The 143,292-nt window shown below is 44.4% G+C and overlaps 5 protein-coding genes across 8 annotated transcripts in view; 1 reads left to right on the forward strand and 4 right to left on the reverse strand.

Annotated features, from left to right (window-relative positions):
• The window catches only part of RMND5B (required for meiotic nuclear division 5 homolog B), a 12,043-nt gene extending 11,844 nt beyond the window's left edge, over window positions 1–199 (reverse strand). For both annotated transcript variants that reach the window (XM_080922885.1, XM_080922884.1), the window contains exon 1: window positions 38–199. The gene's annotated coding sequence lies outside the window, so the exon portion shown is untranslated. The remainder of the gene's footprint in view (window positions 1–37) is intronic.
• Window positions 200–6,517: 6,318 nt separating this feature from the next.
• Window positions 6,518–14,457, reverse strand: N4BP3 (NEDD4 binding protein 3). The gene is made up of 5 exons (XM_080924308.1): window positions 14,312–14,457; window positions 9,538–9,885; window positions 8,776–9,288; window positions 7,938–8,192; window positions 6,518–7,821 (listed from the first exon to the last, which is right to left on the reverse strand). The coding sequence occupies exons 2-5, from the start codon at window positions 9,853–9,855 to the stop codon at window positions 7,294–7,296; spliced, it is 1,614 nt and encodes a 537-aa protein (XP_080780434.1). The 5' UTR covers window positions 9,856–9,885; window positions 14,312–14,457; the 3' UTR covers window positions 6,518–7,293.
• Window positions 14,458–39,146: 24,689 nt separating this feature from the next.
• On the reverse strand, window positions 39,147–42,757 carry LOC308425697 (trafficking protein particle complex subunit 2B). The gene is made up of 2 exons (XM_080923150.1): window positions 42,623–42,757; window positions 39,147–39,900 (listed from the first exon to the last, which is right to left on the reverse strand). Exon 2 carries the CDS (start codon window positions 39,875–39,877, stop codon window positions 39,455–39,457), a length of 423 nt encoding a protein of 140 aa, XP_080779276.1. The 5' UTR covers window positions 39,878–39,900; window positions 42,623–42,757; the 3' UTR covers window positions 39,147–39,454.
• A 3,993-nt stretch (window positions 42,758–46,750) lies between these two features.
• Window positions 46,751–106,137, reverse strand: SEC24A (SEC24 homolog A, COPII coat complex component). Of its 3 annotated transcripts, none has more exons than XM_080924451.1 (23): window positions 105,794–106,137; window positions 91,494–91,958; window positions 86,653–86,823; window positions 84,335–84,412; window positions 83,664–83,821; window positions 83,309–83,481; window positions 81,772–81,874; window positions 79,729–79,852; window positions 77,057–77,166; window positions 74,422–74,534; window positions 72,480–72,598; window positions 69,742–69,797; window positions 68,489–68,695; window positions 67,423–67,543; window positions 65,917–66,075; window positions 64,858–65,031; window positions 60,588–60,698; window positions 59,029–59,204; window positions 56,881–57,018; window positions 54,411–54,515; window positions 53,911–54,003; window positions 50,246–50,349; window positions 46,751–49,698 (listed from the first exon to the last, which is right to left on the reverse strand). In XM_080924451.1, exons 1-23 carry the CDS (start codon window positions 105,888–105,890, stop codon window positions 49,584–49,586), a joined length of 3,270 nt encoding a protein of 1,089 aa, XP_080780577.1. In that variant the 5' UTR covers window positions 105,891–106,137; the 3' UTR covers window positions 46,751–49,583. The 3 variants fall into 3 exon arrangements, with proteins under 3 accessions (XP_080780577.1, XP_080780576.1, XP_080780578.1); XM_080924450.1 differs by having other exon boundaries at window positions 79,729–79,855; XM_080924452.1 differs by lacking the exon at window positions 105,794–106,137 and having other exon boundaries at window positions 79,729–79,855; window positions 83,664–83,810; window positions 91,494–91,657.
• A 6,441-nt stretch (window positions 106,138–112,578) lies between these two features.
• Window positions 112,579–138,470, forward strand: SAR1B (secretion associated Ras related GTPase 1B). Its single transcript, XM_080922901.1, has 7 exons — window positions 112,579–112,711; window positions 125,397–125,472; window positions 127,581–127,700; window positions 130,744–130,809; window positions 135,268–135,371; window positions 136,300–136,431; window positions 137,888–138,470. The coding sequence occupies exons 2-7, from the start codon at window positions 125,415–125,417 to the stop codon at window positions 138,002–138,004; spliced, it is 597 nt and encodes a 198-aa protein (XP_080779027.1). The 5' UTR covers window positions 112,579–112,711; window positions 125,397–125,414; the 3' UTR covers window positions 138,005–138,470.
• Window positions 138,471–143,292: the final 4,822 nt, after the last annotated feature.

Here is a 143,292-nt window from a genome sequence, read left to right on the forward strand (position 1 = left end):
GTGCCCTGCCGGGACCCCACCGCCCACAGATGGTTACCTCTGACCCAGTCAGGTGCACTAAGATGGGGCGTCTGTCTGCACCAGCCCTTGGAGGGTGTGGCCGACGACTGCTCCAGGCTTTGGTCGGGGCGCCCAGCACCCCGGGACCCGGAGCTCACAGGCTGTCACCAAGTCTTGCAGCTCAGCCGGCTTCCGGCGCCGCTGTCATCGGAACCGGAAGGCGCGGCGGTTGCCCCTCGGGTGGGTCCGGGCTCGCCCATGCGCGGTGTCGCGGAGCGTGGAGAGACCGGCTATCTCGCCCGCGGCTTTGCAGGGAATGCCGAATGAATCGTTCGCCGGAGTAAGCGGCAGTCAGCGCCTGCGCAGTGCCTGGACGCCTGGTCCCTGCGATCAGGAGCAAATCTCGGTTTCCGCGCTTCAGAACCACCGGAGGGTTGTCGCGAGCTTCTACCGGAAGCATTAGCTGGTGCACCTGCATAACCCGAGCCCCCAACCACAATTCCTAGGTCCTAAATGTCCAGGCTGGGATAGGGGGAGCAAAGGCAGGAGTGTCGGGAGTTCCAGGCCAGCCTAGACTACAAAGTGACACTCTGGCTCAGAAAATGAACAAAAATGGGTGTTGTGGCTCCCGCCTATAATCTTATAATTATAGGAAGATCAGACATCCAGAGATACAAAGTTAGTCCAGCCTGAGCTACGACAGAGGGAAGGGAGGGAAGAAGGGAGGAAAGAAGAGAGATTAGCGGGGTAAAGTGCACGCAGGTCCCTTGGTCCACCCCCAGCATCCGAAAAAAAAAAAACAAAACATTTTTAAGACCATTACATGTATGTGTCCCAGTAATTAGGTGTTTCCTGTGATGTTTTTTGAAGTAGCAAATAATGTTTATAGGAAGAGTCTTGAGGCAACGGGGAAAGTGCTTGCAAAGCAAGTGTGAGGGTCCGATTTGAGATCCCAGATACTGTAAGAAAGCTGGCTCAGGCCTGGAACTGCAGCACGGGGGTTAGCAGACTTGCTTCCTGTGCTTGCCTGCCTGCTAATGTAGCTGCAAAACAAAGCTCTAGGGTCGAGAATGAAGTGAGAATGATGAAGCCAGACGCCCAAAATCCTTCTCTGGCCTTCACACACCTGTACAGGCAAACACACCCAAGCTCACATAACACATACACAATTTTAACATTTCTGTTTTTGTCTTTACGCAGTCACCTAACCCCCCCCCCCCGCCCTGCTACTCTCTGCGAATAGACCCTCTTTAGGGTCAAGATGGAGTAGGGGTTGCGTATCTGCCCTAACTAAAAAGGGTAAGGGAGCCAGGTGTAATGCCACACACGTTTAATTCCAGCACTGGGGAGGAGACAAAGGCAGGCAGAAATGAGTTTGAGACCAGGAAAAGGAAGGAAGGAAGGTAGGAAGAAAAGGCGCGCAGGGGTTGGGGGTGGGCAGCAACGGTCGAAAAGGAGAGGAGGTGCTGATTCCCCAAACTAGAAAGGACTAAAATGGATTTTTCTTTTTGATCTTTTGAGAAAAGGTCTTCAGTACCTCAGACTGGCCTGGAACTCCATATGTCACGCAGGTCATCTTTCCACCTCCTGTGTACGGGATTACAGATGTATGCACTACCACCACCTGGGGTCCTCCAATAACTCTTACACTACCCCTCAACCCCCAGCGCCGTTCTTTCCCTTTCTTCCTTTTTCTGTTTTTTCAAGACCATGCTGGCCTCGAACTCAAAAACCAGCTTTCCTCTGCCTCACCTCCGCTTGTCCCAAGCAGCTTTTTTTTTTTTTTTTTTTTTTTTTACTGCTCGTTTCCCTACAGCCATATTTATGTCCTCGTCTTTCCGCCTCCTCCACCTTGCACAATCTAGCTTTGTTTTCTTTACAGCCTTGGCTTGAAATCATGTGTTTATGTGTTGATTCTGTTTTCTTGCCCCTATCTCCGCCTCCCCAACTTTTGGGATAAAAGCTCCATTGGAACTTGTCCTCATCGCTACTGGAACACAGTGAGCACAGAAAAGGAAGCTGTGGCTCACGACCTGCTGAAACTCAGCAGGGAAGAGGGCGGTGCAAAGAGGGAAGTAGCCCGCGGGAGCATCGTGACCCCAGCCTCCTGGAGATGCCTGGCGGTGTCTCAGAGCTTGGGTGGTCCAAGCCCCACGCGGAAGTTGCGAGGGCGAGATGTTGAATGAGCTCTGTTTAGGGCGAAAAGCCAGAGCTGAAGAACCCGAGCCCCAACCGGCAGGACCTCACAAGCTTTCTAGAAAGCCCAAGGCTTTCCCACTTCCTCTCCCAGGATGCCTCACCGTCAAGCAGGGTGTGAACAAAGCCGGCTTCTGCCACAACCTGGAGCGGCTCACTTTTAGGCTTTTGAACGTTTGTCAGGATGTGGTGGGCCTCGCGTTCTGAATTATTCTGCACTTTTCCTGTGCACAAATTTTCCTATTTGCTGGATTCTGTTGCTCCTTCCTGGTTCAGACTGGACTTTTGGTTTTTGTTGGAGGAGATTGCGTCAAAGTGGAATGACCAAAAGCTGTTTCTTTAGTATTTACTTTCTTTTGGGCCAGTTTCCTAGGATTTTTTTTTTTAAATTCGAGGATCTGAGTTCAATCCCTGCCACCTATCAACAAACAACAAACTTACTGTAATGCGAACACTGGGGAGGCAGAGAGTAGGTCCATGAGTCTTGATGGCTAGTGAGGATAGCTGAATTAGTGAGCCACAGATTTAGGGAGAGCCCCTCTCAAAAAAAGGTGGACATAGATTTAAGAATATATTCAATGTTGACCTTTACACACACAAGCAGTAAAAACTTTGGGGCTGGAGAGATGGCTCAGCGGTTAAGAACACTGACCCGCTCTTCCAGAGGTCCTGAGTTTAATTCCCAGTAACTACATGGTGTCTCACAACCATCTGTAATGAGATCCGACGCCCTCTTCTGGTGTGGATGCAGACAGCTACAGTGTATTCATATACATAAAATAAAAAAAAATTTTTTTAATTAAAAAGAAAAAACAGTAAAACCCAAGGCTCTAGCTGCACATGTAGCAGAGGATGGCCTTGTTGGGCATCAATGGGAAGAGAAGTGCTTGGTCCTGCCAAGGCTTGATGCTGCAGTGTAGGAAAATGTCAGGGTGGGGAGGTGGGAGGAGATGGATGGGTGGGTGAACACCCTCATAGAAGCAAGGGGAGGGGTGATGGGATAAAGGCTATGGAAGGGAATCTGGGAAATGGGATAACATTTGAAATGCAAATAAAATATATCCAATAAAATCAGAAATAAAAGGGGAAAAGTTATATAGAATTAAAAGACAGTAAAAAGTTTGATGTGTATTTTATTTTACAAGGAGTGAAAATTGTGGCTTATTTGCCCCATATTCAGAAAATCAAGCAGAACAGCTAATTGTGTTCCTTCCATAGGTCTTCCCTTTATTCTGTACAATTCTTGCAAAAATATGATTTATTTCTGGATTTCAACTCTCTCCACATAATTGTACTTCTTTTTAGACCATTTTCCTATTGTTTTTCTTGTTGTGCAATGTGTAATGTGATTTTTTTAAAAAGGCTGTGGTTAAATACTCCCTCATTAAAAAAAAAAAAAAAAAAAAGTAACCAAAAAGCCCTACAAAGGGTTTTGAGAAAGTAGACTGGGGGCTATAAATGATGCAGACTTACTTTTAGGCAGAACACGTGTACAGAAACACAATCCCATTAAAAAGTGAGAGGACCGGGTGAGAATGGTGCATGCCTGAGGCCATTAGGAGCTCTGCATCTTCCCTGGAGGCCCCCAGTCTCAGGCAGGCTCTGGATTTCTTGTTCTCCTGACTTGTCTCCACCATGAAGGCCTCTGCCGATCCCATTGCACCGTATTTAAGATCTTCTGGATCATCTAGCCTCTGTTTAAAACTATATATTTTATGTGTGTAGTAGATGCTTTCCCTGCACGTCTGTGGAGGCCAGAAGATAGCATCATACCACTCCCCAGGGCTGGAGTAAAGGGTGGTTGGGAGCCACTTCCTAAGTGCTGGGAATAGAACTGGGGCCTCTGGAAGAGTCGGGTTTCGTCTGCTGAGCCATCTCTTCAGACCTGTGTCGTCTGCATCCCCTGCCTGGCCCTCCTATCTAGAACAGCATTCACTAGTGTATACATGTCTTCCTCCTTCCTCTCTTGTGAGCTGCATTTGACCCATGGTCTCAATAGTGACTAAGAGCTAAAGCCTTGAACCAGGCGCTGACCTGACCTAGAACCAGTGCCCATGAATGGATCAGAACCGAACCATTCCCCAGGCCCTCACCTTAAAGCCATCCATCCTAGACAGCGGAGGAGCCCTGTCACCTTCGCTTCCATATTCTACCTTTCTCTCCCTACCTTCTGGGGTTGGAGCCAGAGCAGTCTGAAGCAAAATGGAGGTTACCACCAGCGTTGCAAGTTCACAACCCAGTGGAGTCAGGCAAGTCAAACAGGGCACTGTAGGAACTCCTGGGGCGGACAGTACTGAGAGGCTCTGCAGTTTCCTGACAGCCACCCAAGTGCTGGCTACCTGTGGTGGTGCCATGAAAGCAGGGCTCAGAAGTCAAGCCCAGAACCTACTCAGGACAAAAGCTCCAGAAATTACCATCTCTTCCTCCTGTAAACTTGGTTTGGGCCAGGACAGCCCAGAGCGGCCTGACCAGAGAGCCGAGACCTACTGCCAAGATCACTGAAGTTGGAAGGTCTTGGAAGGCTGCTGGCATCAAGTGACAAGCTAAGAGAAAGGAACACTGGATGAATAGGGAGGATCTGAGGCAGAGAGCTGGGAGCAGTGTGAGGCGCTCATTAGATTTCTACATCAACTGGCTGGGCCAGGGGTCTTCCAGAGGCAACAGGGATGGGCTTCTCCAGCAGCTGTGGCAGTGACTTCTATGACCAATTGGCCCCAGAGCCACCCAGCCTGCTTGGGGACCAGGGAACTGGTTTGCCAAGGAAGGATGAGCTAACAAGAGATCTGGTTCTGGGCTGCCCTCCCCCTCTACATCTGGGCCTGGCCTTGGTTTCTGGCACCACTGCCAAGTTTTGGTACCGCCCACCCACCCCCGCTGGCTCCACTGGCCAACCCAGGTCGTAATTGCTGGGTGGGGAACTGCACTGTGGAGGATGTACCAAAAGGTGGGCACATGGGCACCTGGCCCGACTGGCTTCTGGCTCTGCTGAGGAAGTAACTCAAACTTTAGGCTAACAAGTGACTTGTTAGAAGACACCTCCTAGGGACCTACTAGCCCACAGACTTGTGTTTGCAGAGACATAGTCTGTGGGGATTAGCTTGCCTAACCCCACCCCATACTTCTGGTGGGAACCAGGTCTCAGCTACTTTCAGAGGACTATCTGGGATGCAGGGTCTACCTTGTGTGACCAGTGCAAAGGGCTGGGACAGTCAGGAAGAAATGGAAGGGACAATCAGGAAGCACTCCTGGCTTCTACCCAGGAGCTGGCTTTTAGGGCTAAGGCCCCAAACACACCCCCTTGGACACACCTACCACCCCCAAGCACATCTACACACACCTGCCACTCACAGATCATAAACACAGCATCCTCGCACCAGACAGCTCACACACCCAATCCTCCACCCTGAAAAAAGGTGGGGCCCATCAGTCAGATCAGGTGTCACAGGCCACAGCTGGTCATCTAAACCAGGGCACCTACTTGCTGGACCTCAGAGGCTCACAGGCATGGCCCAAGATTGAGAAGTCTGTGACAATTCTGAAAAGATTCTTGAACAGTTCTAAGGTGCTGGAGGTAAATAAATGGCTGTGTTCAGTTGGGCAGGTAAATGTCCTATGAGTTCAAGGTCACCATGGCCTACTTATAAGTTCCAGGACAAGAGAAACCTGGTCTCAAAAATCAAAATAAGAAAAATGGCTATTATCTCCCCAGAGCAGGAAAACACAAATTCACTGTCCCCAAGACCACAAGTGCCCAACATAATACCAGGTAGACAGTACATTTGTGGCAGCTAAGTAGCTATTCCTATCACACGTCTGTAACAAAGTGGTTTCTCTCTAGAGAGCCCAAAGCGGAGGTACAGGCCTATAATCCCAGCAATTAGGAGGCAGAGGCAGGATAATTTTGAGTCCAAGGGACTGGGCTATACTGGGAGACCCTTTCTAAAACAAGTAGGAGCAAAGAAGGCAAGCTAGGGTGTAACACAGGTCTATAATTTCAACAAGCGAGCAGCAAAGGGCAGGTGGTAGTGACAAGGTATCAGCTACATCGTCCCTAATCCAAGGGGAATAAAGCCCACAGGATGCACGCTACTGCTAAGGCACCCTATTGAGGGCTTCAGGGGACCTGGGATCAGTTTTAGCTGGAAGCAGAGATTTAAAAGGTGAGCTTTGAGGCCAGGAAAGGAATGACTTTCCCTAGACCTTTCTAGATCACAAACCAGATCTAATGCGAGATGAAATATCCCACAGGTCTCCACTGCTTCTAGAAATGACCAGTTCCTGTGCCTGCCTCTGGTCCCCACAGCCTGGGGGGAAGGGCACACCACAGCTGGCGGTGGCAGAGCCCACGGGAGCTTTTATGCTACAGAGGAAGCTGTCTTAAGCTGGCTCCAAACCCAGCAGCTGCCTGGGCACCCAGGGTCTAGACATTCCACCCGAAAAACACTTCGTGTTCTGCAAATGCCTGTCGACCGATCCTTTTGTTTCCCAGGTATTGTTTCTTCTCAAATATCCGATGGTGTGGAAGAAAGCGGTTGCAGCCCACACAGCAGCTAAGGACTGTGGGGTATGGAAGCAAGGAATGGCTTTCCTCCCTTCTCCAACACAGAAGACCAGAGACTGCAACAGGGTGTATTCCTTCCATGACCGTGAACTTAGAAGGAACTACAGCCAAGCCTGGGACACTGATCATCCAGGAGCCTCTGGGATCCTCATAGAAAATGTGCTTTTTATTCCAGAGGAGGCCAATCTTCCCGCCCCTGGCTCCTTCCACGGGGGAGGACCTCAGAGGCCAGGTCACCAGCCACCCTTCCTTCTCTCCTGCCCTTCTGCATCTTGGGGCTGAAGCTTCATGGCTCCAATCTACTTTACTGGGCCACACCCACTGTTGGGAGCAGGGCTAGGCCCTCCTCCCTGGGTGTGGTTCTCGGCTAGCAGGCACCCTACCCGTCCCATGGCCCGCTGGAGCCCTCCACTGGGTGGGCGTCCCATCCCTGAACTGGCCTCTACAGATTCTGCCCCAGACCAGTGCAAGGGAGGAGCCTGCCACCTCAGGCTATCTTCTGACAGTGTGCCTGCTGTCAGCACACTTGGCTAGCCTCAGATCTTGGAGGACTCCAGCCGGGGACTCCAGGATGTAGGGGGCTCCCGCAGCACCCGCAGCTCATGTTCAAGTGCCTGGTTCCGGCGGTACATGTCCATGTAGCTCCCTTGGATTTCTCGCTGGTAGCGCAGCACCCTCTCTTTTTCCTCCTGCCAAGTCTGCCTCTCTTGCTCGAAGCGCAGAGCCTGCTCCTGGCCACGAAGGCGTTCTTGGAGCAGCTCTGCCCTCAGCTGCTCGGCCCCTTCTCTGGCTTCACTGCCTCCTGCCTCCCCCAGCAGTCCCCTGCTCTTGCAATCGTCCGTCTCACAGCTGCCCGGGGCTTCCTCCCGAGGTGCCTGCTCTTGCAGGCTGCGCACTGCCTCCCGCAGCCGGGCTAGCTCAGCATCCTGAGCCTGGGCTTGTGCCCGGCTGCCCCGAAGTTGCGTCTTCAGACTGAAGATCTCTGCCAGCTTCTGTGCCAGCTCCGCCTGGGCTTCCCGAAGCTGCTGTTTCAACAGACTGATCTCTGCAGTCTTCTGGCACACCTGAGGGTGGGGGGGGGGAAGAGACAAACCCTGAGCAAGGGCCAAGCACTGTAGGACACAAGAGCCAACTACTTAATGGGATCAGGACAATGAGACAGACAGCGATCGTGTCCTACCTCCCATCGGGCTTCTTCCTCTGGCCGGGCATTGGGGTCAGCCTCCATGGGGGGACCAGAGGTCCGAGGCTCTGGGGCCAGGCCCTGCAGAGCCCGCAGCTCCTTGCGCAGGCGCCGCTGCTCCTGTTGGGCCATAAACAGCTGCAGCTGGAGGTTACGTTCGCTGCGCTCAGCTTTCTGGGCCACCTCATGAAGCCGGTCCACATACAGGCGCTTCAGCTCGGACAACCACAACCGCTGGCGCTCCTCAAGCACCTGCGGAGGGGAAGGGGAACTGGTTAGCAGCGGGCACAGCCTCGCTCAGGTTTCCATACGTGGCCTGCCCAATAACAATGTTCATGTGCCCAGAGCCTGCCACCATTAATGTCTTATGCACCTGGGCCACAGAACCCATGGTCCGGACCACATGTGCTTCATACCCAAAGAGACTCTCCACAGTGTCCCTCACAGAAACAGTCTCCCTCCTTCTTACACAATTCCCAGGCAGGACCAAAGGGACATGGAATTCCTGCAAGTAGTTGAAGGATAGTTCAGGCTAACCGTCTCTTTCTTTTAGTGATGAGATTTGAACTTAGGGCCTCACTCATGCTCTACCACTGGGTTATACTGCCAGTTTACAGGTGTTTTTTTGTTTGATGTTTTCTCTCTTTAAGAGAAAAGATCTGGTCTCTGGTCTCATCCTCTGCTGCCTCTACCCACAACCGGCCCCCGATATCATCCTGTGCTTAGGCCTTGCTCACGGATTGTCCCTACACCAAGTTATGCCAGATGTCAGAGATGAATCTGGCCCATATACCAATGCAAGGAACAAACCACTCCAGGGCAGGGGCTCCCTCACCTGAGTAAAGGGGCTAGAAACATCCTGGTCACCGAGGTCCCTCTTGAGTCCCTCACAGGTCTCAGGCAACACGGCGACCTCTTCAGTAGTGGGGCAGGAGAACTCATAGGGGGGAGGTGGCTCGGGCAGGCAGCTCAGTACTGCCAGGGGTCCAGATTCCTTGGGGCTCCTTGAAGCACGGTCCAGGGAGCCTCCAAGGTGATTAATGTGGCCCAAGGAGGAGCTGAAGGGGTTGGGGCCAGTCCCTGGACTTCGGCCAAAACTACCCCCGCTGGAAGAGTCCGATAGGCTGGGCTCGGGGCCACCTTCATCTAGGCTGAGAGCGTGAAGCAACTGTGCACGGGCTTGACTGGCCCGAGGCCCAGGGCTCAGGGGTGGGTGACAGGCCAGAGTGTGCAGGCTGCCATTGCTTCGCCACAACTTCTGGCCCTTGTGGGCTGCCAGGCTCTGCATGGACAGGAAACCTTTCCCCGTTCCCACAGGAGGCTTGAACACAGAAGGGCGGATTCGGCACTGTTAGGAAGAGAATGTAGGCGTGAGCAAGGTTGAGTTGGCCACTTTTTTCTGCCTACCAGATGTTCCCGAAGACTCTACAGAATCCCCTCTGAGAATACAGGGTACATATCACCTGAGGCAGTGGTCAGCTTCCAACTCCTCACACCTCAGCCTGCCCCATCTTTTGGTCAAGTGTCCCCCAGCTAGCTAACCATCCCAGCATCACAGTCTCTGAGTTAGGCCCAATCCCCTGTAATGCAGATTCACCTTGTCAAAGCGACCCCGCTCAGGCAGGGAGGTCTTGCTGAAGTCACCAGCCCGAGGATGCTCCCGGTAGTAGAGGGTGGTATAGTCTGGCTCGTTCCGAGGGGCTCGCTTGGTGGTCTTGCCATCCTTCTTCGGGAGATGCAGGTAGCTGAAGAACTCTCGCTGTCCCAAGCCTTTCCGGAGCAGCCCGTCAGGCTGTCGGGAGCTCCGGGACCCCGCCAGTGCCGCCCGAAGTTCCTCAGGGGAAAAGTCCTGCCGTTCCAGCAGGCTGCCTACGCTGCCCATGGCAATGCCAGCAGGGCCTGAGGCTGTGGCCATGAAGGTTCAACAGGGCACAGGCAGCTGATTCTGGGAATGAGAAGGCTCCATTAGCGGCAGATGGGCACTCAGTACCCACGTTCCCAGATGCACTAAAACCAGACACTTGCCATCTGTTAGCTCCCCGCTCTGCCCAGGCCCTTCAGAAGCAGATATGTGTGAACAGAATAGGACTCGTGGATGGCGAGAGAAAGGGTACATCGACTACCGTGTCAGACTTAAGTCTACAGAAAAGGAAACGGGACTTCCATGGGAACACCGAAAGGAACAGCTCCCAGATAGGGGTCTGAAACGGAGTGTGGAGGCAGGGCGGGAAGGCGAGGCCCTCAAGTAGTAGGACAAGGGCCCTCTTCCTAGAAATGAGCCAGAAAAGGGCGGAGGATAGCTCAGGTTTTGTCTGACCCATGAGCTCGCTTATTTCCGACAGCTTCTCAACCTAATTTGTGGAATGGGGGTGGGGGGAGGAGCAAGAACAGTGAACTGGAATGCAGGAGGACCGTCCTTCTCTGGCTTCTCTAAGTGGGAAACCTCTCTTCCCTCAAAGAGTCAGAGGTCCCCCAAGGAAACATCTGGAGTGGGTGAGGTTGGGGGCAGACGGGATATAGTGAGAAGGATACAAACAGGAAGGGCCCAGGGGGAGGAAGGATAGTGAGACACACAGGAAGGGCCCAAGGGGAGGAACAATGGCTTCTGTTTCCGGAACAGGTGTCCAGGTCTAGCCAGCGATGGGAGGCAGAGGAAGGAGAGACAGCCAGGCTTTGTAATGCCACCGTGTTCTCTTATTAGGTACCACAGCCCGGTTCACAGAACCTGGGCTGGAAGCTGGCAGCTTGTGACCTTAGCCAAGCCTAGCCCGCATGAGCCTTGCCTACTTCAGGAGCAGGAAAGCAAAGATGAAAGCATTCGTCACATAGGGATGCTGAGAGGAAGGGGTAAGATGTGACTGAGTATGTAGTTCAGGTCTGGCCTGAAGCCACAGTCAACATAACACCCAAAGCTGAGTTTAACCATTCACTCCTGCTCTAGACCAAGAGACCAGGCTTCTGAACTGTCTCCCACGTGTTCTGGAGCCCAGCTCTCAGGAGACTGGTGTGTGCCACACCCACTGCCCAGCAGTTTGCACCTACCGGCAGTGAATGGCACCTTTTCTGCTTTCCACCCACACACAGCTGCTCCCAATGCCAGGCAGATGTCTGGCAGGCAGGCTGCATCTGGGAGTACCCACCACCACCCACCCAATATGCTTCCGGGACACCCACTCCCACCCTAAACAATGGTGGTTAGGAGGCTCCATCCACAACCGTTTCCTGGTTTTGTGTTTGTGAAAGACAAAGCGGTCTCTGGGAGAGGGAGGGCAGCCTGGTCTCCACCCCCACTCTAGGCCAACTCTACCCTAGGCGATACATAACTGCAGTGGCCCACTCCTGAATACCACAACACTCAAGGTGGGGTGCAAGTCTGACTTTGGACACCCAGCCCAGCCCCATATGAACAGTCAGACCCTTCTAGGGCTATCACAAGCTATGTAAATTCAAGAGATTCAGCCAGGTTAAGGGACTAACTGGAGCTGGGGCTCTTGCAGTCATGTGGCACTTTGCAGGAGTCTCAAGGAGACTATGGCTTCAGTGTCCCTCCTTAAATCATTTAGTCCTTTGTTTATTGTTTATTCACCTTGGGTTTTTGGGACAGAGCTGAGATTAGAAGTACATGCCACTACCACCTGGCTCAGTATCCCTTTAAAAAAGGTAAGCTCTTGGAGACTCAAAAAGATGGAATGACCTGCCTAAGGTCACAAAATTTGTCAGGATGAGGACTCATGGAATCTTAATACCAGGGCTGCCAAGTGTCTAGGAGGGCTCAGGATGTTGCCCACAATCAAAAGAATTAGGACTGGGTCACTTTGTCTCCCCATCCAGCCTCGCCTCGCCTTGAGAAGCCCACTCACCATCACTGCTTGTGAAATATTCTGTTGCTACTCAAGGAAAGAGATCTAGTCTCTAGCCATCTGTCTCCCTTCCCAGTCACCTCTGTCAGGATAACTGACAAAAAGGCAATGGGGGAGAAACGGCTTTGTGAACTGTTAAGTCCTGTGTGCCCAATACACTTACCACACCCCAAACACACAGACCTCACTTTCCCCCGTGCAGACACTCGATCGCAGTCTCCTGAGAGACAACAGACTCTCTGTGGTACCCACTAAAGGGTCTCAGGTCTCGGGGATGAGCCAGTGTAGCCATGAACCAAACTGTGCAAATGGCCTCATACAGAAAACAGTGTGGGAGTATAGGTCCCGTAGGCAAATGTATGTTCCGAGATCAGAGTGAGGACAGTCGTGTCCAACAGCGGACAAAATGGCTTATACAAGGTCACCCACCATCCACCCACCTAGACCAGGTCTCATGGAGCAATGTATGCTCCACCTGCCCGGCTGAGGCCACCCCAGGTCTCAGTCTGGAAATAAACCCTCTTCCTAAAGAACCCAACCTACCTCTGCCCCTCCCCCAACACGCACATTCCTTCCTTCCCGTTGCTTAGGAGCCTTGGGATTGCCTGCCCAGGCCAGGGCAGCTGTGCAGGCTCTTTGGCCTGTGATTTGGTGGGGGGTGGAGGAGAGAGCTTGCAAGAGCCTCACACCCCCTGGGAGACCAGAGTAGGGCAGAAAGTGGGGGATTTCTACCAAATGCCAGAGCTGTACTGCCGCAGTTAGGGGTGCCTATCTTAATGCCCAGGGCTCTGTAGGGAGCAGAATATACACCATTACTCAGCTGGCCACAGCAGCTCCCCTTCATTCCCTTCTCCCTCTGCCCCCAAGATTAGCCAGCAGTACAGAAAGCCTCAGGTAGTGGTACACAGTGATACAGTGTGGGGGACCCCACACCAGACTCTGGATACCTCTTGGAAACACACCGAGGAGGTGAAATGGGTTGTTTTTGCTCCACCAGAGGAAACAGGAGCCCAGGAGGTAAAATGTTGTGACCAAGGTCACGTTCAGCTGTATGGGAGGAAGTGTCCTGGCTCCCCTAGACAGCTTTCACTGCATTTCCTTCAGGTTGGGGGACCTCATCCCCCATGTGGCAGGAGTTACAGTTCAAACTAAACAGCCATTAGTCCCTCCAGAGTGCCCCAGGGGAGGGTCACACCACCTGCTGGGGGGGGGGGAATCAGCCCTTCTAAGGGGTGTGTCTGCAGCTGCCACAGAAGAATGACACTGGAATGTCCCAACTCCAAAAATGGGGACAGCCTGAGAGGCGATGGGGGCGGCTGGCATGCCCTGCCCCCTCGAGAGAATTATCCACATTTGCTCTGTGTGCGGTACTCCGTGGTTTCTGACCTCTTCTATGTCATAATGTCACGTCGTCTCCACGATAGTCGGTGGAGCACGGCATAAAGAGCCCTGTCTACACATAGGGAAACTGAGGCTTGAAAGAAGGAATTCCACGCTGAAAGAAGATCCCACGCTAAGGACCAATCTGAATTCCCACAGTAAAGCCCCTCTAGACTACACCCAGTTGTCCCAGCTAGGGGTCACCTTCCACCAGCGTACTCTGTCTGTGTAGCCTGCCCAGCCCCCATGCTTGTTTCTCCCAAGGGCATCTACAGCTAGGCTGGGCGGGATGGAACTTAAACCCCCTCCCAGGGATCTCTCCAGCCCGCCCTGGGGAAAGAGGTAAGAAGAAATAGTGGAAGTGGTACTTGTTTAGGGACACTGAGCTCAGGAAACTGCTAGAGGCGGTGTCGGGAGCTGGCTGGTCGCTTTCATTCACAGTCTTGCACATACACACCCACACGCAGCCAGTCGGCGGAGAAGCCCTGCTAGTGAGAGCCTGGGAGGAGGTCCAGGAGGGCCTCCCCGGAACCTCTGCTCCCGCCCAAGGGCAACCATGCCCAATCTGTACCTTTGGGGTGGGTATGTCCCAAGCCCCCATCTTAATACAGTTAAGAGTCCTTACTTTTGTCAAAGGCTAAAGTAAGGGCTGGGACTGAGTCCCAGACCTCGGGACGTCCCCTATTCGCAGGCCCCCAGTTAAGGACCAGACCCGGTAGGGGGCTGAGGCAGGAAGAGGGTACCCTGAGGGCGAGGGAAGGTGAGCGAAGACAGGTTGGCCATCCCGGTGGATCTGCGCCCAGGAAGGCTGTGGAGGAAGCGAGGAATCCCAGAACTACCGGAGGCCCTTCGAGCTACCCAGGGGGCGGGGTGGGGTGCACGTCTCCCGCCCGCCGTCTGTGAGGCCTGCTTAGAGCTGGTGCAGGGGGCTGGGGCCGAGGTCAGACTCCTGCGCCAAGCGCGCCTGCCCCTCCTAGCTGCGGTGCGGGGGTCGGGGCGATGCTCCACAGAAAGCGCATTTACAGGTCAGCCTCGTGCGCGGGAGCAGAGGACACCAGGGCGCTCACAGCATCCTGCCACTCCCCGCCCGGTGTCCGAGAACGACCTCAACGACCCACCCTGCCCACTTACCATGCTGGCGCCGTGGATCCCAGGGAGCGCTGCAGTCCCCAGCTCGGTCTCGAACCTTTCTCTTCCCAGGCTCTTCGGGCACGCGCGGGAACCGGATCGGCGGGCAGAGGACGCACTGGGCGACACTCGTCGGCTGGCCCCAGAGACGGAGGGAAAACCCGGCCTGACTCACTCGCGCGGCGCGAGCCCCAGCGCCCAGCCCGGCCCCCGGATGTGGGGGGCGGGAACCAGCACCGCCCCCGAGCGACCTGAGCCCCGCCCGGGTTCGCGGGTGCTGCGGGGCCGGGTCCCCACCGCTAGCTGAGCGCGGGGCAGTGGCCACCCCGGTGCGCGCTCGCTCGCGTGCAGCAGCTCCGCAGACCCCGGCCGGGACGAGGCTCTAGAGCGCGCGCCGCCCGGCTGCTCCTCCTCCTCCAGCTCCCGGCCTCGCCCGCCTCACCCGGTTTCCTTCCAGAACCAGCTTTCAAACTGGCTTGCTGGGATGGGTTGGTCAGGTCTCTGCCGCCTCTTTCTCAGGTAAGCGCCACTTCCCTCGTTTGAGAATAAACCCAAGAAGCGCTCTGAGAGCCGAAGAGGTGTAGTCTGCGTCTGCGGTGGTTAGTCGCTGGACTTCTATTTCGGAGGGAGGTTGGTTTGCCTCTGCAGCCCTAGTTCTAGGGGCGGCAGGTTCAGATGCCTTTAGGGGCCAGACTGATAGTGTAAGTGAGTCATGAGGGTTGAGTAAGACTGTAGCGGGGACGGAAACAGAAGCCTGGACACCTAAACGAGTTCAAGATCAAGATCAAGACGTTATAAACACCTTTTCTTCCTTAAAAGTTAAACATAGATGGGGATGGGGTGGGGCTGGGTGGGGTGGGGAGGGGAGGGGTGGGAAGGGTTGTGAAGGGAGAGATGGCTTAGTGATTAAGAGTACTAGCAGAGAACACAGGTTTGGTTCGCAGAACCTCATGGTGGCTCACAACTCTTTGCAGCTCCAGTTCCAGGGTATCGGACGCCCCCTCCCTGCCTCTACGGGTACTACACGCACTTGGTGCACATTTGCTCACGCTGGCACATACACATAAATTTGTTTGTTTAAGATTTAAAAACCAGTACGTTTAACAGGTTCAAGACAGCAATTCCATTCCTGGGTATATGACTAAAGAACCTGAAATCAGGTAAGCCAACAAGTGCTTGTACCCAGATGTTCGTAGCAATGCTGTACATAACGGTCAAAAGGACCCAGGTCAAACCCTCCAGCAGTTAATGAAAGGACACACAGTGTGGTCCACCCATACAGTGGAATACTATTTACCACAGAAAAGGAATAAATACCGTTTCAAGCTACAACTCAGATAAACCTCTAAAGAGTGATGCTAAGCCAAAGAAACCCACAAAAGACCACACGTGAGCCCTTATAGACAGAATGCAGATTAAGGCTAGGAGCTACAGGGCGGGATAAATGAGGGTGTTCCTTACAAGCTATGGGGTTTTATCCTGGTGTCAGGTGGTGGTTACAGCACTTTCCTTTTAAACAACAAGCATCACTGAGGCCCAACAGGTACCAATTGGCTGCTTTTTTTTTTTTTTTTTCTACCGTAGACAGTTTTTAACAACGATTTTTTCTCTTTCAGAAAACTCACTCACAGCTCCTCAGTGTCCCAGTGATGGAAGGGCTGCAGGTCTGTGGGGGGGGGGGGGTCACCTGAGACATGAACATTGGCGGAAGAGCACACTTACAGTCTTGGGGACCTGAGGAAACCCCTCTCTGGGTGAGTAGGCGGGTAGACGCACAGCATTCTGAACCTCTCCTCAGGAAGGTGTGTTCATGGTGCTGAGGCCCAGAGCTGGTCTCTCTAGGGAGGCCAGGGTCTTAAGAATTCCCCAAAGGTGTCATACAGGTGTTGGCCCAGAAGCGCCTCATGGCTCATCCCTCAGAGCCTCTGCAGTACACACACAACAACAATAACAATGTAACAACAACAATAATGATTACCAAGTAGGTGCAGAGGGAGGCCATTTGTAATCCTAGTATTTAGAGTTTAGAAAATGGGAAGATTGGGCTGGCCAGATGGCTCAGTGGTTAAGAGCACTGACTGCTCTTCCAGAGGTCCTGAGTTCAATTCCCAGCAACCACATGGTGGCTCACAACCATCTGTAATGGGATCTGATGCCCTCTTCTGGTGTCTGAAGACAGCTACAGTGTACTCATAAATGTAAAAAAGAAAGGAAGGAAGGGAAAATCGGGAGATAAGGCGCTTACCTGTCTGACTAAGAGGAAGTTTGTATACAAGGCTGGGCTGTGTGCTATACACACAAGCCCTGACTGAAACAGGAAGGATGAGTTATAGGCACCGGGGCAAAGGAGTTCCGTCAGCAGTGGAGAACAGAAATGTTCACCCAATGTTCATAAAGAATAGATTGGTTTTGGTGAGAATGTTCTTGAGAAAGAACTAAGCTTAAATTCTAAATACGCTTAGCTTATTCTATGTGCATTGGCCTTTTGTCCTGGCGAAGGTGTCAGATCTTGGGGTTGCAAACAGTTGTGAGCTTCCCTGCGGGTGCTGGAAGAACAGTCGGTGCGCCTAACCATTGAGCCATCTCGCCTGCCCCCTAAATTCTTTTTTGTTTGTTTGTTTGAGACAGGGTCTCTTGCAGGGTAGGCTGTCTTTGAACTCATTTGGTAGCAGAGGATGGCTTTGAACTCCTGATCTTCCTGGTTTGCACACTCTAAATACTGGGATTACAAATTTCCTAGCTCTGAAAATACTTGTAATGATTGTTGTTGTTTTGTTGTTGTTGTGTGTGTGTGTGTGTTTGCTGTTGTATGTTGGTGTGCATGCATATGCATGCAGGTGGAGACCAGAGGACAGTTTGTGAAGTCTGTTTGGTCCGAGCATTAAGCTCAGGCTTGTACAGCAAAGGCTTTGCCCACTGAGCCATTTCAGCTGCCCCATCTGTAAATGACTCATGTCCCATGACACCCAAGGCCGCCTCCCTCCCCGTCCAGTGTTCTTCCCTCAGAAAGGAGGGATGGGGATGGATTTCAGGCATCCCAGCGGGAAAGACTAGGTCAGAGCCTCCTGCTGAACGGAGCGCTCAGAACCGGCACTTCAGGTAGGAATCCTGGCTGGGCTGTAGAACTGAGCGGCTAGAGTAGAGGGAGAGAGATGCCATTCAAGGAGGGAAGGAAGGTCAGGAAGCAGTCTGCCTGTTCTCATGCTTTGCACAGGTTCGAGACTCCACAGACTGCTAAAACCAATGTCCTGGCCCCAGGGAGGAGCTGGCCAGACATAACTGCCTGACTTTTGAATCTTTGCATATTGTTGTTACTCTTGTTACCTTTTTTTTTTTTTAGATTTATTTATTTATTATATATAGGTACACTGTCGCTGTCCTCAGACACACCAGGAGAAATCATCAGATCTCATTACAGATGGTTGTGAGCCACCATGTGGTTACTGGGATTTGAACTCAGGACCTCTGGAAGAGCAGTCAGTGCTCTTAACCACTGAGCCATCTCTCCAGTCCCTCCCTTGTTACCTTGATAGGAAATGGCAAGGCAGATGGGACCAGGTGACTCTGAAAAGAAGTGGGCTGAGACATGATTCTCTTCCCCTAACCCCCTTTTGCCTTCCTCCATGTTTACAAGGCATAGGACATGCCATTGGATCCTTGGATGTCCCTGGTTCAGCTTTCTCTGATGAAAAAGCTAGGGGGTCCAAAGGGGGCACAGGATTTACCTACCACCCCCAAAGTACACCTCAGCTAGAGGGCCTGAAAGGGTCTGCCTTTCTGAGGTCTTAGAGAGAAGGTGGGCAGACAGAGGTGGGGGTCAGAGGTCATCAGGAGGCCAGGCTGCTTTCTTCCCACCGCAGGCTTGCCTCACAATGGGAAAGAGACTAGCAGGCAGCTAGCCCCAGGGAGGGGGTGTACCCACTGAACTGTCTATCTCTTGAGTTCATCATGCAGACACACATATGTGAGTACCTTGTCTCCACATTTGACAGACCCATGGATTTGGCATGCAAGCCATGCTGTTCAAATGCCACAGGGTGAGGCACTTGGGTCACCAGGCTAGGGTTGAAATGGAACCAGATTCCCTATTTCCTGAATTGGCTAACCTGGGACCATTTAACTCCCTTCGGTTATCTGCTGCCTGCAAGTACCTAAGACACTAAGGGTCCTGCGGTCACCTATATTGAGTACAAATTCATCCCATCTCTGACTGCCACCCCTGACCCCATCCGCCCTTCTTAAAAGTTGCAGCAGCCTTCCTAGGCTCCTCTCCAACCTGCCTGAGAGGAACTTTCTAGCCCACACATTTGTCTCCAGCTCTGCAAAGCCTGTGTCATAGAATCTCAGCCCAAGACTGGCCCTGCCACCTCTTCAGGGTTAGGCACAGATGCTGCCTCCATGGCCGCCCGTGTCTTGGGGGCTGCCTCAGTCTCCTCCTTGTAACCGGCTGGTTTGGGGGTGACCCACCATCTTCAAAGTCCATCTTCCCACCCTCAACATAAAAATGATCACAGTGTCACCAGTGTCACCACTCTGGGCCTCTTCCTTGACTCTTTCACCATATGCCCTCATCACTGGGTCACTTGTCCACTCTTGTCCCTCCCAGAAGATAATGAGCCGCGAGCACATAGGTATCCAGTCCAGAATCTTCCAAGGTCCTGAAGGGGTTTGGGAAATGCCATCTCAGCATATTACAGCTGTGCTGGCTCTCTTGAACAGCAATTGGGAGAGCCCTTCACCCAGTGAGCACTCTGGACAGCCCTGGCTTTAGTTTCCGACACAGGGTCTTGCTGTCTAGCCCAGACTGCCCTGGAAGTCACAATCCTCCTGCCTCTGCTTCTGTAATGCTGAGACCACCATGTCTAGCTTCTGTTTAGACCAAGACAACGTTAATCCTTGTGGAGATCCTCCCTTCACCTTCCCAAAATTTGTGACCTATCCGTCCTTCCAGACCGGGAGCCCAGAGCCCATATTCTTTTCTGTAGCACCAACTGTTTTGTAACGAAACAGGGTTTTGTTGTTGTTGTTGTTTTTAAGGTAGGGTGTCTCTACATAGCCCTGACGATCCTGGACATCACTGTGTAGACCAGTTTGGCCCCAAACTCCCAGAGATTCACCTGCCTCCGCCTCCCTAGTACTGGGACTAAAGGCATGCACAACCACACCTGGCAGTTTTTCTTCTTTTTCGAGATGAAGGTCTCGCGTACCTCAGGATGGATTTAAACATACTTTGTGGCTAACAGAAGACCTTGAACTTCTGATCCTTCTGCCACCACGACCTCCTGAGTGCTGGGACTAAAGAGGTTTGCCACCATGCCCAGCCCTGGTACTGGAGATTAAATCCAGAGCCTTGTACATACTTGGCAAGCGTTGTACTGAGCTCCACCTCCAGTTTCCTCCTGTTAAAAAAAAAAGAAAGAAAGAAATGCTGTGGGGAGGAGGAGGGGATGGGGGTGTGTGGAGGGAAACTGGGAAGGGGATAACATTTGAAATATAAATAAATAAAATCACCAATAAATAAACTGAGAGAAGAAGAAAGAAAAAAGCTGGGTAGGTATGTGTGCTTGACTGTGTGCGCCTCATATCCTTGCAGTACCCAAGTAAGCCAAAAGACCTCCCGGAGCTGGAGTTACAAGACGGCATTGAGCTGCCTGATGTGGCTGCTGGGAGCCAGACTCAGAGTCTTCCTCGCCGAGCACCTCTCCGGCCCGTTTTCTCCATTTTAATCTAATGATACCTTAATTAGGAGACCAACCAAGAGCTTTCAGGAGGGCAGAGAGATCATTTGCCCTCACTATGTCTCCTCTGGGGCCTGACAGTTGACCACGGCCCTCTCTAACACTCTGTCTACCCCAAAAGGAACGTCCTAGGTTTTCTAAGGAGAAAGAGGACAATGAGACGGGGTTCTTGCTGTGGACCCTGGTTTTGTAACTGCCTGGTGACCTTTCCGAGCCCTGGAGTCTTGACTCTGCAGAACAGGATTAATCACTGGTTTAAGTTCCTGCAGGTGCAGGAGCCGGTGTGATGTGCAGGGACCTGACAGCCTGCAGCCCCCACCCTTCCCTCCTCACCCTCCTCCTGCCTCTCTTTTGTCCCCTTGAAGCCAAGCCAGCCTGAACCCTATAGAGAGGATTTGGTCACTAAGGACCTCAGTTGTCAGAGCAGGTTGACAGACAATGCTCGATACTCCAGCTTCCAATGGGTCATAGGTGACTGTCCTTCATCTGGGTCCCGTCCTCGCATCTTGGCCTGAAAGTAGACTTGGATTGCCCTCCCCGAGTGACAGAGCTGGGAGGAGCCTTCAGTTGACTCCTCTCCTGCAGTCCTTCCTCCCTTAGTGACCTGGTGACCTGGGCAGCCCCAGGCAGGCTGTGGGTGGGAGCTGAGACCTGTCTGGACATGCTCTAGGGTAGGCAGGCAGACCTGCAGGAGCCATCCAGGACTTAAGGGGAAGACCCGCCCATGGAAGTCCAGGCTGCCCAGCTAGGCCACAGAGAGAACTGGACCAGCCAGTCCAGGAGGAGCTGCCAGGCTAAGTGGCCACAGCACTTTGCCCCAGTGGTGTGGAAGTTTCTAGGCTCTGGGGTGGGGGTCGGGCCTGTGAAGCAGTGTTGGCACACTCAACCCTACTGAGCACACTTAAGTGGGGCCAGGTGCACTTGGTATGTGAGGTGTATTTAGCTCAATGCCTTTAAAAGGAAGGGGAAAATATCAGCTCAATAAAGTGACCTTGGGTTCTTAGGAGTCGTTCCTGACTGCAAGTGAGTTTAGGCCAGCCTGGGCTACATGAGACCCTACCTTAAAAAACAAACAAACAAACAAAAAAAATGTAAAAGTCACGGTTTTTCTTTGTTGATGACCTTCAACTAGTGATCCTAGGCCCAAGCCGTCCTTCCTCAGCTCCCCAAGTATCTGGGTACAGGTGGATTCTCATGGTTATTTAGCCTCAACTGCTAAAACCCCTGGGCCAAAGGGTACCCCCAGCTACACCCTCAGCCCTCTTGGGTTGCTTCCAAACAAATTCCAGAAAATAGCATTTCATCCATAAGCATGTTAGGAAAGACATTGTAAGTCTTCTAGTTACGCTTTTCTTTGGGGCTTACTGGAAACTGAGCCCAGGGCTCTAAATACCCAATATACTTGCTTGCTCTTACTTTTATTTATTTATTTTTTTTTTTTTTTTCGTTTGTTTTTCTGAATCAGGGTCTCACTGTATCCCTGGCTGGCCTGAAATTTGTTATGTGGACCCGACTGGCCTTTAATGCACAGATATCTGCCTGCCTCTGTCTCCTAAGTGAGGGGGTTGAAGTCACGTCACCATTGGGCTTCCAGACAGAGCTTTCTGCTGTCACTGTCGGGCTACACTGAAGTCCTGCATTTGTTCTCGTGTGATTTTCACAGGCAAGAGGAAGTAAAGCTGAGGACTGCAGATGGGGATGTATGGGAAAGATGTGGAACCCAGCTCCCAGGGTCAGGGGGAGGGGACACCAGGCTTGATGTGTAGGGTTGCAATGTATGGGGTCTCCGCCACCCGGCCACCATATACTTCTTGCTCCCTTTGCCTCTCCATGTGCAGTCTGATGGCCCGGCCCTGAGCACCGCCCTCCATGTTTTGGGGCTCTATTCTCCACCAAGTACCAGTCTTTGAAAGTCTCCCAAGCATCGCCTTCTCTCCTGTGCATCTGGTAGCAAGGCAGAAGTTTCTCTGGAGCCCAATTCTGTTCTGCTTCCTTAACCCAGTAAACGACCAGATGTGTCTGGCACACGGCCCAGGCCCCGGCTTCCTTCCCAAACCTGCAGCTAGACCACGTGACAGCCACTGCCTATCCCCAAACATTTCACCCAGCCCCACCCAGGAGAGCCAGACGGCTGCACGCACCCTCGCCTGCCTGGCACGGCCTTACTTCCGCCCAGCCCTCTCTCCAGACTTACGAGAACAGCAGCTTTACTCCGCTACCTCTGCCCAGAGCCCACCACACAAATCCTTAGGACTTTACAAGGCTTGGCCTTTGGATGATGCCCTTGGCAGGACTGTATGGCTCAGCCACCATCCCCTGGTACTTTCTAGGTTGATGGGGATAAAGAGGGAACCCATAGGGATCAGCGTCCCTGGACCAGCTCACCTGCCTGAACTGGCAGCGCTGAAGGATGCAGACCTGACCATTGCCTGATGCAAAGCTTCAGTTCTGTCACCTGCCAGAGGAGCACCATTGAGGGGAAACCCTATTCCATCCTCTTCTTCAGTTCCTAGATACTGGAGAAGCGTGGCTTGAGGCTGAAAGCCAAGAGGAGCCCTGCAGGTGCCAACAGCTGGACACTGGCAACTGCCTCTTTGCATCTGGGCATCTGGCCCTTTCCTGAAGGTGCACTTCCTGTTCCGCCAACTTACACCATATGCCCGTTACTCTGTGCCTGACAGACACAAAACCTAGAATGTGTCCTGGCAGTGGTGGGGCGTGGCTCTCGTGCACGTGAACAGAGGCTGGGGCGTGGCTCTCGTGCACGTGAACAGAGGCTGGCGGATGAGGTCATCCGGTGTCCTGCTCTATCACACCCCCACCTTTGAGCATAAACCATTCCTGCCAAGGACCCAAGTTCAAATCCAGCCCCTTTGTATCGGGTTCACAACTGCTTATAAGTCCAAGGCCTCCAGGAACACCTTAACTCAAAAGTGTATGGCTCCTGATAATAAAAATAATCTTTTCAAAATATATGGTTGTTTTGTTTTTCAAAACAGGTTTTCTATGTGGTCCAAGCTATACGGAACTCCTGCTATAAACCAGGGGACCCTTGAACTCAGAGACGTGCCTCTCCTGCCTCTCTGCTTCCAAGTGCCGGGATTAAAGTTGAGTGCCACCAAATCCAGCTAAATCTTTTTTAAATTCTTAATATCAAAGATAGGACTGAAAACATGGCTCATCAGGTAAGAGCGCTTGCTGCAGAAACTTGAGGACCTTGATTCAAATTCCCACAACCCTTAGGAAAGTTGAGTATGGTCACCCGGGTCTGAGAGCCCAGCGCTGTGGTTGGCAGCTAAGCCTGGAGGATCCGCTGGGTTAGCTGCCTGCCTACCTGGGTGCAGGGTTAGTGAGGGACTCTGCCTCAGGGAATAGGTAGAGAGTCCTGGAGGACACACACCCTCTGGCCTCTGAGCACCTGTCTGCATCAGCATATTTCTTCATAAGCATACACACACACACACACACACACAACCTCTCTCCTTAAATCATGTTTTTTTAATGGTCAAAGATGTGTGTCCTTTAGGAGCAAATGTTCAGCCCTGATTTATTATGTAAAACACAGGCAGGCACAACCATTTTGGTATGCAAACTTGGCTTTTGTCTTTAATAAATGGCAAGATACTGTGGAGGCAAGGGTAGGCGAATCTCTGAGTTCAAGGGCAGCCTGGTGTACAGAACAGGTTCTAGGACAGCCAGGGCTACACAGAGAAACCCTGTCTTGAAAAACAAAACAAATAAAATTAACGAAACAACGGATATATGCGTGTATATCAAAGAAGTGTCTTAAAATCAGTGGGTGTCTGTTTTTGTATATCTACTGTGTATATCTAAGTGCCTAGGATCTTGTAAGAAATGTCTCGAGGTGAAAAATGTCACCACTCAGATGGGATGAGAAGCTCTGCCTTGAGGCTTCTCGGAGGTGGGGCGGAGCCCAATAGCAGCCTGCTTCCCAGCGTGCACTGAGCCCGATGGGTGGGGAGGAGCTCCCTGTCCTGAAGCTGGGTGATGGAGAGACACCTGCCTTCCTGGGATCAGTATTCACATTCCTCCCTATGGGAAGACTGAGCTCTTCCCCACGCACCAGAAAGCATATTGGCAGAGCTGTTTCAACAAGGACGGCTGGACACAGGCACTGGCTACACAGTAATCAAAACTTCACTCTTTTTTTAACTTCTACCAGGGTCACATCGTACGTAGCTCAGGCTGGCTTTGAGCTCAGTGTAGCAGAGAATGACTTTGAACTTCTTATCCTCCTGAGATTACAGGGCACACCACCATGCCCATTTTACAAGATGTTGGGGATGGAGCATAGGACTTCTTAGATGCACAGGGAAACACATGGCACACACAATAACACTAGAACTTTTATGTTACAAAGACTGTAGATATCTGATTACTACATAGACCAGTTAGCCAACCATTACAAACGGTATTCATGCCCACTGGATAAGACAACTATTATGGACGGTTTTTGTTTGAGAAAGGGCCCCACTATGTAGCCCAGGCTAGCCTTGCGATATAGACCACATTGGCCTCCAACTCAGGAGTCTGCCTTCTGAGTACTGTGTTCAAAGGTTAGCACTAACTGACATGTAAATGCTTTATTTTTTTTTTAATTTGTCAGCCAGGAGTGGCAACACACACTTTTAATCCCAGCACTTGGGAAACAGAGGCAGGTGGATCTCAGTGAGTTTGAGGTCAGTCTGGTCTACAAAGTGAGTTCCAGGACAGCCAAAGCTGCATGGTGAGACCCAGTGTTAAAACAAATGAACAAACAGCTGAAAACGAAAAAGTCATCACATGTATTCGTGTGTCTGCCTGCCTGCCCACCCTGACATGCATATGGAGATCAGGACATCTGGGAGTGGGTCTCCCCTTACTTGTAGGTCCTGAAGATTATCAGCTTTTACCTCTTGAGCTATCTTGCTGGCGTTGTATTTAAAAAAATAAATCAAGGCTGGAGAGATGGCTCAGTGGTTAAGAACACTGATGGCTGTTCCAGAAGTCCTGAGTTCGAATCCCAGCAAACACATGGTGGCTCACAACCATCTGTAATGGGATCTGATGCCCTCTTCTGGTGTGTCTGAAGATAGGGACAGTGTACTCATATGCATAAAATAAATAAATGTGCATCTTTTAAAAAATTACTTAATTTAGACCGGGACATGACGGCACATGCCTGCGATCCCAGCACTAGGGAAGCCAGGCAAAAAGAACACTTAGAAGTTCAGAGACCAGCTGTCATGGACATTGTATCGGAATTGCCACATGCTGCTTGTACTTCTGAGAGCAGATCCGGGAGCAAGGAGACTTCTCACCCGTCCCAGACTCAAGCTCTTTATTTCCAGTCTCCTCCAGAGCTCACTGTTCTGGAACAGACTGACTCTTTGCCCCTGTAACAAGGCAAAAGGCAAAAAAGCAAACAGCTACTTGTATGTGTGTGTGTGTGTGTGTGTGTGTGTGTGTGTTTTCAGGTGACCATAGAAGCCAGAAGAGAATGTTGGATCGCCTGGTGCTAGAGTTAAGGCTATTCAATTTGGGTGCTAGGAACTGAACCCTGGTCCTCTGCAAGAACAGCAAGCCCTAAGTACAGAGCCATTTCTTTCCAGACCCAGTCAGGTTTTATATGGCTTATTAAGCATCTCAACAGTCTCCTTGGCTTGAACAACAAAGGTTTGTTTCTTCCTTTGTGGGACAACTGGTGACACACCAGGCTCCTGGTGAAGAGAGAGAACAATGGCAAAATCCTTTGACAGTTCTGGAAGCTTCTGGCGGCAGACATCACTTAACCCCATATATCATTAGCCAAAGCCTGGTTCAGGCAGGGTGGGGTCGGTTTTGCAGATGTAAGCTGTGTGTGTGGTCATTGCTTGCAAGTAACTGTCAACAGTAATTCAGTCTGTAACACCATATCTCCTTGGAAGAACCCTGTGCCATGTGTAGGGTCCACAGGAACAAACAGACCACAGCTTTTCTCAGGCCAGTGTGGTGAGATATTCCAGGTGGGTTGTTTACCCAGATGCTGTAACCTGAAAGAACCAAGAAGGAAGCCGAGATTCCCCGGATATTAGTAATTACAGTGGGTAGCTACCACCCCTAGGCTTGGGAGGATGAAAGGGTTCAGGAAGTAGGGCTGATAGGATGGAGGTGTTGGAGGAGGCACTGAAACTAGAGATGGTCAGGAGGACCCTGCCATGTTGACAGAAGCCAAGGGTGGGAAGTAAAGGTTGTTGGAAGTAGGGACAAGGACAGCCCCTCTTCCTCCTTCAGCTCTCCCTACATCACCTAACCCCAAGCTAGACGAAAATCAAGTCTAGGAATCTTGGGGTACATTGCCCACCCCAGCCTCACTGAGTAGATTCTAGAAGGGGCTGGGATCTAAGGAACCAGAGGGAGGCAAATCCCAGCATTGCAGCATTATTAATAAGTTGTTTTTCACTGCCAGGTTTCATGATTTTTCTTCAGGCCTTTTGTTTGTTTTGTGACTTTATTGTTTTTTAAGATTTATTTATTTATTATATGTAAGTACACTGTCGTTGTCTTCAGACACACCAGAAGAGGACATCTGATCTCATTACAGATGGTTGTGAGCCGCCATGTGGTTGCTGGGAATTGAACTCAGAACCTCTGGATGAGCAGTCAGTGCTCCTAACCATTGAGCCACCTCTCCAGCCCCATGATTTTTTTTAAAAATATGTGTGTGTACATATGTGTGTGTGTGAATGTGTGTGGTATGTGTGTAGTGTATATGTATGTGTATAGTGTATGAGTATGTGGTATGTGTATATGGTGTATGTGTGCACATGTAGAGACCAGGGTACTTTATGCAAAGTTGGTTCTTTTTTGTTTAGTTTGGTTTTGTTTTCTCTGAAACAGGGTTTCTTTGTGTCCTGGAGCTAGTTTTGTAGACCAGGCTGGCCTTGTATTCACAGAGACCTAGCCTCTGTCTCCCGAGGGCTGAGATTAAAGGTGTGCACCTTTAATATTCTTGCCTTCTACCTTTATATGGTTTTTAGGGATCAGACTTGGGTCTTTGTTCGGTCATCTTGCTTCTTTCAGGTTTTTGTTTTATAGACTTAACTGGTCTTGAACTCTCTTTCTCTTTTTTTTTAAAATGTATGTGCGCACACTGTAGCTGTCTTCAGACACACCAGAAGAGGGCATCAGAGCCATTACAGATGATTGTGAGCCACCATGTGGTTGCTGGGAATTGAACTCAGGACCTCTGGAAGAGCAGCCAGTGCTCTAACCACTGTGCCATCTCTCCAGCCCCCTTGGTTTGCTTCCCCCCCCCCCCAGACATTCGTTTTGTGGTCACAGTGTGTGTAACCAGAGGACAAGCTGCAGGAGTTGGTCCCTTCCATTTACACTGTGGGATCCCAGGGGTCAGACCTAGGCATTTAGGCTTGGGGCACCAGGCCATCGGGAAGGCTTGCCTTATTTTTCTACATAGCTTCCATGATGCTGAATTTCTGTGTTGATTCTGTTGATAATATATCTGAAATTCTATAGGCTTTATATCTTGTATCCTTCCTGGAAAATTAGCAATGATTATTATTATTATTATTATTAATATCACTTTCATTTATTTGTCATTTATTTTATTTATTTTTTACACAGACTCTCGCTATTTAGCTCAGGCTGTCCTGGAACTCACTCTGTAGACCAGGCTGGCCTAAAACTCGGAGATCTCCCTGCCTCTGCCTTCCAAGTGCTGGAATTAAGGTTGTCATCTCCAGCTATTTTAGATTTGTGAGATGGGGCCTCACTCCTTGACCAGACCGGCCTAGAAATCAGTAGATAGGCCAGGCTGCCCTCAGTTCTTGTTGATAGTTCTGTCTGAGCTCCCCAAGTGCTGCATCGACAGCATGAGCTATCATGCCTGGCATTTGCGTTCGTCTGTCTGTCTCTGTCTGCCTGTCTGTCTGTCTCCAGATGTTTCAGCAGAGTTTCAGTTATGTGTTCTCATAGTTGGCAGTTTTAAAGAATTCATTCTTAATTATGTATCCATGCCTGTGTCTGTGTGAGAGTACATGCATTTTTGTCTGCGGTGTTGGAAGAATCCAGGTTCCCTGGTGCCAGAGTTAATGGTTGTGAGTTGTCTGTAAGTGCTGGGTATCCAAACTCAGCCCCTCACACTTCGTGGTGGCTCCTTCATCAGTTGTTGCCTTAGCCTGTGAGCTGGTTGTGTTGATCCATCACTCAAGGAGGAGGGGGCAGGAAGAGTCAGTCATTGTGGACATATGTGTTGTCTTAGAGTTTTATTCCTGTGAAGAGACATCTTGACCACAGAGACTCTTCTAAAGGACAACATTTAATGGGGGCTGCTCATAGTTTCAGAGGTTTAGTCCATTACCACCAATGCTGGAAACATGGCAGCCTGCAGGCAAGCAGGCTTGAGAAACTGAGAGTTCTACATTTGATCAGTTGGCAGGTAAGAAGAGACTGTCTGCCTCACTAACTTGAGTATATAGCCTCAAAGCCCACCTCCACAGGGACACACTTCCTCCAACAAGGCCACACCTAATACTGCCACTTCCCACGGGCCAAGCATTCAAATATTTGTTTGTAGGGATCGGTCCTGTTCAAACCACCACAAGTGTTGTGCAAAATTATTTGTAGATATGACTTGAAATGGGGTACAAGGAGTTGTTATTTACATTTTCCCTCTTTTTTATACTGGTCCTGAACTGGGGACCTTCCACATGCGAGGCAAGCTGTGACTGTAAGTTGTATCCTCGGTTCTCTTTTAAAAATTAGACTTATTTTATTTTGTGTGTATGTTTTACCTGCATGTTACTGGACCAGGGCATACCTGGTGCCTCAGAGGCCAGAAGAGGGTATCAGCTCTCTTGGAACTGAAGTTATGGCCACTGCGAACCATAGTATGGGTGCTGGGAACCAAACCTGGGCCCTCTGTAAGAGCAACAGTGCTCTTAACCAGTCAGCCACCTCTCTATGTCTTTTGTAAAAATTAAGTGTGTATCTGTATGTGTGTGTGTGTGTGTGTCTTTCTCTCTCTCTGTGTGTATGGATATGTGTATTATGTATGTGTGAATATGTGTGTATCTGTATGTGTGCGTGTGTGTGTGTATGTGTATCTCTGTGTGTGTATGTGTATCTGTGTGTGTGTGTATCTGTATGTGTGTGTATGTCTGTGTATCTGTATGTGTGTGTATCTGTATGTGTGTGTATCTGTATCTGTATGTGTGTGTATCTGTATGTGTGTGTATCTGTATGTGTGCATGTGTGTGTATCTGTATGTGTGTGTGTGTGTGTTTGTGCACAGGTGTATATGGCCATGAAGAAGCCAAAGGTGAATATTGGTGACTTCCTCAGTTGGCCTTCACCTTGTTTTTTGAGACAGGGTCTCTCAGTGACGCTGGAGCGCACTGTCTATAGCAGCTTAGCCCCTCCCTACCATGCCTGGCTTCTTTTTCCTATTCTCTTTTAGCAGAGTAAATGCATATTTATGAAACAAAACTGAGAAGGAACTTTCCAGAGTGGGAGGCCTTCCTAGGGAAGAATGGCTATGCCTAGTTGCTGCTTCTGTTCTTATTTGTTTTACACACAAATTAGCTGCTTATTAATTAAATTATTAAAAATATTGTTCTGGCTAAGCTATTCTCCAGACCCCCATTTTTTGTTTTGTAGGTTCTTTTTCTCTTTTGTTTGTTTAGTTGTTTTATATGAGTATTCTGTCTTCAGACACACCAGAAGAGAACATCAGATCCCATTACAAATGGTTGTGAGCCAACATGTGGTTGCTGGGAATTGAACTTGGGACCTCTGGAAGAGCAGTCAGTGCTCTAACCACTGAGCAATCCTTGTTGGTTTTTAGGATAAGGCATTGCTATGCAGACCTGCTTGTCCTGGAACTTGCTATGGAGGCCAGGCTAGCTTCAGACCTGCATCATCTTTCTGCTCCTGCCCTGGGTACTGGAAATACAGTCTGAACCACCACATATGGCTGGTCCTCTTTTAGATCTTTTCTTTTTGAGTCGGGTTCTTACCCAGGCTGGCCTTGAACTGTTGTAGCCCAGGCAAGTCAGAGTTTCCACCCCATGCCTCTGCTCATGTTAAAAGTCTTCTCCACTAAGCCTGACTCTAAAGAAAATGCTGTGTTGCTTTCTCCAGGCTCCTGGGGGCTTAAGTGATCATTTTAATTTATACTCAGGGCCTGTTGCTCGCCAGGGCACCTGGATGGCTCCAGGCCTCCACTGGCACCTTGGAAGGAAAAGGTTGTTATTCAGTTCCCTTACACTCCTGCACTGTAGACTTTGGGTCTGCTCCAGGTAGGGGTGTGGGGTGTGGGGTAGTTTATCCCGGTTTTGTCTCCAGCCAAGCAAAACCACCAGAAGTGGGCTTGGCTTCTTCACCCTGTTATTTCTTTCCAGTTGGCAAAAGCCTCCAGGGCACCTGTAGCCTCAGGAACCCACATCACATCTTTGGAATCTCTCTCTCTCTCTCTCTCTCTCTCTCTCCTTTCACTTTGGTTGGCCTCAAATTTGTTGCTGAGAATAACTTTAAACATCTGAATCTCCTGCTTCTGGCTCCCAGGTCCTGAAATTACAAGGTTATATCTCTGTGCCCAGTTCCCGTAGTCCATGCACACTGAGCAAATCCAGCAAACCCTCTACCACTGCACCGCTGTGCTGCGGCCTCCGCCTCCCCTTGTCCCTTCCCTCACTGCCTACTCTCAGGTCTTCTTTGGCAGGAGTTTTGGTTTGTGGCCTTGTAATTGACCTGCCATAGCCTTCCAAGCACTGGGGTTAGGATCATGAACTACCGTCATGTGTGGCTTGGAATTAAAAAGGAAAGCGAACCCTAACACTGTTCCCTTACCAGGTTATCCGGAAGCGGCGGGCGAGCAGTGGCTGCGTACTCCAGGGACCCGCTGCTTCCCTTCCCAGGAGTTAAAGTCAGCCCACGAGGGTGTAAACCTGGAAGTCACTATTTCATTGGTGATCACATGAGACAGAGACTGTAAACACATTTCTAATCTATGAAAACAAGGCAACAACAAAAACCCTTGCTATCAAATATTAAAATGAACACCTTAGGATTTATTTTTGAATTTTATTTTTCCTTTATTCTTTGTTTTATGTGTATGGGTGTTTTGTCTACACAAATGTCTGTGTACCACACGTGTGCAGTGTTCAAAGAAGTCAGAAGAGGACATTGGATCCCCTCTGGGACGGGGCTGGAAAGATGCCTCACTGGATGACAGCAATGGCTGCTTTTTCAGAGGGTTCAGTTCCCAGCAGGCAAATGGCAGTTGACATGTAACTCCAGTCCTGGTGGACCCTATGTGGTTTTGGACCCCAGGACAAGGGGCTGAGGTGCATATTTCACATATCATAGCAGCCCTGGACTCCTGGTTCTCCCAGCATTCCTCAGTCCCTACCTCACATAGTCTGTTGCCAACTATGAACTTTCCAGCCCAGGTACTGGGTTGCCCATCCCCCACAGGCTCTTTCCTATATAATCCAGACATTTCTGTCTCCCCTCTCTCTTCTTTACCTGTGCACCCTTTTCTCTTTTTCTCTTTCCCCTCCCCCACCCTATGGTGACTTCCCTAGCCTCGGTCCCTGGGGCCAGTGAACTTGTCCACCTGAGAACAGCTTCGCAATAAGCCTGCACTTAATACTTATCTAATCGGGTTTGAATCGGTTTATTTCACTGGCCCAGAAATAACTTATCAGATCCAACACCCTCATCTGACCTCAGTGGGATCCTGCATGTTTAAGGTGTACAGAAACTCAAGGAAGCATACACACATACACACAAAAATAACAAATAGTAAAAATTTAAAATAGGGGGTTGGAGAGATGGCTCAGCGGTTAAAAGCACTGACTGCTCTTCCAGAGGTCCTGAGTTCAAATCCCACAACTATCTGTAATGAGATCTGATGCCCTCTTCTGGTGTGTCTGAAGACAGCAACAGTATACACACACACACACACACACACACACATATATAAAATCAATCAATAAATAAATCTTTAAAAAAATTAAAATAAATGAGAGCCAGGAATGATGGCACATTCCTTTAATCCCAGCACTCAGGAGACAGAGGCAGGGGGATCACTGAGAGTTTGAAACCAGTCAGGTCTACAAAATGAGTTCTGGGATGTTAGGTGTTAAACATGGACAAAAGGCTGAGGTGCCTATTTAATATACCAAAGTAGACCTGGTCCCAGGTTTTCTCAGCATCTTTCAGTCTGTCACATACCCTACTACAGGGTGTGGCTGGTGTATCCTACCCTCATCTTGTCATTCTCCAGCCTAGGAGCTGGGCTGCCCTTCCCTAGAGGTTTTTCCTGCATCAGCCAACAATTTTGGTTATCCCCATTTTTTTTTTAACCTTTTACCCTCTTTGATGCTGAACTTGGTTCCCCCTTCTTCCCCTCCCTTCTCTCCTCACGTGGCTCAGGGTTATGTCCACTCTAAACTCTCCCAGATGCCCCGCCTCTGGTTATGCTCTCCTTTTATCTCCACTTAAGCTTCTCCTCCACCAACCCTAGGAGCAGTCATGGCCTTTCCCTTTTTACTTCTTGTTCTCATTCACAGGACAGCCAGGGCTGTTACTCAGAGAAACCTGGTTTCAAAGGAATCAATACATACCTGCATACATACATACATACATACATACATACACACACACACACACACATACAGACAATAACAAAATCCCACATGGGTGTTGTAGTATATACCTATCTATAATCTTGGCACTTGGAAGGGGAAGGCAGAAGGATAAGGAGTTAAGAGAGCCAGCCTGGGCTACATGAGACCATGTCTCAAAGATAAAAAGTACAGGACAGCAACAAGTAGTACATTTTCTTTTTTATTATTGTTTTAATTTTTTAATTTACTGTTAATTGTTTGTCTGTGTGTGGGCAGTGCCTGCTAAGGCTGGAAGGGGCTCCAGGTCCTTTGTAGCTGAGATTAATAGGTGGTTATGAGCTGTCAGATGTGGATGCTGGGCATTAAACTCAACTGGCCCAGGCCCTGTATCTGTTGTCTGCAGCACAAGTGGTCTCTCTCTTGGGCCAACTCCATGTGGTCCCTACAATTCACCTCTAAGGATGTAGCTGGCATCTCCAGCACCCTGAACTCTCCATTACTGCTTAGGCCTCACCTTCACTCTATGTACAATGCACTCAGAAGCTCCCTGAGGAGAAATCAGATCCTGATGCCTATTGTCTGGTCTGGTAGCTTTGTGAATTCTCTTCATAAGTCTCTAGGATTCCTTAACCCATCTCTGCAGTGCACACACACACACACACACACACACACACACACACACACACACACAGGCTGGACTTGAACTCCCAGTGTTGACATTAAATTCAGACACTATCACAGCCAGTGTACTTCCTTACTGTTCTGCATTATGCATTTCTGCAAAACAAGAACCATGTAGATAACACTGTTCTGCTGTCAGGTCAGTGTGTGGCCTGGTCCCTGGGACCTCCGAGTACCTGCCTGGCTGAACTCTTAAACACTTCTCAAAGTGGCCCAGCCTGGGCAGGATGCCCTGGAGGCTCTCTTTGTTAACGCTCTCTTACATTCTGGAGCTGCCTATGGGTGGGTCCCACCCTCAAGGTACCTTTTCAACTATTGGCCCAGTGTAAATTGGAGGATTCTTCTTAATTGTGCTAATTTCTTTAATAACTACAGCTCTCTTGTCTACTATCTTCAGTATTACCATGTGCCTTTCTCATCAAATTGCATTTTCACGTTGCTCTGCTCTTCTCTGATTCCTCACTAGAAACTTCACTAAACTCAGGGAGCAGTAACCATCCCACAGCCTGAATGTTATCTTGAAATGTCCTTGGTCAAGTCACTACTCTGTGTGCGCTTGCATGCACATGTACATGGTTTATGTATATGCTGTGTATAATGTGTGTACATGCCTTCCTGTGTATGTGTGAAGGCCAGAGAAGAGCGACAGGCACCCTTCTCTACCTCTTTCAGACTTTTTTTTCCCCTAAGATTTGTTTATTTCATGTATAGAGTACACTGTCGCTGTCTTCAGACGCACCAGAAGAGAGCATCAGATCCCATTACAGATGGTTGTGAGCCACCATGTGGTTGCTGGGAATTGGACTCAGGACCTCTGGAAGAGCAGTCAGTGCTCTTAACCACTGTCTTAGGGTTTTTATTCCTGCACAAAACATCATGGCTGAGAAACAAGTTGAGAAGGAAAGGGTTTATTCAGCTTACACTTCCACATGCTGTTCATCATCAAAGGAACTCAAGCAAGTCAGGAAGCAGGAGCCGATGCACAGTTAATTGAGGGATGTCACTTACTGTCTCTCTATAGCCTTGGCTGTCCTGGAACTCACTATGAAGATGAAGCTGGCCTTGAACTCACATCCTCCTGTCTTTGCCTGGTTGGACTCAGATTCCCCAGAGAGACATTCCAGAACTTTTCCACCCAGGTGATGGCTCCTCTCCCTCACCTCCTCTCCCAGTTCAGGGAGTATGGCTCCTCAGCATGTGCCCTGGGTCTGGCCTCCATCTCAGCAGCAGCAGGCCTTTCTGTTCTCCCCATGAGTTAGTCAGTTTTCTGTTGCTATGACAGAATACCTGAGAGAATCAAGTTATAAGGAGGAAAGGTTTATTTGAGCTCATGGTTTCACAGACTTTGGTCTGTGGTTGTGTGGCTCTGTGGCTTTGGGTCTGTTGTGACGTGGAACATAAAGTTGGGGAGTTATGGGAAAATAAAAATGTTCTTTCCTGGAAACAGGGTAGGAGAGGGTCTGGGGATGCAATGAGACAGAAATGGTACACCCCGCCCCCTTGGTTCTGGGTACTGTTAAAATTTGTTAAAATTGGGCTGCTGAGATGTCTCCCTGGGGTACTTGCTGCCAGGCCTGACAACATTGTGTGCAAACCCTGGAACCCACATGATAGAATCAGCTCTTGAAAGTTCTCCTCTGACCTCCTCACACTCACCATGACATGAAGATCCAGATTCAAATCCCTGCACCCACATGGCAGCTCTCAGCAGTCTGTAACCCCAGTTCCCTGGAATCCTCAGTTTCCCTAAGGGCACTGCACACAGGTAGTCCAGTTTTAGGCAAAGCCCTCATACAAATGAAATAGAATCTCCAAAAAGTTCTTGTAAATTACTACTGCAAATAATCACAATGAAGGAAACCAAGGGGAAGAAAGCAAACAAGGAAAGAAAGGAGGTCAGGCAGGTGTGGGGCACACATCTGTCATCCCAGCACAGGATGAGGTAGGAGAATGTTAAGTTCTAAGATCACTCAGAAATCAAACAAAACTTGCCGGGTGGCTGGGTGCTTGCCTAACATGTAAGAGACCCAGTTCGATAGAGAAATCAACACAGAAGTAAGGAAAAATGTGAAGGCCCCTGCGGGAGTTCAGGGCCTCTTCCTTTCCCTTTTTTCACAGCTGTTGCCTCCAGGGGCCAGCTAGCTCCAGGCTCTTGCCTGTGCCTGTCTCTCTTGCATAGAAGGCTTAGCTCTAAGAATCACAGGAGCATGGGTTCCTAGAGGCCTTTAATGCATTTCTCCCCATCTAGAAGGAAAGGGCTGCTGTTAAAGTCTCTGGTCAGGAGCCGGAGGCCTTTCATTAGAGCTCACAACAACCCTGTTTTGGAGATTCTTCTTCAAAGCAGCACAGAGACCATATTCTTTTATTTGCCTGTTCTTTTATCAGTTTACCATTGGCACCCCACAGTCCACTCCCATTCTTCCCTCTACACTCCCCACTTTGAGATAGGGTCTCATGTATACCAGGCTGTCCTTATAGTCTCTGTGTAGCTGAGGATGGCCCGTTTGACCCTCCAGCCTCCTGTTTCCCACGTGCTAAGATTACATACAGGCTGGTGCCGCCACACTAGTCTATTGGATCAGATCGATTAGGATGAATGCTAGGCGAGCTCTCTACCAACTGAACTGCTCTCAGTATGTCTAACTTATAACTTACAAGTATCCTAGCTATATATAGACAGGAGAAAGACAAGTCCATGTGGTGCTTAGTACTACTAAGAACCATCTGTCATTTCAGGAACCTGCTGGGGAAGCCAAATATGTTCATTACTGAAACCCTCAAATCCGAGAGGTTGAAACAGGGTTATAAAACAAGAACCCCTTACAAGACAAAAGCATGATGGCTTGTTGAGTAAAGATGGCTGCCACTCATCTGACTAGCTGTGTTTAATCTCAGGAACTCGTACAGTAGAAGAAGAGAGCCGCTCCTGCAAGAATTTACTCGTAGGTAGTCTATACAACATAGGTAAATGTAAATTTTTCAAAAAGGTGGGTGGAGCCCAAGAAACACTCTGGCTTCTATACAAACATGAACAGGAGCACACATGTGCCACACATATACAAAATCAATGAGAAGACAATAAAGGAATCTCCTAGGGGCAGGAGTTAGAACACAGTCCTCATGGATAAAGGGAGGAAGTCAACAGAAGTTTGAATCCATTTCTTTTGTTATGGTGCTGGGAGATCTAACCCAGGCCTTGTGCCTTTGAGGCAAGCCTCTCTGACCCAGATGGAAGATCCAGGTCCCACAGGGCCTTTTCTGAAGCTGGAGTGAAAAACCTGGAAAAGCTGAGCAGCTTTGCGGTAGACATGCTGGGGTGGTAAATTTCTCAAGTGATTATAGGTGTGCAGCAGGAGACATGTGCTTTCATAATTGTAAAGAACAGTGGTGTCTGCTTAATCCGTCTGAGACTGCTTATGGCTAAACCAACAATTTAATAAGTAGACACACAGCAAAGAGCATGTCAGCATCTGGCTGAGGAGACTTCCCTGCTCCCAGCAAGTCGGTGGTGGGTCACTGAGTGGACAGCACCCCCTGCAGGAAATCTCTTAGCAGCAAGTTTATTGCAAAATACAATTTCCATAGCAGCAAACGCCGGACATCCACATCCTCTGCCTCTTGCTTCTGACTGTGTTTTGTGCTCCGTCCTTGAGTCCCATACCGCATTGTTCTCCAGAGGGCAATGTCTGTGTTCACAGAGCCCACAATTCCCCAGGCCAGAGCTGTGTCTTCCATAGCTGGGCAGACATGGTTTGCACCAGAATCCTGCCTGCCCTTGCATGTTCCACAGGAGTCACAGCCAGTGAGCGTCCTGCTGGATCACATGCAAGTAACAACAGGATGGGTCTCAGGTGTGATGACCACACAGTTAGAGATGGGACGAAGAAGCTGCCTCAACCTGACCACGAGCAGCCCGGCTGTTAGGTTAGCTGGATACATTTAACTGCTGTGGTCACCTAGCAAGGCGGCTATGATCCCCACACTGTGAAGAGCCACAGGGGTGCAAGGCCTGTCTTCTTCTTGTGGGTTTTTTTTCCCCCTTGATGGATTTTTGTGGCATGCTCACACAGGCCAAGCTGTCCAGACCTTTCAACTAGAGGAGGCAGAGTGGAATCTGATCAGTCTTTTACTTGCTTGGAAGCTGTCCATCAGCAAATCTTAGCTTTGTTTCTGGGAAGGGGATATACCTGTGTTGGGTTTGGTTGTCATAGTTCTGTTTCTCTGGGTGGCCCTGGCTGTCCTGGAACTCTCTGTAGACCAAGCTGACCTCCAACTCAAAGATCCACCTGCCTCTGCCTCCTGAGTGATGACTTTTATACAATTTACATTATACTCTGTTATTCAAGAACAGATCCATGGGCTAGAGAGATAGCTCAGAATTAAGAGCACTGGCTTCTCTTCCAGAGGACCCACATTTTCCTAGCACCTACGAGGAGGCTTACAATTGTTTGTAACTCCAGTCCTGAGGGATCTGATGAATCTTTTGTCCTCTGTGGGTACCATGCATGCACACGGTACATAGACATACACACAGACAAAACACCACATGCATAAAAAGGAACGACCATAATGGAAAACAAAAGTTAATTTTTAAAAATGATGTTGAAGTCTGTGTTGCCCAGGCTAGCCTTAAATTCAAACATTCCTACTAACCTGCCTTAGCCTCTGAAGAAGCTGGAACTACAGGCTCTGACTTCCTCTGTAAAACGTTCAATAGTTCCCACTTGTCACAAGAAAGAATATACTATACCACCAAAAACAGCATGTACTGCAGTAAATGATGCTCTTCGTTAGGGAAAAATCTTTTTGAAGTATTAGGGAACTCAGGATCTTATGTATGAGTAGTAGGCAAGTATTCAGCCACTGAGGCATTTCTATTTCTTGAACTTTGAGTTTTGCAGACAAAAGTTTCTGTGTAGCCTTGGCTGTTGTGGAACTCACTTTGTTGACCAGGCTGGCTTTGAACCGACAGATCTGCCTGCCTCTGCCTTCCGAGTGCTGAGATTAAAGGTGTGTGCCCACACCCTGGCTCCAGCCCTTTTCTAAATTTCTCTTTTCCTTTAAAACTTTGTATTATTGTTTCTCAAGATAGGGTTTCTTGGTGTAGCCCTGGGTGTCGCAGGGCTTGCTCTGTAGACCAGGTTGGACTCAATTTGCAAAGATCTAACTACCTCTGCCTTCCAAGTACTGGGATTAAAAGTGATGTGCCAAAACCCAGTAAATTGTGCTAAGTGTTTATATGTATGGACATTTGTTGGCATGTATGTAATGTGTGTCTGGTGACCCAGGAGTCCAGAAGAGGATCTCAGATCTGGAACTGAAGTTCTAGATGGTTGAGAACCATCATGTAGGTGCCAGAATCAATCAATCAATCAATCTATCTATCTATCTTCATTTTGGTGTTTTGAGACAGGATCTTCTGAGTGCTGGAATCAAACTTGTGTGGCTGAGCACTGGGCTTGCTTTTAATTATGTATACCGACTAGTACGTGTCTGCATCCGGATCTGTGTGTCAGTGCATTGACTGTGGAAGCAGAAAGGGTGCTGGAGTTACAGATGGTTCTAACCTGCCTGATGTGGTGCTCCGGAAGAACAGAACACCTCATTAACCACAGAGCCATCCCCAGCTTTAGTGTTTGGACTTTTTGTTATCTCAGTAAGGGGCCGGAGAGCTGCTTTAGTGGTTTGACGTAGTTTTGTCTTTTTTTTTTCAGGTTTGATTGGCAACACCCACATGAGAGGTTCATAACCATTAGCAGGGGCAATTCCTGGGGACCCCATGCCTTCTTCTGACCTCTTTGAGCACCAGTCATGGAGATGGTGTGTGTGTGTGTGTGTGTGTGAGCATGAAAAGCATTCATACATCTAAAAGGAATGTAAGACTTTTTAATTATCTCAACCTGTAACGTTATAGACTTTTTAATTTTTGAAATAAAATATTAAATTGATGATAACTGTTTACAGGTGAATACTAATAAATAAGAGAAATTTGATGCACAGTAAGCTAAGACTGCAGTCTGCCGGGCTAGTTCATCAAGTAGCCTTACACACATGCACTCCCGAGTACACCCCACTGACTCTGCAGCTTTCTGCATTTAGCTTAAAAGATGTTTCTTCCCAAGAAACTGAACTTTTCTTTCAAATGCGCTTGATCGAATAGGAGAATTGGGTTCATAAAAGGGATTCATGGCAAACTTGATATACAACTCGTAGACGTCAGTGAAGAAGTTCTTGATTCCATCCTCTTGCCTCACGTCGTGAAGCATGATGAATCTCATGTGCCCAGCAGTGACAAAAGCCGAGACAAACCACTCATTGAATTTGTCCACAGTTTTTAAGTACATGTTGTTGGAGAGCCACATGTTTTCATCAACGAGGTCCAGAGCGGCATGAGCTATGAACTGGTTCAGATGACGATGCTCATCTTTGGATTCTGTTTTCCCAGCAGGCAGAAATTCCATTTCAAAAACTGGATTATCATGGTGGCCAACAATTACAAAGTAGAAGCTTCCAGACATTGTCTTCTATCTATGTATGGCTCCTGGAGTGAGACACCAGCAAATGAAGCACCAGTCAGTTCATGAAGTTTTTATTTTGTTTATTTTTTATTTAAAGATTTATTTTATTTATAAGAGTACCCTGTAGCTGTCTTCAGACACACCAGAAGAGGGCATCAGATCTCATTACAGATGGTTGTGAGCCACCATGTGGTTGCTGGGAATTGAATTTGGGGCCTCTGGAAGATCAGTCAGTACTCTTAACTGCTGAGCCATCTCTCCAGCTCAAAAATTTTATTTTTGAGACTCTAAAGCCCAAGTTAGCCTTGAAATCCTAATCCTTTCTACCATGGCCTTGTAACTGCTGGTATTACAGACATTAACCACCACACCTACCTGTATTTATTAAAAATTTACCCCTCTCTCACTGATTTAAAATAACATATCTATCACACTAAGTCTGCATACACATTTTCCATACGTTGAGTTTTTGTCCTGTTTATGAAATAAAGGAAGGCTACCTGACATCCAGGTAACTTCAATAGGTTCAGAGAATGAATTTGACAAAACCTACCATCTTCCAATTGATTAAAAACAAAAATACAAAGAGAGGGAATTTCCTTAATTTGAAAAAGTACACTACTACCACCAACTCCAAAACACCACCAACTCCAAAACAGGTTTCAGTTAATGTCAAAGACTCTCAGTGCAGTGGCAGCATGCCCCAGTCTCAGCACTGGGGGACAGGGGAAGACTCTCAGAGACTTGCAGCTATCACCTGGGCTACACAGTGAATTCCAGCCAGCCTGGGCTATAGTCTGAGATGCTGTCTCTAAAAACAAAACAAACGTTAAACAACAACAACATCCTACAAGCTAAAAGCTTTTCTTCTTAAAACCAGAAACGAGGCAAGATCACATCTCCATCTCTTGGACAGAGTCAAGGTTAGGAACGCAGGGGAGCGGGTCCTTTACCATGTCTACTCAGCACTGCACTGGAGATGCCAGGCAGGGAAAGAAAGTAAATGGAAGGAAAAAAGTCACTAGATGGTGGTGGCAGCGGCAGAGCATACCCTTAGCCCTAGCATGAGGAAGCAGAGGCAGGCAAATTTCTGTGAGTTCAAGTCCAGCCTGGTCTACATAGATAGTTCCAGGACAGCCAGGGCTACACAGAGAAACTGTCTCAAAAAACAAAAACAAAAAAAGTAAGAAAAAGCATTCAGACTATAAAGTCCAAACTATTTGAAGATGACATTATCTTATACATAAAATGTCCTATGGCACCACTTATAGGCAGGCTAGCAAGGTAATAGGAAACAAAATCAATATAGAAACAAATGGGTTTCTACAGACTATAGTTTCTATAGTCTCAGAGTGTAAAAAAAAAACAAAAACAAAAAACAAGACAAGGGACTATCATTTTAGAGACACTTGCCATAAAATAAAGATTATAGCCTTAGGAATTTAATAAAGGCTTCCAGTGGAGGTCTCGGGGTTAAGAGCACTGGTTGCTCTTGAAGAGGACCTAGGTTTCCACTGAAAATCACTGAAGAACTGAAGAATTAAAGAACCTCACCTATTTTTGAAAACATATAGGCAAATAATGGCTGCTGGTTGGGGGACTTGATTTTCCTCAGTGGTGTAGCCACCATTAAATTGTTTACACTTCAGTTAAAAAAAAAAACCCTACCCATGTTCACATAAATACCCTAGTTAAACTCAGTGGGTACACACTCACGCGTGCACACACCTCAAACCACACCAACATGGTTAGTTGGTAAAAGACCTTGCCATGTATGGATTAATGACCTGAGTTCAATTCCAGAAGAAGTCTGGCTTGGCTTGGTGGCTTATGTCTTTAATCCCAGAGCTCAGCAGGCTGAGGCAAGAGGATCTGTGAGCTCAGAGCTAGCTTGGTCTACAAAGCAAGTTCCAGGGCCAGTTAGGGTTACAGAAAGAGACGTTGTCTCAACCACGAGAAGGAGAAAGGAGGAAGGGGAAGAGGAGGGAATGGGCCTCACAAAGTCGTCCTCTACTCTTACGTATGTACCATATAGCATGCAGGCACTCCTACGGACGCATCACGTACATCCGCCATAATAGCTTTTAAGAATGTCTAAGATATGAAAATAGAAGGGAGAGGGGGTTCAGTGGGAGTGGGATGAGATGGTAATGAGGGCTGAAAAGTCCATTAGAACACATGGATGAACTGCCGAAGGATAGTAACTAAAGAAATTATGATAGAATGTCATCCATGCTTCGGGATTATTAAAGATGGCAATACTCCATTCATTTACTACACACCGGACAGAGTCTATTAAATAAACCCGTGCATTTTATCTGATTTTGTTATTTACCTTTTTATTTTTAAAATAGGTCTTAAGAAGCCCAGACTGGTCTGCAATTATCAGAAAAAGGCTTGAAGTCCTTACCCTCCAATCTCCCTCTTTCTAGCTGAGATTATCCACCCCGCCCCCTCTTTATTTCCTTTTAACTGTTCATTTCCGGTGCTGGGGACCAAATCCAAAACGTCCTGGTGCTAGGCAAGGCCTCTACCACTGAACCACAAATCCTAAGTAAAACTGAAAGTACACACCCATTAAAGTGGTTAAACTGTATATTCCCCGCCTGCCTTGGACGGCCCCCACTCTTCCCGTCTCTAGCTCTGGACTTTTTGTTTTGGGACAGGGTCTTGCTGTCGCACGAGCGCTGGAATCACAGACGAGCGTCACCCTGCCCAGTGCGGGATTCTGACAACTATAAATACCTCACATATGTCGACTTCCCTCTAGCTCAGGAGTAGTCGTATTCAAGGTGGAGAACGGGTCAAACCGACCATTACCAAACTCAACGTCCACCTCACTGGGTAGCTCCGCCCAACGAATAGATGAGACTGTTCAGTGAGCATGCGTACTCGTTCCCGCTTCCCAGGGAAAGACTGAGCAGCCCGCCCCGGCTTCCGTCTTAACTCAGAATGACGGAAGACTGAGCATGCTCAGTACCGCGTTAAGCCCGTCCCCCGCCCGGCTCCGGCCGCCATCTTGGAGCAGGGAATCTCGGACGACCGGGCATGCGCTCATGCGTCCCTGGTCAGGGCTGCACGAAGGGCTTTGTCCACCATCTTGGGTCAAGGCATCGTGGGACGTCGAGTTCCCGCGGGCGTCGTCTGGCTCTTAGAGCAGTCCTTGCCTTAACCGCATGTATACTTGCTTATGTTGTCGCTGACGTTCGCCCGGAGGTGTAGCGAACTGAGCTTGGCGTGAAATATGGACTAGACATGCCAAGTGAGGCGGAGCTTTTAATTAGCAAATGCCAGAAAGCAAAATGGAGGTTGAAGCGTCAGGTGTTTGTGTTCAGCCATTGTGTCGGCTTTATTTGTGGGCGGAAATGCGTGATAAGAGAGTGGTTTAGGGAGCAAATCACCGGGATGTGTGTTTGGTGCTAATATCATCAAGGACTTTGCTTTTACAAGTGTATGTCTGGTTTCTTCACAGGTTTTTCCATATGTGTTTATTACAAATTAGGCTTACCTGGTGATGGCGTTCTGTATCCCTTCTTCCCTTAAACTGACACTTACAAGTTACTTTGACTAAAAACTATTGACTCCCTTGGGTCCACAGGGTGACTAAAGATGAAGCTTGGCATTAATGTTTTCATTTTGTGTTTGCTAGAAACATAAACAAAGCGAAGTAGTTCTACAAGGCACTTTCTATTTGTGAAAAGGGCGTTTCAGGACCCAGATCATGATGTCTTTTTTTCCCCCCAGTTCCTGGGGTCCGATCTTTATGATTTTGGCTAGTTCTGAAAGAATAAGCTCAAAGGAATGCGGTTAAAGGTCTGTATTCCAGGCACAACAGGAAATTCAGGAGGGAGAAAGGATGTGTGTGGTTTATAAACAAAACAAAACTTTACTAGGCAGAGAAGTTTTTGTTTTTGTATTGGGATTGGTGGAGAAAATTTATGGAATATTGGCCCATGGCAGACTACTTTCCTTTGATAGAAAAACAAAAACCTAGTTTCTCATCTTCTCACTTGCCCACTTCAGCATAAGCAACATGTTTAGTTACCCATTCCATCTCCCTTCAAAGGCACACAAAAGTCATTGTCCTAAACCTGCGATCACCTTATAGGGATGGTAGTTGGAGAGATAGAATAAAAGTGTCTGCTACAGGAAGCCTTTGGGTATCATTCGAGCCATAGAAGTATGAACATGTTTTGTGAAGCAGCTCACAATTTCATTGCTGAGCCTGACTGCTTTCCTGACCTCCAATTCAGAAAAGTGTTTATTATATCGGTGTTTGCATACTTAAGCGCCTTGTTTGTGTGTTAGAACACTTTTCAGGTTTGTATAAATGTGTAGAGGCCAGAAGTTGAAGTTGTGTGTCATTCTCTATCATTTTTCACCTTTGCTTTTTGAGACGGTCACCCTGTGTAGCCCTGACTGGCTTTAAACTTAAGCCTAGCTTGAGAACTTTACAGAAAGTTCTAAAAATAAATGTGTTTGAGATGCTCAGAAATAAGTGAATTGTATGCACTAAAACCACATTGAGCTGGGTGGTGGTAGCAAGTGCCTTTAATCCCAGCACTTGGGAGGCAGAGGCAGCTGGATTTTGTGAGTTCAAGGCTACCTGGTTTACAGAGCGAATAGCCAGGGCTACAGAGAAAAACCCTGTCTTGAGAACAACTACAATAACAAAATCCACCACCAACAAAAATACTGAGCAATATGGAAAGTGAATTAAAAACACAAGGCTATTAAAGTCAATCTTAGAAATAAAAAAATACAGTCATACAAGTATAAAATCAAGAATAAAGTCCAGTTTAGGCAAAGACAAGAAATTAAGGAAAACAGTGCTAAGTATGGTGGCTCACACCTTCAATCCCAGCACTCAGAAGGTAGAGGCAGGTGAATCTCTGTGAGTTCAAAGCCAGCCTGGTGTAACAAGTAAGTTCCAGACTAGCCAGGGCTACATAATAAGGCTCCACACCCCCTTTGAAAAAGATTTTATGAGTACACTTGTACTGTCTTCAGACACCAGAAGAAGGCATCGGGATCCTATTACAGATGGTCCAACCCAAGACCCTGTTTTAAAACAACAACAACAAAAAAAAAAAAAAAAAAAAAAAAAAGGAAGAAAGAAAACAAAAGAAAGAAACTAGGACTGCAATAGAAATTGAGGGTAAAGAAGAGGGTTGTGGTTGCAGAGATGGCTCAGCAGTTTAGAGCACTGTCTGCTCTTCCAGAGGTCCTGAGTTTAATTCCCAGCAACCACATGGTGGCTCACAACCATCTGTAATAGGATCTGATGCCCTCTTCTCGTGTGTCTGAAGACAGAGTATACGCATATACATAACTAAATAAATAGATATCTTTAAAAAAAAAAGGATTGGATAGAGAAGCAAATGCATACTGGGTTTGGTGGCAGGGGCAGGACAGCCAGTGTGTTTGAGGTGTGCCTGGACTACATAGGTGAATTGTCAACCAGTCATTGCTGCAGAGAGAGACCATGTTACTAATGGTTGGGGTTGGGTTAATTCTTGGCATCTTGTCCAAATAATTGGAAAATAAGACCTCACACAGTTTTCAGAAGTAGTAAGATGGCTTCGTTCAGGGTAAAGCAGTAGTGCTGTTTCAAAAAGGATATACTGTCAAGATGGACGATGGGCCAGAGTGAGGTACTTAAGGGCCAGATTACTGTTTGGGGCTTCTTATAATTGAGTTCAAGAGGAGGAATCAGCTACCAACTGGCACAGTTTGGGTGGCTCTGTTTTAACTGACTTGGTCAAATAATCATATACCTTTCAAAATGCATGAGTTTATCATGTACATATTCAGTTAAGCATAGGCCTCATTTCGTCAGTAGAGATGATCCCTCAAAGTTCACCTAGAGTTTACCTTATTGCACATGCTCCTGAAACCAGTTCAGGCCAGATCAGCCAGTATATTCTAACTTTTGTCCCATATTTGTGTGTGGATATATGTTATGCCACTGTGTAGAGGTCAGACATAGCCACTCGGAGTCATGGCCCAGGGATCCATGAGCTGTCTCTTCAGCCCTTGTCTGTTTTTTATACCCATCATGTCCAATATATTGGGACTATATTTGAAGAGAAAATTATTTAGAGGAGGTGTACATGCTGTCTGATGCAGCTGAAGTCTGAGGTTGCTAGGTCCATATTCAGATGTGTTCGGATAAAGGACATAGGCTGTCAGTGCATTATCACAAGGGGGTGAGCAGTGCCCAATCAAAGTAGAGGTCCCATTGCTTACCTACTCCTGTGCTTGCTTGCCTCAACCATAACTCTATCTCACAACAAAACAAAAATTCCCCCCTAAATAGAAAAACTACTTGGAAAGAAAATGGCTAGAAATTTCCATAATAGGAGAACAAGGATCTTTTGATTAAAGTGTCACCTGAAGAACAAGCAAAAACAGTAAGCCCAGAGAAATAAAACTAGAGTATTAAGGATAAAAACCAACAAAGGCTGGGAGAGTGTCTTCAGATGAACCATAGTTGGGCCTTCATCTTTTCAGGCACAAAACATTCAGTAAGACATCCCCTCCAATCTGGATTTCAAACCCACCCTTGCAGAGAACAGCAAAAATTCAGGATATGGCTCAGTAAATGGAATGCTTGTCTGGATCAAGTGAAGACCCCCGGTGTCCTTCCTCAGTAGCACATAAATCAAGGCCTAGTGGGACACTCTTGTAATTCTAGTAGGTAAAATTCTAGTACTTAGGAGGTAAAGGCAGGAGTTCAAAAGTTCAAGGTTCTGTCCTTGGCTGTAGTCAGCCTGCAGTTAGATGAGGCTCTAGGAGAGCCTATCCCCAAAACAGCTTTGTGGAGGCTGAGGCCACCAATCTAGGCTATCTTCAATAACCAGCCACTGTTCATAAGCTCTTTTGATTAACTTTATTGAATAGCCAAATTTATAAGTTAGCACAGATCAAACGATTGCATGGGTTACAAATGACATTTTTTTAAAAACAGGAATAAAACAGTGAAAATCACAATCTGTAAGAAGGAAGACCAATCTTGTCTCAACAGTTCAGAGGGGCAAGACTGACCACATCACACTGGAGGTCACACATATTTTTGATTTGAGAACAAGGACTTAATGTTACAATATCATACACACTACTTTACAAAATTAAAATTTCTATGTAAGGATTGTGTCTTTAATAGTTAAAACTGTGAAATCACATTTGGTGGTCCCCTAGATAGTGGCTGTTACGCATCTCTGATTAGAAGAAGTACATCTTTAATTCTAATTATTGCAGAACAATCTATTAGACTCATACATTACATTAAACTAAAATATGTGCAAGCTAAAATAAATGTTACTGCTTGAGTGAACATTAGTATGTCAGACTTACAGAAACATTATTTTAAAAATTCTAGAAATTAGAAAAATAGAGTACTTTTTATGGTAGAACTGCCATGCTCAGATTTATAATCAAGATTGCCCTTGTCTGTTACTTTAGTAGTTGTAGATCTGTAGAAAATTCAAGGATCTTTCATAATTCACAACTACAATAAAAAATATGGCATAGTGTAAGTATCAGCTGCTTTATGTCAGAAAGTGACACAGAACGGTAGGACAATGGGTAGTGTCTTACTGCAAAAAAAGTCAAAACGGAAAAACATTCAACATAGCAAAAAGATAATTACACCAACATTCCACAAAGGGTCATCCTCTGGAGAACAAAGTTGTGAACCCTAATAGTTATGTTTTTAAGACTGTTATAAAATTACTCTGGATTGCACATTATATAATATCTAAAATAAAATTTAAAAGTAAATTTGTGAAATATTCTAACCAAGCAGGTGCTAATAAGGGTCAGACTTACTCAGGGAAGGCACAAGGAAGGTTTCCCTAGGAGTACAACATTTCCCTCTGGAAGATTCCTTACTATGAAGAAAGAACCTAAAAAGTACTAACATTTAAAATCACATTAAAAAGAAAACTTTAGTTCATTTAAAGGAACATTGTATATAATGGCTATTTCTTAAAAAGAGGGGAAATAATATAAATTTAATTGGTTATAGTTTGAAAACTGCTTCTCAATAAATGAAGCAGCTTTCAAAAAAAGGAAACACCTCAATTGAATGCACTGTATGTACACTGAAACAACAATTTTCAGTGTCTTTCTGAGACAAAGCTTGGCTGGTCCGGCACTCGCAATGCAGTCAGGCTAGCAATCTCCTGCCGTAGCCTCTCAGATGCCGAGTAAGGGTCATGTACCATCATCATGTGTGGCTTGGAATTAAAAAGGAAAGCGAACCCTAACACTGTTCCCTCACCAGGTTATCCGGAAGCGGCGGGCGAGCAGTGGCTGCGTACTCCAGGGACCCGCTGCTTCCCTTCCCAGGAGTTAAAGTCAGCCCACGAGGGTGTAAACCTGGAAGTCACTATTTCATTGGTGATCACATGAGACAGAGACTGTAAACACATTTCTAATCTATGAAAACAAGGCAACAACAAATCTCTGAGTATTACACAGACATTACTGAAGAAGTTCATACAAGATGATGAATTTATGAAAACGGAGGCAAACTCTTAAAGACACATCACAGCACTTTAAATACACATGGATAATTTACCTCTTTGTAAACAAAAGCCACCTATTTGCCTGCAATAGTTCTCTAACTGAATCAAATAAGCAGTCTTTAGAGCATGGTAAGAAATCAAGTTTCTTTTTAACTTTAATATGATGGATTTATACAATCTTAATATCCACCAACTCAAACAGCAGCATTCATACTTTAACAGGTTTCAATATCCCAGAATACATGAGTGGCTTCCAAGTTCATTATTAAACTCCTTAGAGAAATGCTGATGTACTCAAAGATGGCATGTATGGAACCTTTAACTGCTTTCACTCTCATCTGCCACAGGAATACTTTAATTCTTTATCAATCATGGCAGAAATGGACCAAACAAAAACCCACTTAGCGAGTCAAGGTGACCAGCTCCTATTATCATCGCCAATCCTGATATATTTACGAAGACAGCTCAAATTTTATTCATGGCAGAACAAAACCGCAGAAAACCACCTAGTTTTCACCTCAAATTAAAGTGACTTTGTTCAAGTAGAGAAAATACTGACAGACTTTAAAGCTTGACAGTTTACTTTATATTCTTCCCACACAAGACCAGAGTTAGTTTACTCCAATTTTAGTTAACATGATCCTTTACCTTCCTTAATTAAAAAAAAAAAAAAAAAAAGTGGTTGGGGGTAGGGCAAAAACCAAATATGTAAAGGAAATGGATTCCAGCTTTCCTACAGTCTATTGACTTTTAGATTTTCCAATTTAAAAAAGATCATTATTGATAGATTTGAAACTCCCTGCAACACTTAAGTCTTGTGAGGTTTTTAAATGTAGCAGCCAAAAACTCATAAAAAATAAAAATAAAAAAAAAGAGAAATAGAAATGCAGATCACAGAAGTCTTTATTTTATAAAATGTACTTTGCCTCTGCAATATTGTCTCATCTCAATCCATAACAACTCAGACATAGTTGGCAGCAAAGGAAAAAAAAGGTCTCCAATGTGTAGATATCTATTTTGATTTGAAAAATACAGTCTTTTGGAGTTGCACATCTGACTCTCGGCTGTGGTCCTTTATTTGCTATAGTTGGTTGAAATCACAGTGAAACATCTTAATCATCACATTTGTTCGAAATCTGAAGGAGAAAGGAAGGAGCCGAGTCCTTACAGTCTCATCACTTGTTCAATTGCTGCTGAATGTGCAGGAGGAACTCATAATACGACAGTGCAGATTCCGTTCTGTCTTCTACCAAGCTCTGGAGGAAGGCTGCTTTCATCAGACTCTCCTCCCTTAGAAAGAAAAGGCAAGAATGGTCATATATGTTAGATGCAGTAGAATACTTAGATTCTTTTCATAGGCTACTGATTTACTGTGATAATTAAGATAATTTGACCATATAAATGTCTAGGGGCTGGAAAGATGGCTGAGTGGTTTAAAGAGCTTGTTGCTCTTATAGATGACCTGGACACATTAGACTCATTTGGTTCCCAGCACCTAAATATTGGCTCACAACTGTCTCCAAGTCTACTTCTAGGTGATCCAGTGCCCTCTTCTGACTTCCAAGGGCACCAGGTATGCATATGGTGTACACACACATACACACACCTCCCACCCCGCACTGAAAAGATGGCTCAGCAGTTAAGAGCATTGGCTGCTCTTCCAGAGGTCCTGAGTTCAATTCCTGGCAACTACATGGTGGCTCACAACCATCTGTAATGGGATCCAATGCCCTCTTCTGGTGTGTCTGAAGACAGTGACAGTGTACTCACATACATAAAATAAATAAATAAATCTTAAAAAACAAACAAACCACAAAACAAAAAAATACTAACTTACCTGATTACGTAGAGTATTGGGAAAAATGGCCTCTGTTCTCTAAGCCATGAGATGAACGCTATTATTCTGGCAGATTCTGGTGTATCAAGTTCTGGAAGGTCTGTCTGTTAAACAAAACTCCAATTAGCTCTATCATCTACCATGTAGTCTGCACCCTTTAGATGTATGACTCAAAATCAGCTGATGATATTGTTGGACCAGGTTTGGAAGTGATTTTGTCTTTGTTGCAAATATTCAGCTTTGCCATTGCTATACTTAAGTTCCAACAAGATCGTAAACAGAAAACAGGTGGCAGGCTCTTGAGCCTAGTTAGCACAGTCTTGATCTAGTTAGTAGTCTTGTTCTAGTTAGTACAGTCTTGATCTAGTTAGTAGTCTTGTTCTAGTTAGTACAGTCTTGATCTAGTTGATGAAATCAACCAACTTATCAAAGTGGCTGTTACTAATAGGACACTTTCTTATTTCACTACTTAAAATGCCTCTTCATCCAGTCTAGTAGTTTTGCTCGAGGACTGAAAGCTCATATCCTAGCTGTACCTTTGACATCGAAGCCTTTCTACATGTACGAGTCCTGAGGACTGGAGATGACTTAGGGCTTGCCTCAAAGCCTGGTGACTTGAGTTTGATCTCTGGGACCCACGTAGTAGAAAGAGTCAATCCCCAAAAGTTGTCATCTGACCTCCACACTTGACCCTTAATGTGTGCGCCCCAAATTCAGAAACTGATATACAATAAAAATGTAAAAAGAAATACTTAGTCCTTTATGTGCTGCCGGGACTGCGGCACAGAACCCTACTGTATAGAAAGTGACGACATAAACACCTACTCCAAAGCTGGACACACACTAGCTGGCAGTAGGAACTGAAAAAGTAAGGCAATTTAACTTTACAATTTAAGATTATCCAAATGTAGATTGGAGAGATGGCTCAGTGGTTAGAGCACTGACTGCTCTTCCAGAGGTCCTGAGTTCAATTCCCAGCAACCACATGGTGGCTCACAACCATCTATGATGCCCTTTTCTTTTTCTTTTTCTTTTTTTTTTTAGATTTATTTATTTATTATATATAAGTACACTGTAGCTGTCTTCAGACACACCAGAAGAGGGCATCAGATCCCATTACAGATGATTGTGAGTCACCATGTGGTTGCTGGGAATTGAACTCAGGACCTCTGGAAGAGCAGTCAGTGCTCTTAACCATTGAGCCATATCTCCAGCCCTTTTCTAATGTGTCTGAAAAGAGTGACATTGTACTCACATTCATTTAAAAAAAAAAAAAAGTCTTAAAAACATTATCACTGGGCTGGAGAACTGGCTTGTAGTTAAGAGCACAGGCTATTATTCCAGAAAACCAGGGTTGTTTTCTAGCACTCACATGGTGGTTAACAACTGCCTGTAACACCAATTTCAAAGGACTGATAAACTTTTCTCACCCCTGTGGGCATCAGGCACACACAAGGCACAGACACACAGACAGGCATGACAGCTATACACATATAAACACAAAACATTCAAATTTTCGTTATTGTTTGTACATGTGCATGAAATTACATGTGGGAAAAATGCCAGAGTGGACATACGGAGGTCAGAGAAAAACTGTGGAGCTGCCTGTCCCACTCACCTTACATGGTTTTGGGATCACACTCAGATAAGGTCATAGCAACTCATTGTGTGGACTGGAACACACAGCGGTCCTCCTGAGTTTGCCTCTCAGTGCCATCATGTATAACTGAGAATGACTATTTTAAATACTTTAGAAATGACAGGCAGCTGAGGAAGGTGATGGTTTGAATAGGTTTGGCCCCCATAAGTTCATGTGTTTGCATGCCTGGCCCATTGGGGGTGGTAGTGTTAGAAAGTGTAGACTTGTGGGATAAAGGGTATCACTGTGTGTGTGTGTGGGGGGGGTGGGGTGGTGTTTGAGGTCCTCCAGGTACAAGCTTCACGCATCTGCCTTCAGAAGATACAGTCTCCCTACTGCCTGCAGATCAAGATGTAGACCTTCAACTCCTCCAGTATCATGTTTGCGTGTGTACCACCATTCTCCCTGCCATGGTAAAGGACTAAACTTCTTAAAGTGTAAGCTAACCCAATTAATGTTTTTCTCTGTAAGAGTTGCCATGGTCATGGTGTCTCTTTACAGCAATAAAACTCTAACTAAGACGTCTGTGATCTCAGTACTTCAGAGGCCGAAGTAAGAGAAATGCTTTAAGATTGAGACTAGCCTGGACTATATCATGAGTTCTAGGTGAGCCAGGGCTACATAGTAAAACCCTGGCTGAAAAGAATTCCACCCCCACCCCCAAAAAACCTCCAGTGTCATTCTCAGCTGGGCACAGCACTGCACGTCTATATATCTATCATCTTGGCAACTGAAAGGCTGAGGCAAGGAAACTGCCATAACTTTGGGGTCAACATGGATTACAGAGTAAGACCTATCTTGGGGAATCGTTTTGTACACTGTGTAAAGGTTGTTTTTCTTTTCTTTTTTTCCTTTCCATTTTTTTTTATTAGATACTCTCTGTATTTGTAAAGGTTGTTTTTCAAATTTTGTACCAGCAGAAAGTTGCATACTAGGTGGACTTTGGTATCATTTTTATTGTCTTAGTATTTTTTACACATACACCTTCATCACCAAACCTAATGGGTTTAATAAAGAGCTCATGGCCAATAGCTAAGACAGAAGAGGAAAGGCAGGATTTTCAGGTAGAGGTAGGAACTGTGGGAAGTATTCAGAGGAGAGAGATTCATCATCGTGCCAGAGAGGGGGAAGGAACAGGTGCCAGGACTGACGGGGAGGTAACGGGCCATGTGGCAGGTGTGGAATAGAGTAGTCGGGATAATTTCAGTCAGGTGAGCAAGCTGGAAGGTAGGCACTAAGGCCTAAGTCAATAAATAATAAGTCTCTGTGTCATTATTCAGGAGCTGGCAGGTCAGAGATACTGGTGATACTATGTCAAAACCAAACCAAACCAGATGAAAGCACAAAACTGCAAAGAGGCTGCAGGTGGCTCAGAGTGAGGGGACCTGGGTTCATTTCCTGTCACCCACATGGTGCTCACAACCGTCTGTAAGCCAGTTCCGTGGATCCACCCTGGATTAAACTCCACAGGAACTAGGCATGCATGTGCTACACATATCAACACGCAAACAAAACACTCATATACATAAAATAAAACAAAAATAACCCCAAGATTAACCAAAAATACCATTAAAAGATAAAATGAGCCAGGTATAGTGGCTCAAGAGGCAGAGACAAGTAGATCTCTGTCAGTTTGAGGCCAACCTGGTCTACATAGTGAGTTGTAGGCCAACCAGAGCTACATACATGCTGAGATCTTTTCTTAAAAAACAAAACAAAAACCCAGACGGAAAGAAACAAGACAAGATGACTCTGGCATAGTGGTGTACCACCGAAGTCCAATCTAACGGAGACTCTGAGGCATAAGGAACCCTCTTCATTCCTGAGACATAGACAAACCTGAGCAACACAGCATGAGCCTGCCTGGAAACACACCCAAACTAAACCATAAAACGAGCGCTTGAAGTTGGAAGAGAGATGCTATCTATGAGGATACTTTGGGAGAAATTCCTGATTTGAAGATGGGGTTCAGGTTTGTATCATATTTGAAATGTTCTTTAAATCACTTATGAACATAAATGCTTACCATTGTCTGTGGAATTGATGCATAGTTTTGAACTCCCAGAACTTGGCTGAGGAAATTCTGTGCACAATTTCTTCCAACCCAAAGCATCAGTACCTGTAAACAGGAATACACCATTCTGAGAGGCAGCCTAATAGTGAGTCTGACACTTTTACCACTGGCTGTTTTAAAGTCAAAGAATGAGCATTTTAGTGAGACTGTACTAAACACTGTGAAATGAGAGACAGCAGGGAGAATGGCCAATGCTAACATAAAGAAAAGCAGGGGGGCTGGAGAGATGGCTCAGCAGTTAAGAGCATTGGCTGCTCTTCCAGAGATCCTGAGTTCAAATCCCAGCACCTATGGCGGCTCACAACCATCTGTAATGGGATCTGATGCCCTCTTCTGGTGTGTCTGAGAACAGCTACAGAGTACTCATGAGAAGAAAAGAAAGGCAGCTGAAGTCAACTGTTAAGGAGGCTCAGCAGCACACTGAGCTCATAAGGGTGAGTCAATCCACTCACTGAGCCTGCATCCATGAGGAACGCTCCATCTCTGCTCAACTTCTCCACCGAGAGCTGAAGAATGGGGGGCTGAGGTATGGTTCTGTCATTGATGTTGAGAGCTCCCTGAAGGAGGCAAAGAATGAGGTTTTTAGATACAGGTTAACATGCAGACACGATACACACACATTTGCATAAGTACATAGAGCATGCAAGAGCATGTGTGTGCACTGGTATACGGGCTCAGAATTGATGTTGGGCTATTTTTACTTTATCAGGTGGTTTTTTGCTTAACCTAGAGCTCAACAATTCTAGATAGTGTAGTTGGACAGTTTGTCCTAGGGATCTGCTGCCTCTAAATTTGGAATGACAGAATTATAGGTGGCTGCCATGTCTGTGGGTTCTGAACTCTGGTCTTCATGATTCCACAATAAACATTTTATTCTTTGAGCCAAACTCTTACCCTCAGTACTTTTTTGGAGAAAGGGTCTGATATAGCCCAGGCTGGTCTCAAACTTTCTATGTAGCTGAAGATGATCTTAACCTCCTGACTGTCCTGCCTCCTCCTCTAAGTGATGAAATTACTGGTACGGGGTACATGCTCAACCTTTAGAGCCACAGTTAAGCAACAAATACAATTAAGTGAATTGACTTATAAGTTTTGATCTTGGGCTGGCTGGATGGCTCAGTGGTTAAGAGCACTGACTGCTCTTCCAGAGGTCCCGAGTTCAAATCCCAACAACCACATGGTGGCTCACAACCACCTGTATGTAATAAGATCTGATGACCTCTTCTGGTGTGTCTGAAAAGAGCAACTGTGTACTTACATGTAATAAATAAATCTTAAAAAAAAAGAACATGACTTAAAAAAAGAGTTTGGATCTTAAATAGGCAAGTCAGTTATGCATAATAAACATGGAGTAATATGTATATTAAACAAGGTCACTGTGACTCTAATAATTAAAACTAAATTCTGATCATGTTTATTTCTTATTTGTATAGTCAGAAGTTAATGGCAATTGTTTTTTCAGTCACTTGCCACCTTATTCTTGAGACCAGCTCTCAATGAACCTGGAGCTTGCTGACTCAGCTGGCTGGTCAACGGGTCCCTGGGCTCCTCCTGCCTCTGCTTCCCCAGTGCTGGGGTTCTAGATCTATGTTGTCATATTCTGGGGAACTAACTCAGGTCCTCATGCCTGTGCAGAGGACTTTACCAACAAATCATCTCTCCAGTCCATTCTCATCTTTAGTTTTTTGAGACAAGATCTTCAGGGACAGGCTGGTTGCCAGCTCCCTGTGTAGTTAAAGATAACTGTAAACTTCTTTTCTGGTCCTCCGGCCTCCATACCGCAAGTGTTAAGAATGTGGGTATGAACCGCCACGGTGAAGAGTGAACCCAGGCTGCACACATGCTAAGCAAGCATCTACCAAGTGGGCTATATCCTTAACTCTCCTATTAGCTGGGCAGGCCAAGAACTCCCTTTATAGGTGAGGCTGGCCTAGAACTCCTGTCCCATTTTGCAAGCGCTACGGTTACAGATCTGTGACACCAAGTTTGGCTTTGGTTTTAAAAAGTAAGTTTAAAAATATGATATATAGTGAATAAATAAAGTGACATTAATGAGATACAACTAATAATGAATTAATACAAATCCACTTCTTAACTTTCTTTCTTGAGTTCTATCTGTAGCCCTGGATGTAGACCAGACTGGCATAAAGTTATGGAGACCTGCCTGCCTCTGCCTCCCAGGTGTTAGGATTAAAGGTGTGTAGTAATTTTGTTTTCTTGGATTTTACAAATATAGTGTGGTTTTGTATTTATTCTTAGAGTTTTTGGATTTTGTTTTCTGAGGCAGTGACTGTTGTCCAGGCTGATTTCCAACTCATGAGCTCAAGTGATTCTCTTGTTTTAGCCAAAGATGTTTGAACTACAGGCATAAACCATTTAGCTAAAGTCCAGTGAACTATAAAGTTAAACGCTAGAAAAGATGGGTGAGGGTGAGGCCTGAGCTGGCTCTCTTCTGTCAAGTCGGCAGCAGCTAGAGTCACTTGAGAAGAGAAAGCCTTAACTGAAAACGGAGAAAATTGCGCCAGCAGGCAGACTGGCCATGCGCACTTTCCTTGTTAGTGAGTGATGTGAGAATGGCTCCCTGTCAGCAGCACCCACCATGGTCTATCAAGGCTGCTTTGCACTCCTGCCCCAACTTCTTAGATGATGAACTATGAACTAATGGCGATGGTGCTTTATTGCGGCAAAGGACACTCTGAGACACCTTGGTTAGTGTCTCTAAATCTCAAATTAGAAAAAGAGTTTGTCTTAGAAAACTTAAAGCTAATATTTTCAGGAATGTCCCTAAAAAATCAAAGTTTCTGTATATTTACCTAGAAATAAACCAAACGAGGATTTAGGTAACAAACTCTCATTTCTGTATTGAATATAATTAGGCTTAAAATTTTCAAAAGAAGCCACAAAACATGGAGTTGGCCTTACCTCATCTGAGAGGTTGTCAACTCTGTACAAACGGGGATGTGTTGTGAGCATGAGGTGAACCAACGGCTGGTTTTTCACTTGACACATGGCAAAAATTCGTTCATCTAGACGTACATTTGTCCCAGTCTGGAAAGATTTCTATAACAAAACGACACCCCACTCCCAACATTAGAAAAAGAGAATTTTGTAAATGTCAATTGCTAAAAGATTATCTTTAGACAGAATTAGCAAATTTATCATAAATTATTCCTTAAAAATATCTTCTAAGTCATTACCCTATAGCCTCATCTGGAAGTCTCAACTAGTCCACACCTGGCCACCTCAAAGTGATCCGATCTCCTGGTGTCTGCTTCCTCACTGGCTAGGTCTGAGTGCAGTCACTGTGACAGGATAAAGGCACATGACAGACCGAAAGACCCCAGCAAGGGTGCCATGTCTGCTGGATGGTAATTGTTTCTTCCACAATTAGAGAAATAAAACTCAGACAGCACAGCAGATCTTACAAGCCTATGAAGCAGGGTGGCACCACGCACGAGGACAGATGCACAGCAGAGCTGAGGCTGGCGAAGTTCTGAGTGAGATTTAGATTTCAGTTGATGGAGAGGAGTAAAAGAGGTAGAAAGCAGTGAAGGATCGAATTAGGACGCCTTCTCCAGGCAGGTTCAGGTGAACTGAGGCATTTGCAGGAAGCAAGAGTGTTTGTTTAAAAACAGAGCATCAGATGAAACACTGACAGAGCCTCAGCTGTCACTAGCTTTCATGCCCAGACACTGCACTTGTGAGGCTGCCCATTAATCAGGGCCCCAGGACACCAGTTTTGTGGGAAGAGCCTGGGCAATTTTGTTCAATGACATCTCACCCATACCTCCTTCAGCACGAAGCACACATTCGACACGTGTTGAAAGCTGGTAGCCTAGTTAATTGCACGGAGGTTTTTTTGGCACACTATAATAAAGATATTAGTGAATGATTTCCCTTCTAGGTATTGAATGGGACCTGTAGACATGGCTCGGTGTTAAGAGCACTGGTTGGTCTTGCAGAGGACCCAGGTTCAGTTCACCACACCCACACCGTGGCTCATAACCATCCATAACTCCAATCCCAGAAGATCTGATGTCTTCTTCTGGCCCCCACCAGCACCAGGCACACTTGCTAGCAAAACACCCAGACATATAAAATAAAACAAACCTAAAACAAAGTATAAAACAATCATTGCATCTTACAGGTGAAATAATACATCTTTTTCATTTACTGTTATTACATACTAGGTGCTGTGCTTAAATAATGGATAAAAAAGACAAAAATCTTTTGTGTTCATGGTTTACTTCCTAAAAAAGGAGAAATAAAGATGGCTGTAAAAGTATACTCAAGATGCAGAGGCAGGTGGATCTCTGTGAGTTCAAAGCCAGTCTGGTCTACAAAGTGAGTTCAAAGACATTGAGGCCTACACAGTAAGACCTTGTCTCAACAACAACAAAAAAAAAAAAGGAAAAATAATACACCAGCAAACTGTGGTCAGTGACAATTGACATAGAAAAAAATGTAGGGAAGAGGAATGAAGGGTGTCGTAGTGCTGCAGTCTGACAGCGCTTGTGTGTGTGTGTGTGTGGGGGGAGATCAAGGGAGGCAAGTCATTAAAGGCTTTCAGGAGAAGACCTTGGATTGTTAAATGTGAAAACTTAAATCCTTAAGGTAATTTCTGTGACTTGAGTAAAGAAGTCACAACTGGGCTGGCAGGATGACTCAGCAGAAAGGCACTTGTGACCCCCACATTTGCATCTGGTGGCATGCGCATCCCCCCATCTCTCCATCCCTCACACTGCCCGCCTTTGACAGTGTCATTCTCTGAGTCTGTATGAGTGAGAACACGCAGGACACGTGGCTTCTGACACCAACAGCACACTTTTTAGTTCTCTGCTTATCATTTGAATTTGTGGTCACATCACTGAATTGTTGGTGAGTGAGGCACTTACATTAAATTAACTATTCATAAATTTCTTTGGCTATAAATCACTTCAATGCTCCTGTAAGAGATAGATAGGGTTTCCATTCTCATAATATCTAGCTGGTCTGAAGCTACTTATACAGTATTTAAGAGTTCAATAAAAAGCTTTTCAACATTCTTATTGCGCTAGTCTGTTTTCTTACCTGTTTAAGGAGAGCCAACACAAACAGTGGGAAAAGTCTCAAGGAGAAAGGAACCATGAGGCCTGGCTGCTGGCTACTGAGTACGGCAGAGCGGTAAGCAGAGAGAGAGTCTATAACAGCGTTCACCAGCGCGTCCCGGGCATCGCTCAAGCTGGTGGTCACTGACCTATCAACAGCTAGGGAGGTGAGAGCAGGTGGAGAGAAAAACAGGATACAGGCTTGGTGATTCCAGAAAGAACAGATCACGCGTGCACGCACACACACGGACAGGTTACAGGCATTGGTTCTCTTTGCACTATGTGAATTCAGGGATTGGACTTAGGTAGTTAGCTTGTTGGCAAATAACACCTTCACCCATCAAGCCATCCTCCTGGCCCAATTTAAAAAACGTTTTTGGAGACAGAGTTTCTCTGTGGAACAGCTCTGGCTGTCCTGGAACTCACAGAGGGCCTCACCTGCCTCTGCCTCTGCCTCCAACATCCAACAGCCCAGTGAATTTTTTTCAGAGCAGACTTAAGCAAGGATATGAATGAATACATCTGTTCATAAAAAATTGTTGAATGAGCTGATCTTGAGATCAGGCCCTAACATTTGGCTATTCTGTGCTATGTATTTATATGAGGCAGTTTTTTCAGCATTGATGATAATAAATCAACTCCAAGAAATGATGAAAATACCCTATGACTTAGATATCAAGCAGGTCACCACAAGTTTTTATGTAAAAATAAACAAGCACAATGACCTCATTAATACGCAACGTGCTTTTGTATTTACCAAATGGAGAAACTATCAATATACCGAGTCATAAAGTTTCTTTATGGTTCATTATCAATAACTGTTTGATTTGTACACCTATTCACCTGGGCTGCATAGAATATTTTTGGGTCAGTGGGGTCAGTTGTGAGGGGTGCAGATGTTTAGGAAGCCTGTCACATGTTGTCGTCCATGTCAGAGCTCATAGAGCATATTAGCAACAGTCGCAACAGGTGCACACACGGAACATCATGTAAGACGTGCTCACGTGAGGAGCTGGAGAAGTGGCATCAGTTAGGAGCACTTGTTGTTTTTGCAAAGACTTGGGTTCAGTTCCCAACATGGACACGGCAGCTTACAGCCATCCTTAACTGTGGCCCTAGAGGTTCCATGTCCTCTTCTGCCTCCTCAGGTACCAGGCACACAAATATGCACAGATATACATATAGGCAAAACACCAATAAACATGGAATAGAAATAATTTAAAAATATCTCTAAAAGTCACTTAATGGTGGCTTAGGGTCAGTGAGGGTAGGAGGGAGCACTCATTGGACATGAAATTCTTTTGGGGTGATAAAAATGTTCTAAGATTAGACTGTGATGATGGCTATACAACCATAAAGGTATTAAAATGATAGAATTGCACAATTAAAAAGGCATACATAATTATGCCTCAATAAAGCTCAAGCAAAACAGGCGCATGACCTGTTCGTTCAAACAGACAAAAGCGCTTCAGGTGAAACAAAAATCCCTGAATGTGCTGGGTGGTGTGGTGTGTGAAATATCTAAAGGAGGAACAGTCTTACCCATATTGGCCAGTAACCCTGCAATAGCTTGCACATCAGCTCCAAGAAAGACTTCATTCAGAGTAGAAACCACTGGCAAACACAAAGTATGAACACGGATTCTTCTTTCACCTTTGGGGAAACATAACAGCTATGTCTTAAAAGGTTATGTTAAAGTCACTTCTTTTCCTTTAAAAGACTTTATCAGACAATCACTTTGCTTATTTATTTGCTATTTGTGCACAGAGATCAGAGGATAATGTCTACAAAGTTGGCTTTCTCTCCCACCATGTGCATTCCAGGGATCGGATTTAAGGCATCAGGCTTGGTGACTAGGCACCTTTACCTGCTGAACATTCTGGCACCTCTTAAGACCATTTCTTTTTTAACTTAGAACCAAGAAGGTCATATAGAAAACAAAATACCCAAGAAAGTATCAGGAAAAAAATTCAGTTTTCATATTTTAACTATGAAACTCTTCTTGCTCACGTTCTTATTAAACAGGCAGCAGAACTGTAGTTGGCAGCTAATAAAATACTAGCTTTTCTTCTCTCCTCCAGAACAGGATCAAGATATAGCCCAGACAGGCCTTCAACTCACAATCCTACTTCTTCAGCTGCCTGAGAGGTAGGATTAGAGAGGTTAGCCACACGACTATGTCTAGGTCTAACAAATCTGCCTTTAAAAAGATTTTAGGCTAGGTGTGGTGATGCATGTCTTTAATTCCATAACTCGAGGCAGAGGCAGGTGGATCTTGGGATGAGCCTGCTCTGTGGAAAGTCCAGGACAGTCAAGACTATATTACAGAGAAACCCTGTTTCAAAACCCTAACCCACCCCAGAAAAAAAGTTGTATTACTTTCGGCTTTCTGAGTGTTTTGCCTGCATGTATGTCTATGCACCATGCTTGTGCATGGTGCTGGAAGGGATGGGGCACCTTGGAACTGACGTTACAGATGGTTGTGAGCTGCCGGGTGGGTGCTAGGAAACAAGCCTGGTTCTTCTGGAAGAAGAATCAAATTCCCTTAAGTGTTGAGCCACCTCTCCAGCACCAGTTCATATATATTCAAAAATATTTTTAGATGTTTTTTGTGTATGAATATTTTACCTGCATGTATATATGTGCACCATGTATGTGCCTGGTGCCCTCAGAGATCACAGGAGGCAATGGATCCCTTGGAAACGGGAGTTGTGGGTGGTTGTGAGCCGCCATGTGGGTATTGGAAACTTAACTAAACCAGGGTCTTCTGCAAGAGCAGCAAGTACCACTGAGCTATCTCTCCAGTTCTCCATTTTATATGTATTTATTTGATTGGTTTTTGAGACATAATCTCACTCTGTAGCTCTAGCTTTCCTGGAACTCATAGACCAGGCTGGCTCAAACTTAGCGATCTGCCCGCCGCCTCCCTCCCAAGTGGTGGGTTTGAAGGTTATGTGCCATCATGTCTGGCTTATATTTTTTAATAAAATATTTTTTTAATTAGTATCTCAGTACCTTTTCTTTGCTAATTGTAACAGCAATCCATGAATAAAAAGAACGATATGAAAGCCTCTGGATGTGGTTGCTCACACTTAGGGAATGACCTGATCAGTGACGGCCACAGCCATGAGTACCTTGTTTTTCTTTATCTCCTCTAACTGCTTCTGAATTGTGAGCATTTGCTTCTATGTCCGTTCATAAAGAGGTGCGGACCTTACTCTTAACGGTCTAGTAAACTTTCTGCATTCCTCATTAACATTTTCAAAGCTAAGATCCAATAGGAGTATTGGGGACCGTCTAGGCAGTCAGGCTGGGGTGTCAGTCATATCTTAGGTTGGGAAGCTGCATTTCTGCGCTTCCTGTATACTCAGGTAATATTTATTCCTTTTCAGGTTTCTGAAGGGGTTGAAGACTGAATAATTAGTCTCACAATTAAACTTAAGTTGTTTAACATTTAGAGAAATGTTTTAAGTCTAAGAAGATATTTTTAAATTAATAATGCAAATTAGGAGAAAAATTAGTTTAAATACAGAACTCTGAACTCACTAGGGTAGAATAGATAATAAAATACTTTCTTGTGAGTTGCTGAATACAAACAAACTGGATCATTTGAATGTAACTCTTACTTAATAATTTTCATAGTTGCTCCTACTGTATGTTGTTTATTTTTATTATAAGATAAAACCTTTTTGGGCTAGAGAGATGGCTTAGCAGTTAAGAGCATTGACTGCTCTTCCAGAGGTCCTGAATTCAATTCCCAGCAACCACATGGTGGCTCTGGCTGTACTGAGATCTGGTGCCCTCTTCTGGTGTGTCTGAAGATAGCTACAGTGTACTCAAATACAAAGTAAGTAAATAAATATTAAAAAAAAAAGAGAGAGAGAGAAAACCTTTTTATTTAGATATAAGGGGAAATGTTGCTACACATTGTAAGGCTAAATACTGGTCCTGGTTGTACCCAGTAATGAGAAAATTCTCATATAGACCCAAGTGATGCTATGTAACGCCCCCCCCCCCCAAGTTATCCCCGATGAATAAAGATGAGCAGAGCCCATGGCCCGGCAGAAGAGAGGTAGGCAGGGTTTCAGTACCAGGCTTGGGATCTGAGGCAGGATCACAGAAGGAGGAAGAGAAGAAGGTGCACAGAGAAGATTCCATGGGGTAGGTGAGTCATGAAAACATGGCCACGAGGGCGGCCAACTGTAGTTAAGAATGGCTCAGATGGAACATGACAAGTTATAGCTCAGGGTTATTGATAGCGAAGTGGAAACTAATAACGTAAAGGTAGATACCTGCTCAGCTCTAGTGCACTAAAGGCTTATTCTAAATATAAAAGATACCTTTTTATCTGAAAACGGAATGATCTAAGGTGGGGTAAAAACCACCCAATTGAGATTAAACATTTTCTACAACACTTATTTTCAGTGCTGAGCACATGTTCCACTACAAGTTATAACTTTAGCATCACTAATACATTCTGTATTTTAGACAAAGTTTCATATTTCCCAGGCAAGCCTCAAACTTGATATGTAGTCAAGAATGCCTACTGGTCTTTCTTCCTCGATCTCCCAGTGCTGGGATTGTAAGTGTCACCACGAAGCCTGAGTTTTGCCTGGCGATAGATCTGGGCTTTGTGTATGTTGGGCAAACACCGTATCAACAGGTCCAACATCTCAGCATAATAAAGGGATTTTTTTTTTCATTTTAGATGTAGTCTCTCTATATAACCCTGGCTGGCCTTCAAAGCACAGGGGTCCTACTTCTGCCTTCCAAGTACTGGGATTAAAGGCATGTGCCACCATCCTCTCTCCACCTTGTGAGTCAAGACTGTCTCTCTAACATCATGGCACCTTTCCTTTGCCATTGCCCATAACTGCAATGTCAGAAATGTCAGGTTAGTATTGTTATTTTTGGTTCTGCGTATTAAATCCAGGACCACACTTTAAGACAGACAGACAGTCAGATAGACAGACAGAAGATGAGATTATTATTTCTACTAGGCTAGGTAGCCAACATACCCCTGACCTCTGCCACACACACCGAGGTCATAGCCTGTACGGAGTGGGCTCCACACTCTGTGCAGTCTCTTCAGCCCTACTGTGATTTTTTTTTTCCTACTAGGATTTTTGAAGATTTAGTTATTTTTATTTATGTGTGTGTATTATGTATGAGTGCCACATGTGGGTGGGTGACCACAGAAGCCAAAAGGTTTAAGATCCTCTGGAGCTATAGACAGTTGTGAGCTGCCCCATACAGGGGTTTGGAATAAAAATCTGGGTCCTCTGGAAGATCAGAAAGCACTGTTAACCACTGAGTCATCAATTCAGCCTAGAGAGAATTTTTTTTTTTTAAACCAGAATGTCTGATCATAGATAAATATCTGTTACTAGGAGTAGTGGGTAGTGCATACCTATAATGCCAGTTAGGAATCTGAGGCAGGAGGAGCTCAAGGCCACATATGGTGGTCTTGTCTCCTAAGGGAAAAAAAAAAAAAAAAAAAAAAAAAGAAAAAACTCACAAAGATCCACCTGTTGAAGTCAATAAAACCATTTCTTTTAAAATAAAATGGTTTAGGAAAATAAAGACAAATCTCTTGACTACCAATAATAGCAATAAGGTTCTTATGAGTACAAATGATCTGTTGGCTCAATAGAAACGAGTAATTATAAGAAAAGAGTAGCATAAGCCATAGAGACAGCAGCACACTACAAACTCGCTCTGTCCTTAAACTCTGCTAAGTCAGTCATGAACTGTGCACTTACACATCTGTTGAGAGGCTAGGTCTCAGCTGGGTGTATGCAAACAAACTTACCTTTACTGGATGTATATAAGAGTGCTGACTGAAAAGAAACCAGCTGAGTGTCGGTGAGACTCTCTTCCACCGACATCTGCACTGCATACCCAGCATCTGGGTTCACATTGGGAAGAGACAATAAGTCTGTAGAACGGACGAAGAAGTTCCCATGGAAAGTATGAATGGAAAGACCTAGAATAAAAAATGATCATCATGACCCTGATGTGCTTACTTATGGATATCTCATCCTACTCGTGTAGTAGACAGTAAAATAGCTTAGAGAAAACAGGTCACTCAGTGGTAATAGTGGGAAGACACATTTTCAGAAATCTGTTTGGAGGACACTGGCAGTATTTTATTTTATCTTTACTAGTTCATCTTTGTTATATATGTGCACTTAACTGGGAGGAGAGGGACACCTGTGCACCACAATGCACACACATGCGGAAGGAAAGGACACTGTATGGGAGCTGGGTCTCTCCTTCTAGCGTGTAGGTCCCAGAATTAAACTCAGGCTCTCAGGCATGGCAGCAAGTCCTCTGCCTGCTGAGCTGTCTCTCTAGGGCCAGCATCTGATTCCATATTTAGTACATGTACGAAAACTTTCTTGGAAGATTTGGCCCCTTTTTAAAAAACTAAAATAACTGACAGAGCATAAATGTACCGTTTCAATGCCCACAGTTCAGTAGTTCGAAATAAATTCATAATAGTCTCTATTTTTTAAAATTGTTATTATTTTAAATTATGTACATGTGCATGTCTGTGTGGGTTTGTGCACATGACTGCAGAAACCTACAGAGGGCAGAGACATCCGATGTCCTGGAGCTGGAGTTACAGGTGGTTGTGAGCCACTGCTGTGGTGCAGGAACATAACGTGATCATCTGCACGAGCAGCACGTGCTCTGGACTGCTGAGCCGCTTCTCCAGCCCTAAGATTTCCTGATTTTAAATAGATTTTTTCCCTTTAATTATATATTGTATTCACATTCTAAAACTCAATGTATCTCTGCAGGGTAAGTCCTGTAAGATACATATTTTTATCATGTACCCTCAATGAGGGAAAAACAGTGTTCCCACCTTTGGTGCACCGGATCCTCATGACTGCCTCAAATCCAATCTTCCGAGTGAGGTACCTATGCAGCTCCTTCTGTAATTTCTGTACTTGCACTGGGTTGTGCTGATGATGGTACGAGGGATAGTAATAGACACTGCCTGCTGAGTACCGAGAGATACAGCCTGGAAGACAACACACTCCTTTCAGTCACCATCTGATGCTCTCGTGTGTGACTGCGTTACACGATAGCTCATCTTTATTAGTTTACGTTAGCTGCAAGAGCATGTTAAGCCTGCGCATAGTACAGGTACCTACGAAGGACAGAGGCATCAAGTTCTCTACAGCTGGAGTTATAGGGAGTTGTGAGCCATAATGTGGGAAACATAATTTGGGCTATTTATGCAACACACACACACACACACACACACACACACACACACACACACACACGCCTCACATCTCAGCCTCTTAATACACTCCTCTAAAATAATAACTTCTAGTACTCCACATCAAAGTAACAACACACATTCTTCTCTAAATTCTCAAAGTACTGTCTCAAAAAAAGGAGGGGTGTGGGGGCACACACCTTTAATCCCTGCATTTTGGGGGCAAAGGCAGGCGGATCTCTGAATTTGAGGGTATCCTGGTCTACAGAGTGAGTTCCAGGACAGCCAGGGCTACATAGAGAAAGTCTCAAAAACCATAAAAAAAAAAAAAAAAGAGAGAGTAGCAGAGAATCAGGTTTAAGATTAAAGTGTCTGATAAAGTGACTGGTCAGCAGGTGGCCCAGGCATGGTGGCCGTGCTTATGGTCTCAGCTACTTGAGAGGTTGGGGGATGTTACAGTAGGGGGTGGGGAGTGGGAATGATCACTGAGGCCAAGACTTGAGTAACACTAAGACCCCATTTCATAAATAGAGAACTGGGCCAGCTTGAAAGCTCAGCAGGTGAAGGTGCCTTCCACCAAGCCAGACAGCCTGAGTCTGATCCCTGGACCCATGTGATAGGAGAGTTGACTCCTGTGAGTTGTCTCCTGACCTCTACTCGTGCCCACATATATACAAATATAAATAATTTAAAGCAAGAAGGAAAACTGAAGCAACAGTGACAAAAGATGAATAAAACTAACTCTCCCAAAGAATAAAGCTGATTTTTACCCAGTTCTCTATTTAGAACACTATTATAGCATCATTCTGGTATTCATTCAATAAAAATCTAAACAAACAAAACATTAAATAAAGTCACTGCTGGATATGACAGCACAGGTCTGTAACCGCAGCTTGTGGGAGGAGGTAGCAGGAGAATCCAGAGATCAGGGTTGCCTTGGGACCCATGGAAGTTCAAGGTCAGCCTGGGCTACCTGAGACTTTGTCTCAAAAACAAAAAACACAAAAACTCAAACAACAATAAACCCCCACAAAACAAACAAACAACAACCCCCCCCAAAACAACAAAGGAAAAAAGGAAGGAAAGAAGGAAGGAAGGAAGGAAGGAAGGAAGGAAGGAAGGAAGGAAGGGGCAAGAACATACCTAGAGAAGCCAAATCGGAATACTGTCCACTGAGAAGGAATAAGTCAACAGCTGCCTGCTGCCCAGAACAGTCCAAGGCTAATTTCTTATAGAAGTCAGTGGATGGTGTCAGGTGTATTTCCTATTAATTATAGAACATAAAGAGACATTTTTAAAGTCATCAAAAACCAAATCCATAGTCAGGTTAATAGCACAGTGTTAAAGCACTTACTGAAGCTTATGTTTATTCTGTTTACTATCAAAAAGAAATACCTGAGAGGAAAAAACCTGTCAATTATAATAATTATTAAAAGACAAAGGTAACTACTATTTTCACTTTAGTCTAATAAATTCTCCGTCTGATGAGGACATGGCATGTGTTTAGTCTGCTCAGCTATCCTAAGAGTAGGCAATAGCACCAACTCCTTTCGTCTACAGAGAAAGAGGACGTAAGGAATCAGCTACTCAAGTGCAACCTCTCTATCTAATAGGCTTTAGAACTTAAGCTGTCAGGCCAGGAATGACATGGGAACTATGTTATATGGTGGACCTGCTTTTTTCTTATTTTTGGGGGAATACAAATTCCTAACCTTCTTACATAAAAAGAGCCCAGAAGAAATCCTTGTTAGCCTATTAATCTACCAAATTATGTCCATTTTTTTCCTTTGGTTTTTTGAAAGAGGGTTTCTCTGTGTATACCTGGCTGTCCTAGAATAATTCACTCTGTAGACCAGGCTGGCTTCAAACTCATAGAAATCCAATTGTCTCTGCCTCCCAAGTTCTGGGATTAAAGGAGTGTACCACCACTGCCCAGCTCCAAATTATGACCATTTTTAACGGTTATTTTGGTTCCACTTTGCCTCTAGCAAATTAATTCTTAGTCTTCCAGACTTTCTCATCAAAGCCAGGCTGTATTTCTAACAGCCTAAAATATTAAAGCTAATGAAGCACAGATGTGTCAGGCAGGTGTAGAGAGCAGCAGAAGTGAAACCCTTTACTCACTACTAACTGTCCCTCCTCCTCACATCTGAAAAGGAAAACAAGTGAAAAACAACCACGCCATACACCGTACACCAGGTGGTCTAACCTTAGCAGATGATCTTTGGTTGGGTTCCTCTCGAGGTTTCAGGGCTCCTACACCAAGTGTTGGGAGTTGTGTTTGGAAGACAGACATTCGACCACCAGTTGGTGACATCAGCTTAAATGCAGCCTGAAGAGCAGGACCCAAGGCACTCTGGGTCTCCAGCGTGTTAGTAAACATTTGTGGCAACGTTTTCAGTAAATCTTGAACGAGCTTGTGAAATAAGCAAGAAGACTCAAGAGTGTTACAATGAAACGTTTTCAGTCTGTCATTATTTAATACAACAGACAGGACACTGACTCATGATGATGGTCTAAGGACACTACAATAATGACAAGAAAGCCATTTTAAGTAAACATTATAAATTGGCAAGCAAGACATCAAAACTGGGGCCTTACAGTTTTTGCACATGCAATAATCCAGCAAGACTGTAAGTCCAGAATGTATGCAAAAGAACCATCACAATTTAGACAATTATCTACTTTAAAGCCATGAAACATGGCTTTCTCCATCACTTTTACATACTTTATTTTTTAAGTTCCAAAGTAACTTTAACTCTTCCCTGTTGCAAAACCTAAATATCCAGTAACGATGCCAACTAGTAGTATTACTATGAAAGAAAAACAAAGTCAAAACCAACTGCCTATTTAAGTTAGGTTGTACAGATAAGAGAGAATTAATGGGGAAATACTCTGTGCTGAAGCACAGTCTCCTCTGACAACAGTGGAGAGCACAGACTTGCTAGTTAAATGTTACCCTACGGCATATATGCAGGTACAGGGTAGACAACATCCCCCCTCAGACACATTCTGTTCACCTCTCACTGTATTATGTCATGGCAATTTCCAGGCAGGTAATAAGAGTTTCTTCTGAACTGACCCAATGACACTCTGTGAATCAGAAAAGCAAAAGCACTGAGAGCAGCCTGGCTACGTGCTTCCGTGCAGCGACCAGCAGCGGTCCTTCAGTAGCCCTCCCTCTTCCCACATGGCCTGGCTGCAGCACAGGCCTCCAGGCGCTCTTCCCTAAGGAAGAGACTCAGACTTCAGCTCCACCACAGCGAACCTGCTGCCTTAGAGTAAAAACAACCAGTACAAGGCTGACCTCAAGAACTGTCCATCTAATGGACGTAAACTGAAAGTAGATATAAAGGGCTACATAGCCTAAAAACATTGAAGAAAAGCAAAACTTAAAGTTCATTTCAGAAATATACATTCAGTGTTAGAATTAAACATGGCAGGTAGGAAAGCATGCCTTACCTCTTTACTTTCATTTAAGTTTACTAGTAAGTTCTCTGGCATAGGTATAAAAACATCTGAAAGAGTAAAGAAGCATTCATCTTATTATTTCTTTTCTCTCAATTTTTTTTTTTTAAGACAGGATTTTACTGTGTAGCCCTGAAACTCTTAAAATAGAGCAGTCTGATTTAAACCTCACAGAGATCCACCTGCCTCTGCCTCCCAAGTAGTAAGATTAGAGCTGTGTGGTTACTAAGCCTTGTCAAAGACACACTGTTAGTATGAGAAGGACAGCTGTGAGGCTGGAGAGATGGGTCAACAGTTAAGCCACACAGGCTGTTCTAGAGGGCCCAGGCTCAGTTGCCAGCGCACACATGGCTCAAAACCATCTGTAATTCCAGTCCCTGGGGATCCAATACTACTTTCTGGCATCCCTCTGAAGGCACTTACAGAACATACAGCAATGCTTTGTTTTTATCTGAAGTAATAATCTACTAATATTTTCCTTGTGCAGGCAATACTTCTTCCTGCAGGAAGCTGCACAGCAGTGCCCCTACTAACGGTACTACAGAAGGAGATGAGCTAGAAGGCACTCCATCACTTCAGGTGAGCCTCTTGGAATATCCATTCTTTCTTTGGTAACGTTTTTGTTTGTTTAATTTTTATTGCTCTCCTGCTGTGTATGCCAGTGCATGGGGAGGCCAAAAGACAGCCTTGAGTAGCATCTTCAGAAATACCACCTACTTCCTTTGAAACAAGATCTTTCTTTGGCCAGGAGCTGACCAACTAGGCTAGACTGCCTGGCCAGCAAGGCCCAGGGATCTGCCTGACCCTGCCTTTCAAGTCTGGGATTCCAAGCACACCACCACGTCTGACATTTTTTATGTGTATTTCTGTGGATTCTGGAGGCAGAATCAGGTCCATTGACTTGCAAGGCAAGCACTTTACTGGCAGAGTGCCTTAGTCCCCCATCTGGCTCTGAGACAGGGTCTCACTAGGTGACCCATGGCCTGGGTCGTATTTCTGCTTCTGTCTCCCTAGTGCTGAGACCACACATATACAGTACAATGTCCAGCTTATAAAACACTGTTTAAAAAAAATCCTGTTCAAGGACAGCCTAGAGTGCATGAGATCTTGTCTGGAAACAATGTCTTACTAACTTTTAGGAACTTCATAAAAAAATCTTTACTTTTTGATAAGTGAGCAAACAAACATGTAAACTCCTTATAACTCTTCATGCATACGTTTTCTTCCGAGTTTGATTTCATCAAAGTAAAGAAATTTAATTCCTAACAATAATATGTTTTTAATTTATTCTCCATATTAAATTCTTTATTAGGGTTGGGTTACGGCCAAGTAGGTTAAGAACATTTGTTCTTCCAGAATATGCTAGTTCAGATCCCAGCACCCATCAGGAGCTCGCAACTGCCTGTAACTCCAGTTTCAGGGGATCCAGTGACCTCTTCTGGTCCTGCTGACACTAGCAGATACAGAGACACATATTCATGGATAAAACAAATAAAATTTTAAAAACTCATTATCAGGGTCTGGAGAGATAACTCAGTGGTTAAGAGCACTGTCTGCTCTTCCAGAGGTCCTGAGTTAAAATCCCAACAACAACCATCTATAATGGGATCTGATGCCCTCTTCTGGTGTGTCTGAAGACAGATATAAATAAAATGAAAACATCTTTTAAAAAATTCATTATCAGATACATAATTACAAGTATTTTTTTCCCACCCTATGGGCTGTTTTTCTTTCTGTAAAAGTATTCCCTGATAAACTGGTGTTGCTTTTCTTTTGCAGTTCTAGGGACTAAATCTAGGGCCTTGCATATATGAAGGGAGATTCTACTACTTAGTGACATCCCGGCCATGAAGCCCTTTAACACAGGGCTTCATTATGTACTTCAGGCTAGCTTCAAATTTCTGCAATGCCTCCCAAAGGCACTGTATTACAGCTACATGCTACCATACTCGTCAAAAGTTTGTTTTTGTTTTTGAGACATTGTCTCACATATTCCAGGCTGTCACAGAACTCTCTATGTAGCTGAGGATCCTTCTGCCTTTTTAAAAAACAAAGCAAAACAAAGAATAAAAACAGGGCTTTACTATGCAGGTCTAGCTGACCTGGAACTTGCTGTGTAGAGCAAGCTGGGCTGGCCTTGAACTGTTAAGAATACCCCTACCTCAGCCTTCCAAGTACTTAGAATTACAGGTATGCTTGACAGTGCTTAGCTTCTCTTATTGAAGTATTTGATGTTGAGACTGAACATTTTTATTTTTCTGTTATTGTCTGTGTGTATGATGTAGATATGAGTTCAAATGCAGATGGAGGTAAGAACAGCTTTCGAGAGTCAGGTCTCACCTTCCAACCTTACTGAGACTGGCTCACTCTTGTTTCTGCTGTGAACTCTGAGCTAGCAGGTCTCAGAATTTCTGAGTGATTGTCCTGTGTTTTCCCCATATCCCTCTGGTCTCTGATGAAATGAGGATGGACTTAAAGACGTCCGTAACTCTGTCAGTCTAATAACTCTACTCAGGATTTCACTTCAGCTTGACCCTGTTGCTACACTCAAGGTTAAGGACACCCTGGGCTATATTATTTAGTGGGTTTAGCTCTGGGGGAAAAAAAAAAGACTTCTCTTTATTAAACTAGATTCATCTCACACATTCCTGACACACTATAAACACCTCAGCAAATATTTCTGAAAGGGGAATTCTCCAGGCAGTTCAGTGAGTTTACGAGTATACACATACCGTCAATATCTGAAACTATTAGCATCTGAGGCTGGGAGAGACCTTCCTGAAGACTGTAGAAATGGATTGTGCTATCAAATGTTATGAAACCGATTTTTGTCCTAGTGTTGCCAGGAAGCCTAGAAACAAATTCACAAAAATTTTAATCATTGTTCACACACACTCACACACACCACACGTACATTCCACACCCCCCCCCCCGTCATATGTAAGCATGCCCTGTAATAGTGCAGAGAGTAGCCCAGCACACACAGGCGTTTACAGCAGCTAAGGTTTACCTGCTGTGAAGCCACCCTGCTCAAGAGAAAGAGCAAAAAACCAACAAAACGCAGCAAAAATGCAGCAGTTTAAAATCAGCTACTTCTATAATAAAGGTATAAATAATTTTTTGGTATATGTGAGGTTTTTAAAAACCTGGAAAATATGTACAAAACTGGGCCCAAATTCAAGTTATTTTATAAAGAATGCTAGGAGCTTCAGATTTAGATCAGGTAGAGAACTTGGCATAAGGCTCTGTGCTCAGTCCCCAACATCACAGGAAAAAGAATGCTTCAAAAAATTGTGATATAGCATTTTAAACTGCATTGTATTGGCTGGAGAGATAGATCAGTGGTTAAGAGCACTAGCCCAGTTCAACTCCCAGCACCCACATGACAGCTCACAACTGTTTGTAATGTTCTCTTCCGACCTCTTCTGGTACCAGGCACACACGTGGTACACACACATACATGCAGGTAAAACACTCATACATGCATTAAAAAAACCCACATCTTAATAAAAGAAAATTAAAATGCAATGTAAATTTAGCTATATCTATTTAAAACAATTATATAAACATTTTCTATTATTTAATGCCTTTAAGAACAAAGAGGATGAAAAGTATCTTTTAAAGGATCCAACATAGAACAAAATTTCTTAGTGGTAAAGGAACTAGCTTCCAGCCTTTTCCATGCTTGGTTCCCATGTCCAGCTTAGACTGTGAGATACAAACACACAGAGGAGCACGAACGCCCTTGGCCAATGGGGAGTTACTCAATTTGTGGGGAGATCGGGACTTATACTGAAAAGTTACACTAATTTTTACACGTTATATCCTGTGTAAATAACATTTAAAACAGAGGCAGAACTATGACAACCAAATGGAGCACGTATAAACTATTTGAATTTTTACTCCAGGGAGCTTATGATGCAACATCGGTTGAGACAAGTGAGAATAACAATGATAAAGGAGAACAGAGCTCTTGTCTACAACCCAGCACTCAGGAACCTGAGGCAGGAAGATTGGTAAGAGACCAGGCTGGCTGAGGCCTGCCTTGACTGCAAAGTAGCATCTTATACTTTAAAGGTAAAATGGTATGATGGCCGAGATTTGCTTGAAAACAGCCAGGTGGTGCTGGGTGAGACAGTGCACACTTTTAGTCCCAGCAGGAAGGAGGCAGAGGCAGACAGATCTCTGTGAGTTCAAGGCCAGCCTGGTCAACTGGTTACAAAGTGGGTTCAAGGCCAGCCTGGCTGTTACATAGAGAAACCCTGTCTCAGACAAACAAAAAAGAAAGAAAAAGGTCAAGCAGGAAGGGGTGGGAAAGCGGAGCAGACAGCCGAGTGTTGATGGTGAGAGCACCAAGAGCTCCTCACAGTCCTCTTCACACTTACACAGGGCCAAGGAAGGCCTAAAAGAACCCATTATGTGGTCCTTCAGAACATAATTATGTAAGTACTGGGTGTCACACACCTTTAATCCCAGCACTTGAGAGACAGAGGCAGGTAGATCTGAGTCTGAGGCCAGCCTGGTCTAGAGATCAAGTTCTTGGACACCCAGGGCCACACAGAGAAACTTGTCTTAAAAACAAAAAACAAAAAAACAAAAACAAAACCCCCAAAACTTAACTGTTTATTCTAAAGACACTATCTGTTTCAAATTAAGCTGAGTTAAAACACTTACAGATCCAGATTGTCTAACAAACTCTGGCAAACTGAATTCAAGTATCCAGTTTCTATTGCGTTGTGAGAGACATCAAACACAAAGAGGTACACTGGAGGTTGTGGTGGTCGTAACTAGAGGGAAAGAAAGAGTCAATTAAATATACCCAGCAGTATTAAATTTATATTTACATGATGAGGTGACACACAACAAAACTACTACATAAACAATACTAAGGGCTAAGTGGAAGCAGCAGTGGAGCCGCCCCCGAGTACAAATGCACTTCATGTCTACCACGAGGCTTACAAAGGACCTAAACTAGCCTATTTAAGCTGTCCTTAGAACATACTTATAGACCGCTGAAAACTAATTGTTCAATTGAAGATGCTATCCACTTCCAGTGTAAAGAGAAGTGTCTGACACAGTTCAGAAGAGACTTCTCTCGGCAGGAAAGAACACATGGGCTTCTGACAGTACTGGCGACACTGTTACTGTGCAGGCATTCTGCCTGCATATATGTGCACCATGTACACACAACCTGGAAGACAGAAATGCTGGAGTCCCTAGAACGGGAGTTACAGGATGTGAGTATTGAGAACCAAATCTAGGTCCTCTGGAAGTCTACCACGGCTTTTAACCCCTGAGCCGTCTCTGCAACAACTAACGTTATTACACTGATCCAGGAAGTACTAACACAACTGGTTACTTCATAATTATTTGACAATGTATACATTTAAGTTTACATGTCTATTGAGCATGTTTTTTCTTTCTCTCCTCCTCCTCTTCTTCCACCTTTTCTTCTTTAATGTTGTTTAAGACAGGATCTCTATGTAGCCCTGGCTGTCCTAGAACTTACTATGTAGAAGAACAGGCTGGCTTTGAACTCAAAGAGATCCACCTGTCCTTACATCTTAATTGTTGGGATTAAAGTTGTGTAACACCACATCCAGCAGATGCTTTGATTCTTTAACTTTAATTTGGCAGAGAACTGTTACCAATAACTTCAGTGACCCAATTAAAAAGAAAAAGACTGACCCCTCATAAAATTACATAGTAAAATAGACTAAATCTCATATATAGGTTAAAAATAATTACTATATACATCCTTAAATGGGGAGACAGCTCACTTGAAGTGCTGCCAGAGAAGCATGGGGATCCAAGTTTAGTTCCCAGAACCCATGTGAAAACTCTAGGTTGGAGGCATGAGTTTGTGGCCAGGGCTGAGGAAGCAGATAGGAGGATCCCCTGGGCCTTTCTAAGCAGTGATTCTAGCCTCACTGAGTCCCAGGTCAATGAGAGAACTGTTCTAAAACGCAAGGTGTGTTGGCTTAACCATACATGCCATAAATCCCAGCTTCTCTCAGGAGGCAGAGGCAGGAAGATCTCTAGGAGTTCAAGGCCACACACACACAAACACACACAGAAATGAATATGCTCATTAGACAAGTCAAGCTAGTGTTACATGTTAGCATTGTTTTCATACTCCTTTTTGCTAAGATACAATTAAGGCTCAGTAAGAGTATCTAAATCAAGAGATGTGGGCTTTTTGTATATATGTATATGTATATATGTGAGTGTCTGCATTGCTTACATGCAGTGCATAGAGAAGCTAGAATAGGGCCTCAGATCCCCTAAAACCACAGTTACAGGACACTGTGAGCTGCCACATGAGTGCTGGGAACTGAACTTGTGTCCTCTGTAAGAGCAGTCAGAGCTCTTAACCTTACCCCCTTGGTTAACAACTTCTTTAACTTTATTTTATGTGCATTAGTGTTTTGCCTGTGTGTATAAATGTGTAAGGGTGTCAGATCCCCAGGAAATGGAGTTACAGGGAGTTGTGCGCTGCCATGTGAATGCCGGGAAGGGAACCTGGGTCCTCTGTAAGAGCAGCCAGTGCTCTTAACTGCTGAGCCACCCTTCCAGCCCCAAAGCTCTTAGCCCCTAAACCATATCTCCAGGCCATCTTTTATTTGTTTTTGAAGATGATTTTATATAGCCACACTGGGCCAACACCAGTGTAATTTAGGCTTGAACTAATCCTCCTGTCTCTGCCTCCTAAATGCTGAGATTACATAGCATTATTTATAAAACACAGAAGTCTGATTTAACTGAGATATAAATATGATCCCAGTATTATGTTGCAAATTTCTTGATATAGACAAGATACTGAAGTAAAATTTCACACACACCTTTACTCTCTCAACATCTTAATCTAACTACAGGTGTGTATGTGCATGACATATGTGTGTGTGTGTGTGTGTGTGTGTGTGTACATGCACATCATGGCCCAAGTATAAAAGTCAAAATATAACACCCAGGACCAGGTTTTCCTTGCAGCTTTGTGTGGGTTCTTGGAGGGACTCAGGTCATCAGGCCTGTACAACAAGCATGTCTACTTGCTGAACAAATACTTTCTCAGCTAAAAAAAAAGAACTTTGTTAAAAGATACTATATTATTTTACTTAAAATTCAGTATAATGGCTGGGGGTATGGCTTACAACCATAATCACAGTACTTGGAAGTCTAAAACAGAATTATAGGAACTTTGAAGCTAGCCTCAGTTAACCAGCAAATACCAGGTCAACCATAGCTACATAGCATATCAAAAACAAACAAACACACAAACACACCTGCTCCAGAAAGAGAGAGGGCTTACCATGTACTCTGAAGGAGCCATAAACTCAATCGTAGCATTCTGAACTTCCGGTCTTTTGTGAGGTTCTCCATAAACTCTGGTTAAAGGGTTGTACATGAATTCTTCAGGAACTGTGCAACACAATTTATTAATAAAAAGATTAATTAAATACCCTACAGCTTGATTTTCATTAATTTAGGTATTGTGACTGTCCCCAGCACCCAATGTCCTGTCTAAATCCATACTGATTCTCAAGTAAGCTAAAAAAGATGATTAAAAACCCTTAACTGTAGGTGTTTTCCTAAATCTCCCAATTGTGTAGACATTAACCGCTGACACAGAAAGCTGCTCCCAGACAGTGAAGGTGCAAGTGTTTCAGAATAAAGCCATGAGGAATCAGCAAGTTTCATCAGCACCAAGTGCTTCTCTACAACACTAATTGCCTCTACTTACAATTTGCTATGCTCAGAGTATGTTCGGAATTAGCTGTCACTGAACCTAGTTTCCCAGTAATTGTTTAAAGATTAAAACCTTAGGCTAAGGGAGTCAAAAAAAAAAAAAAAAAAAAAAGAAAGAAACAAATTCATAAGGTGGTGCTTGCCTGTAATCTCAGCATGTGAGAGACCTAGGCTAGAGAATCACTACCAAGTTAGATGCCAGACTAGGTTACATAGCAAAAATCAAACAAAGGGCCAGCAAAATGGCTCAACGGGTAAGGGTGCTTGCTGCCAAGTTTAAACTGAGTTTGATCCCTGGAACCCACACTGTGGGTGGAGAGGACTGATTCCTACCAACTTGTCCTCCTACCTCCATGTGCATATTGTGGCATACATACCCAACCCCAGAACACACACACACACACACACACACAATTTGTGCATTACAGCACATACACTTAGGATTTTAAAGATGAACTTAATGATATTTTTTTCTTTAATTTTTATAAAGTAGGAAACATACTTGGTTTAGTTTTGTAGCCCAGTCTGGCCTTGGCCTTCTCAAGGGCTCAGATTACAGGCATGTGACACCACATTAAGCTAAGTCTCAACTCTTAATGAAATTTCTTCCAGAAAGACATTTAAAATTTCCCTTCTGTCTTTTTGAGTCAAGGCCTTATGGAGGCAGCCCAGGTTGACATTGAACTCTCTGTATGATACCCAGGATGACCTCCTGTCTCTGCCTCCCAAGTGCAAAGAGTTCACAGAATGCTGTTGGTTATATGATATCTTCAAATATAAATTATACAGAAGTCACTGAGGGAGCGCACCTCTTCAGTTACTGATCACACTGTGTTCAGCTCACCGAGTACTACCCTATTCTGTTCAAAAGCAGTGAGTGAAGAAAGCAGCTATTACTCTATGGGCTTGTTTGTTTTTAATCCTAGGGGAGGGGAATCACACAAAATAATTTCAAAGTAAAAGTATTTCTGGTTAGAGACAGTTTAGCTGGCAGAGTGCTGGCCCAACAGAGGAGGTCCTGGGCTCCATCTCCAGCATCCCATAAACTAGGACCAGCAGCATTCGTCTGTACCGCCAACACTCAGGAGGTGGAGGAAGCTCGAGGCATCCTTAACTGTACAGTGATTGAGACTACTCAAAATAAAACACAACAAAAATCTTACCCCACACTGTAAACTATTCCATTCATATGCTCAATGTAATAAATATAAAGTATGGTCTCAAAATGCTAATTATCCCATTTCTGTCTCAAGGTATGTATATTTCTAAGTATAAAGGTATAAGAAGTTAGTGTTAGCGATCTGAACTAAAGGACTGATTGTCTGTATACCAAGTAAATGAAAGAGCTATTTTTCTTTGAGACAGGCTCTCACCATTACTATCAGACTTGTGAGTGGCTAAGATTACAGGCTCATGTGCTATCTCTGTCTCCTTCTCAAGACAGGGTCTCCATGTAGACCAGGCTGGTCTCTCATTCAGAGATCTACATGTCTCTACCTTATGAGAACAGAGATTAAAATGGTGACCCACCATGCCTGATTCGCTTGTCATTTCATATTTTTGTTATCTGGTTTCTCTATATATTACAAATAAAAATTAGAAAATGCTTTAAGAGGCTAGAGACAGCTCATCCATTAAGTGTGTATACTGCTCTTGCAGAGGACCCCAATTCACTTCCCAGCACCCATGTCAGGCAGCTCATAACCACTGTAACTCCAGCTGCAGAGGGATCAGATGCTTCTGTCCTCCAAGGGTACCTGTATCCATCAGACACACACCTACACACATCCACATAATACAAATATGGGCTTTTTTTCTTTGATTTTTTCTTCTTTTTTTAAGTAATTATTTATTCTATGTTCACTGTAGCTGTCTTCAGACACACCAGAAGAGGGCATCAGATCCCATTACAAATGGTTGAGAGCCACCATGTGGTTGCTGGGAATTGAACTCAGGACCTCTGGAAGAGCAGTCAGTGCTCTTAACCTCTGAGCCATCTCTCCAGCCCCCTTTGATTTTTTTTCAAGACAGAGTTTCTTAGTATAGCTCTGGCTGTCTTGAAACTTACTCTGAAGACCAGCTAGCCTTAACTCAGAGATCCACCTGCCTTTGCCTTCTAAGTGCTGGGATTAAAGGCATGTGCCACCCAAACAAGTCAAAATATGTGTACCACCCAAACAAAAATAAGTTTTCTTTTGTGTTTCAAATGTTAAGAAATGTTCCCAAAAATCGTACCATCATTGACTCGATAACATAAGTTACACTTCCACCGTCTTTGATCCAGAAAGCTGACGAAGGGGTTAATGTAGGTCCTGCATGACCGGCATCTCACAATTGTACTGGAGGTGACCACGGGCAACTGCTGAAAGAACAAAGCTGAGGTGTTAACCCATCCCTTCCAAATGACTAGTGAGATTTCAACTTTGGAGCAAAACCTAGTACAAAAAGTGTGGGCACTGAGGCTCACACTTAGGGCCTCCGTTCTAGAGGAAGATGCAGGAGGGCAGCGGCAAGACTGAGGCCAACCTGGGCTACAAAGCAAGAACTAATTTTACTACATGTGGGTGGTATCGCAAGAAAATGCAACTATTACAAAGGAAAGAGGTACACTGTTCTCTTTTCATTAGACAGGCCTGACCACACAGTTTCAAAGTCAGCATCTCAAATAATCCTCCTGTCTCAGCTCCCAGGAAAGAAAGTACATTCTAAAACAATGAAAAATGAAACTGTTACAGAATTTTAATCTTATGTTGAGGCCTACTTAATTAGCTGGGTGGTGGTGGCCCATGCCTTTAATCCTAGTTCTTGGGAAGAGGCAGAACTTTCTGTGAGTTCCAGGCTAATCTGATGTGCAACATGAATTCCAGGACAGTCAGCGCTACCCAGAGAAAAAACCCTGTCTCAAAAAACCATTTTTGAAAAATATTTACGGGTTATCATCTATGCTAAGAGTCCTGGGTCAGGGATCTGGCCTAGTGAGTCACTGCAGTAAAAGCTTGACAGGCTGCATTTGATTCCCAGAGCTCATGCAAAAACTGGATGGTGTGGCAAATATCTTTAACCCAGCAATCCTGTGGTGGGGTAGGAGGGAAACACAGGACAATCACTCAAACATTCTGAGGCCTGCTAGCCCAGAGTTCACAGCAGAAACAAGAGTGAGCCAGTCTCAGTAAGGTTGGAAGGTGAGACCTGACTCTCGAAAGCTGTTCTTACCTCCATCTGCATTTGAACTCATATCTACATCATACACACAGACAATAACAGAAAAATAAAAATGTTCAGTCTCAACATCAAATACTTCAATAAGAGAAGCTAAGCACTGTCAAGCATACCTGTAATTCTAAGTACCTGGAAGGCTGAGGTAGGGGCATTCTTAACAGTTCAAGGCCAGTCTGAGCTATAACAAGCAGCAGGCCAGGCAGGGCTATTACTCAGCAAAACAACATCTTTAAGCAAATAAATGCAAGTAATAAGGGGTTGGGTAGTCTAACTCAGGTGTGCGGCACCAGTCTACCCTGCATGAAACTTTCATCATAATCCCCAATATCACAACTGAAATCAACCCATCAAACAATAAAATCCTACCACTCACACACTGTGATCACATGTTTAGGTTCTAGATAATTAGGACATAAGTGATCTTCATTTTTTAGATTATGGAACAAATCTTATTTTATTTTATTTATAATGTGTGAGCAGCAACTTCTTAGAGCCTTCACTCCAGGAGCAGCAGGGTCAGGAAGCTAGGATAAACTATTTTAATGGTAATTTACAACTTATAAATACTCGAAGCCATCCCATCTCGGTCCCGAGTGTGCACCACCAAGCCTGCATCGCTCCTTTTAGTTCTGCCCATCTACATAGCATCCCTTGGATTTTAATAGATTTTAATCTATTAAATAGATTTTAATAAATTTTAATCTTAACTTGTAATAGAAGTGTTGGTTGACTTAGAAATTTAAAAAGAAAACTGTCACAGAACAGACTTTGTATTCATTCTTACTTTGTTGCAAAAATACTTTACCACCTAGATAATTTCCACATCTACTCTCTCTAAAGAAGCTTACCACTGGGCTGGCTGTGGTGGCACACACCTTTACACCTGTTAATCCCAGGACTCAGGAGGCAGAGGCAGGAGGATCTCAGTGAGTTCTTGAGATCCTCAGGATCTTTTTGTAGCCAGCCTGGTATACAAAAAGGGCTTCAAGACAGCCAGAGCTGTTACACACAGAAATCCTGCCTCAAAAAACACATACACATACACAGAAAGAAACATACCACTAGATCCTTGAAAGGGTGGAGCAGCAGCCCCAAGGGAAGCTTGGCTTTATTCAGTAAGGCTTGAGTCTGGGGGACGCTAGTCAGTGTGCATCGAAATAACCTGTGGGGGAGAAAAAAGTACATGTCAGTTGCTGCTTTCGTAATTTCAGGACAAAAAAGAAAAAGATAAACAGTGCCTATCTTAATACTCTTATTAGATCAGATTACAAATGAATTATAGACCTTTTAAATTTTTATGTTAAAATACTTAAATTGCCACGTGTGACCACACATAACTACAAATCGAGCATCCACCACAGTGAGACTATGTTTTCAGAAACTAGCCATAGGCTGGGCAGTGATGGTGCACAAACACCTTTAATCCCAGCACTCAGGAGGCAGCAGCAGGCCGATCTCTTTGAGTTCCAGGGACATTACACAGAGAAACCTTCTTAAAAAATAAACAAAAAGAATAGGTTCATCTGACTTCTGGGTAACAGTCTGACTAGTAATTAATCTTACCTTGAAATTAATAGGTGATGACTCAAATCCTCAAACAAAAACTTTTTAAAATTAATTTCTTAACGTATTTATTATTTCTTAGGTAGGTTTTGATATGCTACCTAGGCTGTCTTGAACTTCTAGGCTCAAGTGATTCTCCTACAACTCTACCAAATAGCTAGGAGCCCACCACTGCACCAGGTCAAAGTTTATTGAAGAGCAGTCTTACTAAGCTTTTAAAAATATTATTTCAAAATTACAAGTTGTATAATTCTTGAGTCTTTACAATATACATTTAATTTATTTATGGAATAAAGAGTTGAGTATAATGTCTTGAAATCTGGGAAAGTAATTCAAGGGGAATAAAATCTGAAGCCAGGCTGGGTGTTGGTGGTACATGTCTCTAACTCCAGCACTTGGGAGGCATAGAACTCTATGAGTTTGAGGACAGCCTGGTCTACAGAGTTACAGGACAGTGTCTCAAAACAAACAGACCAACCTAATCCCTGTTCTCTAGAATATAGCTACACTGATGATCATGAGTATAAAATTCTTATTAGAGCCAATAAAAGAGACAAGCAATTCAAGAGACATAAACCCATTCTCTTCTTCCCTCCTCTTTTTCTTTTTAAAGTACCAGGTAAAAAAGAACAGCAGGCCATGCAAGCTGCAATTCGTATAAGCTGCCATGCTACTAGCTGGCCTGGATGTCACACAGGGTGGACAGGGAGTATTATGGCTGGGAGAAAGCTTCGGAGAACAGTAAGGAACGTGCGGTAAGAATAGGGGTGAGAGAAGAGATGAGTCACACTTTTCAGGGCTATTCTAAAAACGGGCAGACTTAGGAATCAGCATGGCTGTACTCTGTAAGAGATAGCCAACTCCATTCCTTAACTTAGAACATGCAAATTTCAGGTAAGCAATAACAGAGTCCTATCTTAAACAGTCTGCCTGGACCACTCATCCTCAACACCTAAAGCAGCATACCAGACAACCTAAGAACACAGATACTAACATGTTTATAAAAAAAGAAAAACAGTTTTTGAAGCCTTACTCTGGGTTACAGTTGAGTTTCTGGATGTCTTCAAGCAAATTTGGGACTGGAGGCTGCAATGGTGTCGAAGGAAGCATGTTCCTTTCTTGAAGAAGATTGACAACTCTTAGACCCTCTGGCTGCAGACTTAGTCCACTCATGCTTGCACTTAAATGATTAGCACCTAAGGGAGTCTACAGACAGTTTCAAAGTGAGTAACTTTTGTATGTATGTAGGGCTTGGCTAGGGTCTAGAGAAATATGCAAGTACAGAGCATTATGAAATATTCATTATTCTTCTAAATGGTTATAAAATATTCAAAATACCTTTAAAAACTTACTTCATGTCTATATCTTGAGTGAAAACATAAGTTTACCTGAGTAAAGGCCTGGGGGCCACGTGGGTAATTCAGGGAGGAGGGCGGCGTCCCAGCCACAGGGGGCGCGGTGTTCTGGTAGCCTGGTGGTAGGGAAGGGTATGCATATCCCACACTCCGGCTTGGTTTGGGGTTCTGATTAACAAGCTGTGGTGTTGCTAGAAACAAGGGAACTTTTAAGTTCTAGTTTATATCCTAGATGCTTAAAATAACAGTGATGATCCATTAAATTATGAAAGTTATAACTTCAGCTTTTGAATTAAAGTTTCATTTATCAACTTAAAGAGAAACAATCATTAGTAACAAGAGCATGATCTCAATCTAGTAAATGTAGACTATAACCATAAACACACAAAAAAGTTTAGCATGGTTAATTTACTTCCGTATTATATAACACATTTTCAGATTAAATTTTCTTTAAAAAAAACTTTTGAATATATCGTAACTGTAACCTAGGGACGTAGGGACATGAATTTAAATATGTATAACCATTAAAGCGCAGCACATAAGGCCTAAAGCTCCCATTCTAAAAGGATGAGGAGACTAAATGTCTGGAAGTAAAAACATACAGTGTTGAGATGTACATAGCATCAACTTTCTTCTCTTAGTTCCCTACAGTGAACACACATCACTTCTATAATGAGAGAAGAGAAACACTCATAGCATCTCACCCAAGAAGCCACCTCCTTCGATTTCGTCGTAAGTACTATGAGCCACCATAGATCCATTATTGGCATTTGATGTAATACCTAAAAAGGAAATTCACCAATAAGATTGAAATAAGAATGAATGCTATAGCTTCTTCAAGAAATGAACTATCCAAACATTTAGATAACCTTTGAAAATGTCAAATGTTACAAGGTACAGTGGCACATGCCTTTAATACACACCTTTGATCCTAGCACTGGGAAGGCAGGAGCAGGTAGACCTCTGTGAGTTTGAGGCCAGCCTGGTTTACATAGTGAGTTCCAGGACAGCCAAGGGTACATTAAAAAATCCTATCTCAAAAACAAAACCAATACAAACACAACAACAAGTCTAGTTAGAGACGGCTCACCAGTTAAGAGCACTTCTCCAGGACCTGAAGTAGTTCCTAGAACCTTGTCTCAAATGCCTGTAACTCCAGCTCCAGAGGGGAATCTGGTACTCTTTTCTTGTGTCTGAGGGCACTGCACATATGTGCACATACCCACACATATAGACACACACGAAGAAGTAATCCAAGCAAATCTTTAAAGATGTCTGATAGCTCAGGTCAAGCCTGACGGATGAACTGAGTTGACTACTAGGAATAAACCAGCTCCTACAAGTTGTACTCAGCACACACACAAATGTAATAAGTCTATTGTAATTCTTTAAAAAGTTGAACACATTCATAGTCCTAGCACTTTGGAGGTGGAGATATGAGGATCCAGAGTTTAGGGTCATCCTTGGCTACACAGTGAAGCTAGCAAGGGCTGGCTACATGAGAACCCATCTCAAAAGAGACAAAAGATACACGCAAACAGCCAAACTCTCAAAAAGCAAATGCTGACAACAATGTGGGAAAGCAGAACACTTCCACACTGCTACTGGGAATGTAAAACAGTACATTGTTACAGAAAAGTATCCAAGTGCCTCAAAAACAAATATTAGGAATACTGTAATTAGCATATATGGGATCAAGTTAAAGTATGCAGCAATGAATGAACAGATAAAGAAACTGAGGTGTATCTCCACAATGAAATATCAGCCATAAACAGGATTATGAATGCGATGTTAAATGACAAAAGCCAGACACAGAAAGAGATTAGTATATATTTGTATACACTCATTCATACAGAGACTAAAAGAACTATCTCAAAGAATGGAAGAGAAAAATTGTGACCAGATGACGGTAAAGGAGTTGGTTAACAAGAACAAAATAAGTGTTAGGAAAATGGCTAGAGTTCTACAAAACACGAGGGTGACTAAGTTAAAAAACAATTACAGTGTTTCAGAATATCTAGAAGGCCTTTGTTTGAGACAAGATCTCACTATGCAGCCCAAGCTGGCTTCAAACTAAAGATTCTCTTGCCTCAGCTACCAAGTGCTGACAGGCATGCACTACTATGCCTTGTTTAAAAGAGGTGCTTATAAATAAATGTTCACCAAGCAAAGGAATGTCAAGTGCTTGAGATGGCAGGTACCTAACTATCTAATTCTTCTTACTAGATGGATCATCACTTATTACACACCCACTAAACCATCACACTCCACTATAAATATGTACCTTAAGTAGTAATTTTAAAAAGCCCAAATGTGAAAATAAACATGTAAATGAAGGCGGAAGAAGAGCCAGGAATATATATGAGTGGTTGAATGACTGCTTAGCACACACCAGCCCCTAGGTTCAATTCCCAGCACCCACTTAGTGGCTCAAACCTGCCTATAACTTCAGTTGTAAAGAACTTGAAGGGCTTCTGGCCTACCTGAGCACCAGACACGCATGTGGTGCACACATACATGTGGATACACTTACACAAACACATAGAATGACAAAAGGTGTGTGTGTGTGTGTGTGTGTTTAAAGGAAGTTTCTGGCTGGCTACAGCACAATAGTAGAGTGTTTGCCTAACACACACAAGTTCCTGGGTCTGTGGCTGGTGCTGCAAAACAACAAACAAACAAAAGCAAATAATAAATAAATAAATAAATATTTTGCTTTTTGAGATGGGTATCATCATGAACCTTATACTAGCCTCTAAGTCAGACTCTTAATCACTGGGATTACAGGTAGGTGTGTGCCACCAAATACACAAATCTTTCAAATAACTCAGATGTGGCTGTAGCTTTATATAAAAGAAACATGAGCCTTGGAAGGAATCGTTTCCCCCTACAGATCGAAGAAGGATTCTAAAATATTCTAATACTAATATACTATAGAGACGCAATTCTAAGGTACGGGACGCAGACCACATTCTCACTCTTCCTGCCCTGAGCTGAGATTCTGAGCCTTCGATTCTCTTACCTTCTTGATTGACAGCTGAGTTAAGTGACGGTGGGAGTGCAGCCCTAGGAGGTGTTTTCTGAGGCATGGGGCCCCGGCTGGAAGGTGGGCCAGCAGCTGGAGGGGGCCCAAGAGGAGCTCCTGGCTGAAAAGTGGGAGGCAGAGGTGGATTCTGTAAGGGAAGTGCAGAACCTATGGAAACATGGGTTTTTCATGTCATGTAAGAACTTAAGACAAAGGTTCCCAAAAAAAAAAAAAAAAAACAAACTCTACTAAAACCAAATAGACTTCTAAATTAACACTTTAATAAAAATAGCCATCAATAAATTAATAGAAATATACTAACTTCTTGAATTTGTACCTCTATGTGCAGTCTATGTTTTCTTTCTTTCTTTTCTTTTTTTTTTTAAAGAAAACAGAGTACACTGTTCACTGTCACTATCTTCAGACACACACCAGAAGAGGGCATCAGATCCCATCACAGATGGTTGTGAGCCACCATGTGGTTGCTGGGAATTAAACTCAGAACCTCTGGAAGAGCAGTCAGTGCTCTTAATGGCTGAATGGTCTCTCCAGCCCAATTATCTGTCAGTTCTTAAAGCAATAAAAATAAACCAGTCACCCATAATCTCAGCATTCAGGGGGCTGAGAAAAGAGGACCAGCAAACTAGAAGCTACCTGGGCTACACAGCAAGACCCGGTTCCTATAGAACGTACATACATTAGCACCAAATCACTTCTAGGGTAATAGAATATTCTGATTATCTTTTTCATTAACTGATCATAAAAACATTGAGAGTCAATAAAATAATAAGAGTAAACTAAAATAAATAAAGTTTGCCAATTTTATCGTATCAAATTTGCACTTAAAAAATACAGGGGCTCACTATATTGTACAGGGCAGCCTCAAACATGATATAATCTTTATGTCTCAGTTTCCACATACTGGGATTACCAGTGTGTGCGATCCAAAACTAGAGTATTATGTTAATTCTCCCATTTTTATTTCACATGTTTGGTTTTACCTGGTCTGACCTGTTAAGAACCCTCTCTTGGTGGTTCTCTCATGGCATTAAGGGAGCTCCTTCGAGCTTTTCTCTAATAGATCCACACTTACTCTGCTTAAAAGTGAGATTATGCAGTGCTGGCACACGCCTCTAGTCCCAGCACTCAGGAGGCAGAGGCAGGCAGATTTCTGAGTTCAAGAGCAGCGAGGGCTACACAAAAATACCTGTTTCCAATCAATCAATCAATCAATCAATAAGGACAAAAAGAAAGATGGCGCTTTCTAGTGACTCATGTGCTGGGGTTACTAGTCATGTATCCCCACACCTGGGTTTCCAAGACTTAAAACCTCATTTTTTAAATAATTACTGACACAGCTAATATATTTTACCTACAGTACACCTATATTTTATAAAATCAAAGGAACAAATGTAGTCAAATATGAAAAATTTGAAAAAGTCATTTTAATACTGTTAATAAACCTTATTGGTATTAGCGAGGATTAATCAATCAGTGGTGCACTGGAAAAGTAAAGATAAGATTGCTGGACTGCAACTCCCTTATCAAGAAAGCACCCACACATCTATGACAATCCACACAATTCAAAAGAACATAGGGCAAGGTGCACTCCCAACTCAGCATTAAAAACAATGTCTGACACTAGAAAATGTCTAACCACAAAGTTCTTATGGCTTAATGTTTAACAAAACACAAGTTAGAACCAAAAAAAAAAAAAAAAAAAAAAAATGTATTTAAAGCCAGGTGGTGGTAGTTCACACCTTTAATCCCAGCACTTGGGAGGCAGAAGCAGGTGAATCTCTGAGTTCAAGGCCAGCCTGGTCTACAGAGCATGTTCCAGAACAGTCTGGTTTACACAGAGAAATCCTGTCTTGAAAAACAAAACAAAACAAGAAATAAAAAACTTTACAAGTTAGCTTATAGTTGCTTTCCATACCTTTTAGAACATTTCTGGATTCAGAATGTGTCATACTTCATAAAAAGATTTTTTTAATGTTTTTTAAAACATTTCTCTATGTAGCCCTGGCTGTGCTAGAATTCTCAAGAGACACACCTACTCTGCCTCCGAAGTACTGGGATTAAAAGTGTGCACCACTGACTCAGCATAAAAGAGACGAGGTAACTCCTACTTCTTCACTGCTGGGCACTGGCTCCGGAGCCAGGCACATGCCAGGCAAGTAAAGGTCATCAGCACCTATTTATGACAGCAAGGGTCAGACTTCTGCACTTGCTCTTTTCAGCTAACTAAAGTACGGGTGAGACAAGACGGAAAAAAAACCCAGAACATAGAATGTGAGGACTAGAAATAGTATAACTTAAATAGAGGATTTTTGAGTATGCTTTCTTTTAAATTTATTTTTATGCTTTTACTTAGGTATATGTGTGTATGCATTTATGTGTGTGCGTGTATGTGTGTGCGTGCATGTGTGACAAGTGTTTGTACATGCTCACTGTTCAAAAGATGGCACTAGATCTCCTGGAGCTAGAGTTCCCAGTGCTGGAAACCAAACTGTCTTCTGGATGGAGGAGCAGTAAGCACCCTAACCACTGAGCAATTACCCTAATTCAGTCTGTTTTGTCCCCTCCAAACACAGGCCAGTGAGATGGCTCAGCAGGGAGAGGTGCTTGGTAACAGGCCTCACAACCTGAGTCCCTTTTCTTTTTTAATTTGTGTGTCTGTGTTTAGACAGGGTCTCACTGGGTAACTTGGGCTGGGCAGAGGCTCACTGTATAGGCAAAGCTAGCTTCCAACTCAAGAGATTTGCCTGCCTCTGGTATTAAAGGGGTTTGCTACCACTTCTAGACATTAAAAAAGAAATTTTAATGGCAATTATTTTCGGTTTATGCTCCTGGAGATAGAACAGATAGACAGTGCTTCTTAACCCATTGAGCCATCTCAGTGTGCATGAGTTTGAGACAGGACCTCATTCTGTACTCTAGGTTGGCTTTAAACTCCTGGCAATCTTCTGGCTTATCTCCAAGCTACCAGTATTACAAGTATGAACTGCCACACGAAGTTTGATAGTAAGTAGTTTCTAGTTTCAGACTCTCAGGTTGAGAACATAGACATGAAAGTTGAGATTGTTTGGAAACCATACATTTTAGTTTCATATTCACAGTTTACAGAGTCTGCCCACATTCTCTCTCTAGAGATAGTCTTAGCAGGCTGGTCTTGAACTATGATTCTCCTGCTTCAGCCTACCAAGTGCTGGGATTACAGGCTGATGCTGCTATACCTACCTTCTCAACCCCTTTTTTATATGGGAATGTCCAAAGTTTCAGGACTTTTTTAAGTTTTTCTAACACATCTATGCTGGAGTCAAAGTGTTCTCCCTCAGAGCTTGCCTTAGGCCAAGGAAATTTTAGGTTATCGATCATGTGCTTTTATCACCAAGGCTGTGCTTACATTTATATGTTTGTTTCTGAGACAGGATCTCACTGTGTAGTCCTGGCTGGGCTGGTATAGAGCTCTACCTGCCTTTGCTCCTCAGTGCTGTGGTTGACTGTTTTCTTGAGACGTTCCCTAGGATGATGATGATGGCACCACTGTCACCACCACCAAATCCTAGACTTGTAATCTTCCCGTCTAAGCCCTTTCAGCAACCAAGAAAATAGATAAAGTAGTTTCTCTTTTTTTAGATTTATTGTTGTTGTTATTTGTGTTTGTACATGTTTGTGCACGTGCCCAATGGCTGCAGAGGGCACTGGGTTCCCTGGAGCTGCAGTCACAGGCTCTCCAGACTGCTTGGCTTGCTGCACAAGTAGGAAGATCTGCAGGCTGTCCTCGAGACTACAGAGCAAGCACTCTCGACAGCTCAGCCATCTCCCTAGTCCCTGAAAGAGTTTTTACAGAATATTCTTTCCCAAACTACGTTTTTGTTCATTGAGCAAATTATTCAAGTTCCACATTTCTCAGCTGTGAAGAAATTGCTAGGAATTTTTTTTCTTTAAGACAAGACCTCTCACATACAGAGCCCAGTCTATCCTGAAATTCATTATCTTCCTGCCTCAGCTCCCCAAGAGAACTTATACACATGACCCATCATATCCAACTCTGTTCTGCGGTGATGATTAAGTAACAAAATGTAGAAAACTGATGTCACATGGGGCGCTGGCTAATGTGTCCTTTTGGGGTTTTGTGGAGTTTTTAAAAGTTTTTCTTCTTTTTATTTAATGTACGTTTGATACTTGAGTGTTATGCTTGTGGAGTCCAAAAAAATGGCATTAGATCCTCCAGAAGAGCCCCACCTGAGTGCTGGGAACGACCTCAGGTCCTCTGCCAGAGCAATATGCATTCTTAATCATTGTGTAGCCCTGGCAAACCTTTTGTTCCATGTGCTAGGGTTACAGCCATGTGCCACTATGCCCAGAACACTTTATTTATTATTGTGTGCATGTGTATGCATAATGTGAGGGGGCACAGGGAGGAATGCCACACCTGCAAAAAGGCCAGAGACAACTTTCTGGAGTTAACTTTTCTGGCAATTAAACTCAGATCATCAAGCTGGGCTCTGTATGAACATTCTCCTAATTATACAGATATTTCACATGCAGCATGGAGCCCATTAGCTGCTGAAAGTAATCTTTACAGTAGGCAGGGTAGTTCTGGAGGCTGACTGAAGGTCCTTGCACTTACTGAGCACTTACCTGTGACTTTCACATTCCCATCTCCTTGGGTTGGGTAGTGCATGCCTGCAATCACTATATTACTGTTTACTGATTTAAAAAACAAAACAAAAACAGTTGTTTTCTAAAAGGCTAAAGGCTGCAAATATTGAGTCCAAACCTAAAGAAGCAAGCTTTCCATTTCTACATTTCAAACACGCTTCCATGAGTACCTGGCTTTTTGAAGCTGGGTTGAAGTGCAGGGTCTCCAGAAGAAACATACTGATGATCTGCTGTTGAATTTGTACTCCCAGGGATAGCTGGTTGAGCTACATGAGGAAAATGATTAGTCTGTGGTCCTGTGGATGGATAATTATACTGCCAATTCAAAGGTGGGGGTGGGTTGGTTCCAGGAAGAAAGCTACCAGAAGGCATTGGTGTAGCAGCTGGGTTCTGAGAAGTAGGTAGTGGCATTCGGGGAACAGGACCACTATGAAGTGAAGGTGGTACTGGACTGGAAGTCACAAGTGGACTATTAAGAGTCTGTCCAGATCCCTGAGAACCACCATAGTTCGACTGTGCAGAGAATGGATCCAAAGTCTTTGCTGGCATTGAACGAGGGTAGGATCCTGGAAATTGGGAATCATATCCTTGGCTCGATGACACTTGTGAAGACATCAGTGTATTTGGGACAGGACCTTCAGAAGAGATAGAAAAAATTAACCTTGTAAACAAATATAGCAATACATACAAACATGGGGTTAAGAATGTGGTTCATACGAGAGATATTGGGTTCAATACACAGGAGCAGGGAACAAGTATAGCACTCAGAAGACTGATGCAGGATGAATGTAAATTCCAAGATAGACTATGGTACAGTGAGACTCTGCATCAAAAAATCAAAATAAGGAGGCCAGCCACGCAGACACACGTTTTTAATCCCAGTGCTTGGGAGGTGGGGGCCTCTGGGGAACTCAGGTTCTACAACAGCTAGGCCTAAACTGGTTATGGTGGTATATGCTTTTAATCCCAGCACTTGAGAGTCAGAGGCAGGTAGATCTCTGGAAGTTCAAGACCAGCCTGATTTACACACAAAGTTCCAAGTCAGCCAAGGGATACAATAGTAAGAACCTGTCTCAAAACAAAAGACACACACATACACCAAAATATTAAATATTACATTCAGGGACTAGAAAGATGGCTCAATGGTTAAGGGCAATGGTTGCTTTTCAGGAGGACCGAGGTTCAATTCCTACCACCCACATGCTGGCTCAAAACTCAAATTATCAAAATGAACTCCGTCTCAGAGGATCCAATGGCTTCTTCTGAACTCTGAGGGCACCAGACACATGGCATAATGCAGGCAAAATGCCCATACGAATAAACAAACAAACAAACATTAAAGAGAACTTATTAAATTTTTCCTTCAGGTACTGTTATAGCAACAGTAGAGAGAAAGGCTGGGTAGTGGTGGTACACCTTTAATCCTAGCACCTAGGCAGAGGCAGGAGGACCTCTGTGGGTTGGAGGCCAGCCTGGTCTACAGAGCTAGACCAGGGCTACATAAAGAAACCATGTCTTGAAACAAGCAAGCAAGTAAACAAACAAAGCAGAAGAATCTTAAGTCATAGAAACATAATGTGATCTGATGCCCTCTTCAGTCATGCAAGTATACATGCAGATAGAGCACTCATATACATTAAATAAACAAATAAATAAATCTGAAAAATAGAGAAAAGAAAACATATATGGGGGCTGGACAGATGGCTCAGGGGTTAAGAGCACTGACTGCTCTTCCAGAGGTCCTGAGTTCAATTCCCAGCAACCACAAGGTGGCTCACAACCATCTGTAATGAAATCCAGTGCCCTCTTCTGGTGTGTCTGAAGACAGCTACAGCGTACTCATATACATAAAATAAAGGTCAAAGGACCCTTTCACATGGATCAACTAAGTCCATAGGAAAACACAGATAATTACTTTATTACTCTTAACAGTAGCAAAATTAGTTATAAAGTAGCAATGAAAATAATTTTATGGTTACCGGTAGCCATAACATGAGGAAAGTATTAGGAAGGTTGAGAACCACTTCTTTAATTCCAGAACCTGCAAAGCAGAGGCAGTTGGATCTCTGTGAAATGGAGGTCAGCCTGGTCTACAAAGCGAGTTCCTGGTCAGCCAGAGCTATTAAATAGAGGAAACTGTCTTGAAAAAGAAGAAAGAAAAAAAACCACGCAGATGTTAATAGTCACTTATAAAGATATTAATTTGGGGCTGCATAGATGGCTCAGTAGGTAAGAGAACCTGACGTGCAACCATGAAGCTCCGGTTCAGCACCACAGAACAAACCTCCAGCTCTGAGGAATCTTAGGCCTTTTTCTGGCCCCACACAAACAAAGGCACTTGTACCTGCACACACTCACACACGTACAGACTCACACAGACACGTACATACATATAAATAAATAGAATGAATCTAAAATCAGACCATTTATTCAACATAATAGCCACTGGAGTAAGGGAAATGAAACCTAAAACAGTAATAAAACACCCTTAAACCAACCAGGATGGCTAAAACAGAAACGAGGTGCAGCAACAAGTCGGCATACTGTGGGGATATAACCCAGGCGCTACCATTCCTGCTGCATACATTTTAAAGGTATTGCACGGCCTTGCAGTCCCCTTAGTCTGCAGTCACTTTACATAAGTGTTCGGGGCAGCATTACTTACATCTGTGGCACTGCCATGCTCCCTCACATTCTAATAATGGACTAAGCATCCAAAACTGTAGCCAAGTCCCCAATTAAATGCTTCCTTGGTCATGGTGTCTCTTCAGAACAATAGGACAATGACTAAGACAGTAGTTGGTACCAGAGATTGGTGTATTGCTGCAACAGCAACACTACCTACCATGCTGTTTGATGGAGACTCTGGAAGACTGCAGGACTGAGACTAGAAAAGCAGTTGAATACCATAAGCGGGGCTTAACGGGCCATCCTAATAGAAGCATGAAGGACTGTGGGCCGGGAGGAAACTTCAGAGAAGAATGCCAGTAAATAGCACTCAGAAGACTGATGCTTTTAATCCCTAGTCCCAGAGACCATTCTTGTGATATTCTGACAAAGAATCTGGCTGCTTTTGTCCTTTTCCTATAAATTTTCCTGATCTATACAGTGAAAAGGAGCAAGCGAGGCAAGAAGAAATACAACATGTTCAGTTTGAGGAGAAAAAGAGCACCAGGAAGTGTAATGTAGCTAAGCTCAATGCTGGGGAGATAAAAAGTTTAAAGAAAAGCCCAAGGCTGACTGGAAGAAAATGGAGTGGTGACCTCAGGGGAAGACCTAACTCAGCAAGGTTTCCAATTTGTGAATTTATGTATGGGTTTAAAGAATGTGTGGATTTAAAGAAAAGCTTAAGCAGTGAAGGAAACCATCTACAACTGAAAACTGGTGGAAATATAATTGAAGAGGGGCCAAGTTTCAGCAGCATCAAGCAGCTGAATGGTGGGCAGCTTTGGCCACATGGTTCTGGTTTTACAGTAAGGATACAAGAAAGGAGTTACGGGATCTCCCTCTGCCGATGTGTATCAGGAATGTCCCTGTGCATGGAGGCCTAGAGAGACCACGGTATGAGACTGTAAAGATGAAACTTGGATTTCACTGCAGACTCCATGCCAGATTCGTTTAATACTTGCCAAGAAGAACTGAAGATCAGGTGTGAAACCAGCATGAGAGAGAAGAGTGTTGAACAAGCTGAAAGGAGCTGGAGATCTGAAGACCACTGATATCAGACACAGAGATGCAGATTTTCAAGTTTGCCTGGTGGTTTTAGTCTTGCTTTGCCCAGTATTTCCTCACTATGCTATTGTGCACTGTGTGAAGATTATCCTTGTATTTTGCAAATGCTGATTTCTACGCCCTTTTATCTGGTTACAATCCAGACATGACATTATAATGCTTATTCTAAATATCTCCCAACTCAATGTTGTATAAACATTTAATTCTCTGATATATCATTAAAAGCTGATCAGCCAATAGCTGAGCAGAGAAGAGAATAGAACTGGACTTCCGATCCCAGCCAGAGAAGTGGGGGTGGGGAGGAGGAAGAGAGAATTCTCCATGAGAAAATGGTCAAGGAGATACTGTGAGAATACACCCAGAGCAGAGAGAGCCAGACCCGACCTAAAATGCAAGTATCTCTGGATTTTGGCTGGGAGGTAGCTGGATGGAGGATTAAATACATCAACACTGTCCAGCTAAGGTGCTGTAAAACTAGAGTAAATGAACCTTAGAGTCCCTGTCTCATTGCTTTGGGAGCTAGTTGGAATAAAGAAAAAGCTGTCACCTTTAAAATTAACTAACACTTTCTTTCCTCTCTTTTGGGATACAATGATATGTGTCATTGTATGTTGGAAGTATATAATCTGCTTTTATTTTGATCTTATAGAGGCTTACAGTTAAGAGAATCGTATAAGTCTCAGAAGAGACTTTGAACTTTGGCCTTTTGGGGAGGCATGGCCGGTGGTCAAGACAGGGTTTCTCTGTGAAGCCCTGGTTGTCCTAGAACTCAGAGATTCACCTGCCTGTTTCTCCCCAGTGCTGTGAATAAAGGCATGTGCCACTGGCTGAACTCTGTACTTTTAAAACTCTTGAAACAGAGCATAAACGGACTTCTGAAGTTGTACTAAATGCATTTTGCATTATAATATGGCTATAGAAACTTATGGGTGCCAGGGAATAAAATGTGGTGTTTGAATAAGAATGTCCCCATATGCTCATATATTTGGATGCTTAGTGATTAGAGTGGTACTACCTTAGAAGGATTAGGAGGTGTGGCCTTGTTAGAGGAAGTATGTCACTGGGGATGGATGGGCTATGAGGTTTCAAAAGCCCATGACAGCCCAGTTTTCTCTCTTCCTGTGGCCTGAAGATCAGGGTGTGTAGCTCTTAGATACTGTTTCAGTGTCATGTGTGCTACCATGCTTCTTACCATGATAATGTCTAAGCCTCTAAAGCTAAGCAAGCTCCCAATTAAATGCTTCCCTTTTAAAGAGTTGTCTTAGTTATGGTGTCTCTTTACAGAAGCAGAACACTGACTAATAATCTCTAAAATGAGACAAGCACCCCATCAACAGACAAAGGATAACCCAGTAGGATATATCTATCCTATCTATACAATGGGATATGATTTGGTCATAAACATAAAGTGCTGCTAACATATCATAAATGCTATACGCCTTAAATATTACTGTATGTTGGGACTGGAACACAGCACCTGTCTACTATGTATAAGGCCCTGAATTCACTTACCACCACACACACACATATACAATTTTTTAATTCAAAGAAGCCAGACACAAGAGGATCTATTTATATTGCATTGTATAATTAACCTATATACAATGGGGCACTAGAGTGGCTGCTAAAGGGTCTGCCTTGGCTTTGGAGGTAATATATTCTGAAATTTGGGCTACTGAGATGGCTCACTGGGTAAAAGCATTTGCCACGCAAGCTAACAACCTGAAGTTATAACAGTAGAAAACCAACTCATCAAAGATATCTTCTGACCTTCACATATGTGTACCACAGCATGTGAACATGCCACCCAATACAGCACAGGCACCAAAGAAAGAAAGAAGTATTGTTTTCTTTAAATCTGTATACCAATGGCAGGTGTGGTACCTCATGCCCATAATCTCAGAATTCTAAAGACCAAGGCAGAAAGATCTCTATGACCAGAGGTCACCTAGGTGGCAGAGACCCTGTCTCAAAAAAGGAGGCGGCAGGGGTGGGAGTTCCATATTACACACCTAGTCACTGTCATAAAACTATCCCATCCCGTATATGAGATGACCTTCCAGGTTGCCGAAGACACGGGTGCCTAAGAGGGGTTGCCCTTCCCCACGTTTTCTTGCTCTTATGAATCTGGCTGCTCATATTAACTCTTTCTAATGTCCATTATAAATGTTTCCTCAAGTTTTACGAGCTGTCTACTAAATTTCTGTATCCAAGAAGGAGAGTCATGGGATTCACTGACAGAGCCAGTCAGAAGCACAAGTCAGAAACTTTGACTTGCTACTGGCATCTGAAGCAATTTATGGGATAGAATCCTTACGTGACCTCAAGCATCTGGGGTATCTCTGGGTGGATGGGGTCACAAGTGAATAGGACAGGTTGAGTTGTAGTTGTATCCATTGAAGAACTGCATGTGCAACACAGCCAGCATGCAGAGAGAACGCCAGTGTTTGTTCCTTTACTCTTGACCAGTTCTCGGCCCAACACCGACCTCACAGGTACTTGGAAACACCCCCAGTAACATTCCCTTCACATCATTTACCAGGCAATTTATTCCTCCATCATTGTTTCTGCACTCATTAGCTTAAAGCAAGTGGGGGAGGGGCAGCTATTTCTTAAAGTCATTTGTTTCTTTTTATTGCCCATATCCTCATTCCACCAGTAAGACTGCATTTAAGAACCTTAAATAAGCACCAGGAATGGTAATGTACACCTTCGATCCAGCGCTATGGAGGCAGAGGCAGGTGTTCTCTCTGAACTGTAGGCCAGCCTCATCTATATAGTAAGTTCTAAGATAGCCAGCATCACATGATGAGACACTCTCAAAAACCAAATCAATCCAAAAGTAATAAATAACCCAAATACTTTTTCCAGTTTTTTTTAAAGATTTATTTTTATTACTTTAAATTAATGCAGGTGCCCACAGAGGTGTTGGATCCTCTTGGATTTGAGTTACAGGTGGTTGTGAGCTGCTTGACATGGTGCTGGGAATAGAACTTGGATCCTCTATAAGAGCCCATGTACTTTTAACTACTGAGCCATTTCTCTGGGCCCATGGGATTTGGGCTTTTTATTGTCTTTCTTGCTCTTTTTAAAGGGGGGGGGTCTTATATGCCCTTGGTGGCCTTGAATTCATTATGTAGGAGAGGCTGGCCTTGAATTCTTTGACCTTCTGCCTGCCAAGAGCTGGGACGCACATTTTTACATTATTAGCCAAGTAGTAATCTGTGGCTCTATGGAGGACAGTATGAGGAAATTGTGAAAACAGAGGCTTTCTTAGAAGAGACATAGTGACTATGGTAACTGTTTTAGTTAGGGTTTCCTTTGCTGTCAAGAAACACCATGACCAAGGCAAGCATTTAATCGGGGCTGGCTTACAGTTTCAGAGGTTCAGTCCATTATCATCAATGATGGGAAGCATGGCAGTAGGCAGGCAGCTATGGTGCTGAAGGAGCTAAGATTTCTATATCTTGATGGGAAGGCAGCCAGGAGAAGACTGTCCTCTGCAGGCAAGAGAGGAAGGTCTCTTTCACACTGAATGGAGTCTGACCATAGGAGTTCTCAAAGCCTACCTACACAGTGATATACTTCCTCCCATGAAGCCTCCTAAAGTGCCACTTCCCATGGGCCAAGTATATTTAGACCACCACACTCATAACAGAAAACATTTAATTGCAGCTGGCTTATGGGTTCAAAGGTTTAGTCTATTATAATGGCAGGAAGCATGAAGACAGCACAGACATAGCAATAAAGGAGTCAAGAATTCTACATCTGGATCCACAGGTAGCAAGAGAGAGGTGGGCTGGAGAGATGGCTCAGTGGTTAAGAGGACTGACTGCTCTTCCAGAGGTCCTGAGTTCAAATCCCAGCAACTACATGGTGGCTCACAACCATCTGTTATGGGATCCAACGCCCTCTTTTGGTGTGTCTGAAGACAGCTACAGTGTACTCATATACTTAAAGTAAATAAGCATTTAAAAGAAAAAGAAGAGGAGGAGGAGGAAGAGGAAGAAGAAGAGGAGGAGAAGAGAGGCACTCTGGACCTAGCTTGAATATCTGAAACCTCAAAGTCCACCCCTGTTAACACACTTCCTCAACAAAGCTACCCACTATGATGCTATGGGGAACATTCATAGATGATAAGAATGGATGTAATGGCATACATCTATAATTCTAACACCTTGATGGCAGAGGCAGGAGGATCCCATCAATCCAAGGAAGGTGAGCCACTTCTACATACAGTGGCATAGGCCAATCATGGCTACACAGTAAGATTCTGTTCTAAGAGGAAATCAGAGGGAGGAGCATACATTTAGATACACACATACATTCAGGCCAGCTCTGGCAACTTAGCAAGACCCTATCTCAAAATAAAGTTTTTAATGGGGGTAGAAATGCATGGATATGTAAGCTCCATTATAGCATGTTTATTAGTTATGTGAGACTATGTGCTCAATCTCTAACAACACCAAAACAAATAAACAAAAACCCCACTAATATAGATAACTTTTAAAATAATTGATGTCTTATTATTCTCCAGTAAATCAAACATAAAATTAAAAGAATACTCTGATAGCATTATATAATTAATATAAAAATTATGACTCAAGTTTTCTTCCTAAACCTACTAAACAGCTAAGAACACGCGGAATTAACTGCCTCTTTTGCATTAAAGTCCATGTAGAAGAAAAGGCTGGTGCTGGAAGTTCAGGTCTGTAACTTGGGAGGCTGAGGTAGAAGAACCACACATTCAAAGCCTATGCAGGCTACAAAATGAGCCCAAGGGCAGCCTGAACAACTAATTGAAAAATACAGATGGTGCAGATGTGCTCACTGGTACAGTGAATGACTGCCCAGTACACCTGAGGCTCTGAAGTCAACCCCCATGATAATAAACAAATCCTCATAATAAACAAACAAAGCAGAAAGGAAGCAGATATATTCCAAATGGTTTTCCTTAAAATTCTAAGTAGGATAAAGACTGAGGACCTTCTTATTCTGAAGCCATTCATTCAATAACACATTATATACGGAACCACACTATTTAGCAGACAGTTTATATCAGCCAACTACTACATATGAACCTAAAAGAATGACTAATCTAAAAGTAATTTGGGAGGTGGGAGAGATGGCCAAGCACTGGCTAATCTCTCTCTTTTTTTTAAGATTTATTTTATGTATTTATTGTATGTATTTATGTATGTACTTATTTTATGTATGTAAGTACACTGTAGTTGTCTTCAGACACACCAGAAGAGGGCATTAGACCCCATTACAGATGGTTGTGAGCCACCATGTGGTTGCTGGGAACTGAATCAGGACCTCTAGAAGAGCAGTTGAGCAGTCGGTGCTCTTAACCACTGAGCCATCTCTCCAGCCCCTAAGCACTGGCTACTCTTAACAGAGGACTTGGGTTCAAGTTCCTGCACCCACTCAGCAGTGCACAACCGTCTGTAGATTCAGCCCCAAGGGATCTCATCTCACATTGTTAATCAACATACATGTTTCACTTGAAGAATGTGTCAAAGAAAACAAAGGAAAGAAAGCTGTGCCAGCATATACCTATAATCTCAGCACTGTGAGGTGAAGGTCAGAGGATCAGGAATTTATGGGAATCGTTGTTACATAATTGGTTTGAGGTTTGAGGTCAGCCTAGGCTATATGAGACCCAGCCTCAAAAAGCAAACCAAAAAGGGCTGAGGATGTAAAAGCACTTAGTGCTCTCCCAAATGACTGGAGTTCAGCTCCCAGCACCCACATCATGTAGCTCACAACTCCTTGTGACTCCAGCTCCAGGGGATTAGACGACCTCTTCTAGCCTCTGATGGTGCATACACACACACACACACACACACACACACACACACACACACACACACACACACGTGTTTACAAAGCAGGGGTGGGGTGAGTTGAGGCTGTAGCTCAGCAACAAAGCACTTTTTCTAGCATGTCAAGCTTGGGTTTGCTCCTCAGCACCATAAAACAAAACAGTAACAAACAGAGGAAAGCAAATTCTGAGAATCAAAGTTAGGGTAGGAGCAACTTCCAGAACCACAGACATTTATAAACAGTTCAAGATTTAGTGGCGGAGGGTTTGCCTCACAAGCAATAAGCACCTGTTAGATGCATACACAGTCAGGAGGAAAGAGAGGAGGACTATGAGACTGACAGATAATGGTGACAGGACAGGAAAGTCCATGCTGAACTAAAACACAATACCAACAAGAGTTTAAAAAAGAAATCAGTCAGTTATCCCTTACTTAAAGCTCAGTGGGAAGAGAAGCAGGGAAATAAAGCAAGAAGCAGTCTTAAAATTATCAGCAACTATTTGTTGTAGGAATGGGTATAAAGGAACCAAAAATGAAGACCCTGATCCCCGATTCCCACACTAATTCAAGGATCTGGGTCCTGGGATCAAGGAGAAGAGTAAATAATTAGATATCCACAGTGCTATTGACTAGTGCCTGAGAGCGCTATAACAGAACAGTCCTAGTTCCTGTTAGTCTCCCTCTAACAGCATAAACCCAAGCAGTTCAATGGTTACTATTTGCAACAGTGTTACATTCTTGTGTCTTCGTAGTGCTTGGCGCTGAACCTAGTCTTGTACATGCTAAAGAGGTGGTTTACTCTGAGTGTATACTTGGCCTGCAATGTGATGAGTGCTTATAGAGGTCCATAGAGACAACTTGAGCACAGTTACTGCCCATTCTGAAAACAACAGAGCTCAGCCACAATAACCAGTGGGAGAGACTAGACATTTCCCCTATTCACAGCCTGTTTCATGACTAAAGGCCTCCTAAGTAAGCAGCTGGACCATTAAGAGAACTTGCTGCTCTTCCAGATGACCCAAATTCAGTGTCAAGCACCCAGATCAAGTGGCTCACAACTGCCTGTGACTCCAGCTCCAGGGGATCTGATGCCTCTTTTTACTTTCTGAGGGCACCTTCACATTTGTAGCTTGTGTGTGTATACATATATATGTGTGGATATGTATGCATATGTCACACACACAGAGAGAAACATGAATGATGAATGTATGCACATACACACAAAAAAGTATTTTTTTAAGTTGAAAATGTGGGCTGGAGAGATGGCTCAGAAGTTAAGAGCAGATACTGCTCTTCCAGGGGACCCAACTTCAATTCCGAGCCCATGTCAGATGGCTCAATCATCTCAACTCCAGTTCTACAGGACCCAACACCCACCCCCACACACACAGAATGCATGCACATGCAAGCCCACACACACACACACACACACACACACACACACGACTTAAAATAAATTGAACTATAAGTTGAAAATGTGCTCTAATCTTACTATGAATAATCAATACACATTCGATGAACTGAACAGCAAAACATCTGATTCTAAAACTCTTGTTCAACAAAAATGCTATTTACAAAAAGTGTAAGTAAATGTTTTGTGTATATACACCCTGTACCACAGGCCTGCTTGGTGCTCAGAGGCCAGAGAAGGATGGATGCCTACTCTGGAACTGGCGTTAGAAAGCCTTGTGGGCTGCTATGTGGTGCTGAGACTTGAACTCTGCAACAGCAGCAGGTGCTCTTAACCACGGATTCATCTCTTCAACCCCCAAAGTAGTAACTTTAAATGTGCTAGACACTATGTGGGCTCTAAGTTATAGGGCTTTAGGCTGAGGGGCATCAGACATTATTCCATAAAATTAGAGTCTATGGGGTACAGACAGGAAACCCCCTCAGTCTTAGTTCTATATGTAAAAGGTAACTATTACATAAACATTATAAAGAAATCGTGTTAGTAAAGCTTCAGTCTCTAACTGCCTTGGCAGTTGATTTAAACAGCCAGCAAAGATGTGCAATGCTGGAGTGAGCTCTTATCTCCTTTACCCTGACCCTGGCAGCCAGGATGGCATAGTTGTCTTGCAACCTCGCTATCAATTTTTTGCAATGGAAATATGTATACACAAATCATTGAAAACTTTTTAGACAATCTAGGTTGTAATATAACATAACAACATCATATCATAGAGCAAAATGGTTTAGTGTTAGGAATATAGCAGAAAAAGCAACTTACAGAAAATGAAAATAGCCATTCTTGCTAAGTTTTGATTAAATCTAAATGATATAACCATACTGTGACATGTTCACTTATACACATACATTAAACCAACATCTTAAGAATTTTCAAACAGAACTGTCAGGCATGCTCTGAGTTCAAGGTTAGTCTGGCCTACAAAACCCGAACAGAATGGTAAGCAGCAATTACCGATTTGCACGAGTTTGGCATCGATTGCAGCATTCAACTGTTCTCCATTTCACCTCCTCAGCCTACATTCAGTACCACAACCACCACCTAACACAGGAGACCTGCCATTGACTAACAACACTTACATTAAAAACAAACTTCAAAAATGGGCACTGTAGGCTGGGCATGCCTTTAATCCCAGCACTCAGCAGAGAGAGGCAGGCGGACCTCTGAGAGTTGGAGGCCAGCTTGGCCTACATAGTAAGTTCCAGGCCAGCCACAAAAGCTACATAGTGAGAACCTAGAACCTGTCTGTCTGTCTGTCTCTCTCTCTCTCTTTCTCACACACACACACACACACACACACACACACACACACACACACACACAAGAAAAGGTATTATAAGAAACTGAGATGAACTTCTGATGGCACAAGTTTTTAATGCCAGCACTTGGAAAGCAGAGGCAGGTGAATCTCTGAGTTCCAGGCTAGCCTGGTTTACAGAATGAGTTAAGAGATAGCCAGGGCTGTTACACTTGTGCCATCAGAAGAAGCTCATCTCAATTTCTTACAATACCTTTTTCGGGGAGGGGGGATGACAGGCTCTCACTATGTAGCCTTTGTGGCTGGCCCAGAACTCACTATGTTATTCTGCTTCAATAAAACAAAAATAAAGAAAGAAGGTCATTATGAAAGACCAAGGAGAGATGGGAAGCATAAATCATGTGATTATATGATAACCTCAAAAATAGAAAATAATAATAATAATAATAAATCACTCTAACAACCAAGAGCAAAAACAAATTAAAACGGGGAAAGTGACAGCTCAAGCTGTTTCTTCTTACATCGTATCTCTACTCCTTACTTCTGCTGGATGGATCTTGTTCCAGCTGCTGTCACCATGAACCACAATTCATATCTGAATTCCCAAACGGCTCTAAACAATCCACACAGTGCTCTTATGCCCAAGGTCAGGACATAGATGTGCAGCAGGTGCATGTTTGGCTTTGACCAAATTATTAAAGTACATGGAATATGGAAATTCCAGCTCTGTAATCCAAGCATAAGAGGAGCTGAGACAGGAGGATTGCCACAAGGTTCAGGCCAACTGACTGGAGATGAGAACGGAGTGTCTCTAAATAAATAAATATCAGGCCAATTGGAGATAAGATCAAGATGGTGTCTCAAAAAAACAAATAAAAATCAACAAATATCTCCAACACAGCCTGAAATCAACAAATATCTCCAACAGAGTACTGAATACTGATTCAATTTCTGCAACATTTCAAAATCCTGACAGCTCTACTTGCATGTGAGCTTACTGGCACATTTACAGACTGTGTTATTTAAGTGCAATTCACAAGAAAAACCCATACAGGAGACATCTTTAGTTGTTTTCACCTTAAAGTGAATGATTGCATCTTCTGTGCAAATGTCAAGACTCAGAAGAAAATGTAGTTTACATAATCTATTACTATAAACTTAAGAAACAATTTCAGTTAACAACCTGTCAGTAATTCTTAGCTTCTCTTGCCCTGCCCACAGAGCTGCCTACCCACAGACATTTTTAAGTCTTACAAAGAACCCTCTTTGTAAAGAAAACAGTACTCTTCTCTAAATGCATTGTAACCAGCAATTTTAGTCACTGGCTCTTTTCTCCAACTTCACATTGGCACAGTAAGTACTTTAGTATCATTCTCCCGGTCTTCTTCCCATAAAGAAAAGATTTGTAGGCTAATTTGTAAGTAGGCAGAAAATGAGTCTTTATTATATCAATTAAAATAAGCTTAACAAATCACGCTGTAGGAAAGCTTCAGGAATCCTAGAAGAGCTATCCAATTATAAGATATTCTCCCACCAAATGATAAATTATTGTGCCAGATGTATCTCCTAGGGTTCAGAGAGTTGTGACTAACTTACGTTCTAAATGAAGAACGAGGCCCCTAGGAACGAAGCCCTAGCCACCCATCTATTTGGTTCCTCCACAACTGGAAGGAGGCCCAGGGCTTTTCCTATTACTATAGGAAGATCCTTGAAGAAAGATCCCTGGAGAGATGAGCAAGTTCTAAAGGGGTCTGTCAAAGGCGGAGCCATTCATTCATCTCTGCAAACTCATATTAATAAGCACGACCCGCCACCCCCCTACACTTCGAGCCTGCAGACCCGAGATGAACCCTTGCCCTCCAGGACATAGGACTGAGGTGGCGCATAGCGTGATGACACCCAGACACTATGACCTCCATAAGGCAGTTCTGGGAACTGATTTCATCTACGATTCTTTTTCTCCTCTTGTTTATCTCAGACGTTGCATACTGCAGGTGCTTACTGTTTGCAGGCTGAATACCTATAAATACATATGAAACAGTCCCGCCAGCACTGATCTGCAGGTGCACGTCCACCACGGCTCCCGGGGCCAGGCCGTCCTCCGCCACTCCCCGCGGCAGACCCGGCTAGGACTCGTACCCGGCCCGAGCCGTGTCGTCCTCCCCGCCCCCGTGCGGCACTCACCGTTGGTGTAGGGAGACCCCGAGACTGAAGCGGCTCCGTTCTGGGCCTGGAGGCCCGCTGCGGCGCCGCGGGCAGCCGGGATCCTGGGCTGGGCCATGGCGCCCGGGGATCTCAGGGTAGGACGGAGCCTTTGGGGTCGACCGCAGCTCCGAGCCTAAAGCTCCAACAGGAAAGCCGAGGGAAGGGAGCTGAAGGCCGGAGAAGCGAACACGCGGGGGTGGTGCGTCAAAGTCGAGGCATGGCGTCTCGGTCTCTTCAGCCCGCCGGCTGCCACGACCCGGCCTGGGCACGGACAGGCTCCGGAGTCAGGCCGGCCGGGCTGCGAACGCCGGGCTCGGAGGCGGCAGCCGAACCCGGAGAGGAGGGAGGCCCTGGGCGGAGCCGCGGGCCGCGCAGGCACAGTGGGGACACGTGGCACTTCCGGTTCCGGCTGGAGGCTGCGGCCGTGATCTCTGTCCCGGGGGAGCTGCCCCGAGGCCACCTGACGGTCCCGTGTCCAGGCCCGGAGGCCCGTGCACAGACTCGCTCGCCACGTCACTGACTCCCGCCGCCCGCCGGAAGTAGCCTGTGTCACCAGTACGAAAATCCCCGGCGTGGGGAGCGTCACCTTTTTGACGGACCGGGAACCTGAGGGTGGTGCGGACTTTTAGAGTCTTGGGTGGGATAGGAGAGACCCGGCTCCTCTTCCGGGATTCTTGGAGGATTACCTGAGACGTCTGATGTCATCATCTACCGCAGGTGGCTCAGCCGGGGCTATGCCAAGGTGGAGAGGACAAGAGTTTTAAAATGAGATGTTAAAATACGTGTGTATGTCAAAGTGTCATGGGCGGGACGTGGTGGCGATCGGGAGGTCGAGGCAGAAATGTTGTTCTAAGTTCGAAAGCGTCCTAGTCAGGTGAGCCAGGGCTGGAGTAAAGATCCTGGGTCAAGGTTAAAATGTCTGATGACGTTAAGGAGGAAACCTTTTCTTTTCAACTGGAGGATTAAGATTAATTTTGACATTAGCTTCTTCGTAGCATAGTCACCCTGAAGTACATTCACCACACAAGGATCAGCATTCCTCCCTCTCCTCTCCCAGTGTTGATAATGGAATCCAATGTCTTAGGGAAGCCCTCATTTTACCACTGAGCTACGAAACTTCTAACTACAACTATTTAGTTAATATTGATGTTCTGGACTAAATAACATATTTTAAATGGTAATTTTAAACCAGACATGGTATTGTACTCCTGTAGTTCTGAATTCTGGAAGGGGAGGCATGAAGATCTTGAATTCAAGTCCAGCCTGGGCAATTTACCAGGACTCAGTTTCTCAAAAAGGGGTTAGAGATGTAGGCTACTGATAGAGTTTGCCTAACCTTGTAGAAAGTTCTGAGTTCAAAAAATTAAAGGCAGATTTTAATGCCTCCTCCAGGATTGAGGTGGATAATTCAAACTTCCTTTCTGGGCAAGTAGTTTGTGAGTTGCTTTTACTTTTACCCTCAGACTTTCTGACTTTGAAGGCCAAAGAGAAGTAGAAACTGGTTGGTTATGCAACATTAGTGATATCAGTAGTGATCTTAGCTACCTTCACTCTACTTTGGTTTTTCCTGCTCCAAGCAGATGACAAAGTCCTTTACAGATGTGTGCTGCTGATTGAAATGTATGAGGCCATGAGTTTCACAACCTCGGGGGGGGGGGGGGGGAAGTACATCTTACCTAATTCATTTAATATCTAATGCCTGCTACTAAGTATTACAGAAAAAGAGCACAATCTTAAAACTACAGTCAGACGCAAGAAGTAAGCAGTAACTACATACACAAATTTATCCTAACCTTGATCTTAGTAATATTTACCTGAAAAACATACTAAAATATATTTGCTGTGAGTGGAATTCAACAATTACAAACAAAGATTGTTTTAAAGTTTGTTTTCTGTATGCATGGGTTCCTCTACACAGAAGTATTTACCCCATGTGTATGCAGTGCCCACAGAGACCAGAAGAGGGCACCACATCCCCCAGCATTGCAGTTGACCATTGTGACTGCCCTGATGTGGGTGATAGAAAAGGAACCCTGGTCCTCAGCAGGAGCACAGCCAGTGTTTGTCACTGCTGAGCCATCTCTCCACTCCCCCTACAACACCCCCTCCCCATTACAAGATCCAGTTAGGCTTCTTTAGGGTGAAGATAATACTCTTGTTTGGTTTGTTTTTTGAGACAGTTTCTCGGTGTAGCTCTTGCTTACTGCCTTGTAGACCAGGTTGGTCTCGAACTCACAGAAATCCACCTGCCTCCGCCTCCTGAGAGTTGGGGTTAAAGGCACGTGCCACTACTCCTGGTCGAAGATGATACTTTTGATCAAACTTTCACCTAAGAACATCTATGATAAGATCTCAAACCACATACCTAAAAACTGTAAAACAAAAAGAACAACAAAAAGACAGAATAAGAAAGAAAGCCTTACTTTAAAGTGAAAATAGAACTCAGAAACTGCCGAAGCTTCCTGAGGTCAGGGGGAAAAATGGTGTCTCTTTAAAAAGGTAAATGCTTAAGGCATGGTTTCCAACTTCTATTGGTTTAATCCTCTCTTTATATTCGACTCCTTTGGAATTATCTTGGTTTGTTGGCCTTGGCACAGTGGTTTGATCTGGTTAAATCAATCTTTCTTTGAACTTCGTCCCATTTAAGCAATATCTCTGCTCAGATTTTAAAAAGTAAATAACCTGATTGGCTAAATCAGTTCAATAGCTATAAATAGTTTACTAATAAGTAAATAACTTGGTTCCACTCCTAAGTTTCTCTGTTGCTATTATTAACACACAAGTTATGGTTACATTTCTGAATCTGTTTTACCTTTCCAATTATTCAACTTTAAGATACTGAGGAGAGGCCAAGCGTGGTAGTGCATGCCTGTAATCCACTTGGGAGTGAGAGGCAGGTAGAGCTCTATTGAGTTTGAGGCCAGCCTGGTCTACATAGTTCTAGAACAGCTAGAGCTTTGTAGAGAGACCCTGTCTCTAGCAACAACAAAAATTCATTCTGCTTGTGGTTCAGACAGAATTATTTCAGTTATAGATGTTTATTTGAAAAACAGTTTCATTCTCTGAAACTTACCAGCTGCTCCATTTTGGGAACAGTTCCTTTGCCCTCATTTGCCTGTAAAGGACACCTGTTTGTATGTGACATCAGCTGTCGCGAAGCACATCCCAGGTACGGTCCTCACACCGCAAGCCAGGGCTCTCCCTTGCTCATGGGGCTCCTTTATGATATCCCTGTTCTCATTACCCAGCATGTTGAGCTTGCAGCACCTTGCACAGGGACTACTGTTCTTCTGGATTCTCTCTCCCTAGTACACACTGTTAATTTCCTAGGTACAGACACTTCCGTACAGGTACTTCTGGCTCTCCAGAACATATTACTGTTACTCCTGCCTATTCAGTCAACTTAAAATTTCATTCAGAGGCTTTTCTTATCTCCTGCTGCATAAAAGCAGAAGCACTGCCCACAACCTCAAAGCCCCTCATGGCCCAGCTTGGCTGCCTCTGCCTTCACAGCCACGGCAATGGTTCTCCGCCTTCCTAATGCTGCAAGCCTTCAATCCAGTTCCTCTTGTTGTCGTGACCCCAACCATAAGTTCATTTTCATTGCTACTTCATAGCTATCATTTTGCTACTGTTGTAAGTTGTAATGTAAATATCTGTGTTTCTCGATGGTTTTAAGTGACCCCTATGAAGGGGGCTGGGAGATGACCCCCAGGTGGAGAATTCCTGAGCTAAGGTGACTCATTGAAAAAATTCTAGCAGCTGTGAGTGTAATTGATGGGGATAGGGTATAGCAATCGTTTCTGGAATTTTGGTTTCTTTAAAAAACCCAAAAATATGTTTTTATTTTAATCTCAAGTGTGGGGTACAGGGCTGCTTTGCAGCAGCTGACTGGTTTGTCTTGTGCTCTAGCAGAGGCATGATTTTGCCTCCTGCAGATAGATAGTTTCTGGGATTGTGTGCCCTTTGGAATTCTGGGAACTTTTTAGAGCCCCAATAGGTGTAGTTAGTGGTTGTTCATGGGGGTTGTTTGCAGTTTGTTAGTTGTGCTCAAAGAAACAAACAGAAATTAGATTCACAGATCTCTCTCTCATTTCCCTCTATCCTTCTTTCTCTCCTACCCCCTAGTGGTAGGGGGCAAGATGGGGGGGATAATGAGTGGGAAAAAGGAGAACCCACAAAATGGCAAAGACAGCTACAGAGCGGAATGACAAGCGCTGCATTTACTAGGGAGCAAAGATGACAGGACCTACAGTGCATTGTGTAGAACAGAAATGTGTATTTGTTAATCCCTGTTAAAACTTCTGACTTTACTATATCCCTGCTAACCACATGAAACCTTACAACATACATATATATTTCTCATTCCTGATTCCTTGTTTTTCTCTTCCCGTTGACCCAATCCAGGCCCTGGTTACCCCTCACCTGTCTCACTGCAGCTGCCTTTTGCCAAACTAATCTTTTTTTTTTTTTTTAAGAATTATTTATTTTATGTGTATATGTCTTCAAACACACCAGAAGAAGGCATCAGATCCTGTTACAGATGGTTGTGAGCCACCATGTGGTTGCTGGGAATTGAACTCAGGACCTCTGGAAGAGCAGTCAGTGCTCTTAACCACTGAGCCATCTCTCCAGCCCCTTGCCAAACTAATCTTAGCTTTCAGTTTGACTGAATATAACTGGTGTGCTGTTGCCTTGGGAAACTGCCCCAAACAGTTCTAACTATGGTTTTCTTGTTTTGGTCAAAACCTCTAAAAGGCTTCTAGGTTTTTTTGTTTTGTTTTTGTTACTGTTTTTTGTTTTGTTTCGTTTTGTGAGACAGAGTCTCTCTATTCCTAGCTGTTCTGGAACTTGCTATGTAGACCAGGCTGGCCTTGAACTCATGTCTCTGACTCCCAAGTACTGGGACTAAAGGCTTGTGCCATCATGCCTGGCCAAAACCTGTAAGACTTTGAGAGTTAAAGTCCTCCATTGGGCTGGAGAGATGGCTCAGCAGTTAAGAGCACTGAGTACTCGCTCTTCTTAAAGGTCCTGAGTTCAATTCTCAGCAACCACATAGTGGCTCCTAGCCATCTATAGTGGGACCCAATGCCCTCTTCTGGTGTGTCCGAAGACAGCTACAGTGTACTCATATCTCATGTCCATAAAATAAATAAATCTTTAAGAAAAAATAAAGTCCTCCATTGTCTTAAGCTAGGGATTTGTTGTTTTGGTTTTGGGCTTTGGTTTTTTTGTTTGTTTGTTTGTTTGTTTGTTTGCGTGGTTTGGTTTGGTTTTGCTTTTCAAGACAAGGTTTCTCTGTAGCCATGGCTATCCTAGAACTAACTGTAGACCAGGCTGGCCTCAAATTCAGAAAGCCACCTACCTCTGCCTCTGCCTCCTGAGTGCTGGAATTGAAGGTGTGTACCACCATTGCTGGTACCTCAGCCTAGTTTAATGTTGTTTAGCAGTAATGCTTCCTAGTGCTGTTCCCATACTCACTGCTTTCTGTATGTACTTGTGTCTGGTTTTAGACAGGGTCTCTTGTGGTCCTGGTGGGCTTCAGACTTGCTATGTATTCAAGTGAAGCCATCTTTGAACTCCTGTTCTTCCCATCTCTGCCTCTCAGCTGGTATTGCAGGGGTGCACTACTAGGCTTTCGATGGCTGTTGTTTCTTCATCATTCTGACTGCTTCTTAATATTAGTCACAGTTCTGCAGAAGCAGGAACTGAAAGCTGAAATGACCAGTAATCTTGGAACTCATGTGTGGACACCACACAGTTCATGAAGTAAAAACTGGTAACATGGTAATATCGAGATTCTTCGAAAATGATCTTAATTTTTATTTTTCTGTTCTTCCAACGTTTAAATAATAAAAATGTCTTTGCTCGGTGTGGTGTGCTTATGGAAATCAGATGACAACTTTCCCAGAGTTGACTCTCTGTATTCAATCTGTGGGTTGTAGGGATTAAACTTTGTCATTTGACAGAAGATGTCAAGGCTATACAGAGACCCTTTCTCAAGCAAGACAAACAGGACCCACATTTTTTGGTATGGTCCAGGGGACTGAACCAGGGAATTTTATGAGCTAAGGCAGGCATTCTACCATTGGGCTCTATTTCCAGCCAGCCCCGTATAAAAGGTATATTTAGGTGGAAATTAATAAAGACATTTTAATATAGGCTTAAGCATGAGGGTTAAGAAAAAGGCATGTTCAGAGGAAAAACGAGATACATCCAAGAGCAGGGGTGTTGGCTTCCCAAAGAATTGCAAGAAGTAAAACATACCCTAGTGTAAGCTCAAGGGTCACCCAAAAGATGGGAGTTTTAGGTAGGACCTGGTGCTGCAAGGTTGCAATCCCAGTTTCTCAAAAGCAAGGGCAGGAAAATGATATGTTCACGACTTGCCTGAGCAACTTCGTGAGATCCTGTCTCAAAATAACAAAAGGGTGGAAGATGCACCTCGGTGGTACGCTGCAGCCCCCTACTATTGAGTGGTGAAAAAGAAACAGCCTAGAGGCAGGCGATCTCTGAGTTTGAGGCAGCCCAGTCTACACACACACACACACACACACAACACCCCTACCGCCACTTCTACGCCGGGTCTACAGACTGAGTTCAAGGACAGCCAGGGTTATACACACGCCACTCCTACGCCCACACACACACACACAATCTCCTATGCCTCTTCGGGTTGGTGTGAAGTGGTCCGTAGCACAGGGGTTGGTGGCCAGACCGCAAGGAGGCGGAACTGAGGGCGAGCTGGGCCAGGGAACTGCGGACTATCACTAGCGAGGCACCCGCCGACCCGGAAGGAGCTGAAGAGAGCTGGGGCCCTGGCAGCCATAGCGCTTTGCACAGCCGGCTCAGAGCGTATAGGACGGGCACGGAGCAGGGTTGCGTTCTCTGGAGTCGCAGGTGAGAGGAAGAGAAGAGAAGCGGGGAAGAGGGAGGGCGACAGCTGTGGAAAGCCACTGTTTAGGCTGTATACTTGCCCAGAGTGACTTGTCTCTGGTCCTTCGCGAATGGGGAGCCTGTTGGGTTTTTGGTTTGATTTTTTTTGTTTTGTTTTGATTGCGGCTTGAGGGACAACTCCTGTGCGTACCTGCGGCAACCACTCTAGTGATTCTCGGGGTAAAACAGGGGTTGTCACACGGCAAGTATTGCAGGAAAGTGACAGTACCACACGCGAGCCTTTTCCTTCTGGGCCTCAGTTTCCCCACTTGGTAAGATGAGGGAATTAGAGGTCATTGACAGCTGGATAGGCTGGGATGGCTGTGTTGTACCAGTAAGTGTTGGGATCGACTAAGCCTCCTCATTCCTAGTACTTATCGTTTTTCCCATAGCTCAAGCCCAGTTGAGTGAAGGGAAAAGATACTAATGGGGAAAAAAGTCGAGATTTTCCTACAAAATAAAATTTATTTTGAAACGTACAAGCGTGGCCTTGTTAGCCGAAGGAATAAAATTCATCAGGAGTTTAACGTATTGCGAGGGAGAAAACTAAACTTACTCTCAGGTATTTGAAGATTCTTACACCAAGCTCTGTGTGGGTGGCATCTTACCCTGAAGATCTGTGTCCTTTGTTTAAATATTGGTTAGAGTAGTTGCAGAGAAAGAAAGAAGGTGCCACCTGTACAACACCGAGGTCTGCTAAGGAAGACAGTCCTGCCAGTTACTTCACAGGTGACCTGAAAGGCGGCTTGAATGAGTGGCGTCAGTAAAACAGGGCAGTGTGTGCCTACCGTTGCACTTTTCAGTACATTTGTATTTGTGACCAAAATATTGTGAACTTTAAAAACTTTCTGAGCATAGGCAGGCACCCTGACCCTATAATTCCACCTCCTCAAGAGGGCAGGGGCATCATTTGAGCCAAGACTGCCTGGGAAGATCTTATCTCAAGAAAAAAAAATTGTTCCCAGTGTTAAGCTCCTCCCCAGGCATTTTTGTGATATGGAAGTTTTGCAGTTTAAATATGGTGCATTGTAGCCTTTCTTTGCCTTGTACAATTGAAGTAGAGATGCAAGCTGGAGTCGGTCAGACACAAAGGAGGAGTCAGATCTGGAAATCACTGCCACCTCATTCGAAACTCACAGAGTGCAAGAGTAGTGATTCAGCTCGTCTCCACCCCCCTCAAGTTGCCTGAAACTCAGTGAAATGACTTTTTTGCAAAATGTGATGAAGCTAAAGTTTCTCTATTGAATGGAATTTTTAGAAAAAGTTTGGTGATTGTTTAAAAATACTTCATTACATATATTTTATGAGTGTGTCTGTATTAAAGATCCTATCAGGGAGTACATGTCAAGGTGTGGGCTTCTGAAATTAAATTCGGGTCATCTCAACGGTGATGAGATAGTTCCTTTAGCACCTTTATCTAACGAGCCACTTGGATAGCCCTCTGTTGGTGTTTTGAGGATGGAATTTGTTATCAAATACACCAGTGTTAATGCCTCCACTAGAGGCAGCTCCAGTTTTGTTACTCAAGCTCACAAACTGATGTTTGTTGTTAAGACTAGGGCTTGCTTTGTAACCAGGTTGGCCTCTTTGAGATCCTCCCCATCCGCCTCTCAAATGTTCTCTCCCTTCCTACCTTTTCCTACTATAATTTTGACAGAGGGTTTTTTTTTTTTCTTCTCCTTTTTTTCACTCTTAAAGCTGTATTTTTTGTGGTTTTTAACCTTCTTTCAACTGGGTGTCACTTTTCTCCAGAAGAAACAAGTACCCACTTTTTAACAATACATGAATTAAAAAGTTTAATTCAGGGCTGGAGAGATGGCTCTGTAGTTAAGAGCACTGGCTGCTCTTCCTGAGGTCCTGAGTTCAATTCTCATCAACCACGTGGTGGCTCAGAACCATCTGAAATGGGATCCAGTGCCCTCTTCGGATGTGTCTGAAGACAGTGACAGTGTACTCACATATATAAAATAAATAAATTCTTAAAAAAATAGTTTAATTCATACAATTGCTTTGCATTGGGGATTGAGGTGGGGGTAAGTTATTGTACAATAAACTGTTTTAGGATGAAAATGTGTGAAGCAGAACACAGGGCAGGTGCTGTTGTGCACCCCTTTAATTCCAGCCCTCAGACAGGGCCTGGCCTGGGGTTCGTAGAAAGTTCCAGGCCAGCCACATAGTGAGATCCTGTCTCAAAACAAACAAACAAAGGAACGACAACAACAAAAACTTGGTCAGGCATAGTTTTACCTGGTTGCACAGCTAGCCTTGAATTTTGGATCTCCAGTCTACCTCTCAAGTGCTGAGATGCCAGGTCTGCATGCTATTCCATGGCTGGTTCATGTGCTGTCAGACTGCAAGCTAAGTAAGCACTCTGTTAACTAAGCTATGTCTTCAGCCCGGCCTTTGTATTCCTAGTAGTAAATTAGATTACGGACAGCATTCTATTTCTCTGTCTCGTATGTGGGGGAGGGATTGTATGTGCCGTGTTGAACATGTAGAGATCAGAGTATAGCCTGAAGAAGTCAGTGTTGTCCTTTGACTATGTGAGTTCTAGGGATTAAACTCTGGTCTGCTACTCTGTCAACAGTTGCCTTACCCACTGAGCCATCTTGTGGGATCTTTCCTTTCTTTCTTTCTTTCTTTTTCTTCCTTCCTTCCTTCCTTCCTTTCTTTCTTTCTTAAAGTTAGCATACACTATAATGAGTTTTATTGTGACCTTTTTTAAGCTCTGTTTTATTTTATGGGCATTTGTACTGCATGCATGCCTGGTGCCTGTGGACCGGAGGAGGCCATCAGATCCCCTGGATGTTATGTTACGGATGTTATGAGCCACCATGTGGGTGCTGAGAACTGAGGCTGGGTCAGCAAGAACAAGAGGTCGTAACCTCTGAACTGCCTCCCCAGCCTATTTTGACATTTTCATCCTTGTGTATTTTGCTCATGTTTGCTGTACTGTCCTCAGTCATCATTGTTGTCTTTTGCGGTCAGAATCTCATTAGTCCAAGCTGGCCTTAATTCACTATGATCTGTCATGTCACAAATGCTGGACTTACAAATCACAGGCAAGCACACCATCCCTAACTCTTCCTTCCAAGAGTGGTGGTGTACACCTTTAATTCTAACACTAGGAAGGCAGAAATAGTCAGATATCTAAGTTCAAAGCCAGCCTGAACTTCACAGTGAGTTTCGGGCCAACCAGAGCTACTCAATAAAAATAAAAAAAGAATCATGATGTAGTCCATGCTGGTCTCAAACCAGGAATCGTGCCTTAGCCTAGAACTGTGACCAAATGAGTGCCACACTGGTTGGTTTGTAGGGAAAGTTGTGTATTTGCAGGACACTATCCTAATACTTGTTATGGTGGCACTCAGTGACAGTGTATTCATATGGAACTTGGAAATGGGGCTGGCGAGATGGTTCCTCTGGTTAAAGTGCTTACTACAAAGCTGTCCTCTGACCTTCACACAGATGCCATGGCACATGAGCCCCTGACCACCCTCCACACACACAATAATAAGTCAGTAGATTTTAAAATGAAAATGCTATTAATATTTTTCATATTAAAAGTTATTAAGTTGGGTGTGGTAACATATGCGTATAACATTAGCACTTGGAAAATGAAGGAGGAGACAGTCTGAAAGCGACATGGTAACTTGTCCTAAGGAAAAAATAAAAACCTCAAGAATGAGGATTTTGTTTCCTCATAAGTGATTTGTAAACATAAAATGTTCATTTAAGGTTTTTAAATTTGCTTTTATGTCAAATAATAGCTTTGTTGAAGTAGACTTGACATACCGTAATATTCACCATTCTACAGTATGCAGTGTTCCCAGTACAGTCACAATGTTACACAACCTTCACCACTAATTCTAGAGTGTTTTTCCTCACCTCTGAAAGCCACCCAGTTTCCATTTACAGTCACCTGGACTCCTCTCCCCCTTCTGACAGCACGAATCTGCTTGCTCTCAATATTTGCCTGCATGGACATTTCCTGTAGAGAGTTATGCATACAAGTTCACTGAGACAGAGTTTAAGCAGTGATTTGTAACCTGAGCTCTGTTCACTGTGCTGATTTTCACGTTACCTGAGTAGATTGCACGGCCTTTTCCTGTTTGGTACTCATGCAATAAATAAATCTGCTGACATGGTACGTTTCCTTGTCAGTGACCTTTGCCCTTCACATGTCTCTGTGATGTGTTCCTGGGTTGTGTAACCTGTTTCCAGGGCTCAGGTGTCTGTTTGTAGCTAAGTAATTTTATTCTTAGTTGGATATTTTTATTTTTACTTCAATTTGAACAAAACAGAAAGAACTATTTCTATTTTAGTAACTCCTAGTTTGTTTTGAGGGTTTAGTAGATTGTAATTTTATAGAACTATAAATATCTTTTCTCAAGTAGAGTTTCTCTGTGTGAGTAGGTAATTTCTCTGAGGTTAGATGTTTTATAACCATAGACTGGTAGCACCCTCATGCAGGTAAATTCTTTTCCTTAAGACTTTCCTGTTCTACCCTCCACCATTTTTTGTAGCTCTCCCTGACAAACCATCACATCCCAGTAAAGACTTTGACTCCTGACTCAGGGCTGCTTTGTATGGCAGTGCCCTCTGCTCTTTTAGACGAGTCTAAGATCTGTCACCATGGATGTGGCACCTCCTAGCCTGCTTCCTGCACCTTTCACCCCAATGTCTCTTTATCTTTCCATGCTTGACCTTAGAACTGCCACCACCCAGACCAGAACTTGTTTGAACTCTGCTCTTCCTATTCTGCTGCACCCTGGTCTGCCTCACCCTCTCCCCTTTTACTACAGCCACGCTTGTCTTTTGGTTTCCAGACCCTCCCTCTGAAGTCAGTCTTTTAACTTCGATTTCTAAACTCTGGGATTGCAGGCACATGCCATCAGACTATTCCTTACCATCTTTGGGAGTCAGATTCCCGCCAACTCCACAGATTCACTGGGCCTCCCTCCTTTGACTCATTCAGGAGAGGACAGGGTGCCCTCAGTGCAAGCTCCTTATCAGACTTCATTAGTTTTCCCCTCTGTCTAGTATGTAGCTCTCTGTCCCGGACCTCACTCTGTAGACCAGGCTGGCCTTGATCTTCCAGAGATTCACCTGCCCCTGCCTCCCTAGGCTGGGATTAAAAGTGTACACCCTATGCCAGGCTCTTCCATTCAGTTAATCATTATATCCAGCCTTCATTCTTCCTGAAAAAGAAAATCTTATTTTTCTCATTCCATGTAAAATGTATTTATATATTTAGACTTCTGCTATCTATCTAACTCAGATGCCTGGGACCTCCCACCTCAGACTCCTTAATGCTGAGATTTATAAAAGTATTCTACCATATCCATTTCAAACATTTAAAAAAATATATACTTGTTGGGCTGGAGAGATGCTCAGCAGTTAAGAGAACTGACTACTCTTCCAGAGGTCCTGAGTTCAATTTTCACCAACCACATGGTGACTCACAACCATCTGTAATGGGATCTGATGATCTCCTCTGGTGTGTCTGAAGAGAGCCAGTGTACTCAAATACATAAAATAAATCTTTGAAGAAATGTATTTTACTTTTAAACCTTTAAATTTATTTTATGTGTACTAGTGCTTTACCTGTATTTATGTATAGGTAATATGTACCTGTAGATTTAAGATGAGGAGGTCATATCCCCTGGGACTGAAGTTGCAGATGGTTGTGAGCTACCATGTAGGTACTGGGAATCAAACCTGGGTCCTCTGCAAGAGCAGCTACTAATCTAACCACTGAGCCAACTCCAGCCTATTGGTCAAACTTTTGGAAAGAGAAAGAGGATCTCACTGTCCCTCAGTCTTTTAGCTTCTGTTCTTCATTTATAGATCAATAATAGTAATAACTCACATCCAAGTGTGCTCGCCAACACCTACCTCAAGCCAGACGGTGGTGTATGCATCTTTAATCACAGTACTCCTATAGCGAGATGGGAGACAAGAGACTTGGGGTGAGAGGGCAGGAAACCTGGAGTGGAGGACAGAGCACAGCAGCAGAAACAGCAGAGATGGTGAAACCTGACTTGCCAAATGCATTCTCGGCCCTTCATGCAAACCATACCTGCCTGACTGCATACACCACACAAAATGCACACATTTTGAATTCCCAGCAACCACATGGTGGCTCACAACTATCTATAATGGAATCTGATGCCCTCTTCTGGTGTGTCTGACAGCTACAATGTACTCATTACATAAAATAAATCTTAAAAAAAGAGAAGTGTATATAAAAAAAATAAAAACAAAGTCACACTCTAAATCGGAGATAGTATCGACTCTGCTTTACCTCCTACAACACAGCTCCACTGACAGCTTCTCAGTCACCAGCTGCTTCTGTGGAACTGAAGCCTGCTGTGGCTTCTCTGCAGCTGCATTTAATGTCACTAATATCTTTCCCTTTTTGCTACTCACTCTTCTGGTTCTTCTGGCCTTCCTGCATTTCATGGTCCACCCCTGTTTTCCCTAAGAGATCATGCCAAGTGTGACTTATTCATAGCATGCTGGTAGGTGTCAGAGGCAGGAGGACTTCAAGAGAGACAGTAGGGGGACTTTCTGATGACAAAGTGGGTCACCAGTACTTTGACCCAGGGAACGATACAAGATGGGAAGTAATATGTGTTACTCTTGGAAAGGTAGCTAAGAGATAAATAGAGAAACTTCTGGAATACTAGGCCAGGAATTTAAATTATTTCTCAGCTCAAAAACGTGTGGAAGCCCTTCATCCATCATACAGGGTATATAGAGTCAATGGACAGTTTGTCACCTAAATTGTTATACTGAAGTAACAGGTAAAGGCTGAGACTGTCCCCAGCAAATAGCCATTGTCAGGCCGTGCAACAAGTCACTTCCAAGATAGCATTTTTGGCAGAGCCTCTGGAGGCAGTGTATTTGGGTGGGGACAGATTTTGAAATGATACTTTGTAGTTTAGGATGTGGCTTTTTATTTGGGGACTACTATCATTCCCCTGAGGAACACAAATTTCTTAATCAGGAGGCTTCTATGGGGACCAGACAGACTATAGTGCAAGCCCTGGATAGGACTGTGGCTTAGCTGAATGTGGAGATCACAGGTGTAGCTCAGAGTGCTTGTTTAGCATGTCTAAGGATGTGATTTAATCAGCACTGCAGGGGTAAATGCTAGGAATTTAAACTTGGTGTTTATTTATTTTTATACTAGGAATTACACTTAGGACCCTCCTAAATGCCTTTTAAGCTCTCTACCACCAGAACCCCCTTTTTGTTGGTTTTGGGACTGGTCCCACTAAGTTTCCTAAGCTGGTCTTGAACTGTGTACTTAGCAGCTCAGGTAACTCTTGAACTTAAGATCCTCTTGCCTCAGCCTCCTAAGTAACTAGGAGTACAGGCTTCTGCCCATAGACCTGAAGTGAAACGTAAGTGTTCTCTGGAGAGTGTTGGATGGTGTTTTGCTGGGGCAAACATATGAAGGAGTGTTTTCCTGATGTGGACACAGATGGAAGACTAAGGCAGATTCATGAAGGAATGTTTCACTGAAGCAGACATAGGAGAAAGGATCTTCCGATAAACCAAGCACATGAAAGGACACATGATGAAGTATTCTTTGCTAACAACACACATGTATTGGTCCACCTTACATTGCGTAGTTGTGCTGCATTTGTCAGGACTCCGCAGACTTGGGCTGGGTAGGTGCACATGCTGAGGCGAGGCTTGTGCTGAGACAAGGCACATGCTTTCTCTGTCACCATCTGTTGTTGTTTTAAGACAGAATCTTGTGTAACCCAGGCTGGCCTCAAATTAGCTATATAACCAAGAATAATCTTGAACATCTGGTCCTCCTGCCTCCATTTCCCAAACTCTGAAGGTACACGCATGAGCCACAAAATCCCTGGAACTGGAGTTCTGAGTGGTTGTGAGCTGTCCTGTGGGTGCTGGGAACTGAACCTGGTTTCTCTGCAAGAGCAACCAATACTCGTAACTGATGAGCCCCAAGCCTGTTACTTAGCTTAAGTGCTGGAATTATAGGTGAGACCCACCACAGCCTGGGCTTTAGGATATGGGGGTTTGAATATGCTTGGCCAAGGGAGTAACACTATTAGGAGATGTGACCTTGTTGAAGTAGGTGTGGCCTTGTTGGAGGAAGTGTGTCATTGTAGTCATGGGCTTTAAGACCCTCTGTCTAGCTGCCTGGAAGTGAGTCTTCTATTAGCAACCTTCAGATGAAAAGGTAGAATTCTCAGCTCCTCCTGCACCATGTACTACCATGTTCCCACCTTAGTGATAATGGACTGAACCTTCAAACCTAAAAGCCAGTCCCAATTAAATGTTGTCCTTATAAGAGTTGCCTTGGTCATGGTGTCTGTTGACAACAGTAAATCCCTAACATAGCAACTTTTGTCCAAATTGCCTTTGTATAGCTTCGTTATGCTCTACAGCTCTTATGATGGGAAGAGCCCTGTGAGCTATCCCTCTTCGTTTTCTCAGCAGTTGTCTCAGATCCTCAGACTTAACAAAAGCTCAGAGAACACAAATAAAGTAGCACATTCTGTTGCTTTATGATTCTCTTTGATAAAATATGGCATCTTCAAGTCTCTTAGAAAGATAAACTTTTTATGTGTATATTCCAAGTACCAATGTCTTTCCATATTTTGTTTTGGTTTTTGGTGCTAGATCTTGAACCCAGAGACTTGTGTATACCATGCCTAGAACCTTAGCCTCTACACATTTCTGTGTCCCTGTCATCCAGATAATAATGGTAAGAGGATTTGTAACTTTGGGGGGAAGGGATATTTTTGAGCAGGGTCTCACTGTGTAACCAGGATGGCTGGAACAGTCAGTGCAGGCCAAATTGTCATTGAACTCAAAATCCTGCTTCATCCCCACCAAGTGCTAAAATTCATGGATAAGCATCCTGCTCACGGTTCTCATTCTTGGGTTAGATTTTCCATGTGTTTGATCCAATTTGGCCAGGTAGTAGCAGTGGTAGCAGCAAATTTAGTCCCACTCAGCATTGAGAGACAGAGGTGCATCTCTGAGTTCAAGTATTACCTGGTCTATAAGTTCCAGGACAGTCAGAACTACTTAGAGAAACCTTGTCTCAGAAAATATAAGTGTTTGTGTGTGTGTGTGTGTGTGTGTGTGTGTGTATGTGTGTGTGTGTGTGTGTGTGTGTGTTATGTGTGTGTTATGTGTGTGTGCTGTATGTGGGGTGTATGTGTGGTGTATGCAGGTACATGGCATGCCATGGTACACACGGAGGTCAAAGACAAACACACACACACACACACACACACACACACACACACACACACACACACCACTACCACCAAAAACAAAACAAAAAAAAATTGTTTTTGAGTTAGGTAAAAAAATCAGATATTCAGGAGACTGAGACCAGAATACGAGTTGGAAGCCAGCTTGAGGAATTTAATGAGATCCAGCCCCCTGCCCCAAATCATTCGATTTTACCAATGAAGACTTTGGAGCCAGATGCTGGGGTGACAGCCTACTACCTCAGAGAGACATAAAAAGCATCCAGATGACCTTCTCAGCTGCTGTCCCACCAGGAATGCCCTTCTCATGACATCTCAAAACTTCTAGTAAGCTCAGTGTCCCTCCCTTCTACTTCCTGGGCATCTCTCTATTCATCCTCCTAACTTCCTCTTACTCTCTGTTGTGTTTTTGTTTTTGTTTTTTTCTTAATAATCCTGTGTTTATTTCCTGTCAACTGGTTGCTTGCTCTGCCTGTGGTTGACTGCAATATTCAAGCAGGAAGCTCTTGGATTAAAGGTGTGAGCTAAGGCTGAGCCACACTTCAACTAAAAACAGGTTTTCCCAGTAAATCTGGAAAATTTGGGGGTCACAGTGTGATCAAATACCCTGCAACAGCTTGGGATGAAGCTCAGTATCTGAGAGTTTGTCCAACATTCGTGAGACCCTGGTTTGACACCCACCCCTCAAGCCCTGTCAGACTAGTTCAAGAAAGGGAAGAAGAGAAAGAAGGACGTAGAGGATCTCAGAAAACCAAGCTAGGCTACTAGAAGCTGCGGGTGGGTTCGCTCCCTTTTCATGCTCCAAGGTGGTGTGAGTAACCTAGCTGCTTACCCTCTTTAGCCACTCATGTCAAATCTGACAGCCTACTGCGGAGATGATTAAAAAGCAAACAGGACATGTCTAAAGAATGACAGAGCACAGCCTTCCCAACATTGGACATGGCCCAGGGTTCAGAGTTATTTGTTCCCATCTAGAAAGTTAACTTTGTTGACCCGTGAAAGTGCATTTCTGTGTCTATGATCTTCTCTCAAGAAACTCTCTGTCTTGTTTTCCTTTTACCCCTTTAGTTTGCCAAGCTGTGTTGCGTAAATACTGAACTGTATTCTGCTTTTTACTGTGATTTAAAAGGTGTGTTTAACATGTGGTAATAATTAAATGTTGAAAAATTTAGAAAGACAGCATACCCCAAATTTATCACCTAGAATTGATTGTGGTGTGAAGAGGAGTAATGTATGAAGGCACACACTAGTACCTTAGAGTGGGAGGCTGAACAGGGCCTCCTTGGCTACATAGAAGCCAGCCCTGTCTCAAAAAAGAAATATGATGTACGATAGACAAGCTCTAAGTATTTTTAGCTTACATGTTATTTACTGGAGAGAGGTACAGGCCATGTGTCCCTGTAGAGGTCAAAAGATAATTGCAGGGTGGGTCCCAGGGATTGAACTCAGACCATCAGGCCATCTCACTGTGCACTTAGCTTTGTACATTTATATTTGTGTTTACTTTTGCAGGGGTGGGGTGGGAGATGAGAAAATGGGGTGGCCTTATTGGTTTGTTTTTATTTTGAGATGGTCTCAGAAAGCCTAGGCTATATAACTGAGTCTGGCCTGGAACTCCTCTTTTTCCTGCCTCTACAATCTAGCTGCCATCTGATCCCAGGTTTTTTTACTTCTTTTTGAGACATCGTTTCACGAAGTATGCCAAGCTCTTGGTTTTGAGTGCACAGTGTAGTCCAGGCCAGACTTGGACTTGGAGATCATCTGCCTCAACCTCCTGAGTAACTGGACTTACAGACTTGTACCACCAAGTCTAGTTTGAAAACTCGAATTACTATGTAGCTTTGGCTAGTCTGGAACTCAGTACAGACCAGCCTCTAACTCAAGAGATTTGCCTGCCTGGAATTAAAGGCTTACGCCACCACATTTGGCCTTACTAATTATTGATATTTTTGTTGTTATTGAAACAGTCACATGTAGCCCAGGCTGGCATTGAACTAACTGTGCAGCCAAGGATGACCTTAAATTCTCGACCCTCCTGTTTTTTTTAATCACCTTAGAAATCAGGAATGGAAACCTACCATCTTTTTTTCTTTTCTCCTTTTTTTTTTTAAAGGTTTATTTATTATATATATAAGTACACTATAGCTGTCTTCAGACACACCAGAATAGGACATCAGATCTCATAACGGATGGTTGTGAGCCACCATGCAGTTGCTGGGATTTGAACTCAGGACCTCTGGAAGAGCAGTCAGTGCTCTTAACCACTGAGCCATCTCTCCATCACTTTTCTTTTCTCCTTATTCTTTCTCCTCAACCCCCAGCTCTTACAACAAAGATTTGATAAATAGCTCATATCTACATTTATTTAAAACATATTGTTTCAAAAATTTGTCTTTTTCATCTTTAAGGATCTTATTTATGTGTGTGTATGTGATGGCGTGGGAGAGGGGGAGAGATACCAATACCCTCAGAGGCAGAAGAGATCATTGGAAGGAGCTGGAGTAGTTGTTAGCCATCCAGCATGGGCACTGGCAACTGAACTCAGTGGGTCTCTGGAAGATCAGGAGTGCCCTTAACCACTGAGCCACCTCTCCAGCTTCCAAGTTTTGTTTTTTTGTTTGTTTTTTTTTTCTGTGACACAATCTTACAGTTTACCCTATAGTCTGAGTTGGACTTGAATACATAATCCTCCTGCCTGAGCTTCTCAGTGGCTAGAGTTATAAGTATGTGCCACCATGCTCAGCTCTAACATAGTTTTGAAGCTTTTATGCCAGTTTACAGCAACCTAATTTATTTATTTTCTTTACTCCTTTTTTTTTTTAAAGAGATCTCACCTTACAGCTGTGGCTGGCCTACAACTGCTATGTTCACCAGTCCAGTCTCAATTGCAGTGATCAACCTGCCTCTGTCCTGAGTCCTGGGATTAGAGTTGTCGGCCATCATACCTGGCTCTTAATTTTTTTCCTATCTCTGGTTGTTGTCACTCATTTTGTTCCTTCCATGGACAAAGAATGGTCTCTGCCTGAAGTTTAATGGCATTTTGAGATTTATGTCGATGAGGTTCTGTCAGCCTGGGTAACAGAGGTGTGTTGTTGTTTATGTGCACACATGCATATGTTTATGTGCACCACAGTGTGTGTGTAAAAGTGAGAGGGCGACTTGTGGAGTTGGTTTTCTCCTACCATGTGGGTCCCAGGGACTGAACTGAGCGTATCAGGCTTGGCCACAGGTGTCTTTATGCTGAGCCCTGTCACCAGCCCTGCATTATAGTTCCTAACACTTATGTAATGTTAGAAGATTACGCAGACTCGTCTAACATGTCAGTATCTTGTGTGTGTTGGCATGCTGACTGTTAAGTCTAACTAAACCTTGTTTTTCAGACCCTGTAAGATCTGGATATGTCCTTCATATTTGACTGGATTTACAGTGGTTTCAGCAGTGTGCTGCAGTTCCTAGGTAACTCCAGCTTTGCTCTTCGTAGCTCTTGCGTGTGACCCCGTTTATGTACTTGTTTGTAGAGACACCTTTATATAAGCCTGGGTTAAGAAAGTGAGCTTTGAGATTATGAAATAGATCCAAGTGACTCACCCCTTGAAATCATGTAATCATCGGCCAGGTGTGGGACAGCACACCTGCACCCCAGCCCTCACGGGGCTGACGCTGTGATCGGGGACCTTGAATAATTAAGAACTAAATGTCCTGGTCAGCATGTGTACTGTATGGAGAGATGAAGCCCTTCTCAACTGAAGGTCATGCCAATACTCCACACTACAAAGACGTCACACAGTCACCAACACTGTCTCTTCAAGAAATTAGAGCATAGGAAAAATGAAAGAAATATTTTTCATGTCTAGAAATAAAAATAAAATATAAAAAATAACTTTGAGTGCTCAGGAGGTCGTGGTGCATACCTTTAGTTCCAGCACTGGGGAGGCAGAGGCAGGTGGATCTTTGTGAGTTTGAGACCCAAATCACAGATACATGGATTGACTTGTCTGTCTGTCTGAATTATACTGGGATATGACCCAGGCATTGCATATGCTAGGCAAGTCATGTGAAAGGCAAGTACCACTGAACTATATCCACAGCCCTATTTTAAAACTTGTTTTGTGATGGAATCTTAATTAATTGTTCAGGCTGGCTTGGAACGCATGTTCTTCCTGCCTCTGCCCCCTAAGTACATAAGATTTCAGAAATGGCTATGTAGCCCAGCTGGCCTGGGACAGGCATGGTCTCTGCTGCCATCTCACCAGTGAACGCTGGAATTACAGATATTGTTGCCATCCCTGGATAATGTGTAGAATTTAAGTTGTTCTCTTAAAACTGACAAGGAGGGCTGGAGAGATGGCTCAACAGTTAAGTGCACCGACTGCTCTTCCAGAGGTCCTGAGTTCAAATCCCAGCAACCACATGGTGGCTCACAACCATCCATTATGAGATCTGGTGTGTCTGAAGACAGCTACAGTGCACTTATATATAATAAATAAGTAAATCTTAAAAAAAAACAAAAGAAAGAAAAAAAAATCTGACAATGAGGGCTGAGGAGAGGGCTCAGTGGTTAGAGGTGCAGCATCCACATGGCAGCTCATGTATCTGTTACTTGGTTTTAGGGGACCCGGTACCCTCTAGTGGTATCCTCGGACACTGCACTGCACGCATGAAATAAACGTTAGATTGAACAACAGAATGAAATGATTCAAAGCCAAATTGGGCAATTTGGTGAGATCCTATCTTACAATAAAAAGCAAAAGGGTGCAGCTCAGTATAGAGAGCACTTGCCTGGCCTACCCTGGGGTAGCACTGCCAAAAACAAAACAAACAAGGACAGAAAGCTTGAGATACGCTTAGGGAACCAATAGATACAATTGATTATTGTTTATTGTTGGTTCTTACTTGTTTTTTACATTGTGTATTTTTATAATTTATTTTTATTTTATGTGCACTGGTGTTCTGCATGAATGCATGTCTGTATGAGTGTCCAGTCTCCTGGGACTGGAGTTACAGACAGTAGTGAGCTGCCATGTGGGTGCTGGGACCTGAACCTTGGTCCATCTGGAAGAGCAGTGTTCTTAACTGCTGAGCCCTGTTTTGTTTTGTTTGTTTATTTGTTTGTTTAAACAGTTTCTCTACATAGCCCTGGAACTATGTGGATAGGGTGAGATCTGCCTCCCAAGGGCTGGGGTTAAAGGTATGCACCTCCATACCTGGCCTGGCTTTTGTTTTTTGGGACAGGGTCTCATGTACGCCAGGCTGACCTTAACTCTGCTATAGAGCTAAGAATTGCCCTGACTCGCTGATTCTGCTGCCTTTATCTCTCGACTGTTGGGATTTCGATGTGGTAAAGTTGTTCTATCAGGGCTTTAATATAGATTTAGGCACAGACATTAAATAGGGGCACTTAGGGAAAAAACAGCACTCTTGCACTCGGGAGATCAAGAATTCTCAAGTTGCATTTCAAGCATCTTAACAATAATTACGTATAACTTTTAAGTCATGACAAATATGAGGTCATTTTCATTTTCTATGTGATGTCACTCCAACTGATCATAGCTATTATTCTGCAGGGTTGTATAAAAAAACTGGTAAACTGGTGTTCCTTGGATTGGATAATGCTGGGAAAACGACGTTGCTACACATGCTGAAAGATGACAGGCTTGGCCAGCACGTCCCAACACTACATCCCAGTAAGTGTCTCTTCCCTGTGAGTGATGCTGAGTCATAGTTCCGGCCTGAAAGGGTTTTTATTTGGGATTTTGATGGCTAAGGCATGAGATTATTTAGCCTGTTCCTAAAATAGCTGGATAAATAGTAATCGCCCTGGTTCCCAGAGCACAAGTTAAGACCTAGAAGCAATGCTCAGACCTTTCTACCCCTGCGCTTAGCTATGGGCATAGCCTATGCTCCCGAGTAAGAACCTACAGAGCCAGCAGCAGAAAGAAACAGGTTCATTTTACAGTGAAAATCAGAAACTGTGTAATCGTTACAGTGAAAAGATTGCAAACCGGGCAGATAACAATTTAAAAACAAGTTAATTGAAGGATGTTCGAGGTGCCATGCACCTTTAACTCCAGCAGTTGGAAAAAGAGGCAGGTGGTTCAGGAGTTCAAGGACACCTTAGTCTTCATAGTAAATTCTGTGTCACCCAAGTCCATAGTGACATCCTGTCTCAAAAAGTAGAAATGAAAACAAGTTGCCTTCTGGCCTACACATGTGGCGTGCACAAACCTGCACTAATACATACACACAATAAAAATAAATAACATTTTAAGAGAACTGGGTTCCTTTTTTAAAAAAGGGAGGGGAGCATAGCAGAATTAGAAGAGATTATTGCCTAGTTTTCCTCTCTTTGCCTGCTGGTGTTGATCCCTTACCACAAAAAAAAAAAAAAAAAACCTTTTGTTTTGGAAACCTGTAGCCTTGGTTGTCCTGAGATCTGCCTGCCTCTGCCTCCTGAGTGCTGGGATTAAAGGCGTGCAGCTGCAGCACACCCAGCGTTTCTTTCCTCCTGTTCTGGTTTTCCATGACTGTTTCTTCAGCACCCGGATCTAGACCCAGGAACCTGCAGGGCACAGAGCAGGCACTGTCTCAGCTGCCTTTCATCTCACTCACTCCAGCTTAGAGTTTCCAGTTAGAGCACATGTAGGAAATGTAAGGACTGTCTGTCTTTTGATCTAGCATTCAACCACTAGGTGTTCCTGTGGGAAGTGAGAATATGTATTTACTAAAAGCCTTGGACAGAAAGGAGCAGAAAAGCAGCAGACCTGCTGAAAGGAATGAAAGGAATGAATGCGCACCTGTGGGCAGCGCCAGGGAGGCAGAGGCAGAGGTCACACGTTTGCACCAGGTCTATCTAGAGTTCCTAACCAGCCAGGATCCATAAACTCTGTCTCCAAATATAAATATGAGATAGATCTCAGTCATGACACATTCCATGAGAGAAGTGGCCAACAAGAAGTCCCCTGTTATATGATACCGTCACATGAGCATTTCAGAATAAGCCAGAATAGTCTTGCTGGTAGACTTGAGCTGCTTCTAGGGGTTAGGTCTAGGTGGGGGACTGATGGGGAACGGAGAAGAGATAATCTGAGACGTTGACAGTCTCCTTAATTAATTCAGTTGGCATTTCTTCTATAGAGAGTATTCAGGATGTAAGCATGTGAATGGGTAGGCAGCACAGCCAAGCATTGCCCTCTCCTTACTATAGTGACTTTGCATACAGACCCTGTTAAGTATTTCATTTACTTGAAACACTGCATATTATTCTTCCTTTAGTTCTTGAGATAGGGTCTTGTGTGTAGCCCAGGTTAACTTCAAATTCACCGTTCTTCATCTTCCCTAACTTCCTACTTTACTGGAGATATGTATGTGCTATCCCAGCCAGCTTAGAGTTCCTGAACAAAATTAATGCTCTGGCACTGTATAGTTTTACTTGCAATTTTTTGTTGCGATTATTGACAAACTTCTCTGTGGGCCATAAGGGAAGATAAGAGGGCTCGAAAGTCTTTCCCACTACATCCTGGGTAACTAGACAGAAATATATATGCACAGTTGTTTTCAAGCACTGAGCAGTAGCTGGCGCAGAACTGCAGTTCCTAAGAGAATGAAACAGACGCTTTTGTATTCTGGCTTTGTGCCAGAAGGTGGTTTTGAACTCAGTCGGCTGAGGAAACAGCGCAGAGTTGGGAAGCTAGAACTTGCAGCCACAGTACTGGAGGAATAAGGAATGGGAGGAAATAACTCCCAAAATTAGTATGGAGAATACTTGTTTGTGCTTGCACGGAGTTGACCTCCCCAAGTAACCACATCTGGAGAAAGAAAATTCCACTACAATGAAGTGTTAAAAATACAGTAAAATTTAGCATATATTATAATTTTACAATATAAAAATAGTAAGACATGCAAAAAGTAGGTGTGACCCATAATCAGAAGGAACAGACTCAGGAGTGACAAGGATGGTAGGATTGGTTGATAGGGACATCGAGACAGCTGTGACAGGCTGTGAATGTGGCTCAGGTGCTTGAATATCTGCATAGCCTTCGTGAAGCTGTGCATAATCTGCATAAACCACGCATGGTGGACCAGGCCTGTAATCTGATTCACAGCAAGTTCAAGACCAGCCTGGGTTGCATGAGACCCATCTCAAAAAAAGTTAAGGTTGAAAGATTCTTCTTTGTTTCTTTTATTGCTCTGATGTAGTCGGGGGCAGGACACATGCCATGCTACAGACGGAGGTCAGCAGACAGTTGTGGGTGTCAGTTCTTTCGTCTGCCTGGGGGTCCTGGGAATGAAATCTAGATCACTGGGCTTGGTGGCAAGCTCCTTTATCTGGTGAACTATGTTGCTGACCTTCCTTCCTTCCTTCCTTCCCTCCTTCCTTCCCTCCTTCCTTTCCTCCTTCCTTTCTTCCTTCCTTCCTTCCCTCCTTCCTTTCCTCTTTCCTTTCTTCCTTTCTTTCTTTTCTTTCTTTCTTTCTTTTACTTCCTTCTTTTTAAATTTAAGGAGATCAGTGACCAAGGATTTAAAGGAAAACATGTACTCAGTGAGGAGATAAATGGAAGGTAGCAAACATGTCTTTGTAGTCCAGGCTAGCTTTGAACTTGCTCTGTAGCCAAGGCTGGTCTTAAACTTCTGCTTTTCCTGACTTTAAAGTGTTGGGATAACAGGTATGAGCCCACGTGCCTGGCAGATTTCTGATTACATTGTAAAACTAATCTTGTTTTTATTTAGCTTCAGAAGAGCTCACTATTGCTGGCATGACATTTACAACTTTTGATCTGGGTGGGCACGTTCAAGGTAAGAGTCTATTCTTCATCTCTGTTTTATCTTAACTTAGTAAGTGTGGCCACTGTGGTTCAGAGCTTGTTCTTCAAGGAAGAACTACATGTTCTTCAAGGAAGGCAGAGTAAGGTTAAGGTCATCACTGGACACATGGAACTTCTGACTCACTGATGTCACTGACATCACTGAACTGCTTACGTGTGAGGTATGAGGAAAATTTAGCTCTGAATTTCTCTTTGCTTCTTGGTACCTCACCTGTTGTCAAGATCATATTATGAACACATGATACTGTGTCCACCCCCCCCCACAAGCTCTCATAACTTAACCTTTTTTATTTATTTATGCATTTTATGTGTATGGGTACTCTGTTTACATGTACATCTGCACACCAGTACACAGCATTAAACAGGTGTGAGCTGCTGTGGGGGTTGGAACTGAACTCAGTACCTTCAGAAGAACAGCAAGTGCTCTTAACCACTGAGCCATCTCTTGAACTCTGCGAACCTGTTACTTATAACATACAGAGCTGTCATAATCCCAAGTTCTCTGGTCCTTTCTCTCTTCCCATTCCCTTTCTCCATCAGAGCTGATCCCTTGTTCTCCCTTCTCCTGCTCATGAATCCCATCTGTGAGGAGTGACTCCTCCCTGGAGAAGCCTCCCTAGCCAGGAGTGCTCCAGCTATCCTATGGGTCATTTCTGCAGCAAGTGTGGGAGGACTGTCTTGAGCTGAAATGTCCATTTTTTATACCCCAATAACTGTTAGCAGGTGGATCACATGGTACAGCACAGGCATCAAATGCTCCAGACCTAAAGACCCGCGCAAGCCTAGTGTAGAGCCTGGTCTCAGCTTGGGGGGCCCGTCCACGGTGCTCATGCTGCATGGACGGGCGGTGTCAGCGTGGGGTGCCCGTCCACGGTGCTCATGCTGCATGGAAGGGCACATCACCTCTCATGGGTTCCATTCCCAGCTCCATTCAGATAGTGAGATAGTTTTAAAACCTAATGCGACATACATTTGAAAAATATTTTCAGTGACTATGGCTAGTGAAAGCACATTTGAGACACACACGTGTTCATCTCTGGAGTAGGAGTATAAAGATTAGAGAACTGGAGTTAGATTAGAGAATTAGAGCTGGGAAGATGGCTTGGTGGTCAGAGTGCTTCCCTGCAAAATGGAAAACCTAAGTTCATTCCCAGCATCCACGAGCTCACTCTGCACGTGCACACTTGTACTCACAGGCACATCATTAGTAACGATACTAAAAACATAGATAGAATACAACTTAGGATCTAGTGGAGTTTGCTTAAGTCTCATCTCTACAGTATTTTCCAGGTAGGCCATAGTGCTCAAGTCAGAGCAGTCTGAGAATTGCTTCTCAACACTGGACAGTTAAGAGCACTTGCTGCTCTTACAGAGGGCCCAGGTTTGGTTCCCAGCACCACATGGCTGCTGACAACTGTCCTCAGCTCCAGTTCCAGGGGATCTGGTGTCTTCTGGCTTCCACAGGAACCAGGCAGACACAGTACACACACATACGTGCAGGCAATAGGTGCATACATAGAAAATAAAAATAATAAAATCTTTTTTGAGAATCAAAATAATAAATTGTTTTCTCCTTTATAAAAAGAAAGTTATGTGTAAAAATTCTAGATTAAGGGGCTGGAGAAATGGCTTAGTGGTTAAGAGCACCCTTTGCTCTTCCAAAGGACCCAGGTTCGATTCCCAGCACCCACATGGCAGCTTACAACTGTCTGTCCCTCCAAAGCCAAGGAACCTGACAATCTCACACTGATGCACATAAAATAAAGTTAAATAAATTATTTTTAAAATTCTAGATTAAGGCAAATTTACATGCTAATAAGATGGCTATACTTGCTTATTTTTACATAAAGAGTTAAATCCTAGTTAAATATTTTTACTGAGATAGAATCTATAACATTTTTTCAAACTCCCTTTTTTTTTTTTTTTCTGAGACAGGATTTCTCTATGTAGCCTTGGCTGTCCTGGAACTCACTCTGTAGATCAAGCTGGCCTCAAACTCAGACCTGCCTGTCTTTGCCTCCTGGGTGTTGGGATTAAAAGTGTACACTACCACACCTGGTTCATTCTTTCTCTCTCTCTCTTTTAAGATTTATTTATTTTTATATGTATGAGTATTTAATAATTTAATGATTTTGCCCTCTTTTTATGTAAACAAAATCAGCTACTTAAGCCTCAATTTTTAAAATACGTCATTCAAAACCAATACAATCCAAAGCTTTATTAATTCAGTACTTACATACTGAGGAATGGTGGTAAGAAAATATTGAAAGTCTTTGCTTTCTGAAATTAAGCCATTATGTTTCTTTGTTTCTTTTTTTTAAGATTTATTATTATTTTTTTAATCTATGAGTACACTGTAGCTGTCTTCAGACACACCGGAAGAGGGCATCAGATCCCATTACAGATGGTTGTGAGCCATCATGTGGTTACTGGCATTTGAACTCAGGACCTCTGGAAGAGCAGTCAGTGCTCTTAACTGCTGAGCCATCTCTCCAGGCCTCTCTTTCTTTTTTTATATAAATTTATTTCATGTGCATTAGTGTTTTGGCTGCATGTCTGTGTGAGGATGTCAGATCCCCTGGAACTGGAGTTACAGTTTTGAGCTGCCATGTGGAGTTATAGACATGCCTCACGCTGTCTGTAACTCCAGTCCTCGGGGATCTGGTGCCCTCTGCTGGCCGCTGTGGGCACTGGATGCATGCGGTCAGACACACATACTCATACACACAAAATAAAGCCATTTTAAAAGGTTGTACCAGGAATTCCTCAGGAAGGGTAGAAAACAAGTGAAATGTCAGATCCCAGTTTGTCCGTAGCTCAGTGGCTGAGAGCACTTGTCGCTCTAACAGAGGACCTGGTTCAGGTCCCAGTAACCACATGGTGATTCACAGCCACCCATAGCTCCAGTTCCATGGAATCCTTGGCATATATGTGTTGCATAGACATATGTGCAGGCAAATACTTCTGCATGTAAATCAGTAAATCTAAGAGAACCGTCACCTCTCAGGTGCAAACTGCTTAATAAACACCAAGCGCAGTACACCGCAAACAGCACTAAAGCCCAGAATGAGAGGGCTCGGGCCACAGAGAGAACACCAGCTAGAGGAAAAAGAGAAAGATATGGAGCCCAGAGAATGCAGTTAAGACAGAGGAACTGCACGTCAGGCCAGTGAGGTAGCTCAGCAGACGTGGGGGCTTGTCGCCACGTCGATGGCCAGAGTTTGGTTTCTTACGATCCTCATACTGTAAGGAGAGAACACACTCCCAAAATTTGTTTCCTGATTTTCACACAAGTACTGTGGTGTGACTGCTCTCACACATACTCTCACACACAATAAATAATAAATGTAAAACAGAGAAACAGCACATTTGTCATCAGAAACAAGGTGAGCTTGATGACCGGGGAGAAGAAATGCTCCTCAAATACTGAAGGAAAATGCTGTTTGTTTATGTTTTCTTATTTGAGTGTTTTGCACACATATTTGTCTGTGTATCACTTGTGTGCCTGGTACCCTCAGGGTCAGAAGAGAGCGTCAGATGCTCTGGGACTAGAGTTAGAGATGATTGTGAAGACCTTGTGGGTGCTGGGAACCAAACCTGTGTCCTCTGGAGGAGGGTCCGACTTAACCACTGCTCCGCCCCGTCTAAATGTTCTTAGAGTTGGGTAGGAGACTCCCTTACAAGGCTATATGTTGGACATTTGGTCCCTAGTTGGTGGCACTATTTTGGAACATTTTCATTAATTAAATTTGTTTCTGTTTTGAATACAACAGTTTGTAACTTGTCAAACCCATACTTGGCACTAACATCGATCTGTTGTTGATTTCATATTTATCACTAAAACCTTAGAAACAAGAAATATCAAAAAATTAATACTGCACTTGGTGTGTACGCAGGCACACGCACAAACACACACACACACACACACACACACACACACACACGGTTTTTACTACTTAAATTGGCTGATGAGAGTTCATTGTGGTTTTCTAGTGAACTTAATGAGAGTCACTGTGTTTGTGAGTGTACACTGTGTGTGTGCATCATGTGTGTACAGGCCCATGTGGAAGCAGAAGAGGGTGCTGGAGTTGCAGGTGGTTGTGAGCCACCTGATGTGGGTTTGGGAACCAAGCTGGGGTCCTCTAGGAGAAGAGGAAGCTCTGAAGCATGTCTCTACTGCCCCTAATTCTGTTTCCTAATGGGAAAGAATAAAGGATTCCATTGCCCCAAATCAAGGCAAGTCAAATTTGTTTTGTATTCTGGGGAAGATTTGGTGCCAAAGTCTTTGTCAAAAGAGGCAGTTGGCCGTGCAGTAAAATAGCAGCGAAAGGGACACCCCAGTTCTCTTGAGGCCTGATGGACTCTTACATCAAACCATGCGCTAGGTTTGAGCAGCACATAAGTCCTAACTCCCGATTGTTTTTGTCAGCCCGAAGAGTATGGAAGAACTACCTTCCCGCTATCAATGGCATTGTGTTTCTCGTGGACTGTGCAGACCATGAAAGGCTGTTAGAATCCAAAGAAGAACTTGATGTAAGTTGAACAATTAAAACTACACACTGTGAGCTCCCTCTGGGAGCCGGGAGGAATAGTTGCAGATGGAGCTGTCAGAGAGCAGCTCTCAGCAGTGTCTGAGGAAACGCCTGGCTGTGGGCTCAGGAGTGTTTGAGCTGGTGATGACCGTGTAGAGTGCAGAGGCTGCAGCTAGTGAGGAAATGCTAACAGGACCTCTGAAGACTGAACTCACACTCAGAGTGTGCCCTGCATGTGTGTGCATGCCTGTTCAGTCCTGACGCCAGTTGATCCAGAGTCACACCATCTCAGGACTCCATCTCTTCAGCATTGTCCCTCCATCTTTCTGACCACTTCCAGAAGGAAGTGGGTTCGTGTTCAGTCCCTCTGCACCTCTCTAGGTCAGGTATTTTGTAAAGAGGCTCAGCAGTTCCCAGCAAGGTAGACCTAAATATGGGACCACAGAGCAGGGAGATCCCTGATCTGACTGAAGGTCAGCCCAGCCATCCTTTATTCAGAGATGCTCTGCGGTCCTGGGACAGGTCAGCTGCTGCCTCTTTGTGTGCAGTCTCTGTGCACAGCAGTGCTTCCCCAGCACTCAGGCCACTGTCTGAACAGTTGCTGCTGCTCCTTCTCCAGCTTCCGAGAAGCTCATTGCTCAAGACTGGATCCTAGTCGCAGAACCAGAAGTGAAACCGGGTTGTCCCACCTCCAAGGTGTCCATACTCCCTTAGTGGTTTGCATGGTGAGCATCTGAGAGCTTTAGAGACAGGAGAATGTAGCATGTGGCCTTTGGTGCTCACTGAAGATGTGATGAGCGTGTGATTAAGCAGACCAGGGTGTCACCATACAGTGACGACGGAGACCTTGGCTACTTGGTATCTTTTCAAAAGAAGCCTTTTAGATAGCTTTAAGCGACTTGTCTTTCCTGTTATTTGCTGTGTTTCAGTCGCTAATGACAGATGAGACCATTGCCAACGTGCCTATCCTAATTCTTGGAAACAAGATCGACAGACCTGAAGCCATCAGTGAAGAGAGGCTACGAGAGATGTTTGGTCTATATGGCCAGACAACAGGGAAGGTAAAACCTTTTCTTTTCATCTAATTTGTTTTGTTTTTTGAAACAAGGTCTCACCATGTAGCTCTAGTTGTCCTGGAACTCACTATGTAGTCCAGACTGAACTCAGATCACAGAGAGATCGGCCAGCCTCTGCCTCCTGTACTAGGATTAAAGATATGGGCCGCCATCCCCAGCTAAGAAAGGTAAACAACTTTAAAAAGTGATTTGTTTGGGGTTTTTGGTTTTTGACTTATGACACATCCCTGACTAGCCTTAAACTCTCTTGACGCTCCTGCTTTTACCTCATAAAGATTGAAATCACAGACATACACCAAGTGTGCCCACCTTTGACCTATTTACTTCTGTAGAAGCACTGTGTGGATGCTGGGAATTAAACCCAGCTCCTCTGCAAAAACAAGTGCTCCTGACCAATGTGCATCTCTCCAGTTCCTTCCCTTTTACACTTCCCCTTTATGTTTATGGGTGTTTTACCTGCACATATGTCTGAATACTATATATATGCCTCGTGCACAAGGAGGCCAGAAGAAGGCCTCTCTAGGAACTGGAGTTACAGACCATTATCAGCTGCCACATGGGTGCTAAGAATCGAACTGAAATCCTCTACAACAGCAACAGCAATTGCTCTTAGGCGCTGGGTCATCTCTATACCCCCAGCCAAGGGTGGGGTGCTGAAAAGTTCCAGAAAGCCATAGGACATGGTGGTACATGCCTATAATTCTAATACGTAAGACCCTGAGGAGGAAGTTTACAAGTTTAAGGCTACCCAGGGTGCTACATAGTGGGTCTCAACAAAACAAATTAAAAAAAAATTTTTTCCAGATAAACCATGAAACAAACGTCATAGTTTGTAAACAGAACCTCTTTAGTGCACGTATACTCTTTCAGGGCAAAAGAAAAGTGCAGCAGAGGAAGGGATCAACTCTAGGTAGGGCTTCTGTCTGAGCTGGGACGTGTGCTGTGCATCCTACCCCTCTGTGCCTGCCTTGTGATAATCTGTCCCACACACTTTTAGGCAATGGTCTCCTTACAGTCAGGGCTGGCTTTGAACTTTGATCCCTAGAGTGCTGGGATTACATGGCCATGCCACCATCTTGCAGAGTGTTCGCTTTATCACCAGGAAGGAAATTTTGGATTTTTGAGACAGGGCCTTACTTTATCCTAGGCTGGACTGGAGCTAGAGGTCCTCCCGCCTCAGACTCCCAAGTGCAAGAAATACAGGCGAGCTCCAGCACTTGGGCGTGGAGAGCCTCAGATGAGTCTGATTCTTTTGCACCTCCCAGGCTCACCTCTTCCCGCTCACCGGCCACATTGTCAGAGTAGAGTGAGTCATGTTAAGGGATGCCGAGCAACCATGGGTTTGTCACTGACACTCTCTGTTCTGATGGAGAGTCTGCAGTCTGCTGGGATAGAACTTTATTCCATGAGACCTCAGCGTAACAGCTCTCTTCTCTTCCAGGGCAGTGTGTCACTGAAGGAGCTCAATGCCCGGCCTCTGGAAGTGTTCATGTGCAGCGTGCTAAAAAGGCAGGGCTATGGGGAAGGCTTCCGCTGGATGGCGCAGTACATCGACTAGCAGCGTCCGGCCCACACACCGCCAGCCTCAGAGAGCCATCCCCAATGCATAACTTGAATTCAATAGACTGTTGTTGGTTTCAGAATAGGTGTTTTTAGATTATTAATATATCTACCTGAGTGGGAATTGCAAACTGATTCAAGTTTGAATATCACAAAGTTAGCTTTCTAATTCCACACAGATAGTTTTTACAGTTTCTAACCCCACATCAACCCATCACCGTTTATAAAGATCAGCTTCTCATCGGTACATTTGAAGCACTTTTTAACGATGTGAAACTACAAATATAAATCATATTTAAAAGCTCATCATGTGAAACTTGTATGTACTTTTCGGAAATAGTTTTTCAGTTTTAGATTGTCTGCCTCTTGTGTGCAGTTTTACTGTTTTCTTATCAGTGACTGCGTGATGCCTTACTGTTTTCTCATGCAGACGTCATGCAATAAAAACTCCAGCGTTCGCTCTGTGTTGGCAGCTGTTTCATTTGAATATGTCTTGTGGCTAGTGTGTTCTGAAAATTCGGGGATTTAATGTTGTACATATGGGAGGGTGATTGACAGGCAGGACAATTCCTTCAGAATGTCTAGAATGGGGGCTGGAGAGATGGCTCAGTGGTTAGAGCACTGGCTGCTCTTCCAGAGATCCTGAGTTCAATTCCCAGCAACCACATGGTGGCTCACAACCATCTGCAATGCCCTCTTCTGGTGTGTCTGAAGACAGTGACAGTATACTCATATACATGAAATAAATAAAACTTAAAAAAAGGAATCTCTAGAATGGTGCGTCAGCCCCCAGAGGCCTTCTGCTTACACAGCACTGGAGGTGAGTGTGCCAGGCTCCAAGTTCTGAATCTCTCATTTTCTTCACCAGTCATGCAAGCTGCCATTACTGCCACGGCTGGTCGCAGTCTGTGGCCTGTCCTCTGCAGGTCTAGCCTTTCGTAAGAAGACATCACAGCTACATTCCATCTCGCAGGCTCTGTGGTCTACACTAGTTGACGCTGACTTTAGCAACTCTTCTAATTTAGTGATATTTTGTCAAAAGTAGTGGCAAGTGATCAGACTGTCCACACTAATAGTCATTCTCAGGGCTCCCTCTGTGGACTGGGACTTCCAGTGGGGAGCAGCCTAGAGGCCTGCGTGCAGACCTGGAGGAGAGCAGCAGCCTGTGGGGTGGGACTTTGCTCCTCTCCCGTGGCTCTGCACTGGGGTGTGCTTCCTTTCCTGAGCGGAGGAAGAGGCGAGCTTGTTTCAGGCCATCTTTAACCTCACATGCCCGGCTTGCTCAGCACAAGCCTTGGACGCCACACGTGATAACACTGTGAGCGGTGAGGGGCCATTGGTGTGCCTGCGAATACTGGCAGGGTTAGTACTTAACACATTGTAATTCCCGAAAAAGCTCTTCCTGCCCGAGACTGTTCCCATCGTTAACAAAAATGGAGGGTCAGTGTCAAAACATTTCTGTTTTGAGAAGGTCTGAATATATAGCCTTTGTTCCTGCAGAGGGAAGTAGGACTCTTGCCCATCTCAAACAGCAGCCTTGGCTCTCCCTGGACTTGTTTCCTTTTTTTTTTTTTTTTTTTTTTTTTACTGTAAATCCATATTATTTTCCCCAGATTAAGAAGCAAACATGATAAGGGCATATAGTGATTTTCTTATTATTTAAGGTGTATTGTCTAGATTTGGAGAGCTTCCTCACAGTTCACCACATCTAAACTGAGTTTAAGTCCCTGTAATCTAGAGGACAGTAAACACAGGGAACGATAAAAGACATTGAACAGCACACAGAGGTGACCACTTGATCACTTTCGGCTATTCGTGATTGTGACTAAAAGGCTCGAGTTAAAACAATTAAAAAAGAAGGCCAAAATAGTGAGAAAAGTGAAATGCCACAAGCCATCCTGGAAGCCTGGTGTTGGCTCCTCAGTCTAAGATGGGGGAGAGCGATGACAAGCGGGGGCTTGAGGAAATATGGAGTGTTACGAGGCCACCATTCTTGTTTGTGCCGCATGGTTACATTAACTGAGGTAGGTGCCAAGACACATGGCTGCTTCCATCCTGGTGAAGTCACCAGCCAAGATGGCTGCCAACCCCAGGGTTACTCAAACACTTTGAACCGTGACCCAGAAAGTGTCTGCTATGACTTTCTGTACTATGGCCTTCTCACAAGGGACAGAGTGGCTGCCATCCCAGCACAGTACCCATAGCAGGAGACAACTCCTCCACCTGTGTGCTGTAAGCAGCCTGTGTGTGTAGGGAGTGGGTGGGGTGGTTCTGGCTTATGTATGTGTGTCTGTACGTCGGTGTTGAGTTCCTGTAATGGCCAGAGGTATTAGATTCCCCTAGACCTGTGGTTACAGGTAGTTAGGAGCCTCCAGGCATGGATCCTGGGAGTTGAACTCAGGTTCTCTTCACTGCTGAGCCATCCCTCCAGCTACTGCTCCTTTTTAAACCAGTGATGTGTATAATTAGAAATTCAAAACCTACTATTCTCTAAAAAGAGAGTACAAAAGCCACCCCAGGCTGGGCCAAAGGGATCAATGCCCTGAGCCCAGATAGAACAGATTGTTCCTTCTGTCCAACACCAAGGAGACTGGACAATTTTCAGTAGGACCCTTTTAAAAAAGGATTAATGACAGCTGCTAAAAAGAGATACAGAGAAGGTGAGTCTGGCTCCATGACAGTCTTCAGATTGGCAGCTAAGGAGACCAGACCTAAAATCTGGGCGAGTCAATTACTAAGGCCGGGTTCCAGCCTTCACACCCAGGTAATGGGATGTCCCAGACTTCCTCAGCTACTTCCTCAGTCACAGTTCCCAGACCCCTCCTGCAAGTTTGCAGCCCCCACACCCTGGGAATGGAATATCTGTAGAGATGGACTCAGAAGATTAACGTGGAAGTCGCCTACCCCAGAGTCCCCTAATTAGCATAGAGGTCACCTACCCCGGAGTCCCCTCAATTGCTTTAAGTCAGGCCTGTGTACTGGGTGTCTTTCTCTAATCTTGGTAATGGGAGACCCCGGCATGCTGTACTTCTGCAGAATAAAACACTCTTTGTGTTTATATACTATTTGAGTCCTATCAAATCTGTGAATCATGAACCTTATGGGACTAAAAAAAAAAAAAAAAAAAAAAAAAAAAAAAGTCTTCAAAAATTTGAGGGATTTGAGGGTACCAGCTTTAAAAAAAAAAAAAAGTTCAAAAAGTTTACAACAACCAAGACTTGAGAGGACAGAAGCTTTTAAAGTCCGAAAGACAGCCTGGTGTCCACCCCAGCTCCAGCTCGCTCAGACCTTTCTACCTATATGTGGCTGAGTTGGGGAAATGCAAAGAAAGTTTTCAGTGGATCCCTGGGTCCTTGGAAGAGGCTTATCTATCTAAGAGACTTGGCCCAGTCTCTAAGGGACTTTCTAGAAAGGTGAATGCCAAACTCGAGGGTGACTTATTACCAAGTCTGGACCAGCCCTGTATCTAGTTCTGCAAAACATGGGCACTCAACCCTGCTCGCCTGTTACAGATGATGACCCCACAGAGCCTCTGCACAGCTGACTGCCTAGAGGTCACGGACCTGGTTCAATCTGTCGAACGGAATTGACTGATGCCCTGTGCAGGGAGTGAATAAGATACTGTACACGATGGGAACAGTTTGGTCCAGCATGGAATCGGGCGGGTACTCTGGGGCTGCAATGGTGACCCAGGATAGGACTGCTTGGGCACATTCGTTTAACCGCGGAACTTAGCTCCAGGAGCCACTCTTGTAACAGTAACTCAGGTGCTTGTTGGACAAAAGACAAGCCTGCCACTATATACACGGACAGCCCTTGTGCCTTTGCCACCACCCAGATACATGGGGACATGTACCAAGAAAGAGGGATCCTCACGTCTACCAAGAGATTTTGACACTGTTAGAAGCCATCTAGCTACCCACAAAAGTATCCATTGTCTATTGCAAGGGTTATCAAAAAAAAGATTGTCCCAAAGCAGAAGGTAACAAGACAGCAGACTTGGCCCCTGGGAGGCATCCCTAAAACCAGTGGGTCCCCTCTAGATTTTAATGACATTGCCTCAGTGCCCAGACTGTGTGTCAGAGGAGATGCCAAGCAACATGAAAGAGTCTGGCAGTCTGGCAGACATCTCAAGACAGAGGCCTGTACCTTTAGTAGCTCTTCTTGATAATGAAGGCCACCAAGCCACACTCATCTAGGGGGACCCAAAAACTACGGAGCTCAGCCCTGCACACTATATCTCTGAGTCAGGTAGTATCTCTGAGGGGGAAATGCTTCCTGGTAGAAAGTAGCTTTACTCTTAAACCTCTGTTCCCACTCTGACCCTGGGATCAAAGAAACAAAGACAAGGACAGAGGATGCTCCTGACCTCTCTGGAAATGAAGCTTCTGCATCTGGCAGCATCCTCCAGCCAGAGGTATGCACACAGTACACTCTACATATGGGCAGGATAAAAATCCTAGAAGGGGGCTGGGGACAGACTGAAGTGTTGTTTGTATTGTATTATTTTTCTAAGTATATGTAAAGATTTGGTGGTGTTTCAAAATTTCAAGAAAGCAGAACAAAAATAGACCTTAAGACATAATGTTAATACAAAAGAAACAGGAAACAAATGGTTGCTTATATTACTATAGAACAGGTTCAGTAGCTCATACCCATATTCCTAGCTTCTGGGTAGCTGGAGCACAAACTGCCGAGCATTTGAGGCCAGCCTGATATACAAGATGAGACTCTGTCCTGTCAATAAATCTCTCCCCCACAAAAAAGCAAAAATAAATGCAGTGGTGTAGCCTTATAACTAGGTAGGAAAATCACAAGTTCAAGGACAGAGTCAACCACAGAGTCAGACCATCTCTTAAAAAATGTTGTACCAAGAGTTAAGAAAAGTGGTTATGTATTAGGGGTCTTGGGTATCCTTATAGGCTGAATTTTGTGCCCAGACATCTGGTTACAATATGGAGGATGGCATGGTCAAGCATCTCAGGGGTCTCAATGTTATGGAAACATTGTTTCCCATCATCTCTGATTGGTTAATAAAAGCTGATCAGCCTATGACTGTGCAGGAGAGCGGAGGCAGGATGTCAGATCCCAGCTGAGAGGGTCCCAGGTAGAGAGAGAGGAGCAGAAAGAGAAGGAAGGTGTGAAGAGACCATACGGAGACACCAGAACTTTCTCTGCCAGAACTCCCACCTCCCACTTCCTACGGAAGCTAATAGGCCAGTAGCGTTTTTATTGACAGGCGATGCACCCATACAGGACACAGGAGATTCTCCCTGGAAGTATCTT

Source organism: Micromys minutus, assembly GCF_963924665.1.
Source record: "Micromys minutus genome assembly, chromosome: 10".
In the NCBI taxonomy this organism is placed as follows: domain Eukaryota; kingdom Metazoa; phylum Chordata; class Mammalia; order Rodentia; family Muridae; genus Micromys; species Micromys minutus.

What these genes read in the sequence shown, in the direction of transcription:
- N4BP3 (XM_080924308.1), bottom strand. Translation starts at nt 9,855, where the DNA reads ATGGCCACAGCCTCAGGCCCTGCTGGCATTGCCATGGGCAGCGTAGGC. An exon ending in AGCGGGGTCGCTTTGACAAG is followed by an intron (nt 9,289 to 9,537) that starts GTGAATCTGCAT and finishes TCTTCCTAACAG; the next exon opens with TGCCGAATCCGCCCTTCTGT. An exon ending in AGGAAGAAGCCCGATGGGAG is followed by an intron (nt 7,822 to 7,937) that starts GTAGGACACGAT and finishes CCCCACCCTCAG; the next exon opens with GTGTGCCAGAAGACTGCAGA.
- LOC308425697 (XM_080923150.1), bottom strand. Translation starts at nt 39,877, where the DNA reads ATGTCTGGAAGCTTCTACTTTGTAATTGTTGGCCACCATGATAATCCA.
- SEC24A (XM_080924450.1), bottom strand. Translation starts at nt 105,890, where the DNA reads ATGGCCCAGCCCAGGATCCCGGCTGCCCGCGGCGCCGCAGCGGGCCTC. An exon ending in ACTTAAATGAAAGTAAAGAG is followed by an intron (nt 68,696 to 69,741) that starts GTAAGGCATGCT and finishes TTATTTCACAAG; the next exon opens with CTCGTTCAAGATTTACTGAA. An exon ending in TCCTCATGGATGCAGGCTCA is followed by an intron (nt 54,004 to 54,410) that starts GTGAGTGGATTG and finishes TCCTGTTTACAG; the next exon opens with GTACTGATGCTTTGGGTTGG.
- SAR1B (XM_080922901.1), top strand. Translation starts at nt 125,415, where the DNA reads ATGTCCTTCATATTTGACTGGATTTACAGTGGTTTCAGCAGTGTGCTG. An exon ending in TCTGGGTGGGCACGTTCAAG is followed by an intron (nt 130,810 to 135,267) that starts GTAAGAGTCTAT and finishes TGTTTTTGTCAG; the next exon opens with CCCGAAGAGTATGGAAGAAC. An exon ending in AATCCAAAGAAGAACTTGAT is followed by an intron (nt 135,372 to 136,299) that starts GTAAGTTGAACA and finishes GCTGTGTTTCAG; the next exon opens with TCGCTAATGACAGATGAGAC.